Source organism: Patella vulgata, chromosome 2 (assembly GCF_932274485.2).
Source record: "Patella vulgata chromosome 2, xgPatVulg1.2, whole genome shotgun sequence".
Taxonomy (NCBI): domain Eukaryota; kingdom Metazoa; phylum Mollusca; class Gastropoda; family Patellidae; genus Patella; species Patella vulgata.
The window spans coordinates 35,088,739-35,232,917 of NC_065880.2; the positions used below are offsets into that span (position 1 = coordinate 35,088,739).

General features: G+C 35.1%; 7 protein-coding genes across 13 annotated transcripts in view; 3 read left to right on the forward strand and 4 right to left on the reverse strand.

The window, feature by feature from the left end:
* Positions 1-1,403: 1,403 nt before the first annotated feature.
* LOC126811845 (calcium uptake protein 1, mitochondrial) lies at positions 1,404-37,599 on the reverse strand. Of its 3 annotated transcripts, none has more exons than XM_050537786.2 (13): positions 37,493-37,599; positions 33,891-34,283; positions 32,774-32,918; positions 25,635-25,794; positions 22,225-22,262; positions 20,130-20,168; positions 15,843-15,957; positions 15,260-15,342; positions 13,168-13,362; positions 11,680-11,820; positions 10,833-10,941; positions 8,776-8,865; positions 1,404-3,678 (listed from the first exon to the last, which is right to left on the reverse strand). In XM_050537786.2, the coding sequence occupies exons 2-13, from the start codon at positions 34,253-34,255 to the stop codon at positions 3,527-3,529; spliced, it is 1,632 nt and encodes a 543-aa protein (XP_050393743.1). In that variant the 5' UTR covers positions 34,256-34,283; positions 37,493-37,599; the 3' UTR covers positions 1,404-3,526. The 3 variants fall into 3 exon arrangements, with proteins under 3 accessions (XP_050393743.1, XP_050393744.1, XP_050393745.1); XM_050537787.2 differs by lacking the exon at positions 20,130-20,168 and adding an exon at positions 20,622-20,642; XM_050537788.2 differs by lacking the exon at positions 20,130-20,168.
* A 97-nt stretch (positions 37,600-37,696) lies between these two features.
* LOC126811850 (proliferating cell nuclear antigen) lies at positions 37,697-49,235 on the forward strand. Its single transcript, XM_050537796.1, has 6 exons — positions 37,697-38,138; positions 40,232-40,329; positions 41,230-41,297; positions 44,892-45,036; positions 45,288-45,461; positions 49,006-49,235. Exons 1-6 carry the CDS (start codon positions 37,918-37,920, stop codon positions 49,086-49,088), a joined length of 789 nt encoding a protein of 262 aa, XP_050393753.1. The 5' UTR covers positions 37,697-37,917; the 3' UTR covers positions 49,089-49,235.
* A 4,126-nt stretch (positions 49,236-53,361) lies between these two features.
* LOC126810512 (translation machinery-associated protein 16) lies at positions 53,362-54,076 on the reverse strand. Its single transcript, XM_050535617.2, has one exon. The coding sequence runs from the start codon at positions 53,927-53,929 to the stop codon at positions 53,399-53,401; it is 531 nt and encodes a 176-aa protein (XP_050391574.1). The 5' UTR covers positions 53,930-54,076; the 3' UTR covers positions 53,362-53,398.
* An 11-nt stretch (positions 54,077-54,087) lies between these two features.
* Positions 54,088-64,153, forward strand: LOC126810511 (39S ribosomal protein L12, mitochondrial). The gene is made up of 5 exons (XM_050535616.2): positions 54,088-54,239; positions 59,866-60,055; positions 60,528-60,590; positions 62,379-62,513; positions 63,604-64,153. Exons 1-5 carry the CDS (start codon positions 54,175-54,177, stop codon positions 63,718-63,720), a joined length of 570 nt encoding a protein of 189 aa, XP_050391573.1. The 5' UTR covers positions 54,088-54,174; the 3' UTR covers positions 63,721-64,153.
* A 24,309-nt stretch (positions 64,154-88,462) lies between these two features.
* Positions 88,463-106,202, forward strand: LOC126810691 (phenolphthiocerol/phthiocerol polyketide synthase subunit C). 2 transcript variants are annotated; one of them, XM_050535881.1, is made up of 10 exons: positions 88,463-88,536; positions 93,749-93,954; positions 94,513-94,673; positions 95,235-95,438; positions 96,484-96,665; positions 96,868-97,042; positions 97,331-103,981; positions 104,207-104,356; positions 104,548-104,682; positions 105,203-106,202. In XM_050535881.1, the coding sequence occupies exons 2-9, from the start codon at positions 93,755-93,757 to the stop codon at positions 104,667-104,669; spliced, it is 7,845 nt and encodes a 2,614-aa protein (XP_050391838.1). In that variant the 5' UTR covers positions 88,463-88,536; positions 93,749-93,754; the 3' UTR covers positions 104,670-104,682; positions 105,203-106,202. The 2 variants fall into 2 exon arrangements, with proteins under 2 accessions (XP_050391838.1, XP_050391837.1); XM_050535880.1 differs by having other exon boundaries at positions 104,548-106,202.
* Positions 106,203-112,868: 6,666 nt separating this feature from the next.
* On the reverse strand, positions 112,869-128,158 carry LOC126810699 (patched domain-containing protein 3). The gene is made up of 4 exons (XM_050535895.2): positions 127,975-128,158; positions 115,631-117,276; positions 115,054-115,254; positions 112,869-114,954 (listed from the first exon to the last, which is right to left on the reverse strand). The coding sequence occupies exons 2-4, from the start codon at positions 117,267-117,269 to the stop codon at positions 113,384-113,386; spliced, it is 3,411 nt and encodes a 1,136-aa protein (XP_050391852.1). The 5' UTR covers positions 117,270-117,276; positions 127,975-128,158; the 3' UTR covers positions 112,869-113,383.
* A 3,701-nt stretch (positions 128,159-131,859) lies between these two features.
* The window catches only part of LOC126810211 (uncharacterized), a 26,235-nt gene continuing 13,915 nt past the window's right edge, over positions 131,860-144,179 (reverse strand). Inside the window, exons 1-8 of one of the 4 annotated variants that reach the window (XM_050535174.2) lie at positions 140,597-141,810; positions 140,309-140,470; positions 140,001-140,189; positions 139,601-139,876; positions 136,413-136,503; positions 134,988-135,112; positions 134,640-134,727; positions 131,860-133,339 (exon numbers count right to left, since the gene is read on the reverse strand). In XM_050535174.2, the coding sequence (XP_050391131.1) occupies positions 135,009-135,112; positions 136,413-136,503; positions 139,601-139,876; positions 140,001-140,189; positions 140,309-140,470; positions 140,597-140,845 (1,071 nt within the window). In that variant the 5' untranslated portion in view covers positions 140,846-141,810 and the 3' untranslated portion in view covers positions 131,860-133,339; positions 134,640-134,727; positions 134,988-135,008. Of the gene's footprint in view, positions 133,340-134,554; positions 134,728-134,987; positions 135,113-136,412; positions 136,504-139,600; positions 139,877-140,000; positions 140,190-140,308; positions 140,471-140,596; positions 143,816-144,179 lie in introns of those variants that run through there. The other 3 variants (XR_008786020.1, XM_050535176.2, XM_056098716.1) reach the window with 3 other exon arrangements.

Genomic DNA, 144,179 nt, shown 5'->3' on the forward strand with positions numbered 1-144,179 from the left:
AAAATGGGATCCATTGCTGAAACACAGGTTCTGGTATACATTTCTTTGCAGACTGCTTCATCGTCTGGTTTCAATACTCCATAATATTATAGGCTCCGATTCTTTTTCCGAATTCTACATTTCTATTATAATCGCCATTTTGTCTTCAAAAAATCATGCAACTTTCTTGACATCAGTGATTAGCTACAGTATATGATTAGTGACAGTAAATCAAATTTTGGCCAAAAATATCAATGCAGTTTGATTCCAGCGAATCATTAGGGCGGATACAAATTCGCCATCGCGACTCTGGCTTCAAACATGCATTATGTAAGAGCTAAATCTGCCTATTGCAGGTCTTTATATTATAAATAAGACATTTATTAACTTGACAAGACCATAATCAACTCTCGATGCCATCGGATGGCTCTGATTTTAAGTTGATCAGAACAGTTTGGCCATTCAATAATTTAATGTGAAAATGGAAAAGCGAGGCCCAGTCTTGACTGACCAGTACACACATCTTGGCAAAACAACAACCAATAATTCATTCAAAATAAAGCAATTTGAATGAAATTTTCAATATACATGTATTTATGTCAAGTGGGTCAATTTTCAGAAATTTGGGAAATCGACTTTAGTTTCAGATATCTTTGCCTTTCTAGTGAAGATGTACAGCTCAAATTTGGTAGTCTTAAAAGAACTTTTTGTGTAGATTACGAATCTGCAATCAGATTACAGTTGAGTGGTTGGCTTCGCATGCTACTTGACCATGAAAACCCCCAAAAATTTGGTGTAATTGTATATTTTCTGGATTTTGTAGAGCTACAAAGTAATAGATATAGACTCAAATTTTGGCCTATCCAGAGACTGCCATGAAAACCGAAAAAAAATTGGTGTAATTGTATATTTTCTGGATTTTGTAGAGCTACAAAGTAATAGATATAGACTCAAATTTTGACCTATCCAGAGACTGCCGGTAGTACTACATTCAAAACATAATGCCCCTTTAAAAAGAGGTGTTCCAATTGTTCTGTCTTCAGTGACGGTAATGCTAGAGAAAGGTTTGAGACATTTATACAATTTCAACACTACTAATTCTCTTGTAATTGATTATTCAAGTGTATTTTCCAGGGGTGGTTCAGTAAAATGTTGGCCCGCTAACCAGGTCTCAAGTTTTCTTCGGGCAAATGCGTGGTGGCTCAGTAAGATGCAGGCTTGCTAACCAGGAGGTGTCATGTTTGCTCCAGGCAAAATTTTCGTAGCACAATGTATGGCATATGCCCATCTTCATTAGCCCAGATGATCCAAAAAAGTGGGACGTAAAATTTCATTTCATATTTTCCAGTACAAATATGCTAACTTTAGAATAGAATTATGACTATGAGATAAATATCAACCTCATAAAAGCAGACACAGAAAGGAACAAAGTTATTAATATATTAAACTGTGATAACAATTATTTGTAAACACTCTGAACTGTACAAATGACATTAGGATGTTTAGATTCCACAAATTTTTTACAATCTGCCCAGATCAAATAGAACCAATTTACAACTGAAAATAAAACTCTCACAAAAAGCTAACTTTTGAGGCAACATAATAACAAGTAAAAATAATTTAAAAAATCAAAGTATTTAAAGATACATTAGTTTAGAGTCTAATAAAGAGTTGGTCATTCTTGCTATAATAATTCAAAAATAGATGATATAAAAAAAAAATATTGAAAATTTCATTCAAATTACTTCATTCTAAGCCAAATTATCACTATTTGTAGTTTTGACAAGATATGTACATAGTGGTAACCAGGATTCTGGTATATTCGAGACTTAGCCTGGCTTTCCCATTTTTAAATAAGATTTTTAAATGGCAAACCGTTCTAATCTAGTTAAAATATGGAGTATCCGATGCCGTCGAGAGTTGATTATGGTCTTGTTTTGTTAATAAATGTTTATATAACATTTTAGTCCTAAAGAAAGACCTGCAATAGGCAGATTTAGCTCTTGTATAATGTGTGTTTTAAAAAAAAAAAGACAATTTAGGTTTTTCACTATCATTCTTGTTGTCAAAAGGCTCCATTTTATGGACAAGCTACAAAAATTCTTGCCTATTGTTTCAGATAGTACAGTATTATATTAATTATCACAATATTATTAAATATATACAAATAATGCATAGAATAAATATACATCGCTATAGCAAAACACAAACCAGTGGCTGCCAGGCAAGATACGCCCATATTTTGCAAGAGATGGATAGAGAACAAGCTAAACAAAAAGCGATGTTTCGTAAATCAAGGGTCATAATTCAGGAAGTTACGATCTGATATGCGTGAATATCGAAAGGAAGCAAGATCTTTGGGTGATAATCCCGTATTTCAAGTTTCATCAAAATCGAATCAAAATTCTGACCTCTAGAGGGCCCACAACCTTGATATACCATATTTTTACACTATTTGCGTACGAGGGGCGGCCATTTTGTCCGGCAGTTTCACGAAATTCAAACAAAAGCTTCTTTACAGTGTAACGGTGATATATTAGAACATTTGTTTAAATCGGATAATAATTGTGACCTCTAGAGGGACTACAAGCTAAAAACGCGATATTTGTAAAATCAGGGGCCATAATTCAGTAATTTACGATCAGATATGCGCAAATATTGAAAGGAACCAAAATCTTTGAGTTATAAACATGCACTGAAGTTTCATCAAAATCAGATGAAAATTGTGACAAGCCAAAAACGTGATTTTTCGTATACATTAATCAGGTGCAATAATCCATGAAGTTATGGTCCGATATATGCCAATATCAAAAGGAACCAAAATCTTTGGGTGATTGACCTATATTTTAATTTTCTTCAATATGGAATAAAAATTGTGACCTGTAGAGTGTCCACAAACAAATTGTGGATGGACGGAGGAGACGACAATGTACGTCCACATAAAAATGTGGGAGTATAAAAAAATTTCTAAAACAATTCTTTCATGTAACAAATGGAAAATATTATGTCTCCTCTAAATTATAAATATGTATTTCATTTGAGATAACATAACTTATAGGAAACACTAATCTATGCTATGCAAGTATAACATTCTATAACTTATAGGAAAGCACTAATCTATTCAACTATAACATTACATTCAGAGTGTCATTTAGATCTTCCACTGAATTATTATGCATATGAATATTAGGCAAAATCTTTCTGTACTATAATTGTTAGTACTGTATATAAAGGTATCTCATTAATGTTAGATCTTTGTGCAATATCAACTTAATACAGTAGATCTACATATGTGTCCAGTAAGTTGGAATTAAAATTAATTAAATTTATAAAAATTTATACAACTACATGCTAATGACAATAGAACTTAATTACTTTAATGCTTGATTTAACAAACACAATGTCGGCTTCAAAGTTCAACCACACTCCAATAAGGACGTCAACTGAATTTGCTTACAGGTATTTTATGCACCCACACACAAAAATCTGACACAGTAGAGACTTGTAAAAGACATTTTTATAACAAAAAGTGACAACCAGGTCCCACTCATTCTAAGAAAGTACTGGTTTGATTCTTAGCACATTTCCACATAGCATCCAGTAACTTGACAAATCCGGTATCTTTTGGTTTCTCTAGACCCCGGAGAAGTCGTCGCTTCATGACATTGACAAATTCCTTGTTACTTAATTCACCATCATCTAAAAATTAGAAAAAAGGGTACCATTAAAAAAATAATTTAAAACAAAAAGAAAATTTCATAACATGTAATGCCAGACGGCATAAAATGTTTAAATCAAAATGTGAACCAATTTGAAACTAAGAATCGGAAAGATTTCTGTTGTTATTTTACAGATATTACAATCTACTAATAAAAATAATTTTGCAAATATTATAGTCTACTCGTAAAAATAATTTTATAAATATTATAGTCTACTCAAATAATTCGACAAATATTTTAGTCTTCCGTATTAATAACAAGCCAACAGTGAGGCTGATGTCCCCCGCCGAAATCCCCAAATAAATAGATGACACATATTAATTAATCGCACATCTATTTTTTTCCAAAGTATCAAGCAATCAAACTGATTATCAACTATAAACTAAGTTTCATCACTCTCTATCAGATAGAATCAAAGTTATCTTGTCCCAAAGCAGGAAATTGCTTATCTCTGCTTAGCTTTAGCTCAATATGTTAATCATTGAACTCAGTCAAGACGAACATCTACATCAAGTTTAAACATTCTACCTCAATTAGAAGAAGAGTTTGACCAATCAACATGCTTATTGCTCGTTGGCCTAAGCAAAAAATTCTCATCATCGAACTTAGTCAAGGTATTGATGTAATGAACTATACACCAAGTTTCATCACTCTCACTTAATTAGAACTAAAGTTATCGTGTTCCACTTCCAAAGCATCAACCAATCAAATTGCTTATCTCTGCTTACCCTAAGCAGAAAATGATCATCTTCGCACTCCATCAAGGCATTGACCTCATTAACCCCTACACCAAGGTTGAACATTCTAGCTCAATTAGAAGGAGGGTTATTGTGTTCCAAAGTCTTGGCCAATCAAATTGCTTATCGCTCTGCTTACCCTGAGCAGAAAATGCTCATCATCGAACTAAGTCAAGGTATTGATGTAATGAAACTATACACCAAGTTTCATCACTCTCACTTAATTGGAACTAAAGTTATCGTGTCCCAAAGCATCAACCAATCAAATTGCTTATATTTGCTTACCCTAAGCCGAAAATGCTTATCTTCGCACTCCATCAAGGCATTGACCTAATAAACACCTACACCAAGTTTGAACATTCTAGCTCAATTAGAAGGAGGGTTATTGTGTTCCAAAGACTCGGCCAATCAAATTGCTTATCTTTCTGCTTACCCTGAGTAAAAAATGCTCATCATCGAACTTAGTCAAGGTATTGATGTAATGAAACTATACACCAAGTTTCATCACTCTCACTTAATTGAAACTAAAGTTATTGTGTCCCAAACAAAGCATCAACCAATCAAATTGCTTATCTTTGCTTATCCTAAGCAGAAAATGCTTATCTTCACACTCCATCAAGGCATTGACCTAATAAACACCAACACCAAGTTTGAACATTCTAGCTCAATTAGAAGGAGGGTTATTGTGTTTCAAAGTCTCGGCCAATCAAATTGCTTATCGCTCTGCTTACCCTGAGCAGAAAATGCTCATTATCGAACTTAGTCAAGGTATTACTGTAATGAAACTATACACCAAGTTTCATCAATCTCACTTAATTAGAATTAAAGTTATCGTGTCCCAAAGCATCAACCAATCAAATTGCTTATCTCTGCTTACCCTAAGCGGAAAATGCTCATCTTCGAACTCCATCAAGGCATTGACCTAATCAACACATACACCAAGTTTGAACATTCTAGCTCAATTACGAAGAGAGTTATCGTGCCCCAAAGTATCAACCAATCAAATTGCTTATCTCTGCTTACCCTAAGCGGAAAATGCTCATCTTCGAACTCCATCAAGGCATTGACCTAATAAACACATACACCAAGTTTGAACATTCTAGCTAAATTAAAAGTTATCGTGTCCCAAAGCATCAACCAATCAAATTGCTTATCTCTGCTTACCCTAAGCGGAAAATGCTCATCTTCGAACTCCATCAAGGCATTGACCTAATCAACACATACACCAAGTTTGAACATTCTAGCCCAATTAGGAAGAGAGTTATCGTGTCCCAAAGCATCAACCAATCAAATTGCTTAACTCTGCTTACCCTAAGCGGAAAATGCTCATCTTCGAACTCCATCAAGGCATTGACCTAATAAACACATACACCAAGTTTGAACATTCTAGCTCAATTAGGGAGAGAGTTATTGTGTCCCAAAAAGTGTGACGGACAGACAGACGGACAGACAGACGGACAGACAGACAGACAGACAGACAGACAGACAGACAGACAGACAGACAGACAGACAGACAGACAGACAGACAGACAGACAGACAGACAGACAGACAGACCCATTTTAATAGTCCCCTGCTTTCTTCGAAAGGCGGGGGACAACAAAAATAATTTGATGGAAATGTATGTTGAATAATAACAAGATGACTAAGTCATCAACATCTTGTGCCCTTGCACGAGGAACCAGCGGCTGCCAGGCAGGATACGCCCACATTTTCGATGGATAGAGAACAAGCTAACAAGAAAGTGATTTTTCCTACAATCAAGGGCCATAATTCAGGAAATTACAATTCGATATGCGCAAATATCGAAAGGAACTGAATGAACGGAACGGCAGCCAATTTGTCTGTCAATTTTGGGCCGATTTTCACGAAATTCGAACTCAGTTGTCCTCAGGGTGTAACGGTGATATAATAATACGTTTTTTTAAATCGGATAAAAATTATGACCTCTATAGGATCCACAAGCTAAAAACGCAATTTTTTGTACAATCAGGGGCCATAATTCAGGAAGTTACGGTCCGATATGTGCGAATATCGAAAGGAACCAAGATCTTTGGGTTATAAACTTATATTTCAAGTTTCAACAAAATCGGATAAAAATTGTGACCTCTATAGGGTCCACAACCTTGATATAACATATTCTTATGCTATTCCAGAACGAACGGCGGCCATTTTGTCTGTCAATTTTGGGCCGATTTTCACGAAATTCGTACAATCAGGGGCCATAATTCAGGAAATTACGGTCCGATATGCGCGAATATCGAAAGGAACCGAGATCTTTGGGTTATAAACTTACATTTCAAGTTTCAACAAAATCGGATAAAAATTATGACCTCTATAGGGTCCACAACCTTGATATACCATTTTCTTACGCTATTTGAGAACGAACGGCGGCCATTTTGTCTGTCAATTTTGGGCTGATTTTCACGAAATTCGAATTTATTCGTCCCTAGGGTGTAACGGTGATATAATAATATGTTTTTTTAAATCGGGTAAAAATTATGACTTCTATAGGGTCCACAAGCTAAAAACGTGATTTTTCATACAATCAGGGGCCATAATTCAGGAAGTTACGGTCCGATATGCACGAATATCGAAAGGAACCGGGATCTTTGGGTTATATACTTACATTTCAAGTTTCAACAAAATCAGATAAAAATTGTGACCCCTATAGGGTCCACAACCTTGATATACCATATTCTTACGCTAATTCGAACTCAGTCATCCTTAGGGTGTAACGGTGACATAATAGAACGTTTTTTTTAAATCGGATAAAAATTATGACTTCTATAGGGTCCACAAGCTAAAAACGTGATTTTTCGTACAATCAGGGGCCATAATTCAGGAAGTTACGGTCCGATATGCACGAATATCGAAAGGAACTGAGATCTTTGGGTTATAAACTTACATTTCAAGTTTCAACAAAATCGGATAAAAATTGTGACCCCTATAGGGTCCACAACCTTGATATACCATATTCTTACGCTATTTGGGAACGAACGACGGCCATTTTGTCTGTCAATTTTGGGCCGATTTTCACGAAATTCGAACTCAGTCATCCTTAGGGTGTAACGGTGATATAATAGAACGTTTTTTTAAATCGGATAAAAATTATGACTTCTATAGGGTCCACAAGCTAAAAACGTGATTTTTCGTACAATCAGGGGCCATAATTCAGGAAGTTACGGTCAAATATGCACGAATATCGAAAGGAATCGAGATCTTTGGGTTATAAACCTACATTTCAAGTTTCAACAAAATCGGATCAAAATTGTGACCTCTATAGGGTCCACAAGCTAAAAACGTGATTTTTCGTACAAACAGAGGCTGTAATCCATGACGTTTCGATCCGATACATGCCAATATCGAAAGCAGCCGAGATCTTTTGGGGATACACCTATATTTCAAGTTTCGTCGAAATCGGATAAGAATTGTGACCCGTAGAGAGTCCACAAACAATTGTGGACGGACGGACGGACAGGGGCGACGGCATAATACATCCACATGAAAATGTGGGCGTATAAAAAAAACTTCTTTATGTTATTGGTAATCAACATAAAAATATATCAGATTAATCTCATATTCCAACACATGGAATATCAAAGGGACTAGTCAGAAAATTCATACTCTGACCACAGTAGCTTGTCAAGGCAGGGTCGCTACTCCCTGTAAGGTCTGCACAACGACCTTTGCCTACCTCAATCAACTTCTGTATGTTAAACAATAAACTTATACATCATAAAATAAAATACTATAATAGGATGTTGTTTTGTAAAAAGTTTCAAAAAGATTTTTTGAATGGATAATGAAATATGCTCTGGAAAGGAAATCGGGACGAAAGGATGGACATCAGAAAAGAAAATAATAGGCTGATGAATGTAAAAGTTTTAAAAAGGTATCTTGAACAGCTTCTGAGATATGCAAAAGAATAATAATTATTCAAAACTCAAAATCATTCAACAGAGAAATCTGTTTCCATGGAAACATAAAAATGATTAAATCCAAGAAACTTCTAATTAGCAAAAGGCACAACTACTATCAAAGGTTGATGTTTGTACAAAGTTTCATGAAGATATCTTGAACAGTTTACGAGATATGCTCTGGAAACAAAATTGTACACCAAAAAATAAGTTAAATTTGTTTTCATGGAAACACAAAAATTATAAATTCTAGAAATTCCAAATTAGAAAAAGGCACAACTTTTGTAATAGGTTGATGTTTGTACAAAGTTTTATAAAAATATCTCGAATGTTTTATGTGATATGCTCCGGAAATAAAATTCAATATCCCTCCCTAACTTCGTTCGGCATGCGGATTTATTATATCTACAATCTATACTTACTGTTTTCATCAAACAATGTAAATACTACATCAATAACATGATCAGATAATTCTACATGGGCAACAGTCTTGGCTACATGCTTGAAGGTTTCTGAAAATCAAAGCAATATTCTTCAAAGATTTATACACATTCTTGACATTGCTCTAACTTGTATACAATTTCACCATTATTATAAAGCTGCATGAAGTAAAGTTATACAGTGTATAGACCAGCTCCAGAAAAGGGGCTAAATTTTGGATGTTTGTGTTGTGTCCAGTTCACTGACATTTAATTGGCTGGTATGATAATCTAAACAACATGTCCAACTTGATAGCATTATTACCCTTATATGTTGACAACTATAAACCTGCCTGCTATTGGGAGTATCAAATGACATCATTTATTATAATCGGTTAGTATCATTTCTGGGGAATCAGTTGTTTCTTTATTCCAAAAACCAAGTTTTATCATTAAAAAGAATGGTAGTGGATGCCAGAATAAAGAATTGACATCTTTCGATAAATGTGAGCTAGTTATAATTATAATTATATTCTTTCTGAAAACAGAACATATGTATTATTTAGTTTAATTGGATAAGGATTTGCATGTTTAAACAAGAGACAAAGTACATGTACTGTAGTAGTGTGTATTTTAGTACAGGATTTGCAAATACTTAACTAGATAAAATTGCGCATTTCATTTGAAAATTAAAGTAACATTTCTTAAACTGTCATTTTAAATATGGTGAATTAACTTAATGATGAAGTTGAAGTTGATAGATAACAGCTTAACACTGTTACATATGGAGACTGTCATATAACCAATATTCAAAACAACCCAATACATAACATATTCTTTTTATTCAAGGAAGAACACATATACCAGACCAGAGCTGTTATTTTAATTTGAGAGGGCTCATTTTATCCAGTCCTGATTTTTATACGACTACATGTTCTTGTGGATGTATACTGCTGTCGCCACTGTCCATTTGTCCGGCCATAATTTGTTTGTGGACACTCAACAGGTCACAATTGTTATCCGATGTAGACAGAACTTGATACTTCAGACTGTAACTTGCTGGATTATGACCACTGATTGTACAAAAAAAAGCCTTTTTGTTAGCTTGTTCTGTCCATCTAATGAAGACGGACATATGCCATACAGTGTGCTATGAGAGAAATTTTGCCCAGGCAGCTGCACCATGGCTTACTCTTATATCAAATTCCTACTGCCAAGGGATCTTTTACGTGCACGCAAGTGTATACCCTGGCAGTCGATTTTGGTACCATCCGAATGACTGGACGGCTGTCCTTGTCAGTCCTTCCGTCCGGCACCACTGACAAGGGGAAGCCAGGCCGGAAAATCCCAACAAACTTTCTCGACCAATGTAGGGATCGAACATACGACCTCCAGGCTAGCGAGCCAGTGTCTTACCCACTTAGCAACCGTGGCTCTCAACAATTTAAGATACTGATGATCAATAAAAATGTAGATATTTTAGAATGTTTGGGAGCTTTTGTATACAATTTGTTCATGTCTTGTGTATCTTTGTATAATTACGTACATGTATATGTATCCTTGCTTTCTGCATTTATCTTTCTATTATTTTTATTTGTATATGCACATATTGTCACATAACCTTGTAATTTTTTTATGCAATAAAGTTTCTTCTATTACATCATATTTAAAATATAAAAAGCTTAGTATAACTTTATGTAATATTTGAATCAAATGGTATTTTTATTTATTAAATTTTTATTTTAATTTTGGGGTTTTTCTACATTTAATTTGAATGTGAATTAAGTCTCATATAGAAACTGATCAAAACCCATCTAAATATAGAGCAGTGTAATATGATACTTAGCATGCCCTACACACCACATCATCTGTATCAGATATTTAAGCTACAACATATTGTCTTTGACAAGTTGATGACAAGATTCTCTTCAACAGAACTGTATTGTCTGTGGGGGTCGCATTCCTAAATTTGAGGAAAAATGGCTAATTTCCACCTAGTCCAAGCACTGTATAGAAATCTCTCCAATATTTATAAAAATTAGATATAACCCAATACCTACCCATATCAATTGAAACACCAGCTAGATGATAAAAACTTAAAGCAGTATCCACATCATGAATACTCTTTAAAAATAACCAAAAACTAATATAATCTTCAAACGATATACCCTGAAACATAGAAATAATGAATATACAATCAAGGAAGATGCTTTTATGCAAATGTCACAGTACTTTCATAAAAGACTTCACACCTATTTAGGATTTATTTGTTGCTTGCCTTGTTTTCTTTTCTTAATTTCATCTAAAGTGAATGACTATTTCTTGCCTTTATTTTTTAAGTTTATGGCTTTGTCACGATATGGATATTTCAGGATAGGTAGAAAAAGACAGAATAAAATTTGCCTATTGTAAGTCTTCTTTTGACTTCAAATGATGTATAACAAACTATTATGTAGATATTTATGCACATGACAAGTCTATAATCAACTCTCTAGACCATTGGGTGGCTTAGATTCAAATGGATTAGAAGACCCGCAATATTTAAAAATTTAACGATAAAATGGATAATTGAGACTTAAGACTTGATTGTTTAGTATATTGCTATGATAATGAACAATCTACGCTAGATCTTTTCAAACCTTACAACACTCATAACTTTGCTCAGAATAAAGTAAACTGAATGAATTTTTCAATATATTCATTTTTCATTATCTTTTTTTGAACTATAACAAGAATGACCTACTCTATATCTAAATCTTACACAATGCATCTTTAAGTTTAATTAGAAGTACCTCTTTCATAACAATTTAATAAGATATTTTCATCGGTGAAATGAAATGGGGTTTAACGTCCTACTGATTTTCATAGGTAATGAGTGGTATGTGATAAAAAACGTTAAAACAATACCTCAGGTTCCTCTTTAAACTTGCGTCTAACACGTTTCAACATTCTGTTTTTTTTACTGTCTGGTAAACCAGCATAAGTTAACAAAGCTTTACAAAAATCCTTTTCACTGATCTTATCATTTTCAGTCACAAAGCGATTAAACTACAACATAAACAAAGATAGGTTGCCAGGCAACGAAACATACGCCCACAGCAGCTAAATCGTCCGGGCAGTCAACAAGAGTTGTCGCATATTTTTACTTTTTTTCGGTAATGAAACATTTATAATACACTAAAATCTGATTAAGAGCAACAACTCAGAAAACCATTAGAATTTGTTTAGTTTTTATAAAGTTCTGCCCCATGCTAACGTTTTGTATACAAAACTTTTAATACTGTATCATGGATTTAGCTGTTCCAAGTCATAAAAATTCATTGAAAATCAATATACTTGTTCGTCTTAAGATCTTAAACTCTGTGTATCAATCTGAAGTCAATCGGATATTAACTTTGGCCTCTAGAGCGTCCACAAGATTTTTCAAAGTGATCAAGGGCCATAACTTTGGCAGTAATTATCAGAAATCTTTGAAAATCAATAGGATTATTCGACTCGTGACCTCAAACACTGTGAATAAATTTAAAGTCAATCAGATATTAACCTTAGCCTTTAGAGCATCCACAAGGTTTTTTGAAGTGATCAAGGGCCATAACTCTGGCAGTAATTATCGAAAATCACTGAAAATAAATAGACTTCTTCGTCTCATGACCTTAAACACTGTTTATAAAATTTAATATCAATCGGATATAATAACTTTGGCCTCTAGAGAGTCAACAAGATTTTTTTGAAGTGATCAAGAGCCATAACTCTGGCAGTAATTATCAGAAATCGCTGAAAATCAATAGGCTTCTTCGTCTCATGACCTTAAACACTGTGTATAAATTTAAAGTCAATCGGATATTAACTTTTGCCTCTAGAGCGTCCACAAGATTTTTTGAAGTGATCAAGGGCCATAACTCTGGCAGTAATTATTGGAAATCGCTGAAAATCAATAGGCTTCTTCGTCTCATGACCTTAAACACTGTGTATAAATTTAAAGTCAATCGGATATTAAGTTTGGCCTCTAGAGCGTCCACAAGATTTTTTGAAGTGATCAAGGGCCATAACTCTGGCAGTAATTATCGGAAATCGCTGAAAATCAATAGGCTTCTTTGTCTCATGGCCTTAAACACTGTATATAAATTTAAAGTCAATGGGATATTAACTTTAGCCTCTAGAGCGTCCACAAGCAATTGTGGACGCCGGACGGACGGGGGCGACGACAATATACGACCACATTTCAATGTGGGCGTATAAAAATCTGATTAAAACCTGGTGCTATGCTTAGCATTTATAAAACCTGATTTATTAAATAAAGAAAGGTTTCAATCAGTATAAAACAGAAATATAAGTATGAAGTCTACAATAATAATATGTTTCATATAGCCCAGTTATAATCTGAAATCCACTTACTTCAATTTTAAGGATCTCTCGTTGTAACTGTCTTTGGAAATCTAAAAACTCTTCAACTGTCAGCTTCTTCTTAGCTTCTTTACCGAAAAAATAAGAAGTAAGCGCTGAGCTCATTCCTTTATTGACATTACCAGTTACGGTTCTATCACGGTGGCGCATGCCTATACTTGTTTGACTTCGTAAGATTTGTTGAACCTAAATAAAAGCAAATATAATTTAAAGATGGGCTGCAAGAAAAAAATGACGAGTACACATTGTTGACATGAACCGGTTAGATTTCAGCATCAGTAATTGAGTTGAAATGAATATACAGAAAACTTTACATAAGTCGGATCTAAGTGGACTGACCAATTTTATCCAAGTTAAGCGAAGATCTGAGTTAGCTGAAGATCGAAATTCAATCTTAGCTCGATTAGAAATAAACTGCAAGAGCTGGATAATAATTGATTCAAACACACATTTCAAGCTTTTCTTCGTATGTGCGAGTAGATAACTTACGTTTTGGTTTGAATAGATAACTTACGTTTTGTCGCCATCTTTGAAAAATGTCCTCAATTTTCCCGGACAGTGTCTCGTACAGCAGACACCGAGTTTGAATTATCCGGAAAAAATTCTATTATTGCGTTGTGTCAAATAGACTGATTTGAGTCAAAATGATAGGGGAACGTATTTTGGGGCTCTGTGCATGGGTATCATTTCATTTGGGACTCGACATAAACGACAATTGGGACTCAGTTGACGACGTTTGGGACTTGATTGGCGTCAATTGGGACTCGACACAAATGACAGTTGGGCCTATTTATTTATGAGATATATAGTAACAGCTGTCTTAGTTGTCTTTCGTTTTATTTAATTGATCGACGATTGTTGAGACCGTGATTAACACTGCTAGTTCTCCTTTGTTTTGTTTTATCTGCGAGTATAAAACTTCTCCTTTGTTTTGTTTTATCTGCGAGTATAAAACTTGACAATAATATATTGTTGAAAATTTGTGTATATTTAGTAATACTTCATTGTTTTTCTTTTATCATATAGTAAACGAGCTTGATTGACCGACCACTGCTAATGTTTTTTCGTGAAACAGTATAACTGCAATCAACACACGGCCGCCATTCTCGATGATTGATAACTCACGTTTTTCCTCATCCACCAAAGAACCGTTAGGTTTCTTTGAACATACTGCAATAACATCGGGATTATCAGTTAATCAGCTTTAATTATCCCGCTTTGATCGTTGCCACTTCTTATATTTTCCACAAAAAAACTTTGCCTTGTACGCACTAATTTATCGATTGGTATTGCCATCTACGACTAGCATGTCAACGTGCAGCTCACGGATTATCGTTAACAATTTCTAGGGGCTTGTAAAAAAGATTGCACGTCGTGTAAATATTTATTTTGTTTTTTTGTGTAGGTCATTTTCAAATAAATTCATCAGCATATTATTCGTTTTAAATAAATATATAACTTTTATGAGAAACGATTATTATCAAAGAACCGTAAGTGCAACTAATGTTTTATCGTTTGGTTGAGCCTTTTACTAACCACGTGTTTCATGTTAATAAATATTTTCTTTCGTGTTTTGAATTGGCCTATTTCTAATAAATTATCCCGAGTCTCAAACGTCGTATACCCGAGTCCCAAATGACGTATACCAAAGTCCCAAATGTCGTATACCCGAGTCCCAAATGTCGTGGTCATATTTTTTTTAGTCCCAAATGACGCGAGTCCCAAATGATATGTAATCTGTGCATGGAATAGCTAACAGTGTTTTAGACCATCGAGACGAAACTGACTTAGTCAAATTCTGAACATACTGCCGATCCGACTAAGGCAAAGGAAAAAAGTCGGAATTAGATCAAATAGACCGAACATTTTGATCCGAGTTCAGCGCAGATCCGACATAAGAAATCTGACTTATGCACAGAAATTTAATAAGAAAAACGTGCAGGATCAAAGGGTCCAAACGATTTTATCCGAGTTGAGCAAAGATCAGACTTATACGAATTCGACGTTTACTGTAGGTGGATAAGAAGAATATTTGAGAGAGATGAACATAGATTTTTTGAAATCATACTCCATCAATATTTACCTTCTCAAATTCTTCACTATCAACTTCACCATCACCATTCAGATCAAACATTTGAAAAGCTATCTGGAAATTTCTTGGTGGGGCTGTAAACAAGTAATTAAATTGCAATTTGTTAAATTTATGACCCAATCTGTAACATGTATGAAAACAAAACCAATTCAACAGACCACTTTGGCATGCTGGTTTTTTTACTATCGAAAACCCTTTTATAATTTGATCAAATTACAAAGTTTTGGATGGTTGAATGGCGAAAATACCCATTCATACAGTTTTAACAGTTATCACAGACATTCAAATCTATTAGACCAAAATATGAAATTTTTAACAATTTGTAACAGAAATCTAACATAAAATTTGTAACAGAAATCTAACATAAAATTTGTAACAGAAATCTAACATAAAATTTGTAACTTGTTCAAATTTTCATTTGTTGGCATCCAAGTTATTCACATAATGGCATATAAATAGCGTCCCCACTCTTAACATTATGCCACCTGCATAACACCATATATATAAAGGTATTTTTTTTTTAAAAGATTGGAAAGGCTAAACTCTAAACTAATGCAAAAAAAAACCAACTTACTAGAAAGAACTGTAAGAAGAAAGATATAATCTGAGAAGGAAATTAAACCACCTTCTCCAAGACGGTAGAAAATACTATCACCTCCAACTACTACTTTCATTTCCATACTATCTTTCTGAAAAACATCATGATCTATTATTGTAATAATGCAACATCAAGGCAATATAGAATTAAGAGTAGTAAATCTTATGTATGACAATCAAAATACCTGAGAAGTACATATCCATTTTTTAAGTATTTCAGTTAAATTAGTATCCTTTAAAAAAAAGTAGGCACACACGGACACAGACAAGCATAATTTGGATACTTTCAGCAATGTATGATGTTAAAAGGAGCTGCTTCTCAACTATGCACCAAGAAATTTTACTGTGCAACAAAAATTGTACGTCCCACGAAATCATTGCGATTTAAATATGACCAGAATTGATTATTTTTTTTCTTTCGCAATTATGAGTCGCACATTCCCATATTTATTTAGAAAAAAATCTACTAGTTCATATGTTGGCTTCATGCATGTAACTACAGTGGAAAAAAATTATTAACTGACAAATTATTTTATAACGAAAATAAAACTGGTGATTGTAGTGATAATAGGATACATTTCAATCATTGATTTCTTGCTCCCATTATTTTCTTGTTTTACAAACATCTTCTGCTAGAAAATAAAAGTCAGAGAAAACAAGCAGCTACAATAATACAACACCCTGTCTCTCATGTTAAAGATACTTTCCCACTAAAGTATTTATCGGGTGGTTATTTCAAATAAAAGTATGGCAATTTTGGTAATGAAAAGTAAAGAGACTCAATCTTACTAGAAAAATAATGGATTCCTTGAAAAACACCCATAGAGCGGGCACAGGACAAAAATGAGAGGGTGTCACAAATTGGCAGCCTGACAATTAAGGACAGTCGGATCGAGTGACGTCAAAGGTTGCACGCGTAGATTGTCTGAGCTCTTGGCATTAGGGAGTGCTTAATGTTATTTTTATGTTAAAAAGTGAGAGACTTAAACAGTTTCCAAGATAAAAACCATAGAAAAATATGTGGACAGGGAATAATCCGAGAATTTACTTAGGCTTTAATATTTATGATAAATGGACAGGGATTAAATACAACATCGTCTTTTATATGCAATGAATTCTCCTCTGGCTTCGCACCCGTTGCTAGGTACCCGACAACCAAGTCACGTAACACAACCATGTGTCATCATTTGGATAAGACTCTGACTAAAGGGACTGTTTATTTGGATATTAATATTATAAATATGTAATTGTGGGTTTTTTTAACGTTTAATACACAAATCCGACGCGTACATTCACTCATACTGAACAGTAGGTTGTGGACCAATTCACACCACATGGCTAATTGTTTACATCGCGTGGTTTGTTTGACACAAAATACGGCAGTCAACTTATGCCAAATCTGTATACTTACTGTAGAGACCAGTCAGCGTGTTGAACCAACTAGGTCACTTCTAGATTCAATAAAAATTTGTCCCTTACAAAAACATTTGTGCTTGTGTTACAGAGGGGATTACATATGAATATATATTTAAGATTTATAGAAACTTTGTTGGAAATTGTTGGTCTTCCCCTTTAATAGATTTTTTTATAGCTTAGGGTATTTCCTCAAGATTACAATGTTTTGAGAGGGATTTGAAGCAAATTTTTGATAGATTAATTAGTTTGAATATGTTTATAGCCCAAACACATCATCAAATCACCCAGTTTGTACACGGGAAGGTATCTTTAATGTTAATGGTTAACATAAGAAACAAATATTTGAATAACTAGGAGTAAAACAGAAACACATGCAGGAAAATGTGGCAAATTCAAAAATACACTTAGAATTAGATAATAATGTAAATGATATATTCATATAAGACAAATATATTCCAACTGATAATTGATATAGATTACCATACTCACAGTTGATCATTTAACAAAAGTATGATTGTTCCGTAATATTCACTACAAAGAAATGCTATTGTCAAATGAATTTAATAATTTTCCTTATAATTCAGTAGTCAATTAGCCAAGTTTTTGAAACAATTCATTTCATCTTCCATTAAATGTAATTGTTAAAATTGAACCAAGCATGAGCTTACAAAATTTTACTTATCAAAACTATTCTACCGAACTCTGTATCTAATCAACAACACACGAGATAATGGAATACAAAGCATTTCTCAATTGCCACTATCTATTTTTGGAAACTTAAGCGGAAATTATGAATATTCAGACGCACCTGCTAAAAGCGCAGAATTTGCATAGTCTAGCTGAAAAATAACTACGGCTAATTACAGTTATAGTACAACCTTGGTCAAATATTCAATATTAGATTCGTAAAGATTTTGCAAACTGTGACACTATCTATATTGAGTCATTTACAATGTATCCTATTATTATTATGTATCCTTGTCATTTCCACAAAATTAGTTTAAAAATCTATCGTTAGGTATGTTTATGAAATGTATGAAGAAAGGGCAATAACTTTCTCAATAATTGTTGATTTCATTTGATTTTATATGTTTGTTTTTTTAAGATGACAATTTGCCGAAAATTGTACATCACTAGATAAAGCTAGTAATGAGATACAAACTGATTTTGTGTTCCACTGATGCCACTGTTGGCCAAAATCATATGAAACTTACTGAACAATCTTTAATCTTTCAAAGCAAGGATTTAATTGTACAGTGGTTGTCCCATCACTAATTTAAACAACACATCAGATGAACCAAATTCAATAATCAGCTGCTTTATAATAAATATCTTTATATTAATTAATATGTTTAAATGTTATATTATTGTGCAATGCTGGGTAGGTCAGAGCAATTAAAAGCGGAATAACTCTTGCAATGTTTTAAATTCTGAAGTAAGAAAATTCTAAAGCATGGGATCAAGCACTAATGTACTAGAGATAATAATAAACTTAGGCATGATTAAATCTCATAAATATCACCTAATGAAGTATGTACTATAGTAGGTGTTGATTATGAAGAAATAAATCATATACCAATTATCAAAATGCATACAAAATTCCATTCTGTTTATTCTATTATAAATATTCAGGCTGTTTTGAACTCAAGATTGAAGGGTAAATAATGTACATCTTCTTGTAACAATACTTTTCTTCAAGTTCAATTTAAATATGTTTGAGCAATCATTGACAATATTTTGTGTACTTATACTAAATGATGCAACAAATTTCACAGAATTTGGTAAATAAGTCTTCTTCAACATGTTCAAAAGATATTCTGGTCATTTCTGGATGTGCAAATGGATGAACAGGGATAAGTGTTGTGTAAAAGGTCATAACTCCAAACCAGAAAAGCCATGATAAACATATCTATTTCATTCAATCAATGAAAATAAAGCATCCTAAAAAATACAACTAGACTTGTTAGAAACAAAACCATGTGAAAAGAGATCACAGTGAGTAAACAATAAACTGGAATTGGGAAGCATTCCTGGGTAATGCACCAAATAGGGAGATGGTTAGGTATCACTGCAAAATTCACTGATTCATTTCTCAATTATCTGTTTTACATGATTTCGGAAGTCACATCATATACAAGATTGTTCTGCAGCATGTTTGCAAATCATTCAACGTCTAAGTATAAATAACCAAAGACAGTACATGGCCTACAATTGACACTCAAATATTTTCCATATCCAAGGATATTTAATGTATTCTTATGAATGACAAGTAAACTTGATCATCCAGTCCAACCATATTTTCGATTAATGTTGGGAGCGGAAAAGTCATCAGGATATATATTGGTCTATCAATTTGTATTAATGACAAATACAAGACTCTTAAAGCATGACTCGTCACAGTTAACATCAGTAAGCTTACATTTTTTTTATTTTTTTTTTTATGAAAACTATTACACACAACCATACTGTATTTGTTAGGAATGTGACAATTGGGGTTAGACATATAGTATAGATCTTGTTTTATAACTAATTACTACTGAAGACAATATTTTCTAAAGATTGTGTATCCAAAATGTCACAGTGTCCATCATATTGTGTATGATAAATATTCAACAAAGCATTTCTACTTTGAAACATCAACATACATTAGGCAAAATTCAATGGATAAATGGGTATGTGTACATATTAATAATATGCAATGGACTTGCATTCTGGTATGTGCAATAATCAATGCAATTATATCATTATGCATTTGATCTGGTTATTGTCAAATGGGGGTACAAATGGAACAATCTTAAAAATGAGTGTGTATGTTACATAGGTGATGGTAAATTAAACCATATAATACCTGTAACACCTCAAGGAGTTGTACATCACTTGCTTTATCCTGTTTATAAAAACACTATAGAATAATAACCACTAGTAAATCACAATATCCATATAAAACACTCCAAACAACAAAGCAATTAATATACAACAGAACTGCCATATATAGGGAATAGAATGCTGACTTCCTTGATAAATACAGTCAGATTTATAACTGACAACAGAAAAACTCATAGGAACATCTAAAAAAATTGAGAGGGAAAATGAAAATCATGACATTAATATACTGATATGTTTTATTACACAAATTAACTATAGGATTAAAACCAATAATAATGATCAGTCAAAAAAATCAAAACATGCAAATCAAACAAAATCATTCCAAAACTCAGAGAAAGGGAAAGGACGTAGCTCTCTCCAAAGCAGGAAACTCCACAATATAATAGAAAGATTAAATATTCAGAAAAAGTTCAAATAGAAAAGCAAAAGATAAACGCATTTAAACCGGACTCACCCAAATAGGAATACTATCCTTCTATTTCCATTCATAGATAAAAGAGAAAGGAAACATGCTTATGTCAGACCAAGCATACTGCAGGTATATTTTAATTATATGTTAAAAAGTTGTGGTTACTCTGTAATATTAGTAATATTAATACAGTAGAGACACCAAACTATTAAGGATAAAGGATTATATTAGTTCTATTATTTAATTTATGATTTGTTTTTTTAAAAAAAAAAGGTCACACAAAAATGGCGATAAATACAATTTCTTTTTAATAAAGACTATTTACGCTGGGTTGTTTTCAAAGTTTACATTCTGTGCTGTTTCATGGTGTATTTGAAGTTAGTCAAATTTAACCCTTTTTTCTAAAATCACATAATAAATATCATGAAAGTTCCTTGAGCTGAGAGAATAAGAGATTTCGAGATGTGGAAAATTTTCTCTTCAAATTACAATGTATTGGCAACAAATCAATAAAAACTGGTAAATTGTGCGTACTTTAATGAGTTTTGGAATCAAATTATGTTTATGAATCATCCTTGTATAATTTTTATTTATTCATCAAAACCAATTCTTTATTCAAATACAAAAAATCCTTGGAAATACAACACTAATGATGTTAATATAACTAACTTCTACTCTTAAATCCACTAATAACTTTTGGAATCTCTTTATTACAATGGCTAGGACCCTTTGATTTGGGTCAAAAATGAATTTGTAGATTTCACTTGATCTTTTATGTCAAAAACCATTGTTGAGATATCACCGATTATGTTAAGTTGTCAACACAATAAACCAAAATGAGATTAAAATTAGTAAAAAACCACTTCAGATTATTCTTTGGAAAGAAACATTTAATTGTATAGTATAGAGCTTATCCCATCATAAATCGAAACATGTCTAAACAACCCAATTTAATACTTTATTTTCACATAAATCAAAGAGGATAAGCTCCTTTAAGCTTTCAAATAGGGGAAAACATAAGTGTAAAACTTAGAGTACACTTTTCTTTGAAAAACATTAACAAGAAGATGAGATGACCCACACACTTAAACTGCAAGACTGAATATGTTTCAACTGTTGGCTATCAGTTTCTTATTAAATTTCTTGGAGCCTTAAAGATACATTATGTAAGTTTTAGATAAAGAGCTAGCCATTCTTGCTATAATAGTTTGAAAATAGAGATAATGTAAAATGAATAATTTGAAAATTTCATTAAAATTACTCTATTGCGAGCGAAAGTATTAGCCTTTAAAGGTTTGACAAGACGTGTGCAATAATTTCAACCACCGCACTGGTTGTTCGAAGCTAAGTCTCGCTCCTCCTTTTTTAAATTAAATCAAAATATGGCTGAACTGTTCTAATCTATTTAATATCAGAGAAATCTGATGCCATCGATAGTTGATTATGGCCTGGATCACTAATTAATAATATAGAAAACAATTCAGGCCTAAAGAAAGACCTGCAATAGGCAGATTTAGCTCTTGTATAATGTATGTTTAATGCAATAGCAAGACAAATTACCAATGATTATTTAGTGCACACCACACCTCAGTCCATGATGCCAACTTTATTACACATTCATCATATCATTGTACAACATTTAACTTACCTGGGGATCAAACTTGCGAAACTGATCCAGTCCCAAACCTAGAAAGTATCAAATTTAAAACAACTGAACATACATTCTTTACTGACATGACTCACTGACACCCCATCTGTTTTAAAAAACACAGATCCTAATGGTTCCAGTTTTTATTGTTCAAAATTTTGTTTTACACCAGGATCTGGAAGAGTTATTAAATAACCAGCGTTCTGGTGGATGTCAGGGATTAGCCAATCAAATGATCTGTTGAGTCAAGTTCTTATTGTCTGGCTTGCAGAACTGTGGGGAAGACATTTGAAGTGACAAAACAAAAAACAAAGACAAGGTTGAAACACCAATGCTGATTTGTTAATCAAATGTCTGACGTCATAGGGTTAAAGCCATTCGTATGAATGACCCCCTGACACAACCCCCCACTATAACCGGTCTGAACTTCGTAATGGGGAGGAGAGAGAGAGAGAGAGAGAAATGGGGTTTAACGTCCACTCGACACAACCAGGTCATTTCGGGACCAACATATGGTTTAATTTTATTTCAATAATTCGCTTGCGCGTAGAGGTCTTTAGCAGTGGGAGGAAACCGGAGTGCCCGGAGGAAACCCACGAGGTTGAGAAGGCGCCCCTATCTCCATGCCACATACGCTCACACCAGGGCTCGAAACCACAGCCGCAAGCCAGAGGTGACCGGCCAGCCAGAGGTCGAAGCGCGGCACTCTAGACCACTAGGCCATCCCAACCCCCCCGTAATGGGGAGGCCATCAAAGTATAAAAGATAGGTTGGCAGGCAACAAAACATACGCCCACATACTCATTAAGTAATTATCAGAAAATCGTTTAAAATTTGTTTGGTTTTTATAAAGTTCTGCCCTATGCTAACATTTAGTATACAAAACATTTAATATCATGGAATTAGCTGTTCAATTTATAAAAATTCATTGAAAATTGACATACTTGTTCAAGACCTTAAACTCTATGTATCAATCTGAAGTCAATCGGATAACTTTAAGGGCCTCTAGAGCGTCACAAGATTTTTCAAAGTGATCAAAGGCCATAACTTGGGCAGTAATTATCGGAAATCGTTAAAAATCAATAGGATTCTTCAGCTCATGACCTCAAACACTGTGTATACATTTAAATTAAAGTCAATCAATAGGCTTCTTTGTCTCATGACCTTAAACACTGTGTATAAATTTACAGTCAATCTATATTAACTTTAGCCTCTAGAGCGTCCACAAGCAATTGTGGACGCCGGACGCCGGACAATATACAATCAAATTTCAATGTGGGCGTATAAAAATGAAATGACATATAGATCTGTATTTTAATCAGATTGTGACACTGGTGGCATTTGCATTTAAGGTGGATCTAATTTGAGTGATCCAGTGAGATAAATTTTACAGGAGATATTTCAAGCATTTTCATTTCAATTTCAACTGAAGGCCCGGTTAGAAAATGCAAAGGCTAAATTTCAGTAATTTTATCTTCCAAATAGATAGGTTCATAATTTTCATAAATTGTCCTAATCCCTTTGTAAATTATTTTCCATCAAATATGTTTTAAACAAAAACCAACGGTTGCCAGGCAAGATACGCTCACATGGCTAGAGAACAAGCTAAAAACAAAAGTGATTTTTTGTACAATCAGGTGCCCTATTCCAGAAAGTTATGGTCTGAAATGTGCAAATATCAAAAGGGACTGAGATCTTTGGGATATAAAGATATGTTTTTTAAAAGTTTGATCAGGGACCACAAGCTAAAAACAGGATTTTTCGTACAATCAAGGGCCATAATTTAGGAAATTACGATCCGATATACGCAAATACCAAAAGAAACCAAGATCTTTGGGTTATAAACATGTATTTCAAGTTTTATCAAAATCGGATCAAAATTGTGATCTCTAGAGGGTTCACAACCGTGATATACCAGATGTTTACACTATTTTCTACGAGGGTTGGCCATTTTGCCCAAAAGTTTTGGTCCAATTTTCACGGAATTTGAACTTAACCGACATTACGGTGTAAGGGTGATACATTCAAGCGTTTTTTTTAAATTGGATAATAATTGTGACCTCTAGAGGGACCACAAGCTAAAAACGGGATTTTTCCTACAATCACAGGCCATACTTGACGAAGTTATGATCCAACATGCGCGAATATTGAAAGGAACCAAGATCTTTGGGTTATAAACATGCATTTCAAGTTTCATCAAAATCAGATCAAAATTGTGACCTCCAGAGGGTCCACAACCTTGTCCCGCAGGAATTTTCACGAAAATAGAATTCAATAAAAATTACGGTGTAACAGTTATATATTCGAACATTTTTTTTAAATTGGATAATAATTGTGGCCTATAGAGGAACCACAAGCTAAAAACGCGATTTTTCCTACAACAAGGGGCCATAACTCAGGAAGTTACAATTTGACATGTGCGAATATCGAAAGGAACCAAAATTTTTGAGATATAAACATGCATTTCAAGTTTCATCAAAATCGGATCAAATTTGTGACCTCTAGAGGGACCTTGATATACCAGATGTTTACACTATTTGCATACGATGGGCGGCCATTTTGTCTGTCAGTTCTGGTCCGATTTTCACGAAATTTGAACTCAGCTAACATTATGGTGTAATGGTGAAATTTTCAAACGTTTTTTTAAATCTAATAATAATTGTGACCTGTAGAGGGACCACAACCTAAAATCGTGATTATTCGTACAATCAGGCGCCATAATTCAGGAAGTTACATTCCAATATTGAAAGGAACCGATATCTTTGGGAGATAGACCTATATTTTAAGTTTCGTCAAAATCGGATAAAAATTGTGACCTGTAGAGTGTCCACAAACAAATTGTGGACGGACGGATGGCAAGGAGCGAGTGCATAATACATCCACATGAAAATGTGGGCGTATATAAACATTAAGCGGCTCCTTCTTTCGTAACAATTTATGACATTACTTTTATTTTTTATCTTTCTCAACTGCCAAAATGTTTCACGATGCAACATGCAAAAATATGATCTCTGATATAGAACTGTCCATATTTCTATGGCTAATTTTTGTCTGTCGAATATAGTATTTGTAAACATGGACATAGAACTGCTATGATTCGATCAGATAGACGAATACTGCCACTGAATGGTTGTATACATATATGAGAGAAAGAACAAAGATCTATTTTGATGCTGTCCTTGGCATTAAACCTTGATAGCATTTCATGATATACAAGAGCTTGTTTCATGTTTCAGGTGCACGGTTAAATCACCTGCAATTGAATCTGTGTAGATTTGTGCAAGCATGAGCTATTGCTCATCATCAAATTAAATTCCCATATACATGTATCAATAAACTATGGAAATCTGAATAATGCATCTATGATATTTAATGAGGGATATGCATTCAATAAAAAGTTTCTAAGTTACCTTCTGGTTGTTTAATGCCTGGAGTCAGGGAACGAACAAAGTCTTGTGGAGTCATGAATACTTCCCAATCGCCTTCACATTTCACTTTCAAAGTTGCGAAATAACGAAATATCTTATCTGGTGTGGAATATTGTCTGATTCTGTTTTCATATTCAATGATCTGATGATGAAAAAATATACCATAATGTAAATTGATCAAAATAATAGTTCAAGTGTGATAATCACACGCAATATGTCAGGTTTAAAAGGCAATCATATTAATAATTTGTCTGAGAAAACTTGTCAGTATTATTTCTTTCTTGAAGCCAATCAACTTTTTTTTACCAACATTTGCATAAATATCTTACTTAGAAAGCCAATATTACTACCCAAGCAACATCATGAAAATTGCTCCGAACTGGGCTAATGAATACAGGCATACGCCATACAGTGTGCTATGAGGGAAATTTTGCCCGGAGAGCGGCACTATGGCCTACTCTTATATCGAATTCCGTCTGTCAAGGGATCTTTTATGTGAACGCCAATGCGTACACGGGACCTCGGTTTTTCGTCCCATCCAAACGACTAGACAGCTGTCTTTGTCAGGCCCTCCGTTCTGCATCACTGACATGGGGAAGCATGCCGGAAAATTGAGATGAACTTTCTCAGCCAATGCAGGGATCGAACACCCGACCTCCATGCTAGCGAGCCAGCGTCTTACCCACTTAGCCACCGTGATCCCCTGGCAGGTAAAGAAATTGGAAAAGCAAAAAAATGTATAATTGCTCCAGCTTTACCCTTATGACTATGGGGCTGATCATTTTTATTGGACCTAATAAGTAATATACCTACAATAAATATGTTTAGGAGAAGCTGAAAATGACATAAATTTGTCCCATTAATATTTCCCTTTGGGGTAGAGCTGATGTGACTTCTTGGCATTTTTTCAATTTTTTTTATTTTTATGGAAAAAGGTTATACATGTACATAAAAAGAAATGTTGTTTCCTGGTTAATTAGAATGTGAACAAGACAAAAATAATATTCATAAATCAGGTAAGACTGAATATTTGATTATTGGGTCTTCTTTAAACAGCAACCAGCAGCTGCCAGGCAGGATTCGCCCACATTTTGCAAGAGTTGGATAGAAAACAAGCTAATAACAAAAACGATTTTTATACGACCACATTTTCATGTGGACATATTATGCCGTCGCCCCTGTCCGTCCGAACGTCCACAATTGTTTGTGGACTCTCTACAGGTCACAATTCTAATCCAATTGCGACGAAACTTGAAATATAGGTTTATCCCCAAAAGATCTCGGCTGCTTTCGATATTGGCATGTATCGGATCGAAACTTCATGGATTATGGCCCCTATTTGTACGAAAAATCACGTTTTTAGCTTGTGGACCCTATAGAGGTCACAATTTTTATCCGATTTTGTTGAAACTTGAAATGTAAGTTTATAACCCAAAGATCTCAGTTCCTTTCGATATTTGCGCATATCGTACAGTAACTTCCTGAATTATGGCCCCTGACTGTACGAAAAATCACGTTTTTAGCTTGTGGACCCTATAGAAGTCATAATTTTTATCCGATTTAAAAAACCGTTCTATTATATCACCGTTACACCCTAAGGATGACTGAGTTCGAATTTCGTGAAAATCGGCCCAAAATTGACACACAAAATGGCCGCCGTTCGTTCCCAAATAGCGTAAGAATATGGTATATCAAGGTTGTTGACCCTATAGGGGTCACAATTTTTATCCGATATTCGTGCATATCGGACCGTAACTTCCTGAATTATGGCCCCTGATTGTACGAAAAATCACGTTTTTAGCTTGTGGACCCTATAGAAGTTATAATTTTTATCCGATTTAAAAAAACGTTCTATTATATCACCGTTACACCCTAAGGATGACTGAGTTCGAATTTTGTGAAAATCGGCCCAAAATTGACAGACAAAATGGCCGCCATTCGTTCCCAAATAGCGTAAGAATATGGTATATCAAGGTTGTGGACCCTATAGGGGTCACAATTTTTATCTGATTTTGTTGAAACTTGAAATGTAAGTTTATAACCTAAAGATCTCAGTTCCTTTCGATATTCGTGCATATCGGACCGTAATTTCCTGAATTATGGCCCCTGATTGTACGAAAAATCGCGTTTTTAGCTTGTGGACCCTATAGAGGTCATAATTTTTATCCGATTTAAAAAACATATTATTATATCACCGTTACACCCTAAGGACGACTGAGTTTGAATTTCGTGAAAATAGGCCCAAAATTGACAGACAAAATGGCCGCCGTTCATTGAAACTTGAAATGTAAGTTTATAACCCAAAGATCTTGGTTCCTTTCGATATTCGCACATATCGGACCGTAACTTCCTGAATTATGGCCCCTGATTGTACGAAAAATTGCGTTTTTAGCTTGTGGATCCTATAGAGGTCATAACTTTTATCCGATTTAAAAAACTGTATTATGATATCACTGTTACACCCTGAGGACGACTGAGTTCGAATTTCGTGAAAATCGGCAAAAAATTGACAGACAAAATTGCTGCCGTTCGTTCAGTTCCTTTTGATATATGCGCATATCCAATTGTAATTTCCTGAATTATGGCCCTTGATTGTAGGAAAAATCACTTTCTTGTTAGCTTGTTCTCTATCCATCTCTCGAAAATGTGGGCGTATCCTGCCTGGCAGCCGCTGGTTTGTACAATAAGGGGCCATAATCCAGAAAGTTATGGTCTGAAATGCGCAAATATCAAAAGGGACTCAGATTTTTGGAATATAAAGATATGTTTTTTAAAGGTTTGATCAAAATCAGATAAAAAATTGTGACCTCTAGAGGGTCCATAACCTTTGTATTACATACTTATACACCATTTGCGTACATAGAGCGGCCATTTTGTCAGGCACTTTCATTTTGAATTTCCTGAAATTCCAATTCAACCTTTATTACGGTGGAATAGTTATATATATAAACCTGTTTTAAAATCGGAAAAAAAATTGTAAACTACCCACAAGCTAACAAGCCAACAGTGAGGCTGATGTCCCCCACCGAAATAAATAGATGACACATATTAATTAATAGCACATTTACTGTTTTCAAAAGTATCAACCATCAAACTATACACTAAGTTTCATCACTCTATATCAAATAGAATCAAGATTATCTTGTCCCAAAGTATCGACAAATGAAATTGATTAGCTCTGCTTAGCTTCAGCTTGAAATGTTAATCATTGAACTCAGTCAAGGAATTCACCTAACGAACATTCAAGTTTGAACATTGTACCTCAATTAAAAGCAGAGTTGTTATGTTCCAAAGTCTTGACCAATCAAATTGCTTATCGCTCCTCAGGCTAAGCAGAAAATTCTCACCATCGAACTTAGTCAAGGTAATGATATAATGAATCTATATTCGGAGTTTATTATAACCAAAGTTATCGTGCCCCAAAGCATCAACCAATCAGATTGCTTATCTCTGTTTACCGTAAGCATACAATGTTCATCATCGAACTCCATCAAGGCATTCACCTAATGAAAGCCTACACCCAAGTTTGAACATTGTAGCTCAATTAGAAGGATAAATTGCTTATCGCTCTGCTTACCCCGAGCAGAAAATGCTCATTATCGAACTCAGTCAAGGTTATTGATGTAATAAAACTATACACCAAGTTTCATCATTCTCACTTACTTAGAACTAAAGTTATCGTGTCCCAAAGCATCAACAGTCTTGACCAATCAAATTGCTTATCGCTCCTTAGCCTAAGCAGAAAATTCTCACCATCGAACTTTGTCAATGTAATGATATAATGAATCTATATTCAGAGTTTCGTTGCTCCCACTTTATTATAACCAAAGTTATCGTGCCCCAAAGCATCAACCAATCAGATTGCTTATCTCTGTTTACCATAAGCATACAATGTTCATCATCGAACTCCATCAAGGCATTCACCTAAAGAAAGCTGTAGACACCAAATTTGAACATTCTAGATCAATTAGAATGAGAGTTATTGTGTTCCAACGCCTCGGCCAATCAAATTGCTTATCACTCTGCTTACCCCAAGCAGAAAATGCTCATTATCGAACTCAGTCAAGGTTATTGATGTAATGAAACTATACACCAAGTTTCATCATTCTCACTTATTTAGAACTAAAGTTATCGTGTCCCAAAGCATCAACCAATCAAATAGCTTATCTCTGCTTACCCTAAGCAGAAAATGCTCATCTTCGAACTCCATCAAGGCATTAACCTAATAAACACCTACACCAAGTTTGAACATTCTAGCTCAATTAGAAGGATAAACTGCTTATCGCTCTGCTTACCTCGAGCAGAAAATGCTCATTATCGAACTCAGTCAAGGTATTGATGTAATGAAACTATACACCATGTTTCATCATTCTCACTTATTTAGAACTAAAGTTATCGTGTCCCAAACCACCAACCAATCAAATTGCTTATCTCTGCTTACCCTAAGCAGAAAATGCTCATCTTCGGACTCCATCACGGCATTGACCTAATAAACACCTACACCAAGTTTGAACATTCTAGCTCAATTAGAAAGAGAGTTATTGAGTCCCTAAAATTGTGACGGATGGACGGACAGACAGACAGACGAACCCATTTTAATAGTCCCCTGCTTTCTTCGAAAGGCGGGGGACAAATATACGATTTTTCGATCAAACAGGGGCCATAATTCAGGAAGTTACGTTCGGATATTTGTGATTATCAAAAGGAACCAAGATCTTAATGATAAAAACATATATTTAAAGTTTCATCCAAATTGGATAAAAACTGTGGTCCACAACCTTGATATACCATATTTTTACACTATTTGCATACAAGGGGCGGCCATTATGTCCGTCAGTTTTTGTCAGATTTTTGTCGAACTCAACCATCATTAGTGTATAACTGTGATATTTTACCCTTTTTTTTTTTTTTTAAATCAAGAGTTAAAATTGTGACATCTATAGGGACCACAAGCTCAAAACATGATTTTTCGTAACATCAAGGGCGATAATTCAGGAAGGTACGATCAGATATGTACGAATATCGACAGCAACCAAGATCTTTGTGTTATAAACATGCATTTCAAGTTTCATTAAAATTGGATCAAAATTGTGACCTCTAGAGGGTCCACAACCTTGATATAACAGCTGTTTACACTATTTGCGTAGAGGGGCTGCTATTTTGTCTGGCAGTTTTCGTCCAATTGTCACGAAATTGAAACTCAACCAAGATTACGGTGTAACGATGATATATTTGAGCGTTTTGTTTGGCGGTTTAGGTCCGATTTTTCATGAAATTCGAACTCAACCATCAATACGGTGTAACGGTGACATATTCAAACGTTTTTTATTAAATCAGATAATAATTGTGACCTCTTGAGGAACCACAAGCTAAAAACGTGATTTTTCGTACAATCAGGGGCCATAATTCAGGAAGTTATGTGATATACGGAATATCGAAAGGAACCAAGATCTTTGGGTTATAAACATGCATTTCAAGTTTCATCAAAATCGGGTTAAAATAGTGACCTCTAGAGAGTCCACAACCTTGATTAACCATATTTTTACACTATGGCGTACAAAGGGCGGCCATTTTGTCCAGCAGTTTTGGTCCGATTTTCACAAAATTCGAACTCAACCATCATTAGGGTGTAACAGTGATATATTCTAACAGTTTTTTAAACTGGATAAAAATTGTTAACTCTAGAGGGACCACAAGCTTAAAACGCAATTTTTCATACGATCAAAGGCCATAATTCTGGAAATTACGATCCGATATGCGCAAATATAGAAAGGAACCGAGATCTTTGGGTTATAAACTTACATTTCAAGTTTCAACAAAATCGGATAAAAATTGTGACCTCTATAGAGTCCACAAGCTAAAAACATGATTTTTCGTACAATCAGGGGCCATAATCCATGAAGTTTCGGTCCGATACATGCCAATATCGAAAGCAACCAAGATCTTTTGGAGATAAATCTATATTTTAAGTTTTGTCAAAAATCGGATAAGAATTGTGACCTGTAGAGTGTTCACAAACAATTGTCGACAGACTTCCGTCTGCATGGACAGGGGCGACAGCAATATACATCCACATGAAAATGTAGGTGAAAAAAATTGTTACCTCTATAGGGTCCAGCAGTTTTGGTCCGATTTTCACAAAATTCGAACTCAACCATCATTAGGGTGTAACAGTGATATATTCAAACAGTTTTTTAAACTGGATAAAAATTGTTAACTCTAGAGGGACCACAAGCTTAAAACGCAATTTTTCATATGATCAAGGGCCATAATTCTGGAAATTACGATCCGATATGTGCAAATATAGAAAGGAACCAAGATCTTTGGGTTATAAACTTACATTTCAAGTTTTAACAAAATCAGATAAAAATTGTGACCTCTATAGGGTCCACAAGCTAAAAACATGATTTTTCGTACAATCAGGGGATATAATTCGTGAAGTGTCAGTCCGATACTACCAATATCGAAAGCAAACAAGATCTTTTGGAGATAAACCTATATTATAAGTTTCGTGAAAATCGGATAAGAATTGTGACCTGTAGAGTGTCCACAAACAATTGTCGATGGACGTCCGTCCGGATGGACAGGGGCGACGGCAATATACATCCACATGAAGTTACGGTCCGATATGTGCCAATATCGAAAGGAACCAAGACCTTGGGGAGATAAACCTATATTCGAAGTTGAGTTGAAATCGGATAAAAATTGTGACCTGTAGAGTGTCCGCAAACAATTGTGGACAGACAGTTTCAGCGAGAAGGCTTTTGAGGTTGCTTTCCCAAAACTCTGGAATAAACTTCTTTATTGCATCTTTTAAACAATTGGGTTTTAAGAGAAAATTTAATGATGATAGAGAAGAACATGACCGACCGGATGGGATAAACTTCTTTATTCCATCTTTCAAACAAGTGGGTTGCAGACAATGTTCACTATCTAATCTAGTCAAGGTATTAATGCAATGAATACATCAGTTTCTATTAGAATCAGAGGTATCAAGTTCCAAAGCATTCACATTATGAACATCTACAAATATTTGAATATTCTACATGTATGTCAATTAGAAGCAGAGTTATTGTGTCCCAAAAGTGTGATGGACAATTAAAAATCAAATGTCAAATTACTTTACGATCTCGGAAACCAATTTTCCGTTTCTTTTTTTTCCCAGTATCTTCATCTGATTCACTAACAGCTGATGAATCTTCACCCTCCACCTCCTGGGTTTTTGTAGCAGCATCAACACCTAACCATTTTTGCAACCGACCAAAACTATAAAGAGAAATACATATCAATCAGTAAGAATTGTTTCTTATATTAAAATCATAAGGTATTTTGAGTCAATGATGAAGCATTCGCCTAGTAGCAACTATGTTGTCTGGGTTATCAAAATGGTTTAGAAATTTAGTTTTCTTCAAACAAATACACTAGGCGTTTTTGTGAGTCGATTAGATTAGGTTTTGATTTGCTAGTACGATTTGGTATGATTTCGATTTGATTAGCTATGGTCCACAAATGTGAAATTTGATAATTACGATTTGGTAAGATGACTGCCATCACAGACACCAATCAGAAAAACAAATGTCTCTGCTAACATGACGAGGGGGGCGTGTGTTTCAAGTGTAGTCCAAGTTACCTACAGAGTACAGTGACACTGCTGGCACCCAGAGGGCCTAATATTGCTTAGAGCCAGAGGTGATCTAACATTCTTGTGGACTATAAAGTTAACATTAAACACATCAAATGCGTTTTAAAAAAACATTTTTTATGGAGAAAAACAACAATAAGCATTAAAAATTACTTACGATGTCGAACATTCCGCCATTTTGAAAACGTCAAATCTAATCGCGTAAACACCTCCTGGGACGATTTGCCTAATCAGTTGAGTTAAATCGTCTCACAAATGTAACGATTAGCATAATCAACTTGGTTCACAAATGCGTATAATAGCTAATCGGTCTAATCTAATCGGTTCACAAAAACACCTAATAAATATACAGCTATAAAAAATTTGGTCATCAACAGCATTCTTGTAATTTTTCAATTTTGCAAAAATACAAAATCATAACATCAACTTGTCCCTAATCAACTTCGGCTAACTATGTTCGGTAATAAATTTCACAAGGGATTTTCCATACAGAAATAACAAAGGGTTTGCAATTCTGTTCTAATTTATGTGTTGCAATGGTAAAAATGCTGAGTTCAAATAATCTGCATTAAAATTCAAATAAGAATTTAACTTACCCATCAAAGAATAACAAAAAAACTAACATAAATGATAGATAATATATATAAATATGAGTTCCAATAGTAAACTTTTCTTTTCTGTGACCAAATCTGACATAATGAGGTCTTCGTGCTAAATATTTTGGTGAGGTTGTAAAGTTGGTCGATAACACTAGTCTGTGACTATTTTCACTATCCAAGATTATCCTATCAAAACCTGATGTTGATATTCTTGGAAATTTGTGGATGTTACCATTGAGTAGGTGAACACCAGATGTACGAGAGATTTTTGAACTGAAAGTCCCTTGTGGTCTTATTACTGCCTCTGAATATTTTCTCAGTCCATTTCTTAAAATAGTTCTGTATCGACTAGCGGCCAACATTTTTCCTCAAGGTTTAATTCACAACACTCTGGAATATAAAGGAGATTAAGATATAATAAAAACAATGTAATAGCATTAGAGTATTCTGTGGAAATGAAATGAAATGGAGTTTAACGTCCTACTGTTCTGCTCCTAACCTGGGCTAATGAAGACGGGCATACGCCATACAGTGTGCTATGAGGGAAATTTTGCCCGGACAGCGGCACTACGGCCTACTTTTATATCGAATTCCAACTGCCAAGGGATCTTTTACGTGCACGCCAATGTGTACACGGGACCTCGGTTTTTCATCCCATCCGAACAACTAGACAGCTTTCCTTGTCAGCCCCTCCGTCCTGCATCACTGACAAGGGAGAACCACGCCGGAAAATCTGGATGAACTTTCTCGGCCAACGCAGGGATCGAACACCCGACCTCCAGGCTAGCGAGCTAGCGTCTTACCCACTTAGCAACGTGATCCCCAGAGTATTCTGTGGAATGGCTTATGAAATTTACTGGTATTGGTAAAGGAAATTACGGCTTGTCCCCATATCCATTCAGTTGATTTGATACGTTTTTGTTTATTGCTTGCAGGTTTGTCTTACGTTTTTTTTCTTTGTGGTGCGCTCCTCCTGCACTTAATATCTGAAACCTGGAAAGTGGAAACCAAATGAAGGAGTAGATTTTTCTATGTAAAAAGATATGTACTGTATTTACGTCTGGTTTTAGCCATTTGTACTGTAGCCATTTATATTCTCAATTTGGTTGCTAAGTACTGTTCATGTCTGAAAATTGGCATTATTATGATACTTTAGACTTGATAGATTTTGCTGTAATAATTTGGAATGCACATTACTTATACGTTTATCTATATATCAATGGAGGAATTTATGAAACTCTACATATAGAAATTTTGAGGAAATCATTGTTTTATAAGTTTAATTCTTTTTTCAATGATTATCAACACCCTTACAGTTAGTAAATCAGTTTACTAATAAATTTACATTGTGATCTAGTTTGATGTAATAATTAATTTGAAATAAAAACAAATAAACTACTGATATATAATCACAGCTTATCAGTTGATATATATAGCTCAAATGGTCATTCCAAAATGGCGAACGCTCTGGTTAACTTTAAATACATTGCTAATACTAAAGGTGGTCAGAATTTAGTAACTGCCGCCTTGATGAAAGAATCGTAGAAGAGAAGAATTTATTAATAACTGGTGCCAAGACCCCCATTGATTACCTCAACACGGTTATGAATTTTGTTGGACTATAAATTGTCATGTTTATCAAACTGTTTATAAATATTTATACTATAAAAAAAATGTATTTATTTATTTATTTATTTACTATGTTGAAGTGTCACAAACTTGTTACAGACTATACTTTAAATCCCCTTAAACCCCCTTTGTTGGTTAATTAGTCATGACCTGGTGGACTTAGACTCTAAACAATAGATGTGGGGAAAGTGAGGTGTCCCCACAGTACAATCTACACCTGTAGGTCACAAGATTTATTTATTACCATAATCCCTTTTGTTTGAATCTCTTTCTCCTCTTAAAAAAGGGAATTTCTCTTAATACCCTTGTTTCATATTCAATCCACTGAGTTACCTTCAAATAACTCAAAAGTATTAATTAACACCAGTAGCTTAATGACTTTGTACCTTTTTATAATCAATTCAGTCACAAAGCAGCATATCCTTCTGATCCTTTAATTATTAACATTAGGATAGGGGGGTTGGGGTGGCCTAGTGGTCTAGAGTGTCACGCTTCGACCTCTAGTTGGCCGGTCACCTCTGGCTTGCGGCTGTGGTTTCGATCCCAGGTGTGAGCGTATGTGGCTTGGAGATAGGGGCGCCTTCTCAACCTCGTGGGTTTACTCCGGGTACTCCGGTTTCCTCCCACAGCAAAGACCCCTGCGCGTGCGCTAAGATCATTAAAATGAACTTGTCTGCGATATCACCTTTGGTGGAAGCGGACGTTAAACGCTAAGAACAACAACACAACAACATAGGAAAATTATCCAAGGAAATTCTTTAATCAATAGCACGTGTAGGCCTATAGTCATCTTTTATCATGTGCAACATCACAGATTACTGTTGTTAGATTGTACTTTTTACAGCATGAAAACAATACTCAAGACAAGGTGTTCAAAACTTTTATGTCTAAAGATGTTTGAAAAAACAACACCCTTTAGCCGCAAAGAGTAGGCTACTACATGTAAGTGCCTCAGGGCTTAAAATAAAATATGAAACTTAATTTTGTAAAATCAATCATCTGTGATTTTAATAGACTGAAGAACTTTTTTATTTTGAGTACCGTATACTAAATTCATGAAGACAAGTTTGTGAACATTCTTGGTTAAAGCACAATGTTGGTGTCAGCCAATATTAAATATGTGCTAGAACTGGTTAATCACATTCCAAATATACTTCTGATAATAATATAGAGATCTTTGCTACGGTAATTCAACTAATTGCGTAAATAAGATTGGAAGAAATGGAAAGTGGCACAAAAAAAGGAAAACCAAGTTATCTGAATATATAACTGACTGAAGACTTAGAGATCTAGGCCTATAACAGATCATAATATATACACGGTTGATTTTCAGCTCAGATAATTCCTTTGAAGACGAAAAGTTGTTATACTACTTAGTACTAGTTATTATTAGAATCCGAAACGACACCTTCCCGAGTCTGAAACGTCGATACCATAGTTTGTTGAGTCTGAAAGTTTGTAAGTCTGAAATGTCGTGGGACCGAAATGTCATGTAATCATTTGATACTTAATTATACTATGTAGAGACAGTAGAGTACCGTGCGAGTGAATTAATCAGCCCGAGAACGAGATGAACCGGCAGTGGATGAAACGACCTTGCTGCTCCCGTTAAATGCACAAATTAGAAATAACCCAGCACAGTATAATGTTATTGACTTTGGGCTGTCGACCTGGCATGACATTCTTTCAATTCTAGTTATGATTAGATTACTATTGCCGTGTTAGTTCGCTTGGAATGAAACTGGTTAGAATAGCAAGTGCTTGCTATTTCTGCGGCCTCTAGGGCCTAGTGCTTGGCTTATTTATATTTATATTAATTAGCCTACGGTCTATTCTATTAATAATATAACTAGTTATTCCAATAATAGGCCCTAATAAATAGTATGTGAAAGTTATACAGGGACATAAAGAAAACTTATGAGAGTTAAATTATGCTGAAATAAATTGCGGTCGTCGCAAATTCCATCTACCTAGATCTATCTCAATGTTTTCATTCTTTCACCTTATCTCCATCACCATATTATTGACGAAAACCGATAGTTTCGTTATTACAGATTTCTATTGGTTCCTGTTAACGGTTGTCCAATCAGATTGTCTAATATATAAACCAGTTAATTCCAACTCTATTTCACGTGAAATCTCGCCGTCATGGTGGAATAAACACACCGGAAGAGTTGTCTGACCAATGTAATCGTTCGTGGATGACTATTTCCCGCGGTTGTGAAAGATTTGGCGGGAGTCATTGTACATCCACAGAGAGAGCGGTGTTGGCTGTCAGAGTGGCTTGGAATCCATCTCCATCGTTATATTTTAGAGTCGCACATCGTCACGATTACCTTGGAACGACCAACTTTTAATTGCTTATAATTTTTATTCCTGAATTTTTAATATCACAATGTTTGAAGCACGTCTAGTTCAAGGTTCTTTATTAAAAAAGATTTTGGAAGCCACTAAAGACTTGTTGACGGAGGCAATATGGGACTGCAACAGCACGGGAATTACTTTACAGGCTATGGACAGTTCTCACGTCAGTTTAGTGTCCTTGCAGATGAGAAGTGATGGGTTCGAGAGTTATAGATGTGATCGAAATTTGGCGTTGGGTATGCCACTAACAAGGTAAACATCTAAACGGATAAATTTGTTTGTTTACATCTTGCTAATAGTAATAATATACGTCAATATCTGGCGCCAAAACTAAACAAATGAATTTCGTATGGTTGTTGACTAATACTTGTTGATTTATAAAGGAACATTTCAGTGAGAAAAAAGACCTTGGTTACCCCAGTGAGAAAATAAAACCTTGCTTATTTTTTATATCGCATCCCACATCCGTTTCATCTCCGGCGGTTCTAAACTTCTATCGTAACCTATTTTTTTTTAATCGGGCGGTTTCATCCCCCTTATTATAATGTATAGAGGAATAAATAAGTTTTACTCGTCGATTTTTGTTGATTACCGATCGCTGTATATTCGTATTTGAATGTTTGTTAATTGGTGTTAATACTGTTATGATTTTTAGGTCAGTTCATTGATGTTTTTGTAGTAGAGTATATTCGTATTGTTAGTTAATTGCTGTTGTGATTTTAGATTAGTTCATGATGTCTAACATCATTTATCTTCTTTATAAAAAGGTATTTTATAATTACATTATATTGACAGTGTAATCACTCGCCAAATTACATCATGGACTCTACGTATTACCCAATAATAAACTAAATTGCACAGGAGCCCCTTTTAAATAAGACAAATTAGATTGACATTATTTCGAAACCAACCATAATTAATTTTAAAACTCATTGATTTAATTTCCGTACACGAAATGCAACTCAACAACTTCAAATATAAGAATTCTGAATATGAATCAATTTAGAATACCAAAATGCGAATTGTAAAGGCATAACACATTTTAACATTGGGTTATTTGAGGCGCCAGTTAGTCTGAAGATATGAAATGAAATGGGGTTTAACGTCCTACTGTTCTGCTCCTAAACTGGGCTAATGAAGACGGTCATACGGTGTGCTATTAGGGAAATTTTGCCCGAACAGCGGTGCTACGGCCTACTCTTGTATCAAATTCCAACTGGCAAGGGATCTTTTACATGCACACCAATTTGTACCTCGTATTTTCGTCTCATCCGAACAACTAGACAGCTGCCCTTGCCAGACCCTCCGTTCTGCATCACTGACAAGGGGAAACCCCGCCGGAAAATCTGGATGAACTTTCTCGACCAATGCAGGGATCGAACACCCGACCTCCAGGCTAGCGAGCCAGCGTCTTATCCACATGATTGCCCATCTGAAGATAACATGTGTTGAAGTAGTGGCTACGTTCAATTTTATTCTTTGATCTGTTCTATCACGGGCAATCCTGTTATAGTGAAACCAACATGCATGAAAATGACTATATTCCAAGATGAAGGTTTTTCTATGAGCATCGCTCTATAGCGGTGAAATTGGGTGTCGAGAATTGGTGTGAATTCGGAAAGTAAGCTAAAGCATGTATGCAAAGGAAGAAGTAGGACACTATTCATGTTAAAATTGCATTTACATACTTTATAAATAAAATATTCGGAAAATAAGCTAAAGCCACTATTCATGATAAAATTGCATTGACATATTGGTATTAATGTAATACCTGTTTTTAAATTTGTGGGATGAAAGGACCGGATATAAGTGGGATGAAAGGACCGTCTAAATTTGGGATGAAACAGCCCAGATGAAACCGCCCGAGATGAACCGGTAGTGGGATGAAACAACCTGCTCCCAGTATGTGCAAAACAATTAACATGCTGTTAAAAATATAGTTTCTTTAGTAACGAATTCTTAGAGCTGGTGCTCTGCTTTGTTACTGATGAATCATACACATAAGTAATATTGAAACCATCTCGGTTCTTGGGCTATTTTGGAATCTTTACCGTCTATATTTCACCGTGATTCTTCTTTGTTCGCCAAAAGGAATCATTTCTTGCCACATCCGACACAAATTTATAATAATCCATCCAATCCATCCATCATGTAGAATTTAGCGAATAAATGACCAAAGATTCTGTCATCACACTATCATGACTGGATATGGATATCGCATGATTTAATTGCCTTTATATTGACCAAAATGTCAACTGACATAAAATCCACTGAATTAAGCCTTGGATTGCAATATTTCATAACTAGTAATTTGTTGGCTGATTTTATGCCTTTTTATATTCTAGCATGTCAAAAATTTTACGGTGTGCCGGCAATGACGATATCATTACAGTCAAGGCAGATGATACAGGAGACAAAGTCACGTTTGTATTTGAATCGCCGCGTAAGTAACTCCCTAATCTAGAACATAGCACTCTTTTCTTTATAAAATTAATGGCCTTGATGTGGCCAAATTCTCCAGTTACTGTCATAATGTAGCCTAGGTAAATCAAAAAGTAATGAATACACTTTGAGCGGATGACCCGATTCATGACACTAAGTTTTGACAACTCTTCAAAATTGTAGTTGCAAGGTGCGTGTGTGGGGAAGGATATTTTATAACATCCAGCATTTAAGACCCATTGTTTTAAAATCAGTACAAGAGCTGTATACTCAAGTCATTGGGTTTTTTTTAAGGCGAGTGATCGCTCTCGAGCACCCTGGTCACGCGAGTGGAGTTTTTTTTCCCCCCCCCCCTCCACTTAAAATGGAAAATCGCTCTCCTTTACGAAGTCATTGGGGGTTTATTATCATTTATCAAACCAGGAATGACCCCATTACATGCAGTTATTGATCTTCAGAACCATTTCCCATACTCACAACTAATCCCTCACCTCAATTTTTAAATCATTCTTATCGAAACTGGGTGAGCGATTTTTTTTTTTTAATTTGTTGATCGAGGGTGAGTTTTTTGGATCTCCTGAAATACGTAAAAAAACAACTGGTTTACTGTTATTTTGACGCCATTAGCTTATTGACAAATGATAAAACAATAAAAAAAAACCTGTGTAGAATCGTCTAAGCAGACGTAAATGACCATCGCTCAATTTGGAGTGTTCACATATTTCAACAAAAATAACTGATGAGAAAATACAGTTACCTTGCTTTAATAATTGAATGTAAGTCACTTTAATAATTCAAATTACATTAATAATATTGTTAATTCCATGTTCACAGTAGTCTCCTTTTATGACTCGTAACTTCAATTGTACCTTTGTCAAATATTTTACTGATTTTATTTCAGAGGGTGAAAAGATGTCAGATTATGAAATGAAGTTGATAGATTTAGATACAGAACATTTGGGCATTCCTGTAGGTATTTTGGGTTGTTAGTAAGATTACATAAGTCAGTACCGGTAAAATGATAACTTTCATCAAAAAATTAAGCATGAAGATATATTCATAATTACCGTATTTATTTAATTATTGGAAAGTGGCCAAGAAATTAATTTTCAATCTTCGAAAAGTCTATAGTGTATATCAAAATGCTTGTAAATTTACTCAGTTCCTATTTGAACTGAACATGGCTGTTTTGACAAGGTACTAGTAATCAATGATCACTCAGAGAAAAACTACTAATACCAATAAGTTTACCCTAGCCATTGGGTAATATATGCCCTAGCCTACTTTCTTTGTGCAACAATTTGAAAGCGAGGGTCACGTAGGCCTATCGCTGAAAGAAATTTCTATTAGGCTACTCTTTTCACCTAGTTAAATCTGAGGGACTTCCTACATCTAGGACTATATTATTTACATGTATGGCCAACTGCAAAATCGACATAGGCCTACTACTAAAGCCGAAAACTAAAATTTTTACTGATTTTTTTTCTCACATGTATTCAAGGGAATCTTACGAAATAAAACATACATAGTTGTGGAATTTATACGTTGTCTCAATTCAGAGATTAGATATTTTCTCAATAAATCCAATGCCGATGCGCACTGAGCAATCATTTGTTGAATGGTGTAATTCGGTTGTATGTATTGGTCGAGACTTTGGAACACAATAACTTTCATTCTAATTGGGTTAAAATGTTCACACTTGTTTTGTTGGTTTACAATTGCCCAGAAGAATATGTTTGATAATTGCATGTATAGCTGAAATCTTCAGGAAAAATCCCTGCAAATTTCAGGTCATTATCATGAATAGTTTTAGAGAACCATTTTTTATAATGTGTATAAAAAGCAGTAAGAAAAAGTGTGATGCTTATTAGATCAATATTATATGTACATTTATGACTTACACCTTCCAAAAATGATTCCTACAAATTTTAGGTTTTCATCATGATATTAAAGGTAAAAAAAAAATAAGCAAAATTGAGAATTGTTTTTTTTGGGGGGTGGGGTGGGCTATAAATCAGCCAGTTCTCATTTATGTTTGAATTATGTAATAACCAACGTTCTTTTTTTGGGGGGGGGGGGGAAAAAATGTGATCAAACTTGTCCGAAAGAGTATGGTACCGTAGCCGATGTACCTTCAATAATCCCTATAAAAATCGGGATGTTTTATTAGAAATCGTTTTAGAGAAGCATTATTTTCAATATGATTGACCTAATCCCATCCCCCCTCATTTCTTTTACCGAAAAATTCCATAATTGCCTTGAAGAATACGTAAATAACCTATTTTTAGTACGGAGCTATGAAAATAATGGTAAATTGTCGTTGAAGAGTGTGAGTAGTCGGGATTATCGCAACATCATTCATAATAGTCAATTTTTGGACCTGACAACCGAAACTACTTAGTTACGTTCGGGTTGCTAGACGGTGGGCTTCGCGGAGTCAAAATTTGACATGCGCATGCGCCGTTGGAGTTCATTAGTTCACGGCCCTACTAGACCCTCCCAATAAGGAAATTTCCGTAAAAAGTACCACTTGCTTTCAGCCGAAGGATGTCGATTTCTAACCGGAAGAATAACAATGCATTTATTTTAGTCTCGCAGTTGAGTGCATATGCTTTCGAGCGATATGTACACAATGGCCGTCACTTGAATGGTTCGGACTTTATTACGAGTAGAAAAAATGTATTTTTTCCGAATTTTCTGTCAAATATAACAGAAAAACAGCACCCCACGACAAGTAATGATCTTATTCACAATAAAAATAAGTTATTTGACAAAAATTATATATTTTCTTGGATAAAGGACACAATAAAGAAGCCAAAAAACCATAAATCTCAAAATCGATTTTTTTTACATTTTTTAATCACTTCGACCCGCGTCTCCCCTTAATGTGTCTGTTTATTTTGGGATTTCGGCAGGAGACATCGGCCTCGCTGTTGGCTTGTTTTTTTAAATAATTAAATACACCAGACGAGTCGTATATATTTCCATTCCAACCACCACTATACAGTGGGCAAATTTCTTCTGTGTAGGTTGTGGAACTTTCTCAGAAATCTTATATGTCAAATCGGTACGGTCACGCTTTGCAGGACAATCCCATATTATGAATTGACTTGAGAAACTCAAACCAAATACCAAGCGCTCTTAAAACAGATTATAAACTCAAACCAAATACCAAGCGCTCTCTTAAAACAGATTATAAAATAATCAAGGTGATCAAAGACAGACATGTTTTATGCTCGCAGACAATTGATTGGTGATTGCTTGTCGGTTAACACCCACTGATTAAGGGCCGTATTATCCAATGTTAATTTGAACACAAATCTTGTGACAGGAAATGAAATGAAATGGGGTTTAACGTCCTATTGTTTTGCTCCGAACTGGGCTAATGAAGACGGGCATACGCCATACAGTGTGCTATGAGGGAAATTTTGCCCGGACAGCGGCACTACGACCTACTCTTATATTGAATTCCAACTGTCAAGGGATCTTTTACGTGCACGCCAATGTGTACACTGGACCTCGGTTTTTCGTCTCATCCGAATGACTAGACAGCTGTCCTTGCCAGGCCCTCCGTCCTGCATCACTGACATGGGGGAACTACGCCGGAAAATCTGGATGAACTTCCTCGGCCAATGCAGGGATCGAACACCCGACCTCAAGGCTAGCGAGCCAGCGCCTTACCCACTTAGCCTTCGTGATCCCCCTTGTGACAGGAACGCTAATTGATGTCATAATTCGGAATATTCAGAATCCGGACTACTCAAAACTTTTGGTTGAAGTAATGAGGAAATAAATCGGGACATGAAAATGATGGATTTCATATAATGTATTCAGAATTTGGAAGCGATTCCACTGTATTTACGAAGGTGTTGATTCGTCACGAATTGGTGGATGCGTTTTAATTTATTTAGATATAATACATCATGATGCTATAAACTAGTGCCGAAGCGGAGGAAAACAAGGGTAGATGGTGTGATGCGTTTTAATTTATTTAGATATAATACATCATAATGCTAGAAACAAGTGCCAAATCGGAGGAAAACAAGCGTAGATGGTGTGAAATTCATTGCTATCAAATTAGTTTATTCCAACTGGGTAACCGTACGACAGAGCAAAATAGAAAGAGTGCAAATGGCTGTTTTTCACATTATTTCTGTGCTTAATTCTTGCATTTAGAAACAAATACTATGTGACGTGGACGCGAGTATTGTGGTCTAAAGTCAATTTACTGAACATCAAGTAAAATTTAGTCCGCTGTCACAAGCAACAGGTAGTTTTACTTGCTACCTGTCAGTAGTAAAAAAACCTTGTCGGCGACAAGTACAGGTGAACATTTTGAGCCTTGCTAAAAGACTAAACACTTAAGTTAAGGCGGCTTAACTTTAAGGAAAAATTGCCTTCTAATATAATTTTATCACAGATTCTGGCTATGACTGATCCTTAACAAAGATGCAGTTCTATCAGTGTAATATCAGCTGACACCAATATTGTCCTTGAAAACTGATAAATATTTTACTCTGTATTAATACATACGAAATAAATAAATCTGGGTTTTATTTGCAGGATACTGAATATAGTTGTGTTGTTAAAATGCCTGCTGCCGAGTTTCAGAGGGTGTGTAGAGATTTGAGTCAAATAGGTGAATCTGTGATCATCACCTGTACTAAAGAAGGGGTTCGCTTTACAGCAAGTGGAGATTTAGGAACTGGTAATTTTATATTCTATATTCCTGAAATTAAGATTTGTTTTCTGTCTTTTTATTTTTAACAAGTTCAAGGGTATTGAGAAAAAAGGCCATAATACACTTCAAGAATTTAACTACTGTAAATTTGACCGAATATGACATTGACCAACAAAATTATGTGGTGGACAGGTTATCAAAATAAACCATGCTCTAAAATTTGTGACTTTCAAAGAGAATTATTGAATTATGTTAATATATTGATTTGTAATTTACAGGAAATATTAAACTTGCACAAAATATAAACACAGATAAAGAAGAAGAATCGGTTGTTGTGGAAATGAGTCAAGGCGTTTGTTTAACATTTGCTTTACGGTATCTTAATTTTTTCACCAAAGCCACACCATTATCTCCTCAAGTTACTCTCTCTATGTCACAAGATGTTCCTTTAGGTAAGTTTTTCGCAAAAATTAAAAAAAAAATTTTTTTAATCTTCTTCATTATCTTCATAAATTTTTATACGCCCACATGGAAATGTGGACGTATATTGCCGTTGCCCCGATCTGTCCTTCAGTCGTCCACAATTTCTTGTGAATGCTTCAACCCCAGAGGTTATCATCTGATCGTTTTAAAAGCAAAGACTTGACACTGCTGTCGGCCTCTGCAGCTATGGCCTCTGACTTTTGGAATCTGGCCTCAGATTCATGACTAATTTGTAACTATCCACGACCATGTATAATCGCCGATATTAGTGCTGGGTATCGATGGTGATTTTTGTCCCCCGCCCTTCGGATTTGTCTGTCCATCACACTTTTTGGGACAGAATAACTCTCCTAATTGAGCTACATGTAGAATGTTCAAACTTGGTGTAGGTGTATATTAGGTCAATGCCTTGATGGAGTTCGAAGATGAGCATTTTCTGCTTAGGGTAAGCCGAGATAAGCAATTTTATTGGTTGATGCTTTGGGACCCGATAACTCTAGTTCTAATCAAGAGTGATGAAACTTGGTGTATAGTTTCATTACATCAATACCTTGACTAAGATCGATAATGAGCATTTTCAGCTCGGGGTAAGCAGAGCAATAAGCAATTTGATTGGTCGAGACGTTGGAACTCTCCATCGAATTGAGGTAGAATGTTCAAACTTGGTGTAGGTGTTCATTATTTCAGTGCCTTGATGATGTTCGAAGATGAGCGTTTTCTTTGTAGGGTAAGCACAGATGAGCAAATTGATTGGTTTATCCTTTGGGACATAATGACTTTAGTTGTAATTAAGTGAGAGTAATGAAATTTGGTGTATAGTTTTATTACATCAATACCTTGTCTAAGTTTGATAAGGAGCATTTTCTGCTCAGGGTAAGCAGAGCGATAAGCAATTTGATTGAGGTAGAAAGTTCAAACTTGGTGTATGCATTTATTAAGTGAGTTCGATGATGAACATTTGATGCTTTGGGGCCCAATAACTTCAGTTTTAATTGAGTGAGGACACTTGGTGTATAGATTCATTATATCATTACCTTGACTAAGTTCAATGATGAGAATTTTGTGCTTAGGCTAAGGAGCTATAAGCAATTTGATTGGTCAAGACTTTGGAACAACTCTGCTTTCAACTGAGGTAGAATGTTTAAACTTGATGTAGATGTTCATTAGTAGGGTGGCCTCAGTGTTGGCTTGTTATACATACAAAACATTGAGTCGACTTAATACGCACGAAGATACGATAACATATATCATTATCAATAGTGCTTTTTTGGCACGTCTAATCGATACTATCAATTTATATCCATATTTTACTCTGCTCTATTGATGTAGTGCTTTCAATAGGGCTACTTGCCCTTGTGAACGCCAAAAGTTGTCATCCGATCTGTATGAAATTTATATTCGTCATTTAAATTAGTAAAAAGAATAATCTTGCCGAATTTATGGCCCTCGTTTCACTTTGTTGAACCTTGTGAATGCTTTAACGCTAAAAGTTATCAGCTGCTCTGTATAAAATTTGTATGCACAACGCCTATTGAATTTCAGCAATTTACAATAATTACTTCTCGAGATATGGCCCTTATTTCACTTTTTTCAACCTTGTTAATGCTCGCTTGATGTAAGTTATCTTCAGATATGTATGAAATTTATATGCATCATTTAAATTTGTGAAACGGAGGTCTATTAAATTTCAGCAATTCCCGTCAATTATTTCTAGAGTTATGGCCCTTGTTTTACTTTGTGAATCTTGTGAACATTTTAATGACAAGTTATCATCTGATTTGTATAAAAGTTATATCAAATTTATATGCATTATTTAAATTAGTAAATTACTTCCAGAGTTAAGGCCCTTGTTTCAGTTTGTAGAACCTCATGAACCCTCAAACGACAAAAATTAAATTCTGATCTATATGAAATTGTATTGTAAATGCTCCCAATTACCTACAAAAGAATAGATATGCAACAACCCTTGTTGACCGCTTGGACGTTGGACAGTTTAACTGCTGTGGGCGTATGTTTCGTTGCCTGGCAACCTATCTTTTACTTTGTGAACCTTGTGAATGTGCAAATAAGAAAAATTATCATCTGATCTGTATGAAATTTATATGTATTTAAATTAGTAAAATGAAAAAACTTGTCAAATTTCAAAATTTTCTGTGAATTATTTCCAAAAGTAATGCCCTTGTTTCAGTTTGTAATACCTTGTGAACCCTGAAATGACAAAAAATTATAATCTGATCTGTATGAAATTGTCTTGTAAAGCTCCCAATTTTAAGAGCTGATATTGTGTTATCATTGTCTAATGGGATAATATGCCTTGACGATTAACCTATAACGTTACTGTTAAGTACCCACAGCGACTTTCATCGACAAAACCGGTTAGCTGAATGCAACATTCCTAGCGTAATGAGACTTGTTTCCCTTATAAACAGAGGACTGTTTTGTTTAATTTCTGTTTCACATTTTCACAGTTAAAAATCCTACAGTTTTCTTCTTGAAAAATGATAATAAAACAGCGATTTTCAAGGCCTACAGAAAAATGTTCTAACCACAGATTACCATTATGACTTAGTTTTTAGTTTTTATGATTTATTGTCTAATTTCTGTTTCACATTTTCACAGTTAAAAATCCTACAGTTTTCTTCTTGAAAAATGATAATAAAACAGCGATTTTCAAGGCCTACAGAAAAATGTTCTAACCACAGATTACCATTATGACTTAGTTTTTAGTTTTTATGATTTATTGTCTAATGGGATAATATGCCTTGACGATTAACCTATAACGTTACTGTTAAGTACCCACAGCGACTTTTATCGACAAAACCGGTTAGCTGAATGCAACATTCCTAGCGTAATGAGACTTGTTTCCCTTATAAACAGAGGACTGTTTTGTTTAATTTCTGTTTCACATTTTCACAGTTAAAAATCCTACAGTTTTCTTCTTGAAAAATGATAATAAAACAGCGATTTTCAAGGCCTACAGAAAAATGTTCTAACCACAGATTACCATTATGACTTAGTTTTTAGTTTTTATGATTTTATGACATCAAACCTCTGGGTCACTTAAGACTTAAAGATACATTATGTAAGATTTAGATAAAGAACTAGCCATTCTTGTTATAATAGTTCGAAAGTAGATGATGTAAAATGAATAATTTGAAAATATCATTCAAGCGAAGATATTAGCCTTTGAAGGTTTGACAGACGTGTGCAATAATTTCAACCACCGTACTGGTTGATCGAAGCTAAGTCTCGGTCCTCCATATTTGATTAAATCAAAGTATCGCTGAACCATTCTAATCTATTTAATATTGGAGAAATCTGATGCCATAATTAATACTTTAGAAAACATTTCAGGCCTAAAGAAAGACCTGCAATAGGCAGATTTAGGTCTTGCATAATGCATGTTTAAAAAAAAATATATAGATATAAAATTATGATCAAGATTCATCATGTTAATTGTTTAGGTAATGATTTTATTTTTGCTGATTCTAATTTTGTATATTTCTCTTTCAGTTGTTGAATATAAAATTGGTGACATGGGCCATTTACGCTACTATCTTGCTCCCAAGATTGAAGAAGATAATAACGATAGTTAAAGAATTGTTGCTGTAAATTGTGCTAATATGTATTATACTATAGTGTCCTTGTATAAATTGTTTTTATGTGATAAATATACTAAACCATGAAATCATCCCTCTAAACATGTGCATCAGAATTTACTTGAATAAATCTGGTTAACCATCTTTTAGTTGATACTTCGGCATTCATGCTACTTGAAAAGGGAACTGAGAATATCTGGGCTAATTAATATAGGCATAGACCAAACCGTGGGCTTATCAGGGAAATTTGGGAGCCTACTCTTTTTCTTTGAGTTTTACCTGCATGCTGTTTCTGAACAGCCTGTGTTTACCGAACGATGAAAATAACTGAGGTCCCATAAAATTTTATGGCAAATCTTCCTGGAATGAGCAGGTTTTTCATTGTTGATTTATGACCAACCAACTTCCGACAATTACTGCCAGAGTTATGACCCTGGACCACTTTCAAATATTTTGTTGAAGATCTAGAGACTAAAGTTAATATTTGATTGACTTTGAATTTATACACAGCGTATATGGTCATGAAATGAAGACCCCTGTTGATTTTCAACCATTTCCAATAATTACTGCCAGAGTTATGACCCTTGATCAGTTTGAAAATCTTGTGAATTCTCTAGAGGCTAAGGTTAATATCCGATTGACTTTAAATTTATACATTTGAAATATCCTGTGGACGCTCTAGATGCTAAAGTTAATCTTCGATTGACTTTGAAATTGTACAGTGTTTAAGGTCATGAGACGAAGAAGCCTAATGATTTTCAACTAATTCTGATAATTACTGCCAGAGGTATGGACCTTGACCTCTTTGGAAAATCGTGTTTAAATTTAAGTCTGTCAATTTTCAACCATTTCCAATGATTATGGAAATTGATATTAAATGATTGAAGCCAAATGGGTTGTTACTTGTAATCTGATTTTAGTGTGTTGTAAATGTTTTCATTTCCGACAAAATAAAAATATGCGACAACCCTTGTTGACATCCGGATGACTTTGCTGCGGTGGGCATATGTTTCGTTGCCTGGAAACCTAACTTATCTGATTTTGACGAAACTTGAAGTTAGTTGGCATATCAGATTGTAACTTGCTGAATTATGACCCCTGATTGTACGAAAAATCACCAATTTAACTTGTGGTCCCTCGTGCGCATATGGTATATCAAGATTGTGGACCCTGTAGAGTTCCCAATTTTAATCCGATTTTGATTGTCACAAAGATCTTGGTTCTTTTCGCTATTTGCCCATTTCGGACCGTAGCTTCCTGGATTATTGCCCCTGATTGTACAAAAAATCGTGTTTTTAGCTTTCTGGATTCTCTAAAGGTAACTATTTTTTATCCGATTTTGAAAATCGTTTAAATATATCGCCATTCCACCATAATGAAATTTGAATTTCAGGGAAAATCGAAATTAATTTGCCCGACAAAATGACCGCTCTTTGTAGGCAAATTGTGTAGAAGTATGTAATATGAAGATATTGATGAAACTTGAGATGTTTGTCCTAAAGATTTTTAAGCCCCTTTAGATATTTGTGCACTTCAGACCACAACTTTCTGAATTATGGTCCTATTGTTGAAACATCGATTACTCATCTATCGTAGCAATGATCTGTGATAAAATAATATTTGGAACCAAACTGCACGCAGCGATCCATCTACCTGTTCTCAGGCGGAGCTAGCTGTAGACAGGCAGCCTAAGTTAAGGATGATTTGGAAGGTGTTGAACCAGTTCTATCACATGTGATAATGACTGGCACCAATATTGTCCTTTAAGTGAGATTGATGAAACATGGTGTATAGTTCCATTACATGAGCATTTTTTGCTCAGGGTAGGCAGAGCGATAAGCAATTTGATTGGCCAAGACTTTGGAACACAATAACTCTCCTAATTGAGCTAGAATGTTCAAACTTGGTGTAGGTGTTTATTAGGTCAATGCCTTGATGGAGTTCTTTCCGACGTGGTTTCCCCTTGTCAGGGCTGAATGGAGGGCGTGACAAGGGCAGCTGTCTAGTCCTTCAGATGGATCGGAAAACCGAGGCCCCCGTGTATACATTGGAATGCACATAAAAGATCCCTTCGCAGTTGGAATTCGATATGAGTAGGTGATAGTGCTGCTGCCCGGGCCAAATTTCCCTTATAGCACACTGTATGGCATATGCCCGTCTTCATTAGCCCCGTATAGGAGTAGGACGTTAAATTTCATTTCTAATGGAGTTCGAACATGAGCATTTTCTGCTTAGAGTAAGCAGAGATAAGCAATTTGATTGATTGATGCTTTGGGACATGATAACTTTAGTTCTAATTAAGTGAGATTGATGAAACCTGGTGTATAGTTTCATTACATCAATACCTTGACTAAGTTCAATCATGAGCATTTTCTGCGCAGGCTAAGCAGAGCGATAAGCAATTTGATTGGTCGAGACCTTGGAACACAATAACTCTCCTTCTAATTGAGCTAGAATGTTCAAACTTGGTGTAGGTGTTTATTAGGTCAATGCCTTGATGGAGTTCGATGATGAACATTGTATGCTTATGGTAAGCATAGATAAGCAATCTGATTAGTTGATGCTTTGGGGCATGATAACTTTGTTTATAATGAAGTGAGAGCGATGAAACTCCGAATATAGATTCATTATATCATTACCTTGACTAAGTTCGATGGTGAGAATTTTCTGCTTAGACTAAGGAGCAATAAGCAATTTGATTGGCCAAGACTTTGGAACATAACTCTGCTTTTATGTGAGGTAGAATGTTTAAACTTGATGTAGATGTTCATTAGGTGAATGTCTTGACTGAGTTCAATGATTAACATTTCGAGCTGAAGCTAAGCAGAGCTTATCAGTTTCATAATCTTGATTCTATTTGATAGAGAGTGATGAAACTTAGTGTTTAGTTTAATTGCTCAATACTTTTGAAAATAATAAATGTGCTATTAATTAATATGTGTCATCTAATTATTTTGGGATTTCGGCGGGGGACATCAGCCTCACTGTTTGCTTGTATACAGTTTTTATTCCAGAGCATATCTGATAAACTGTTCAAGATATCTTTGTAAAACTTTGTACAAACATCAACCTATTATTGCGGTAGTTGCGATTTTGCTGACTAGACATTTTCGGGTTTAATAATTTTGTATTTCCATGAAACAAATTTTACTTTGATGGTGGCGGTAATTTGTAATTGCTCAATTCATGTCGACTGTATAATATAAATCACCCAAGGCAATGAGACAGCTGGTGTTCGTCTCTATCCGCTGTTCATTTACAATAAATATCTAAGTCTGTTGGTTGTTTAAGTCTCTACCTGTTTTCACAACTGCTAGCTCCCTGCATAGGCTTGATGGATGTTAGTGAGGGCAGATCTGAAATGCCCAAAAATATTCCAGTTTACAGATGGCGGTGCTGGTCGTTAGCTTACTGTGTTGGAGCCTCCCCAGGAAAGTTTGAAAAACTGGATGGCGGCAAACGCGTTTTCCAGCCTGTGAATACAACAACTTCAGTGTGGTCCAATATAGCCTAGACTTGAATTCCAAACAGCCAATCAATCGTTTAGTCCACCGAATTGCCCACCCCAAGAAAATTTATCTGCTGTAGATATGTTGTCTGCTATTCCAGCCTGAGTCGACCAATTTAAAGTTTCTAATGTTTCGCAACCGAAGTCCCACCCTATGCTGACCTGCTTTCCAATCATCCATTCAGACTGTTGGAGCTGCATTCACTAATAGTGAGCAAAAAGCTGTGTGACTCCAGACAAAATGTTTTAATCCATTGTCAATTCAGTAAAAATTTGGTATTAAAAGAAAAGCAAAATTAGTGACAGTGTTATATCAGATTTCGGGCACTTCATTTTGCCAAGTAAATGATATTTTGCCAAGGATATTGGCTCCAGACAAAATGTTTAAACCAGTCAATTCAGTACAAATTAGCAGTATTAAATAAACAGAAAAGTAAAATTTTAGTGTTCTATTAGACTTTGTGCACTTCAGGTTATATCATAATTATTTACACCACATTACCCGAAAAGTCAGATTGCCCAAGGTTAGGGGATGGCTTGTACGTCTATGTGCATACGCTATGCGATGCAATCGAGGAAACGGCTAGCTGGCGGGCTGTCAGTTTGTAATACCTGTTACCTATTTGTCCATGGGTGTTTTTTTTAGGCAATCCAGTATTTTTAAAATAAGACTGCATGTCCCTACTTTCCATATAGGGTACACCAAAATTGACTAATTTTATTGGAAATAGGAATGCATCTTTAAATAATATAAAACAGAAAAAGAACAACATGAAACTTTATTAGATTAACAAATAATTTATTTGGGATTCGAATCTTTAAGTTTGTCAGCATCTCTTTGGCTAATTTTTATTCTTTCAATATTGTCAAAATATCTCATTTCACCCTCCCATGTTTTAAAGAGCTGAACATTGCCTTTCTTTGTAAGATTAGGCACTTCTAAACCAGTGGAAATAAATTCATTATTTTCTCTATCCTGGGAAAATTTTATTGAGTCAATTCTTGAGGCATGTTGTGGTTTAGAATTTGCACGGCAGCCGATAGAATTCACTATAGCAATTTGTTCCAGTTCTTCTTCAAAACGTCTCATGTACTTCAAAACTAACTCTGTTAATTCACGCTTAGAAAACACGTCTTTTGTTTCATCCATGTGGGCTTGAAACCACAGATATTTATCCAAAATTGTGTCTTTCTTCAATGATTTTTGCTGTCTGCTCCCATCAACTCGTGCTTTGTGGCTTTTATCTCTCGTAATAATACCAGCTTTTCTGCTGTTTGGGTGAATGGGTTTCTTATTATCGGATAACTTTGCCTTTGGAGCCTTTGGCATCTTGTTTTTTTTCTAAATTTACCACTGTAATTATTATGTTCCTGTTACTATTTTAAAAACAAAATAAACGTTATTATAAATTATAGACTATAGAGTACTTCATAAACACAGTGCACCGGATGTTTGTCCCTAACGTAAAATGTCCAATCATGGCAAAGGATTTTATTTGCTGCTCATCTGAAGTCCATGTGGAAGTCTTTTCCGGTAACTTGACTTTGCTCAGATGTTTAGAAAGTAGTTCCAAAATGCAAGCGTCAAAACGATTGATAACCCAAACAATGCATATGAATGTTAGCAGCTACTGTAGAAGGTAAAGGAGAAATGTCAAATAACGTTTCATTCTCTCCCCTGTAAATAGCCGTGCTGGTGGTATCTTTCTAGATAAGGCACCTCATCTCTCAAGACTTAACCCTCCGTGTTTCGAGATAAAGAGAGATCTATAGTTTCTTCTTGCAAAGCCCAACGCTAATCACATCGGGGTTTAAATAAGCAAAATTGACAATTTTTTCTTCAAAATAGCGATTGATTATTGTTATTTATAACATTTCTGCTCGTACCCGTAGCCAGCTCGTAAAATTTGGTGGGCACGAGTCGGATGCTATAGGCTGGCAGGAATACGCAAGACGAGAGGATCGAGCCACGAGTACGTGAGTGTGATGAGCGAGTACACGTGTTAGGTGACAGTAGACCAACACGCCTCTCATTAGCATACTCCTCGCAGTGTTTTGTTTGATTAGAGCTAATCCCACTACTCACTGTTGTAAAGAAGGCAAATTCTTGTTCTAAATTATGACTGGTCAATAGTCCGATTAACAACCAATAGCTAACTGTGTAACGATACCAAACAGAGCTCCAAATTAGACTAAATATGTTTACATAACGTTACGTCATGACTCACGATTTTATTATGCCCAATTAACCAGTACATAGCAGAATATTGCAGAAAAACTAATTGTGTGACAAATAAGCCTATCAGCACAGATATAATGTAAACAATACTGTTTTGAGTCGAACAATACTTAACCGTTTTTAATACATTAAATCACTGCCAAAGTTTTAGGAAAGGCCCCTCATTAAAAGAAGGGCTGTCATGTTGCTGTGCTTGAGGATAGATTAGATTGAACGGGAAGAATAGACACACTTCCTCAAAAGTGCAAATATCAGAAGCTAATCCAGCAATGGCCAGAGAGGGATTTCTCAGGCCATTGCTTCAGGAATATGCACATTAGTTATGTACAACGCACGTATGTAGTAGTTATTAGCACACTTTCCGAGGTGTATCAGTGAATATCAGGACAGTTTTGGTCGAGGGGCCCAGCCCAACCGAAGAGTGACAAATACTTTCTGCTCTTTCATTATTTATCCCTTTCTGAGCCTCACGTTACATTTCATGGTAGAATGATTTCGCAGTGGAGAGACGACTTGAGTAGTATTTACACGTGCGTCTTGCTATGATACTCTGAGCGTAAAACAGTCACGTGTTTCTTTAGACCACATCGTCAAAACAACTTGTCTATGGCATAGGGGACTGCGATATTATTAAATGTAGTGTAAAGGAAATGCGAAACGTGGGTCATTCCTGGTGAAAGTATGCATCGGTGGATGGTTCTTCCGTTGAAATTTATTTGTAATAAAGTTTATGACTTTCTAGGCGTTTTTTTAATCCTGCTTATTTTCAATGCCTGTGAAGTGTCCAGCAAGAGAACTGCGCCTTCTATCATCACAATTAATTAAAATAATTATTCAATATTCTAATTTATATATTTTGCATATTAATATAAATCAAACCAAATTATGAAATAGATGCCAATTGATATGTATAATAATTGATTTTTATACGCCCACATTTTCATGTGGACGTATTATGCCGTCGCCCCTGTCCGTCTGTCCGTCCGTCCGTCGTGGACTCTCTACAAGTCACAATTCTTATCCAATTTTGACGAAACTTGAAATATAGGTTTATCCCCAAAAGATCTCCGCTGCTTTCGATATTGGCATGTATCGGACCGAAACTTCATGGATTATGGCCCCTGTTTGTACGAAAAATCACGTTTTTAGCTTGTGGAACCTATAGAGGTCACAATTTTTATCCGATTTTGTTGAAACTTGAAATGTAAGTTTATAACACAAAGATCTCAGTTCCTTTCGATATTCGTGCATATCGAATTGTAATTTCGTAAATTATGGCCCTTGATTGTAGGAAAAATCACTTTCTTGTTAGATTGTTCTCTGTCCATCTCTCGAAAATGTGGGCGTATCCTGCCTAGCAGCCGCTGGTTGTAATATGTTGTTATGTTAATTTAATGTCATTGTATATGTTTTTGAACTGCCATGTAGTTCCCCCCATTTTGTTTGGTTACTATGATTTTGACTAGTTGTTTCATGTACATTGTATAGAGGCATGTTATCAATTGCGATCTGGGTCGTCGGAACGCTACTTATTGCTTGATAGGTATCTAAAAGGGTATAAAAGTATCCCTGTATCAGAAATGAACAGTACTCTTTCTGTACATTTCTGATACACGAATACTTTTATGCATGTATTGCAAATAAACAGGACAGTTTTATCAAAGGTTGTCAGTGGCAACGAGTAGAAGTGGGATGTAAGGTATCAAGACAAGAGGATCAGGAGGTGATGATGACAGGCAGGCCTCGGACCATGCTACAAGCCTACGGGTCGCCTACCTATTTGAACGCTCCTAAAAAAAATCATTATTGTCGGCGAAATATTTGGGGGGGCTAATTCAATTTTCGGGGAGGGGGGGGCTTAACATCCCATAGCCACCCCGTGGCTACGGGCCCGTTTCTGCTACATATCCAGTTACAATTAAGCGTCTGATCCAGGTACAAATACCCTATATTAGACGTCTTTAACACATAAAGGCGGGGCCTCATGGACAAAAGCCAATCAAAGTACTAACCTTATCCGAGTTGCGCAGGAGTAGTAACTACATCGTAATTGTTAATCTCCGTATCAATTTTGATAAAAACAACGCTTGATTTACTTTATTGACAATATTTGCTGATAAATGAAAGTTATTTCAGTAGATTGGGCTGCGTATGTGTAATGAGTTCTAATAGTATAAACTTAACTTATTTTTATGATGTTACATGCATTAATAATAATAAAGAAATTAAATTTGCCAGGTGAAACTAAAGGCACCCAATCTAGCTAAAAAGAAGCATGTCAGTATATCTCAACGTTTTTAGCTACGTTCTCGTAGCTAGTATCTTTCTAGTATCTTTCAACTCGTTATTAAATTAAGTTGAAACCAGAAGCTAAAAAATTAACCAATATCTATAGGTGTCACTAGACTCCCTATAGGTTACAATCACAGGATATGAACGTCTACCATGCCCATATCGGACCAGCGACATTTCAGACTGACGACATATCGGACTAAAAAAAAAAATGTCCTCTCAATGTTTCGGACTCCGGTAGGCGACGTTTCGGACTTGGAAATAAGTTGAAAGGAAAGTTTAATAAATGTATCTTTTCTCCTTGCATCTTGCCCAGTGTCTATAATTTTCAAATCTTGTACCTTATCAATATGGCATGGACACCCCAACTTTGAGAGCACCCATTTCACACAATGTCTTTATGAGCAAGACTTATGAGATATTTTGAGAAGTTATATTTATAGCACAGTTTTCATGAGTTAACAGGTTTAACCAGAGTGACACCACAGTAAATACAGTGGTGGCTGGAATGGAAATGCACAAGGCTCGTTGCCTGGTGTATTTAATCATTTAAAAAGTTTAAACCAATTTCCATAAAGGCTATGAATAATTTATAAGAAAATTTGACAAAATCAAATAATTAGGTCGGAAAAATATTTCATATATACTCTTCAAAAAAAGTAGGGGATATTCAGAAACAATACAAAACTGCGGAAATGCACTGCTGTTTTTATTAGAGGTAACCTGTGTATGTTAATAACAGGCCAATTGCCTACACCTGAACATAAACAGTTCATATGGGTGGCTTATCTGACGGACCCATTTCACTCGCAAAGAAATAGACCGTCAAAAGTGAAAATGAATGTTTTTGATTTTTGTCTTAATAATGAGTAATTGCTCCACCAGTCCTCAGACATTCAGCAATTTGTCATGGCATGCTCGTAATCAACCGTCAAATCATGATTTGGGGCAATCTGACCCACTCCTCTTGCAGTGCCACGGCCACTAAAGATACGCTAAACAGTAAATCTTATGCAAGAACCGATAGGAAAGCAAACATGGATAGATAAACCAGCACGCGGCAGTTTTCATCAACCCTTCCTTGTGTCAAATTTGACAATGAACCCCTCCCACGTGTATGGCGCTATTGTGCGTTGAATGTGCAGCTCAGTGGTTCTGTTGGCGATAAGTTCTTCATCTGTGAACATACTCTCAAAGCATGTCAAATGTCCATGACTATTTATCATATTATCGCAATCTGCATAGGTATTTGCATTTCAATATCCCCTATTTTTTTTGAAGAGTATATAAATATAATTTGTAGCGTAAACATAGAGGTTTATATAAGTTAGCTACAAGAACATAGCTAAAAACGTTGAGATATACTGATGTGCTGGTTTTTAGCTATGATTGGGTGCCTTTAGTTCCAAGTGGCAAACTCAGTTTTTTTATTAATGCATGTAACATCTTAAAAATAAGATAATTTATACTATTAGGACCAATTAAACTTACAGAGGCCAATGTAGTGGCACAACTATCGCCTAACTCCAAATACTTGTGTTAAAATTAATGAAGCGTTGTTTTTATCCGACATACACCGTCATACATCTCCCATTTAAAAATGCCTCGATTTTAAATACGATGGTTTATACCCGTATCAGGTAGGATAATATGCTTAACTGTAGTTGGGTGTGGCAGAAATATTATAAATAACAATAATCGTTTGGATGAAAAATATTGTCAATTTTGCTTACTTAGGCCTGATGTGATTTGCGTTGAGCTTGCTGCGTGGAACTATATAGCACCATCTCTTATCTCGAAACATGGAGGGTTGAGAGGTGAGGTTTGTTATCTATATATTATAAGTGAGCGTAAATATAGACAGGGTATGTGAGAAAGGAATTCCATGGGGCGTTGCCTGTCCTCTGCATGCAGTATATGTAAAAACAGTTCCATGCACAGGTGTGATTCGTGTTTTAATATTCAATTTATTACGGATAATTTAGAATCTGAATTCTACACCTCAATATCGAAGTATTCAAGTAAGCATGCAAGTTTGGTACCATGATAATTGGCTGAATTCATGTGGATACGGATGAGAGAATTGCACGAATCTTCGAGTCGGTGAGCCAAAGCAGATTTGTGGACTTTCAAGAATTTTTAGGCATTCCGATGTTGAAGAAATAAAAATGTTTCATATTACGATATTTATATGGAGCAATGTACATAAAGACCTAAATACTTTTAAGAGTGTTTGTGTACCTACATGTATGGATATGTGGGATGTAATTAGTCTTTGATAATTGAGAGTACCGGTAATAGGTTAGTCACTGAAGCGACAGGTATGAAGAAAAGAGGCGTTAATATGTTCAAAATGACTAAATCAAACTTCGTTAGGAAGGTGGCCAAAATATATATCACTGTACCATATTCTTATTAAATAACAAATATATAATTGATCGTATTATACGATTATATTTTAATTTTATGTCAATTTTATTACATAAAATCTTATGGAGTAATACGTGATTATCTGATTGTTCCGATGAGGGTACTTTTATGGAAACCTAAGTACCAAAGCATATTTTTGTCCCCTTGGGCAGACCTAGTCTGGCTGCCCGATAATCTTAAACCATTTTTATTCCCACAAAGCAAAATTGTCTCTATACATATGTGCGTGTGCAAATGAAGACGCGTACGTACATACGTATGCTACTGGTATGTAACATCTGTAGTTATTTTGAATTTTTCTTCAGAATTGCCGCAAGATTACAGACCACAGCAGTAAAACATTTATACCAGTCAAGGGCATATAGTGCAGAAACAATTTCAGCTCCAAATGTAGAAGGCATGGAAAAGCATTATCAACCAAAAATAGTAAAATTAGTAGAAGATATTGGACAGCTAAATCTTTTAGAAGTAGCAGATTTAAATGAATTATTAAAAGTTAGTTGCATTTCACATCATTGCATTGAAACAACTTTAAGGATGCTTTTTTTTAAATTATGAGATAAAATGGAAAACAAAGCTTAAGTATACATTGTGCAAAAGCTAGATTTTGGCTATTGCAAGTCTCTTTTGGCTTTAAATGTTACATAAATTATTATTTAGACATTTATTTGTTTATTATCAGGGCAATAGTACTCAACAATCAGCTAATTCTTGTCAAAACTTCAAACACTCGTACCTTTTTTCAGAATAAAGTAATTTGACGGAAATTTTCAATATATTCATTTTTCATTATCAATTTTTGAACTATTATAGCAAGAAAGGCCAGCTCTTTATCATAGGGATTAGTTTAAGATAACATTTTTTATTATTTTAAAGAATTAGATATCAGTTGACAATACATTAAATAAATGTAGACAATTATTTTAGGTCTGAGAACAACAATTTATTTATAACCCTTTTTCTTCAGAAAACTTTAAATATTCAAGATGCACCAATGATGGCTATGGGCATGGCGGCTGCAGCACCAAAGGTATTTAATTAATTACTAAAATTAAAGAATTTTAAGGTTAAATTTATTTTGACCTTTAAAAAACATTTTTTTATCCCCCGCCTTTCGAAGAAAGCAGGGGACTATTAAAATGGGTTTGTCTGTCCGTCACACTTTTTGGGACACAATAACTTTCCTTCTAATTGAGCTAGAATGTTCAAACTTGGTGTAGGTGTTTATTAGGTGCATGCGTTGGATGAGTTCGAAGATGAGCATTTTCTCCTTAGGGTAAGTCGAGATAATCCATTTGATTGGTTGATGTTTTGGGACACAATAACTTTAGTTCTAATTAAGTGAGAGTTATGAAATTTGGTGTATAGTTTCATTACATCTATACCTTAACTAAGTTCGGTAATGAGCATTTTCTGCTTATGGTAAGCAGAGATAAGCAATTTGATTGGTGCTTTGGGACACGATAACTGTGGTACTAATTAAGTGAGAGTGAGGAGACTTGGTGTATAGTTTCATCAGATCAATACCTTGACTAAGTTTGATTATGAGAGCATTTTCGGCTCAGGGTAAGCAAAGGGATAAGCAATTTGATTGGTCGAGACTTTGGAGCTTGATAACTTAGATTCTAATTGAGTGATAGTGGTGAAACTTCGTGTATAGTTTTATTACATCATTTCCTTAACAAGGTTCGATGCTGAGCATTTTCTGCATAGGTAAAGTAGAGACTTCAATCTGATTGGTTGAGACTTTGGAACACAATAACTCGGCTTTTACTAATAATTGAGGTAGAATGTTCAAAATTGGTGTAGATGTCTATTACGTGGATGCCTTGACATGTACATGTGCATTTTACACTTTCTAAGCAGAGATGAGCAGTTTGATTGAGACTTTGGAACAAGATAACTTGACTTGGCTCTAATCAGGTGATAGTGATGACATTTTGAGAATAGATTCATTATATCAATACATTGACTGAGTTCGATGATGCAAATTTTCTGTTTAGGCTTAGTAGCGATAAGCAATTTGATTGGTCAAGACTTTGGAACATACCTATTGAAGTATAAATGTTCATTAGGCGAATGTCTTGACTGAGTTCAATGATTAATATTTCCCATTAAAGCTATGCAAAGGTAAGCTTTTTTGGGGGTTGATACTTTGGAACAAGATAACTTTGATTCTAACTGATGGAGAGTGATGAAACTTCACACTTTACCAGGTACTTCAAAACCTGAGTTCGATAGTAAACATTTTAAGCTTAGACTAAGCATAGATAATCAGTTTGATTACTCGATACTTTTGAAAAAGAGAAATGTGCAATTAATTAATGTGTCAAATGTTTTTTGGGGGGATTTCGGCGGGGGACATCAGCCTCACTGTTGGCTTATTAAAAGTAGGTTTGAGTTACCAGTACTATTAATATCAGTAATTTGTCAATACCATCTTATGTATTCTTATAGATTGTGAGTAATTAACAGCACATATAGAAAAAAATAGGAGGTAGATAAAAAGCATATTGCTTATAGTATGAATTTCTTTGTTCATTGTTTATGGCACAGTTTATATTGATTCGTATTTTGAAACAATCTAAGGATGTTAATAATTTATTGCATATTAACATGTTATTTATGTACTGTCCTGCCCCCCTGTTTATTTATATGGTAACCTTGTTTCCTGTGAAACTTGGGCGTCTATAATGATGTAGGTATTGACTGTGATCTAGGATAGTGAAAACAGTTGTGAGTTTTCTATTTATTTCGCTTTAAGACCCTTAAATATAGTTGCAGTTATGATATAGTATAATTGATATGCCTATTCCAGGAAGATGAAGAAGACATTATGCCTGTAAAAGAGAAAGTTATATTTTCTGTCAAGTTGACAAAATATGAAGATAGTAAAAAGATTCAGTTAATTAAAGCTGTTAAAGGATTAATACCTGATTTGAATTTAGTTCAGGTAATATAATGTAATGATAAAACACTTCTTATGTAGCTTGAAAATATTTACTGGTAATAAAGTCCTATGGAAGGCAGTTTTAACCTAAACGCTGTACTTGAGTCAGATATAAGCCAAAGAAAACTGTGAACTGAGTGTAAAACAGTTGAAAAAGGTCTTTTCATCCAAGGGAGACCACTGCTAGTACTGAGGCCATGGGAGATGTACTGAACTAGTTAGGCTGCGCAAACAAATATTCTGGTTCTCCGATACCGCCTCATCATTAAAAATCGGCCGCTCGTTCATATTTCCAGCGATCAAGGGAAGTAACTCTATTCAGCGTTTCTTGAAAAGAGGAACTGAACACTAGACTCGGCTATCATTATCAAATATATTACCATGGGAAACGCTTTTGACAATCACAAACGGCACTGGATAATCAAGTGTTAATTTTTTATTCTGTAATGATCACTGTCAATCTGTCGCCAAAACAAAAACCGGTGGATTTGAAAACATTTTCCCAGGAGTTAATCTAGATGAAGTCACAAAATGAAAAAAATAATGAGATTTTGACAAAATACCCCCCCCCCCCTCTTATTTTCATTTGATACATATATTAGAATTGTTTAGTTTTAGCTTTAAGAGATCTACAGTTTTAGCTAACATTTATAGCAATGCTATACTATCTAATCATGTCAGTCATGCATAGCGGTATTATGATAAGTGGACATGATTAAAATGGTCATTCCCTTGTCTCTCAATATAATACCCCAATCCATTCAAATAGCTAATCATGACAGTCATACATAGCGTTATTATGATCACTCAGTGGGTATGATCTGATCAAAATGGTCATTCTCTCATCTCTCCATATTACACTCCCCAATGGACAATAAGGCATCATTCAGTTCCTTATTTGTACCAGTTATAATGGTTTTGTGTATATCATTCAGTTTACATGATAGGTTCTCTGAAAACTGAACAGGGTAACCCCCAGTTCCATGAAATATGAACTTAAATTTGAAATACCCAACATGAACCATCTAAACAAGACTGTTGTAGATATTGCTAAAATATATATCACATCCAACTTGTAATACTTTAATTTCAGGCAAAGAAGTTTGTGGAGTCTATTCCTCAGGTTGTTAAAGCTGATCTTCCAAAAGATGAAGCAGAACAATTAAAAGCAGCATTAGAAGCAGCAGGGGGAGTAGCAGAAATCGAATAAAATAATAAGAGTGTAGAAAAACAATAACGAAAACATTTTGTGTGGATGACACAAACTATTTTTAGCCACAAACATTGAGTAGTGATAACACAGAAATAAGAATAACGAAGAGTGTTTTTTGTTTAAAAGATACATTATTCAAGTGCTAAATTTGCCTATTGCAGGTCTTTCATTAGGCCTTAAATGTTATATAAATTATTAATTAGACATTTATTAACATGACGAAATCAACTCGAGATGCCATCAGATACTTGAGATTTTAACTAGATTAGAACGGTTCGGCCATTTTATGATTTAATTTTAAAATGGAGAAGCGAGGCTAAGCCTCAAATATACCAGTACCATGGTTACGATAATACACAATCAATGCACACATCTTGTCAAAACTACAAACAGTGATAACCTAGCTCAGAATAAAGTAATTTGAATGAAATTTTCAATATAATTTTATTCATTATCTATTTTTTAACTTTTGTAGCAAGAAAGGCCTGCTCTTTATCTAAATCTTACATAATGTATCTTTAAGCGATATAGTTACAAGCAATGCTGACTGAGTCATTACATATGTGCATATTAACTACACAGGGAATGCTTCCTAATGTTTGGAGCCATTGGGTCATTCTTTGTTTTAGTTTACCATAAAACACAAAATCTTTGTTCATTTACGAGCACAACAAACATTTATATGGAATACAATCACTGGTTCTTATACATATACATGTAGCTCAATGTTTCGACAAGTATTCTCTTATAGTTTTCATCCTTCGAAATGTTGCGCCATATGTGGGTGCGTGTGTGTGTATGTATATATACACATGTATATGTGTGTGTTTTATTGTGCCCAATTGCTAAATGTCATCCACAGATCACATTTTAGAGGCAGTCCTAGACATATTAGTTTTCCTACTGTAAATAATGTTTGCATGTAAAATTTGCTAAATGAAATTGGGCCTTCTACCTATATTGACAGTAGACTCCTATTAATTTAATGAACCATTTCATTCCATCAATAGTTTTGTGATGCAGTATTGTTTTATAGTATTTTGGATTAAAGGCGTAATTTTATAGCAAATGAATGTTTACTTGTACATTGAGTAACCACAGTACATGTGATATGTATGTTACAGTTAGTGAACAATACTAGAGTATTGATAGATGTATGCCAATCTAACAAATTGTGCCATATTTCAATTTGTATTAAAAACTAAGGTTACCCCAAAAAATGAAATTGTTTGTTTTGTGAATAGCTGAAAGGTGCAATAACTATGGTAAGCCTTGACACAATTGTTGTTGAGTAATATTTTGAAACACAGCATGACATATTAATAATTTATTACTTAATAGCATTTACTTTGTTCTGTCGAAATGTTATCATAATGGATCAATGTTCTTGATTGGAAATAGACAATAGCATGCTAGTTTAAGTACACAGTATTTATTAATTTTCTATATAATTGGACAGTCTTTTAATTTTTTGGTCCACAACTATGTGTGGTCGTATATTGTCATCACTTCAGTCCAGGGTCATTCTGTGTCAAATCGCCCATTAAAGTGGCCATTTTTTTTTAACTCGGACTGTTTCCAATTTTGATATAAATTGGTATACACAAATATGTCACCCAACTGATAATTCTATCATCACTATGGTTACTTCACTTCGTGTCATGTGAGAAGACATGCGCAGATAGTGTCAGTTCTGAACATGCCGCTGAAAAATAATGTGTCGAAATTTTTCACTGTAAAAACTTTTATCAGAACAAAATCTATAGTACAGACCCTGTACATAGATTTATATATTGACTATATATTATAGTCAATATAGATTATAAATTAAGACGGCTAATCTTTTCAGAACCTCTGAAAATGTCGAAAGAGTACATAAAAAATCGGCGACAACTTCGCCATTACAACAGGCACCGGCTTCATCAAAATCGAAGTCGAAGAAAACATCAACTCAATGCCAACCCGGCAATTATGATGGTCAACCTGACATTAACAAAACTACAAATTGTGACCTGTTAGGATCAAATATATTTGATTCCTTTGTTGCCAGCAATGTTGTTATTGACCAACCTGGTTTTAACACTGAATCTATAACAGTCTAGACAATGCTACTATAGCTAATAATAGTAACACGACATATGAAGCTAATAATAGTAACATTCCAGGCACGAGTGAACCTTCCACTTCTTTTACTGTAGTCGAGTCATCACAGTTTTTGCCGGTTATGATGAATTTGAACGATACAATGAATTTGATGTCACAGCATATTGCTAACTTGGGCAAAAATATGGGTATTCAGACCCACGAATCTTCGGACACTGTCACTGACAATATTCCGATTCGTCCTCCACCAGTTAAAAAACCAAAACTTTCTAAAAGGCAGGAACATACAATATCCGACTCAGATATACCTTCCTATGATGATGAGTCAGTAGCCTGTTCCTCTACAAGGAAACGTAAAGTGGTACAAACATCAAGTGAGGATGATGCTATGGTTCTCATCAAACCTGTCACTGCTACTGCTTTAAATAGCGATCGACTATCAGCTATCATCACAAAACGAAATACAAGTCGATTTGGTGATAAACATTTCAAAGAAAAACTTGAAAAATATCCAAGGCCAGAAAACTGCCCTAATTTATCTTCACCAATTGTAAATCCTGAAATATGGCAAAAACTCTCTAATATCCAAAAAAACATTGTTAAGGCAGCAGTTGTAATTACTGAATTAGTCAGACAGTCGATATTGAAATAAATTCTACAAATGTTAAAGCCCATTGTGATTACCAAAAATTCCAATAACCCACAGTTGTGTGTATACCAGACAGTTCAGGAATATATGAAGAGAACTACAGCCCTAAGAGACGGAAACCAATTGCTAATAAGTTTTAAAAAACCTCATGCAGCAGTTTCCACTGATACAATTTCTAGGTGGATCAAATTTGTGTTAAAAGGGGCAGGAATAAATATTGATGTGTATGGAACACATAGTACACGTTCTGCATCAACATGAAAGGTTTTCTCGAAAAACGTTGACATAAACACTATCCTAAGTGCTGTCGGATGGAGCAATGCTAAAACTTTTCAAAAGTTTTATCTTAAAAATATAGAGGAAAAGAAAGACTTTTGTACTTTAATACAAGAATAGCTTAATATACCAATATGTATACTTAGCCTACTAAAATCTAAATCAAGTTACTGTCAGGTAGACAGTTTATAGACTTACTGTCAAGTAAAAACAGTTTATATTATGTTAAGTACACAGGGTTTTTACAATATTAGTTGCATTGTTATCAATAATACTATTGCAGGACAATTTAGTCTTACTGTTAAGTAAACAGTTTACATTTAATTGTTTTAATTAAGCTATAGTTGAAACTATTTAATAATTTATTTTACTAATCATTAATGTACAATGTAAAATTGAAGTCATTGGTTTAAAAATAATGTAAAGCAATCTATTTGTGTCTTATGTTTCAATTACCTCCCTTTAATTGAAAATTTCTTGTTGACACACTGATGTTCCAGCTCACCTATTTAATATTAAGCAACAGATAAATATTTGCTTTGAAGTCTCACATGACACGAAGTGACGTTACCATAGTGATGATAGAATTTAAAAATTAAACGAACTTACCTTAAGGAGGTGAAGTTTAATTATAATTCTACGAACTATGGTAAGGGACGGAGTATTCATGTGCCCTCCCTTTTGTAAGCACAATCCTTTATGGGACCCTCCCATTACCATGACTCCGTTCCTTTTCTGGAATAAATATATACCCTGTTGCTTGTTGAAAACTGACACTATTTGCGCATGTCTTCTCACATGAATACTCCGTTCCTTACCATAGTTCGTAGAATTATAATTAAACTTCACCTCCTTAAGGTAAGTTCGTTTAATTTTTAAATTATAATACTCATAATAACAAGCCCTTATTCGTACTCAAGGTGGAATTTTTAAACAAAAATGCAATTTGTGGGGGGGGGGGGGGTCTGTTGAAATAACCACCAACTTGAGTATGAAATCATTTACTTTGATTTATGATTTTCCAGTTAAGGCTACCAGATATGTCTTTCGTCACTGTTCTGGTGACTCTATGGACAAAATGAAATGAACTGTAGGATTTCCTATTGACCTGTACCAGCCATAGTTGTTTGTACTTGGTTTCACCGATTTTCCGCCTCTATTTTTGAACTCGACAGAATCACATTAAATCCTCTACTGAAACGCCAGTCTGTGTCTTTCTATATTGTTTCAATGTTTTACTCGAGGCAGTTAAGGAAGATGGAATACCTTCCAGAACGTAAAATGGCTAACATATCTTATTAAACTCTAGCACTTTATTCAAACAGGGTTGTGCGATTACGTTTTTTAAAAAAAACTCACCAATTTACCATAATGATGATGATAAAAGCATAAGTTTAAACCGATAGTCTAGAAGCGTGGACAACAGTTTATCATCTGAAGTGGAATCCAGCAGTGTAATGTAATCAGCAATGTATAGAGTGCCTTAATAAACCCAACACGATGTTCTGACTATGCTGAAATTTCTCGCAGACAGAAAGGCTACTGTATGAAAACAGCAACAAATCACAAGCTATGAATCAGACAACCGGAATATGGTATAGCAGGGCCAGTTAACCACAAGATTTCTCCAGTCATGATAAGGTGTCCGGTGGAAGTACACATGTGAACCACAAACTAAACGTAATACCACTTGCAGCAAACTAACAACCGAAAGCAGCGCAAAACAAAAACGATATGATGCCGTGTCATAACGTCCCCTGAGAGGTAAAAGGTCGCAAGTGACAAAACAGGCAAATTTGATATTTTTGCACCAAAACTTTATAAATTGACCCCTCCAGGTTATAACAAACAATGGTGACAATTGCAATGATACAAACTACAATATGGGTAATTAATATTAGGTAGTAAGTGGAAAACTTTACCAAGATGTCACCGGAGAAAGGTAGTAAGTACACTGATGGCAGTGTAACAAGGTCGTAAGTGACATTTAAATATGTGCAGTAGCAACTTCTTTCTGGCAAACTTCTTTCTGGCTTTCCCACAAAAGCCTGTGTACATTTCATTTTGCGATAGTAGTGTTTAAAATTGATCAACCCGCAGTAGACTTTAATCCTTGAGTGACATTTAGGGATTGGGCACATTAAAAAACACAATACAATTTATATGGAAAAAATAATCACTGGTCTGTACACACATAGCACGACGTTTCGACAAGTATCCTCTTATCGTTGTCGTTTTGTGCTTGATAACAATAAGGGGATACTTGTCGAAACGTCGTGCTATATGTGTACAAAACAGTGATTGTTTTTTCGATATAAATTGTGTTGTGGTTTTTTTTTCACAGTAGACTACACAAAGAACGGGGCTGTAGGGGGGCCTTTTTGCGATACTGCATGTAAGAGACGCTTTTAATACCCCACGTTCGCCGTTTCAATGGACTGTAGTACGGTATGCGTACACACTAGAGCGAATGGGAACTAGAGAGGGATAGAGAGAGGGTTGTGATGCAATGAGACGCCCCTTGAGAGAGAGAGAGAGAGAGAGAAGGAGCGATGGGTGGGGGGGGGTCTGAGAGCGAGAAAGAGAGTAAGAGAGGTCCACATTGTAACTTAAAGATAGGGCTATAGAGAGCTAGAGAGGGGGGGGGGGGGTAGTTAAAGAGGTGGGCTAGGGACAGAGAACTAGCGGGAGTGAGGGCTAGAGAGAGCGAACTAGAGAGGACGAGGGCTAGAGAGCGAGCTTAAGAGTGGAGTAGAGAGAGAGAGAGGGGGGTGGGGGCTGAGAGCGAGAAAGAGAGATCCACATTGTAACTTAGAGAGACAGGGCTATAGAGAGGGAGATGGGGGGGGGGGGGTAGCTAGAGAGGCGGGCTAGGGACAGAGAGCTAGCGGGAGCGAAGGCTAGAGAGAGCGAACTAGAGAGGACGAGGGCTATAGTGAGAGGACAAGAGCTAGAGAGCGAGCTTAAGAGTAGAGAGAGAGAGAGAGAGAGATGGGGATTAACGTCCACTTGGTTCAATTTTACTTCAATAATTCGCTTGCGCGTAGGGGTCTTTTATCAGTGGGGAAACCGGAGGACCCGGGGAAAACCCACGAGGTTGGACAGACAATCATACTCCTTGTCACGTACAACCGGGGAATCGAAATTACGCCAGTTGTTTCAGTGACAGACCTTATGATACAGCCTGCGATGTGATGATACTATCAATCTACTGTGAGAAGGATAGAAGAGATCGAGAGAGAGAATGAGCTAAAGGCTGAGGGTGGTAGGGAGGGAGCTAGCAAGGGTAGGGAGTAGCGATAGAGAAGGGAGAGCAGGGGGGGGGGGGCACAGCAAGGGAGAGTGGGGACTAGAGCGAGATAACAAGTGGGCGAGATAGAGAGGTGAAGAGAGTGAGATAGAGAGAAGGTTGTACGATACCGTGAGGCTTGACAGGGAGGGTGCGCGCGAGAGCCAGAGAAAGGTATCAAGATAGCGTGAGGGATAGAGGGAAGAGGGGCCTGGGGTTAGAGAGGGGTATAACATCCACTGAACACAAACTAGGCCATAATTTTACTTCAATAATTTGCTTGCGCGTAGGGGTCTGTATCAATGATAGAAAGTCGAAGAAAACCCAACGAGGTTGAGCAGGCTACCATACTGTTAACCATGCCACTTAACTCAATTACAGACCTTAAGATCCAAAGCGTACCCGTAAGACCAATATAACTTCCACCCCATGGCAAAATCACATAAGGTCGTAAACAGCAATAAGTATGTATCTTTGGTTATAGGTAGAGAGTAGAAAAAGGTCGTAAGTGACCTTTCCGAGTTACCACACCTGATAACTGAAAACTTTATATTGCATTTCTAGCTATTCCCAATCATAACATACTGTACAAAATATTAGAAAAAACAATAAATAAACAATTTTACAGGACCATTTTCAAACCTTTAAACTCGATTTTCTCGAAAAGTGAAAAATGTCACTTACGACCTTTTCAACGGAAGATACGCAGGCTATTCAAAGACTGGAAGGTTGAAGTTTTATAGTTGCACCGTAAAAGCAAATATGTCCGCAAGTAACTGTTTTGAATGTAAGGGCGTTGTGTTTCGAAAAAGTTGCCCTGTAAAATTGACTGGGAAATGATTTTATTTCGACAAGGATTCAATAGGACGGTTCCTAACCGTAATGAGACCTACGTTCAGAGCTGAACTAGGTCTTCGGCTAACTCGGATCTTTGCGTAACTCGGATAAAATTGGTCAGTCCATTTAGATCCGCCTTATGCGAAGTAGTTATGTAATATGATGGGGGAAGCGCCATATAACGACAGCCAACCACTTATTACCAGCAGTTAACAAATAAGAAATAATTATACAACACACAACACGAAAATAAATTCAGTCGATCAAGCAGATAGTACGACAGCAGAAAAACAGCTACCAGAGATGGTCAGATCAGTTAATCTGCTTAAGGTACCATATATATGATGCATCCATCAATAGCCGAAAAACGGTTATCAGTATAATGTATTTTAAAGATATACCTTGTATATAGATCACAGTTACTAATGAAAATAAAACAGTTCATGCAAAATAACTGGATTAACATAAAATGGATGGACATGAGAGGGATAAGGGGGTATAACACAATAATTAAATCAACCCCAAAGCATCTGTTGGACCTCATATCTTTTTAAAAAAATCATTGCTAGGTTTATATCTGTCATAATCTGTAAGTATTATCCCCCATCGTTTCTATATCATTTTATATGTTCTGTGTAAATTTTATATGATTGTTAAGCATCCGCAGATCATGCTTAAAGATAAAGTTATGAAGCCTGTCTATGGGGTGACGTATGTGCTATGTAGGTCATGTAACTAATATGTTTTAACTTACAAACACCTAACTCTTTTACAGAATGGAAGACACGGTGGCTCAGTAAGTAAGGCAGGGATTTTCCGGTGTGGTTCACCCTTGTCAGTGCTACAGGATTGACTGCCTGGCAAGGGACAACGTGGCGCGGCTGTCTGCAAAATTTCCCCCATAGCACACGGATGTATGCCTATCTTCATTAGCCCAGTCGGAGCTGACAGTAGGATGTTAAACGCCAACAGAAACCAAACCGAATGCACCTGTCCACTTGGTTACTATTGCGAGGGCTGTCAATATAGCCTATCGTAACAGGTCCGATTAAATTAATTTCAAATTCTTCTTGCTTAGATCATCATTTAGATCGTGAACTGAAGTACGATTATCAACCTCTCGTTACTCTGAAATATATTTATAAACACTCAGCTTTGCGATTCTGCAATATGGAATCGAGGATTATGATATTAAAATTTAACCAGTTTTTAGAATTTGATAAAATTCTGCAAATAACTGCTAACCCAAATTTGAAAAATTGGTTTATCCTGAATATGCTACACTTCATAACAGATTGGTCGTATTGTCAAGATACATACTATGGTTTCCAGATAAGTAATAAGACAGACAAATACCAGAAAATATGACACCGCAGCAGTTGGCTGCGGCGATTAAACAAGTCTCGAGTGGAATCCCTTTTCTTCTTCTTGACCAAGACTATACCGGAAGTAATGGACAATCCAAACGATTTGGGGGAGGGTGGTGGTTTGATTATAATATAAATTGCACCAAGAGTTTTTTTAACTGGCCCAATGGGTGGATCTGGTATTGATAATTTCTTATTGGATGATTTGGATGGACTGGGCCCTGTTTCACAAAAACTTAAATCTCCTTAAAATCGTCTTAAACTAAAATTCCATCCTAACTTAAGATAGATGCGTTTCACAAAACGATTTTAAGCATTTTAGATAAAATCCACTAAAATAATATTGTAAGTTAAAATTCTATCTTAACTTAAAATAGTGGCGTTTCACAAAGCTATTTTAGGGACAATTTTAACTTAGGACAACCGTCACCCTCTCCTAACTTAAAATCACGACATTAACAAGCATTGATTAGAGCTACGTTGTGGGATCTATTGCGACACATGGATATATTTGGAATAATGATAATAGTGCCAATGGCCCGGGTTGTATAATTTAAACATACTATCATTCACAAAAATAATTTTCATTCATTTTTTTTTCATTGCATGGGAAATATTGATGCGGCCCACCCGTTTATTTTATTGTAAGGCAATATAAGCAATTAGATGACGCCCCAAATTAAAACCACAAGAACAAAAAAAAACCTCAAAACTCTTTGTTACTATTTTATATATTAACATGATGCAAGTATAAATAATATTATTTTCAAATAATTAATAGACCCCCCCCCCCAAAAAAAAGAAAAAAAAATCCTAAAAAAATCTAAACACACTTCATATCTAACGTCTAAAAAAAATATTTTTGTAGGCCTACAATTGTTTAAAATGAGAGAGAGAGAGAGAGAGAGGGCCTTTTCGGGAATAACACATGGTTCAATTTTATTTGAATAATTCGCTTGGGCGTAGGGGTCTTTAGTAGTGGGAGGAAACCGGAGGTCCCGGAGAAAACCCAAGAGGTTGGACGTACAACCGGGGAATCGAAACCCCGTCAGTCCTATAATACTAGATACGCCATATGCAAAGTAAATGAAATGAAATGGGGTTTAACGTCCTACTGTTCTGCTCCTATACTGGGCTAATGAAGACGGGCATACGCCATACAGTGTGCTATGAGGGAAATTTTGCCCGGGCAGCGGCACTATCGCCTACTCTTATATCGAATTCCAACTGCCAGTGGATATTTTACGTGCATTTCAATATATACACGGGACCTCGGGTTTTCGTCTCATCCGAAGGACTAGACAGCTGTCCTTGTCAGACCCTCCGTCCTGCATCACTGACAAGGGGGAACCACGCCGGAAACATTTGCAAAGTATTTATGGCTTTGGGGTTGTGGTGATTTATATAGGAACCAAGGGTATTTTATGTTGGGAATAGATAGGCATTATCCAAAAAGGAGTGTGTCACTTTGACATTTTCAAATTATTATTGAAAGGGTCCATGGGACTGACATTTCAAATCTAGGCATCGCCGGAACATTGGTTATTTCGTGTATTAATTTAAAAGCCATTAAATACTTTTAAAAATCGACAATAGTTTAGTCTAGATTAATTGTTTGAGTCAGAAATATCACATGTTTGTGACAATTTCTCAGTAGTTTCTGTTATCCAAAATACCATAAAACTACGAAATTCAAGCGATTTAGTTTATCGATATGCATTATTTCCATTGAAGCCTGCGATTTAATCAAATGCCAAGGTCACGAAAGCGACATGCAAGTTCAAGGCCAACCAACTGATACATTTCAAAACAAAAAACACGCAATAAACTTATTTATTTCATCTCTCTACGATTGACTGACCATGTGCAGACATTGTTACAACGTATGAAACCCCCCTCATTGGTATTGTAACGGTTAGTTCAACCTGGCAACAGTTTTCAGTTCCGAGGCGTGTACGCTCACACCCTATGTGCCCTCACCGGAATTGTGCACTGCGCGAGCGCAAGCAATTTTAACTAAAATCTATTAAAATTGCATTTTAAGTTACAATCAATCTTCGTGAAACGCTTAAAATTTAAAATTTCATTTTGATTTTAGTTAAAATCTATTTTAATGATTTTATTTTAAGTTTTTGTGAAACAGGGCCCAGGTATTACGGAGATGATTTTTGCGTCTAAAGAAAGAACTCAATACTTAACTTACTTTGAACATGTTTCAAGATTTAATTATTTTGATTCCATTTATAGTCAAACAGTTGATTCCATCTTAAAGAATTTAATTTGAGAATTTAAGTTTTATTAATACTGTCTTTGATAATAAAATGCATAGATATGTATGTACAGTGGTACAGATGTGAAAAAAAACACGTGTCAAGAACATAAACACCGGATGGATGTGACGACGGTAGGCCTAAACGTCTGCACATTCAGTGTGAGCTTATAAACATACAAAAAAATCATCTTTTACCACACGTAACAGGGGGACGATTCAGAAGCTTTTGATTTTGGAGTAATATCTATGTATTTGTAAAGTAGAGATATTGTAACACTACAGATAATAGAAGATCAGCATAATGATAAGACCTTTATTAAGAACATGAAATAGACATAATTCGGGAGGGGCTCTATTCCAAGTCTAACTTACTGCCGTTCGTTCGTTCCTAGAGATTTCGTCCACTTCCACCGTGGGTGATATCGTAGACAAGACTTACTGTCAGTAAACTCCTGGTTATATAGCGTCCGACAAATAGGGAAAATAGATAAGAGTCATCATCATATATGGTATTGTTTATTTATCAGATTATGGTATCTGTAATTGCACTGCGTATTTACGGTATTTCCTTTGGGGTCATTATCAGGTCACGCTATGATACACTGACCACTGCATTCCCTTTGAAGTCATGTCGAATGTTGTACACAGATCATGTGTAGCTTTTAAAGGACATATTAAATTAATTATATGTTTAATTACAACCCAGACAGTCGTGACTTAAGAGAAGTACATACAGAGGTGAAAAGTCAATATCTTCAATTTGATAAAAGTTATAGATCACTTTGTCACTTTATCATTGAATTAGATACGCTACCCCCGCTACCGAAAGTTCTGTACAATAGTATTTTGGCAAGAAATCACTGGAGTCGAGTTTGATTAGATTCATTGGGGTGCCCATAAATACTATTACAGGGAGTAGTCTTAGCTTTAACAAGCTACACTTTTTAATGGATTTTTTCGAAATTTGGTGTAAAGTATGAGAAAATGAACCTTACCGCGATTTTTCGTTCCGGACTTATCCACCCTTTTCCGTAATTTGGTTTGAAGTATTTGGATCACGAGAGGATCCCTATCGATTTTCAGTGTTCTGCGACTTTCCTTTCCAGAGTTACCCCCACTCCCTCTATTTGCCGAAACCTTTTGATGAACCCTATCAACATTCAGCATTCTGCGATTTTCCGTTCCCGAGTTACCCTACCTTTGCCGAAATATCCAATTTGCTCAACATCCAAGTTATCCTTTCGGATAAGCTGTTGTCGAGACATTGCAATTGTCCTGAACCATTTCGGGCTGATGAGTGATTGAGCTTTTAGTGTATTTGCACCTAAAATAGTAAACTGTTTTAACTCTTTTCAACCCACTCTTAAAACTTGTTTTTAGAACAATTATTTTCTGTGAAATGTATTTTTGTTATTAGTTTAAAATTTAATTATGTTGGCACGGCGGTTTGAGATTGTGTTTCAATGTGATAAGATTATAAAGAGCTCATAAGAACGTATAGATGTGTCGTAAAATGTTGAAGCGTCAAAACCTCAACGTTGGACACGTCATACTTCTGATTTGTGTTGACACAAGCCTGGTATGCGGTAGGCGTATTGGCATTGGCATGAATTGTCAGGTATCCTCTTGCAGTCCCATATAACAACTTTTGGTCTTCGAAGGAATTATTAGTGAGCAGAAATTCGCCTGTATATCCGTTATCACTCGTCACATCTGTCAGTTATATAGAGAGATGACTCGTGTTTTCCTTTGGCGTTCGTCACTTCCGATTCAGGAAACCTGTATTACTCAACTATCGTAGCAATGATCTCTGTGTTAAAATTATATTTGGAATGTGTTTAACCAGCTCTATCACATATGTGATAATGACTGGCACCAATATTGTCCTTTAATCTACATATTGCAGGTCTTTCTTTGGACCTGAAATGTTATATAAACTATTAATTAAAGATACATTATGGGAGATTCGATAACGAGTTGGCAGTTCTCACTATAATATACTATTCAAAAAAAGTAGGGGATATTTGATTTTGGGGGCATAATACTAAAATATGCAAATGACTACGAAAAAAGTCACTATAGAACCTAACAGAAGAAACATTTCCAGTTACATGTGACGCCCAAACGCACCAATAGCTACCGCATGGAATGCAGGTGATGCTTGGGATCATCATGGGGGTCCAACCCAAGATTTGCACGACTCTGACTTTGAATGTTACAGTCATTGTGGCATTGAATTCCAGGGTGGAAACATCAGTTTAATTGTTTTAGTGACCAGAAAACAAATTTTGATATGCGTCGGCTTACCCAAAATGAAAGGTTACGTGCCCTTGGCATGCTACAGATCGGCACAACACAGGCGGTTGTGGCGCGGACGATGAATGTTTCTCAGTCTGTCATAAGCAGGCTATGGTCCAGATACCGTGATACACAATCTGTACAGGACAGACCACGCTCAGGTCGACCAAGGGCGACAACTCAAGCCCAGGGTCGATTTATCCGTACCTTGGCCTTGAGAAATCGTGTCATCACAGCAAATCAGATCAGCGCTCGTCTTCAAACAGACACTGGTGTGAGAGTGAGTGGCCAGACGATTCGGAATCGACTGCATAGGGGTCACCTTCGCGCCCGACGTCCTCGCGTGATCCCTTGTTTGAGAGATCATCACATTCAGGCAAGACGTCGTTGGTGTAGGGATCGTCAACACTGGGATAATCGACGCTGGAGCAATGTGATGTTTTCAGATGAGCCAAGGTTCACTGTTGATTTTTTGGACAGACGTAGGAGGGTGTGGCGTCGTCGAAACGAGCGCTTCCAAGACGTTAACGTCATCAGACATGATCGATTTGGGGGTGGTTCTGTTATGGTGTGGGGAGGCATCACTGTTGCTGGAAGAACGGCTTTACATGTTGTTGCAGGGCGTGTTACAGGCCAGTACTACCGGGACAACATCTTGGCAGTCCATGTTGTGCCGTTCGCACGACGTCATGGCCGCCGTTTCATCTTCCAGGATGACAACGCAAGATGTCCCAGGCCAGGATCGTTACAGGTTACCTCCAACAACAGAACATCACCACATTACCTTGGCCAGCACTGAGTCCCGACCTCTCCCCCATCGAGCATGTCTGGGACATGCTTGGACAGAGGTTACGTCAACGTCAACAACGTCCTGCCAATGTCCAAGAACTTGCTGCTGCGTTGCAACAGGAATGGGACAATCTGGACCAAAATGACCTTAGACGTCTCATTAGGAGTATGCCACGTCGGATCAATGCTTGTTTGGCAAACAGAGGAGGATTTACCCGTTACTGACTTGGTTGTGATGCTGTGGTAACTTTGCTGTTTGACCCCGGGTATCATTTTACCCTTATAATGGTCAGTCTGTGCCTTACTTAGTCTAACGATCATTTGGAATAAATCGATGAATGTGAACTTCATTTCATTTTGTCATTTGTTTCTTCGTCAGTTTCATTAGGTGACTTTAATAACACTTAAAAATCAAATATCCCCTACTTTTTTTGAATAGTATAGTTAAAAAGTAGATAATGTAAAGGCGATTTGCTGATCATTCAAATTGATCCACTATGAACCGAGAACTAAGCGATTGAAATTTCCGCCTAGCCTCGATCACCATTGCTAAAGTCAGTACGATAAACAGCGTAGTCTCGATTATCCATTTAATCGTTAAATCGTGAAGGAAAGTTATGCAGTAAATCGGCTCATAATCCACTAAGGATCGCAGGCTAGCGATGACATCTAGAGTTGATTATGGTCTGGATAGGTTAATTAATGTCTAATTAATAATTTAGATAACATTTCAGGCCCAAAGAAAGACCTGCAGTAGACAGATTTAGCTCTTGCATAATGTATGTTTAAACATTTATTTACATGACAAGGCTGTAATCAACCCTGGGTGCCAACTGATGGGTCCGATTTTAAACAGATTTGAATCCGATCTGTGGTTCAACGACGGTTGGTGATTAACCGTGAAAATGGATAATCGAGACATTGTTTATTATCGTAACAACAGTTACAATGGCAATCGAGGCTACAGTGTTATTGAAATAAGAATTTCTCGGCACAGATTAAACAAATTTGACTGAAATTTTCAGCATATTCCCTTTACATTATCTATTTTTTAACTATTATAGCGAGGACTGTCAGCTCTTTATCTAATCTTCCATAATACCGCTTTAAATATGTGCATTTTGACTCACTTTCGTTTATTTTAAGGCCCCAAAGAATAGAGCTATACGCCCTTTAATGCGCCTAAGACTGTTAATATGCGATTTGTCCGCAGTCACCGTGAGTGACGTCATGCACTTTTGGAAAATTTCGTATTGGCCGGCCATATAAGTGTTTGACACAGATATAATCCACCCGATTTCCAAGCCAGATGCCAGAAAAACGCTTCGCAACAGGTATATTTACCTCTAGCATAATGTATAGTATCAAAGATAGATAATCTCAAGATTGAAACCAATCGGATTAAAAAGATGCTGATCAAAGGATTTCAGCGAAAATCGTAGGTGGCGCTGGCATATTTGACGATATCGTCAATCTGTTTCACAGAGTATTACGAAAGTCTTCTTACATCTCTGTAAAAGATGACTGCCTTCAACACATGACGTCATATCACGCGGCGTCATTCAATGTCTCAGTAGAGAATTTTGGCAAGTGGAATTGTTCCATCCTGATAACGTATCAGTATCGTCACGTGATACGTTGCGTTAATTTAGTTTTAGAGTTTTGGCAGATTTTCGCGCCGCGTACGTATGGGTAGCTGAGCTGAGCCTAGTTCTATTACAGCATAATGGCAGTTACCTACCAAGATAACATCAGTTCTAGTCAAGTACCTAGCCTACAAATTCCTGAAGGGAGTGAAGTCGTTCGATAGTCGCTGAGTTATTTAAAAATTAAAAATTAGTGTCGAATCTCATTAAAAATCTTAAACTTCGACTCGACAACAATTTTGGTTTCACTAATGTATCATTTTAGAAAGTATATACCCCTTTTATTAATTTGCAAGGTCCCACCTCCCTAAATTTAGCACGTAGATCAACCAGCGTGCAGACAGACAGGAAAAATATGAAAATTCCGCGAAAAGCTCATCAAAAGTAATGATTAAATTCCAGTCTTTGCCATGGTTACAATCACGTCAAATATACACCTTCGTGTTCTAGGATAGCCTACACATATATTTATATAAACGCTACGGCTCAATATTTCTGTGTCTAAAAGTAGCAAAACATACAGTAAAAAGACGACGATGTTATACGGACCTTTTCCGTATGAAAGCTGTTCGATACGTGCTGCCGTATCCGTGTGCCGTATCACGTATGAGAAATACACACTCATTGATGACGTCACACGCAAAATCGTTACGGATACACGATGGGGACCAGGAATTTAAGTTTGCCAAAAGTCTCTATTGACGCCTGCATTAAGACGTTACTGATTCGAGCAGAATGGCGCCTTTTACTCATTTTAATACCCATTTACACTAGAATTGGAAATAATTTTTACGTACAAATACTTCAAACGTCTTTATCTATTTTTCTAATACATAAAAAAAAAAATGTTTTAGAATTTAAATTGTCGGAGGAAAAAAGTTAATATTTGTGGCTCATTAAGTCAGTGATTGTCGCGGCCGAGCGAATATTCACTGCGAATCAGTGTGTGTCATCATATCTTTGTAAATACTGAACGGAATTGGACAATTTGTAGACTGATAATCCTTCTAGAGATTTTTCAACATTTGGAGTCACGACCATGTCCTTGTCTTAACATACTGAAGACATAACGCAATCATACAATTTTCTGGTCAAATATTTCCCTCAACACGAAGTCAAAAACAATTAAATAATTATTTACTGTAAGGAATGGTTTGTTTTATTATTAGCTAACACAAAACTACAACTCACCTTTTTTATTTTAACAACTAATGTCCTTTCGTTCGTTCTTGGTGTTTAACGTCTGCTTCCACATAAGTGATATCGCAGACAAGACATAGGAGAGCCGAAGCTGATTCCTGTGTTCTAGAGAGAAAGCACGTGCAGCAATGGGGTTGTTTTTCTTGTCGGTTTTCTGTAGTAGATCTAGATTAACCGGCGGTATAGGGAGCGTCCAATGGGCGATCACTGGGGGGTCGTGTTCATTTATCACGAGCTCCCGTGGAAGCGGACATTAAATAAAGTTATTTTCACATACAATATACAAAATGTACGTGTTATGCCGAAAATGCATATTAATTTACCCGTTTTAAAGAACTGTATATTCCAAGCGCCGCGTTGACGTAAATGTTTCATATTATCTACATTATGATATACATTATGATATGAATTCATCAACCGTTTGTACCTATACAATCTCTATAATTAGCGATATGGTACATTGTCAAAATGGCTTCATAAAGTATAAAACATACAGCAAATAGGTTGATGGTTATTGCTTGATTTTTAACGTCCACTTCCACAATAAGATATTATTTAGCGTTGAAGACTGAAACTACAACTGCCAGTATATTTTTTAAAAACAAACAAATTTCATGCAAGTTAAATATAATAATTTGCTATGAGATAAATACAAACAGTTATGTGATTTAATTTGTAAAACACACTGTCGTCATTAGCAGGTTATCTGGATTACCGATATGGATATAAACGCTTGCTACTCTTTTTTTGTGGTCTTCAAACAGTAATAGTTTCGTGGTTCTGTATTGTAAGCGCAGAAAACCGCATCGTTCACAAAGTCATTAACAGTTGCTGAACATCTGAATGACAACCCACGACACCGTGTCGATTGGACCAAAGTTAAAACGTTGGCTGTGAACCACCACAGCAAAAGAATCAGAAGAATTACATGAGGCGATCAATATCAGAAGACATGAACCGAAACTGAATCGAGACCCAGGCGTCTATATCCCCAGAGCATATGACCGCATTATCAAATTGTAACACAGTCCCCCTAAGTAATTCCCCATGCAAAACCATATTTAGCTACTGGCATTTTCCAATACCGAATTTATTGTATATTCTATACCCACAACCCTCACATTTTATAATCCTCTGTTAACAATATGTAAAATGTGTATGTTTCAATTAATTTCTATAATTTATTTAGCTATTCACAGTATTTTATGTTATGTTATACCTCTCATATTTATAATTATAAAAAGGTTTCATCATAGGGCCTTCTGCTTAATTTATCATTATTTGTTTATATTTTATTCAACCCTTTGATATATATTCACCTGCTAAATACATATATGCAACTTATTACTTAACTTTAAAACATAACCGTAAAATTCTATATTTCCTAACTGTTATAATCAATGTAAACATTATGGTTTGATATAATTCTATAAACCCCCAGTTTGATCTTTATGTGTGTTTATTTAGTAATCTTAGTATATACTGGCTTCAGTTATGGTACACTGTGTATGGTTTCAATATTTGTTAATCTTGGTTAATGCCCTGTTTCATCTTTTAATTGTACAATAAGCCAACTCTAATATATACGATTATGCACCTTTGTTACATCAATAGCTTGTTATAGCTAATCATGCTCACTCACCTTGCATTCCAATGGATAGTTCGGACTGATGTTTGTATTTATATTCATATCTTTCTCATTTTTTATCTATTTGTATATATGCTTGATAACGACTTGTGAAACCTTGTTGAAACGTCGCAGTGAAAAAAACCATAGTAATTGTTATCCATAAAAGTGTGTTTTTGATCATTAACAGTTATTAACTAGTTTAATGTATGTAAAGTATAAACGACTGGCAGGATCATTATTTATCGTGGATACATGAAGATGGCGATGTGGGAAATGTAAAGTTTAAATCGCCATTAATTGATTGATCTTAACAATGTTTTTATCTTGTCCTATAGATATAATAAATGAGAAGAATGATGGAGTCGCTTCTACCTTTCGACATTTATATTATAGTATGGTACTGTGTTTAACATTTCACTTGGGGATCACGTGGCTAAGTGGGAAAGACGCAAGCTCGCTAGCCTGGAGGTCGGGTGTTCGATCCCTGCATTGGCCGAGAAAGTTCATCCAGATTTTCCGGCGTGGTTCTCCCTTGTCAGTGATGCAGGACGGAGGGGCTGACATGGAAAGCTGTCTAGTCGTTCGGATGGGACGAAAAACCGAGGTCCCGTGTACACATTGGCGTGCACGTAAAAGATCCCATGGCAGTTGGAATTCGATATAAGAGTAGGCCGTAGTGCCGCTGTCCGGGCAAAATTTCCCTCATAGCACACTGACGAGTAGCGGTTTGTGATACCTTGCTCTCGATTCTTATAATAGCGAAAAGAGGTTACGTTTAAAAATTATTTGCGATATCACTTCGGTGGAAGCGGACGTTAAATAAAGCTATTTCACGCACGCGTATAAAGTCAATGGTTAATTCAATGAAATTTTTATCACCTTCATGGTCAGGAAACAAAATTTACCAGGATTTTTTTTTTCTGTATTTGAAAATGGAATTTATGTTAATTGAAGGAATTTCTGTAAATTACAGGAAAAACAAATACGGATAAAATTTTCCTGGTAATTTTTGTTTCCGGAATTTTTTACGTTTTTTCACGGAAATTTTTGTTACAATGTAGGACGTTAAACTCCATTTCATTTCATTTTTATTAACATTTCAGTTAGTAAATATGCCTTGGTTGCGTTTAAAGATACGTTGACTACAGCTGTGTTGGAGCCACTGTTATAGTTGCAGAGGAAGGAAAGTCGAGAAAGGGAACCATTGTTACTATTTCAGGTAATTCACAAATAAATTATAGTTAACTGCACAACTGCACAAGTCACATTGTACAATATTTACGGTGATATCAAGCAAATAAACCATCGATTTGTTGGGAAACTATCACAACTGTGACGATACTGTGTAATGTGTGCATCCGTTGACCCGGGAAATTACAGAGATACTTATGACAAGGGATTTTAATTTTTAATATGTCAGGTGTTGTGATTTTATTTCAACAAACCGTACCCGCCTTTTTCGGTTCGCACGACCCTAAGCCCGTGGCTCACCCAGTAAGACGTTGACTCCCTAACCCTGGGGTATGACGTATGTCCGTCTTCCTTAGCCCAATCGGAGCAGAAAAGTAGTTACGTTAATCCCCAGTTTAGTTCATTTCCCATAGCCTATCACGGTACCATTATAGAGATTTCTATTCACAGTATTCGCCCCTTTTCACGCGAACCGACGAACAGAGTTATTTCCCCTGTGACGGATTGAATATGTCTTAGCTTCGTTTGATTTCTGTCATCTTTCCTGATTGTTGTCATCATAAAGAACATTCAGATCAATTATGAATTTAATGTTTTACAGTTGATAAAGATTGTCTCTATAAACAACAGCAAATACTGAATACAGCTAAATTCTTTGGGGTTAAACCACGCAAGAATAAATCAGGTAGGAATTAATCCCTTTTATTTTAACGTGTCTGTGTCTCAATCCTATGCTGTTGGGACACCTATTTTTTCTCCTATACATTCTTCCAATTGGTCACATCATAAGAAGACATAAAGTACAACACCACGGCTTTACTGACGACACCCAAATGTACATGTATATCCATTTTCAGTATAATAACTATCTTGTCTGGAAGACATTCGAGGATGGATGACCAGAAATAGGCTAAAATTTAACGTGTCATATCATCAAAATCACAATCCAGCGGATTCCATTCAGAATACTTTATATCTCCAAAGAAGCAGGCTAAGAATCTTGGCTGTGTCACCGATGAATTTATGCCCCCCCCCCCCGTTCCCCATATCAATAAACCCAAAATGTTTTTTTTTTGTGTCAATGCGCTTAGAATCACACTTTGTGTAGCCCAATGAAGCGCTATATAAAATGAACAATAATGATAATCGAATTAAATGGTTGTTCTGGCTTTGAAAAACTTTTAATTAATATGCCACTCACTTAGGTACAATCAATTGTTTTAATTAGTTCAGAAAGGATTAATTGTACTCGCATGGAGGTTTTTTCTATCAATTAATATTGAATGCCATTTGAATTGTCGTATGTTCCCTTTTATATTCTGAATCTGCACGTCTGTAATTTGACCAGAAAATTGCAAACTGAAATTTAATTCTCAGTATACAAAAATATCACTTTTATCTATTGTTATGATAAACACAATTCTGTTCTATATATTTCGCGGATTAAAGATACGCGAAATATATACCGTGGTGCGCATAACGCCAAGTAAGACGCCGATATATTTCTGATAGGTTTGACTTCATAAAAATAGAATCATACGCAATAAAACGGTATCTTAATAAAATATGACGTGTCTTTATGTTTCAGTTAAACACACATTTAACACTGGTATGCTATCTAAGTCAAACAAATTCGGTACTGATTCACAGAAACAGGTATGTCATAATTTTTAATTCTTATTCCATTCATGAAGCGTTTTTCATTGTCACTGCGTTTTTTTACACCCTCTTTTTACACCCTCTACCCTTGGTAGAACCACCAGATTTTGCATTTCTGATTCGTATTTTGATTTAGACAGTATTTATTTCGAGAATATTATATACAGGCATAAAGAATAGGATACCAAAACAAGCCAAGTGGGCTTTCCTTCTTTCTGGTTTGAGTGTATAATATATATACAATTTCATATAATGTATGATGCAGACAAAAACAAATTACATTATTTTAGTTATGGCACAAATAAGTAGATAAGTAATTTTTAGTAGGCAGGTAAATATTTCTAAAATACATTGGTAATAAATAAATGGTGTTATTACAGTGGTTTCACCGTCGAGATCACTGTCTCGTCGAGGATTGTCATAAATCTGCATACGCAGTTTGCAATGGATAATTTAAAATTGTCGTTTGCTGATTGTGGTTTTTGGTTGATGGCAAAATGAATACGTTATCGTCAGGAAATAGCCTTGTTGTATCGAGTAGACTTTAAATCTCATTTCTCCATCTTTTATCGTTTCTAAATTTGATTCTTGAATGACAATGCTTTATTCCTCTTAAATTCAAGCAAACTGCTGGTACATCATTAACCAAGTCTACTACTGAAATTGGAAGCGCCTCTACGAAACCTTTATACATACACAAGACTTGTTATACCAACGATCTCCCATCGCCGATATCCGATCCTGATGATCCATATTTCTTTCCCGATTCGCCAAATGTTTCGGACAGTGATGACACATCCTTAAGTGATGACTCGGAGGATACCGCAGATGACTTAATCAAAACGGTGGTTCAAGATTGGCTGAATTCCACAAATCTAGTTGAGGGTACAGATAAGACGACCCCAAGTAATATTACACTGATATCTGATCCTAACTCTGACCCAACTACGCCGTTGATACCACACAAACTAAACAATGCAGTTTCTATTCCAACAACACGTACCATCGTTCCACCACAAGCAAAGACGGGAGATTTGAACACTCTTACGAATCTTTCTAGTATGAAAACCAGTAATATAACAGCATGCAAAGTGGAAAATCTTGTACAAAAACGGAATCTATTCTCAATATTCACCGTAAAGAATTCCAAGACTAAGGAGATCGTCCATCCATACGTGAAAGATGACCTTGGATGGGATTCAAGTACTTATGACGATGTGTGCCTTATGGAGGTCGATGGAGCCGAAGCATTTCAAGGATTAACATGTCCAGAAAGTAACTCATCTGTATCAGATATTTCTGAATTGAACAAACCCTGTTGTTGGGGTGGTGAATTACAATTACTAGAAACATTTAAAGGGACAGCAAACAGGTCAATTGCGTCCCCATTATTATACGAAGAAGATATGTCTACCGAATTTTCTTGATGATCAATATTGTTTACACGTGCATCACAAAGTGCCATGCCGGTCATTGCACTGATTCGGGTTTACTTCAAATGTATTGACAACTATTGATGTGAAAAATATTGTTGTTCCACGTGAATTACTATAGACTAGTAATTTATAATGAATATGACCGTTATCATTTGATATACTTCTGTGAATTTTTATAAAATGTATAACATTATATCGTACATAGATTTAGTGTATATGGTGACTTTTTTAGAACACGTTAATGATTATTAAAATATTTCAAATCACGTTTTATTTTCTTGCAATTTTTTCACAATTTGTTCCGTTCGTGCCTTTGCTTTCTATTACTGGTTTCAATGGTGTGCAGATATGGGGGCAGAGGGGGTGACGACTTCTGAAAACCTCAGCTAAAGGTAGCTTTAATTACGATGCACGTAAATTAATCAACACTAGTATTTTTTGTAGAACAAGGCGACGTTTGGACAATAATCATACGATAGTGTAGCGTCTTCGCCCTAATACTGTCGTAATGTTGTGCTTCCGTATTATGAAACTGGCGAGTTTTACATGGCCGCTGACTGTTCCGTATATGCACCTTTAAATCAGGTACACTTGAACATTATTGCGAGCAACGACTGTCCGAGAGCCATGTACAGATATGCCTATTCTGTTTACCGGGAATTAGATATTCAGAGAATCCCTAATTTTACAAACGAATTCATAATTTAAAAAAAAAACAAACAAAAAAACAACAGAAAAGATCTCATAATATTAAAAAAGTACTCATAATTTTAAAATTTGGAATTTGAAAAAAAAGAATTGAAAAAAAGAATTTGCAACAATTAACTTAAAAATTTTAAAAATTAATTCATAATTTGGACAATTAAAATGGAGGGATGGGCGTGCGCTTTAGATCATAGGTCTGTCATAAGGTGTTATCCCCCTCTTGTAAGTGACAAGGTGTAGGGTTGCCCGGCTAACCTCCGGGGTCTCCGGTTTCCTCCCACTGTTAAAGACCATACGCATAAGCGAATTATTGAAATAAAATTGAACCACGTTAATGTGTGTCGAGTGCCTTAATTCAATTTGCAACATATTCCACACAATTCAAAATAGAATTTAGAAATTAATAATAATAATAAAAAAAAAAAAGATAATAATAAAAAGATAAAAAAATACAAAATTAAAAAAATACAGGAAACCAATAAACAAGAAATAGTTCGTATTTGAGCTTCCTTAAATTTTCAACGATTTTATTTGAACATTTTATTATTCTAAATCTAAAAAAATATAAAATGGATTTCTAAAGGTTGCACCCAAATGCAGAAATGATATGAAATGGGATTTAACGTAACGTCCTACTGTTCTGCTCCGACTGGGTTAATTAAGACAGGCATACAGTGTGCTATGAGGGAAATTTTGCCCGGACAGCGGCACTATGGCCTACTCTTATATCGCATTCCAACTACCAAGGATCTTTTACGTGCATTTCAATGTATACGCGGGAGCTCGGATTTTCGTACCATCCGAACGACTAGACAGCTGTCCTTGTCAGACCCTCCATTCCTCACAGGGGAAACCACGTCGGAAAATCCAGATGAACTTTCTCGGCCAATGCAGGGATCGAACAACCGACCTCCAGGCTAGCGAGCCAGCGTCTTACCCACTTAGCCACCGTGGCTCCCCACCCAAAATGCGAAAGAAGACATAATAGCAACATAATAAAGTATATGTTTCACTTTCCTTAAATAGCTGAATCTGTCTATTGGCTTCAAATATTATATTATATAATATATTTCTAAACTATTATAGCAAGAACGACCATCTCTTTATCTAAGTCTTGCATACAAGAATTATTTTAATATGAAGGTCGATGAAAATGTTTTCCGATCAAATACTGCAGTGAATGGAAGAGGCGCCGCGTTGAATGACGCATTCTTGCTAATATATTTAAACAGAAACTAATTTCCTCGAATTGCCCGGAGGTAAAAGGCGAATACTGAATAACCCAAACATTAGCCTATCCCAAATAAATTTATAATCACTTATGCTAGATTATGTAAAAAAATAACACGGGGACACAACATTACTATTAATAGTTATAAAATCCTCTCTTTCAAAAGATATACGCACAGGAAGGATCAGTCATAATTTATGATTCAAAAGTTTAACCCATGGAGCGAACAGCCAAGGTAATTATGTTTTATTAAATAAATTGACCTGCATAACTATACGGCATCGTGTTTGATTTTTATGTATTAAAATTTTTTAAGCTTTAATCAAAATCGATATAAATATTAAAGTCCTTTCATGTCAAAATAAAATAATAATTCAGCTATAACTTTTTGTATAGTCGAATGTACACAGTTACATAATAACAGCATTAAAATAGTATATATTTTTGTGATACGTATGAACAGGGCCGGATTAAGACATTCGGAACTTAAAAGATGATATTTAAATGGCATGGTAACGAAAATTCTTGGAAACAAGGAATGATCAAATAGTGCTCGGTGATCACGTTGCAATTTTTAGTACTTGACATTTTGTTGACGGAGTCACGGAGACAAAAGAAATTTGCCAAAAATAATTCCACGAATAGTAAGTAGACGTAAACGTTATTTGACCCAACCATACCCAAAGTCGGCGAATTATCAGCAAAAACAATTAGGTTTCTGACAATTTAAAGTGTAAGAAACATGCTCATCAAACTCGTCAGAATAAGTAGGTCACCACAATTTTCCGAGAAAATGAGGCGTCTCCATGCTTTGTCGGCGAAAAGTTCGGCTAAAAAGGTACTAATCGGCCTATTTATTATTTCTAAAATATTTCACTGATATTACAATAAGACTATTATTTATTAATTCTAAAATATTTCATTGATATTACAATAAGACTATATTGATAAAGAAGTCCACATTGACTTTTCAATAGGCCTCCGTTTATGTTCAATTTCACTTTCTACTTTCGCTTTTCAAAAACATGCATTTTAAATTGTTTAATATTACATCTGCAAAACTAAAACAATTAAAATGCATGTTTTTGAAAAATATAACCTTTTTAATGCATACAGTGGAAAATTATTGAAACTGTATATAGAAATAAAGGTGACAAATGCCAGGAGAGAAAGAAGAATACAGAACTTTACAAAAAGCAGAGAAGGACAGTGAGACTGTGACGTGTCAAATTTCCATAACTTTTCAATTTTTTCACACTCGACAAATATATGAGTGAGGCTTCTAAACAATTTTACAAAATGTACATTTATCATATTCTTGTGTACCTATTTTTTTTTAGATATTGATTTGTACTCAGAATCGTATGTCTTTAGTTATTTTAAAAGCTAAACAGTTGATATTTTGCCACAAATCACCTATATTTTCATCAAATGTGATTGATTTATTTCGGTTTTTGCTTTTTATGAAACCGGGCAACAAACAGCTGATAAAAATTCTTTGAAATAACTTTTTTTTACCCATGATAGTTTGGATGTGTTTTGGGCTGCCATGGTAGTAACCGCCGTAACCAATAATTTGATGATTTTTGAGAAATATTTTAATAGAGTTTATAATTCCTAAAAATTTGGTATAAAAGACGGACCAAAATTATTTTTTTTATTGAATTGGGCTAAATTAATTAGATTCCCATCCTCGTCTAAGAATTCACAAGTAAATCATATTCCCTTTTCATACCACTCTTTGTATAGTAGATATAGGATTTCTGGAAATTGTAATTTTTTTATTATGTCAGTGTTTTCGGACTATCAAGGATAAATTCACGGAGAGCTTTGAAAATGTCTTTCCAAAATTGATTATTAGTTACATTTACAGTATAAGTTTTTTTTACAAGTTCATCTCCGTACGATGTCATTTTCCTTAGGATTGCAGGCATGATATTTTTTATAAATTTCGTCCAGTTCGAGTTTTCTGTAAGGAGTTTGTTTTATCCATGACAATTCGAGACTTTTTATGAAACAGTTCACATTAAGCATTCTTAATCCACCGTTTTCATACTCGAAATCCTATCTATCTTGCCATTCCAGATACATGTATAAATAAAAATCATAGACTCGATTTCCTTAATAACTTTCTGGCTTGGAGTAGGTAAACTAATACAGAGATGTACCAGTTTTGGTATTACGATCAATAGAGTCTCTTATTGTAATAGCAATGAAATATTTTAGAATTAATAAATAAGACGACGAAACGTCGTGGTGACGACTTTGGTGAGGGTGTTGCTGGAACTTTAAATTGTCCGAATATTTTTTTGCTGATAATTCGCCGACTTGTAGTTTGTTTTGGCCAATAACGTCTCCATGTACTATTTGTGGAATTTTTATTGGCAAATGTCGTTTGTCTCCGTCAACAAAATATCTACTACAAATTGCAACGTCATCAACGAGCACATTTTGGCCTTTCATTATTTCCAAGATTTTTTGTTTCCGTGTCTTTTAAATATCATCTTTTAAGTTCCGAGGATAGAAAAATGTAACACCTTGTGAAAGTTAATATGTTTTTTTTTCTTCACAAGCACCTATAGCACACGATTGACAAATTAATTTAATCAACTGTTTTTGTTTAGAAATAAAAATATTACCCAACGTTTCGTAGGCCTGTACCAGAATCTATCTGTGCCGCTGGAAGTTGCCCGGATCAAGTGCGCGTGATGTCATTGCCACCTTTTCCTAAGATCGCTATAGAGCACTTAGAAGATTTTGGTGCCGACATACAGTATACAATTCAAAATATAAACAATAATGAAGCATTAACAATCCGTCAAATTTTATACATGTCATTATACATGTATATTGAAACAAAGAAGATAAATGTAAAACTAAGAAAAGACAAAAAACAATGAAAAGCTAATTAAAAGTTTTTAATTAGTTTTTAAATTAAACATTTTAAACTTCATCATCTAACAAAGGTACCCCCTCCACCCCCACGATGCCTTAAGCACGTGCTTATTTTGCCCAATGGTTAATCCAGCACGGCGTATGAGTCATCTGGTTTGTTGTGCATTTACTTTTTCGAGTCCAAAGTATCCCTATCACTTCTAAAATTAGTTTTTGTCAAAATTCTGTGATTTCTGATTGCATTGCGAAAGAGGCATATTTGCCTAATCTTCATTGATTTCTAGATGCTTAGGATTCTTGAACTTCATTTTTCGCTGAAAATTTATTAATTCTTTCATGTAAGTGCAGTCAGTTTCTTTAATGTTTCTTTAGGATTTTCTACTCGATTACTTTAACATACAAACTCTGAATTCTATGCAAAATATTGTTTCCATTTAAATTTGTGTGAACGTAAAAAAGAATTCTCGAACGCTAAAATATTACAATGATAAAAATGATATGATTTAAATAACTAAAGCTTATTCTGGCCTTACATAATCTTTTTAGCACATGCCTACAATTTTTCATTGTCCCCAACTCCTCCCCTCCCCGAACGCGCCGACGCCGAAACTATGTAGCCGAAATGAAATTTTTATCGCAAGAAGTTCGTCTGCATCTCCTCTAGACTACTGAACGTTGGTATTTCATTGAAACCCTGTTATAGATTGTAAGATAGTTTTCCTTGGATCCCCAAATGCGGCAATCTAATTACCTTCCACACATATCAGTTTTAAATTTTATTCACTGAAATTTATCTGGGTTTTCTTATTTAAGTAACATTACTTTCCTCTGATAAAGTAACTATTTCTTTCTTTTCTCACGACCTCTCTTTATTAAGTGCAATATCTGATAACATCATTTTAAAGGTTACTTCCTTGATCTATATTATTTGAATTGAAAATATAATCTTTATAAATACAAGTATATTTTAGTTGAATTACCAGAATAGCTAATAATTGATTAGTGAACGATATCCTTATATGGTTTGAACAAACCCCTTTTCCAAATATTTGACGAAGTATGTCTAAAGTTTTGAGGATATAAAAGATTAACAGAGGTAATCATGTTTAGACTATTTCCTTGAACTATAAACAAACTCTTTTTCCAAATATTTGACGAAGTATTTCTAACGTTTTTGAAGGATATAAAAGATTAATAAAAGTAAAGATAAGTTAATAATAACCATGTTGAAGGTCCTATTGTTAATTCTTTGGTCACTTCTCGATTAGATAACCTTAATTCACTTTTAGTTGGTATACCTTTAAAGCTTATAGATAAATTACAAAAAGTACAGAATACTGTAACTAGACTTGTTACTTTAACTAAGAAATGTGACCATATAACTCCTGTTTTATATAATTTACACTGGTTACCTGCTAAATATAAATTGATTTTAAGATTTTATTACTTTTAAATGTTTAAATAATTTAGCGCCTGTTTACCTCTCAGATCTTATATAACTTTATACATCTGGCCGAACATTACTTACATCAGATAAACTACTTTTAAAGCCCAAAACTGTTCAACTGGTCTCTTATATGGTCAGCACTTTTTTAGTTATCAAGCACCTGTTTTATGGAATAATCTACCATTTAGTTTAAGATGTTGTACATCTATGTATTCTTTTAAAAAAAACAACTCAAAACACATTTATTTAATCAGGCTTTTAACTGACTGTATTCAATCGTTAACATGTCCATAATCTAGTTTATTTATGATTACATTGTCACTTTGTAAAGTGCCCATGAACATGTTATATGAAAGGGCGCACTATAAATATGCTGTAATAATTAGAAACATAAAATCTTAATAGAAAAATACTGGATACCCTGAAAACACCCATGGAGCGCATACAGGAAAAAAATGTAAGGGTTTCTCTAACCGACAGCCCGAACATTAGGAATGTCTGGTCGCGTGACGTCAGAGGTTGCACGCAAAGATTGTCTGTTCTCCCAGCGTTAGTGAACGCTTGGTGTATATGTTGATAAACTTGATGAAGAGCTAAACGTACGTCGTACAACAGCTTCTAAGATAAAAACCACGGAAAAAGACATGGACAATGAATTTAATTAGGCTTCGATATTTATGATAAATGGAGAGCATTAAAGACAAAATCGTCTTGTATATGCATTGAATCCTCCCCCGGCTTCGCACCCGTTGCTATGTAGCGCGGCAGCCAAGCCACGTGACACAAACATGACTTCTTTTAATAGGCTTTTTATAGCAGGGGTATTCCCTCGCGAAAACAATGTTTTGAAAAGTATTTGAAGCAAAATTTTGATAGATTAATTAGTTTGAATATGTGTTTAGTCCAAATATATCACCAAATCACCCACTTTGTACACAAGAAGGTATCTTTAATCAAATATGAAACATCACACATTCATTGATGTCGGCCATATTGAACTAAGAATACTATTCATCCAAGGTATTAATTATTCCTTTCGTTTGAATTCATTAAATAACTTCCAAGGAGTACAAATATTGTATTCATCAATGCCCATTTTCTTCAGTAAAAAATGTGTGAGGTAGCTATTATTGGTGTTGGTTGTCGGTTTCCTGGAGCTGATAATGTTAATGAGTTTTGGAGGGTACTACGTAATGGTGAAAATCACGTGATAGAAGTTCCACCAAACCGTTGGAATTTAGAAGCATTTTATGACCCTGATCCTGTAGTTGCTGGAAAAACACACGTTAGACGAGCAGGTTTTGTTGATGGGTATGTTTAATCTAAAATGGGCTTGTAATTGTTTGTTTTCATTCGTGTTTGATGATTATGAACTCCACTTTCCTGCAAATACTAAATATATTAGTTTAATAATAATAATAATATACATATATAAGCCCAGTTTAAAAAATCCACTTCTATTTCTTCATTCTCATACACATGCATATTAGAATAAAAAGGACCTCAGTCAATCACATAAAATAATCAGTTGTACTGATATTATATTATTCTCTGCATGTATGGTCTATTTATATAACAAAATCTCAAACGCCTATTTTAAAGGAGCAAACACATAGCTTCCGCGCATCAGAATGAAGAAATTAAAGTTGATATTTTAAAGGGGAAAAGACGTTTATAATTTGATGAAGTTGTTAGACCTATTTTTATTTTTATTATGTATTTATCTACCATAACCATAGACGTATTTATTACATCACTATTATAAATGCTTATATGAAAATAATAAAAGAATTTATTCGAAATCTAGCATTCCAAACCGCCAAAGGGGGTATAAATTGAAAAAAGCAAGTTTTCTTTTTAACAATCTAGCCACGACAAATGGGATTTCAAAGTCTATGGCGTCAATGAATTTGAAGCTCTTAAAATGGATCCACAACACAAGTTTGTATTAGACAGTACCTTTATGGCTTTAGAGAATGCTGGAATAAGTAAACAACAAATAAGTGGATCTAACACGGGAGTATATATCGGTAATTAATATTATAAAGAAATACAATCGTGTGTGTGTGTGTGTCTGACCCCCAAACTTGGCGAGGTACGCGTCTACTTGATTGGTAATGGCAAACACTATGAAAATTGGGTGAACATTAGCTCAGCTGGGGGGGAGGGGGAGCTCTTTGCTCTTTCGTGAATAAACTATGATTATATTTTCGAGTACCCGGCATATGAACGAGTTAATGTCTAGGACACCTATTTAAGTCAAAGTTCTACCTGCAACACAGACAGACCTCACCTCACATGAAGTCAACTGTTCCAAGCAATTGCAATAGCCTATATGCTCCTTTAGCCAGGATCATGGAACACTGAACATAACAATATATTCTTAAAAGAAAAAAAATCCTATTGTGTTATACAAAGACAGGCCAGGTCAGATTTCTTAAGTCATGCCCGTTTGAAAGTTTGATTTAAGATAATCGACGAAATGCGATATTTATTAATTTATATGCATTGCACATTTATTTTATGTCACTAATATAAACATTACACATTTTTCTAGTTTTCACTTACATGAAATTTACTATTTCTTATAGGTATGTTTAGCTCTGATTATTCCAATATTTTCTCCACCATTGCCGAGGAAAGCGATAACTATACATTGACCGGTACCAGTAATAGTATTGTAGCTGCCCGAGTGTCGTATGTCTTCAATTTGACCGGTCCTTCAATGAAGATAGACACGGCTTGTTCATCATCTCTTGTATCTATCCATCTAGCTTGTCAAGCTTTACGTTCAGGTAGATTTACATAAATATCATTTCTAATTTTACTGACATAGATACAATATCTTTTGTTTTCATTAACTTTTGCAAAGCAAACCATAGAAACTATGCTATAAAACATGAAATATTCCTTGATGAGCACAATCCAGAAATCAAGCAAAGCACCAGGGCTTACAATTCAAAGCCCAATGGAAGAATGCAGCAAAATCGAGAAACAGAATAAATTACTAGAACTCCGAAGGAGTACTGACGTGTTTCGGTACGTCAGGTCACGTCAGGCGCGCCTTGTCACGCCAACAATCATCAAGTTACACTATGAATTATTGAGTATAGTAACAGCCAATACCTATTAAACTGGAAAAAAACCGGCATTTTGAAGTTATACCTCAAGACAGAACTTTTAGATATGAATTGTTAATTGACACCGGGGTCATCATATGTACAAAGGTCAAGGGTCAATGAAAGATTAGTTCACCAGATAAATGGCAAAGAGTCGAACAAAATTCAAAGTGAAACCGGAAGAAAACGAAATCGAAATTCAAAAATCGGCTCCCTAAGAATTGTTGCCATTTGGAGCAGGTTCAAAACCAATAAAAAAAAGTTTTTGAAAATCGAAATCTAATTAGCGGCCGAATATCGATTGAAAATGTTACCTTACTAGGTCTCTGAAAATGAAAGATAATATCTGGGGCTAACACTACTATATGTCATTTTTCGTCTATTTTTAAAATGGAGAGAACTATTCATGTTCGGTAAAATCTGCCATTGCGAAGGCATTAATGTGTTCATTATTCCTACCAAGTTTCAACTCGATACCTCAAATACTAAAGGAGATACGCCCTCTTGAATGTCGAAAAAATGTCGAAGAAAACTTTCGTAAATGTTTGATGCTAAAACTAATCGAGCGAACTTCCGAATTTCGAAAAACCGTCAGTCAAAGCCCACATGGGATTCTTCCAAAGAATCCATAAATGAAAACCTGAAGAAGATCCGTTGAGCGAAGGTCCGAAACATGTTATAATGAAAACACTTACGAAAATAATAATAATGTTTTCTTCAGGAGAATGTGATATGGCTATAGCAGGTGGGGTCAACTCACTGATGAAACCAGATATATTTATACAACTAAGTAAAGCTGGTATGGTATCACCTACTGGACAATGTCAGGCTTTCTCTGAAAATGCTGACGGATACGCCAGAGGAGAAGGATGTGGAATTGTTATCTTGAAACCACTAGAAAAGGTATTATGTTTGTATAACTTTTATAGAGTGGCTAGACCAAGCATTCATTCGTAAATCTCCCCCACCCCCACCTGTTACTTTTCCAGCCCTTCATTCCCTGTTAAAGTCCATAGGAATGTCCTAAAGTACACATTATTTACAAAATAACAAACTTTCCCCAATCTTACATACTATTTACTTCAAATTATTTGTGTTTTTGTAGGCTTTGAATGATAATGATCCTATCTGGGCAACTATTGTTACAGCTGTAAACCATGATGGCCAAACAGTCACGCCCATCACAACACCATCCCCCCAGCAACAAGAATCTCTACTTGACACAGTGTTTGACAGATACAGAATTGACCCAAAATCAGTAGACTATATCGAAGCACACGGTGAGTTAAAGTTCAATGCAGATTTTTTGATAAAAAAACCCGGCTGTACGTTTGCATTTAGATGTTTTTACAAAAGCGCGCCAGAAAAAACAAACGCAAAAGTGCAAACCAAAAAAAGCAAATTTACTAAAAAGACTTGTGACTGTTGTAAACAACATAGTATCATATAGATATGTTATGACGTACTATATTTAAACTTGTAGATCGCTGGACGCTGGGGCAGGTAAAGTATACATGTACTTTTTGGCAATTATTTAATTAGTATTATTTTGATAATTCCAATTGTAGGCACTGGAACCAAAGCTGGTGATCCAGTAGAAGTTACAGCTCTTGGTAAATTCTTTCATAAAAATAAAAATCCTAAAGAGAGACTGATAGGATCTGTAAAAACTAACATTGGACATCTAGAATCAGGTGCTGGTGTAGCTGGTCTAATTAAAGTTTTATTGATGCATAAACACCAGGAAATCGTCCCATCTCTCCATTTTGATAAACCAAGTGAGAATGTTCCTCTTGAAAAATATAAACTAAAGGTACCAACAAAAGTTCAGCCCTGGCCCAAAAACGATAATGGGTATATGAGATCTTGTGTAAATAGTTTTAGTTTCGGTGGTACTAACAGCCATGCTATCATCACAACCCCCATAAACCCGTCAAATGAACCAGACAGTTACTACACCTCAATATCTCAATTGCCCAGGATTGTCTGTTTGTCAGCATGTGATCGCACCTCCCTGCAGATGACCAAATCGCATTTCTGCAAAACCGGAGAAGGTTGTAACATTGACGACGTTTCGTATACCACTATGTACAGACGAAACCATTTCCCTTTTCGTGTTGCTGTTATTGGCACTAACATGAAACAAATTATTCAAAGATTGAATGAAATTGACTTAGAACACAAACACTCAACAGATGCAGTTTCTAAGAAGAAGAAAATTATTTTGGTCTTCGCTGGCATGGGAACAAACTGGAAAGGAATGTGTCAGTCTTTATTGAAACATTCTACTATATTCAAATGTACCATAAACGATGTGTCGGATGTATTGAAACAATTTATTTCGTGGGATTTGTGTGATGCATTTGAGAACGGTTTTGACCTGGATGATCCTTATGTAGCTCCAATTATGACATTCGCGTGCGAAGTTGGTGTATATGCTATAATGAAAGAATTTGGTGTAGTGGCAGATGCTATCGTTGGGCAATCTATAGGCGAAGTTGCAGCAGCCTATGCATCCGGAGCTCTTACCCTAAACCAAGCAGTTTGTGTTATTTACCATAGAACTAAATATCAAGCCGAAGCAACAGGAGGTAAAATGTTTATAGTCAGGAATATGGAGATCGCTGACGTAAAGTCATTAATAAAAACATTTAAAGCACAAGCGAACATATCACTGTTTTACAGCCCATCTTGTTGCACAATCAGCTGTGATGATGAAATCGTGGATTTGATCAAATCTAGGTTGAAAGAAACAGAAAGCCGTGTGGAATTCATAGATTTAAATGTGACAAGCGCATTTCACTCACACCATATGAACGATTGTACAGAGAAGTTGACTAGTGCCTTTACTCTTCACGGAACGCCACCCACAACGCCTATAGTATCATCGGTAAGCGGGAAAATGGCCGTTGGTGCAGATTTCATCACGTCTGAATACTGGGCGAAAAACATTAGGAACCCAGTGTTGTTTCACCAGTCTATAGTAGAAGTTCACGAACCCGATAAAATGAATATATTTATAGAAATTGGACCAAAGCCGATTTTAAAAGCCCATCTAGGGGAAATCTTTAAACAACCTCTTGTTGCTATAGCCATACCAACAATACAGAAAGATGATGAAATAATATCTATAAAAAAGGCTGCAGTATCTCTATATGAGAATGGAGTAAATATCAAATGGGAAGATGTCCTAAAATGTTCAGGAAAAGTTATAGAAGTTCCACAATACCAGTTCAACAGAGTTCCAAATTGTTACATACCCAATATAGCAAGAGAGACACTCATGGGTGTTAATTCTAAAACGCGCCGTCATCCATTTCTGAAATCACTCGGTTCAGATTCTAGAAATTATAAAGTTCTATTAGACCCGTCTCGCATAGCTTCTATCTATGAACATAAAGTACATGGGATAGTGATGATACCTGGTGCATTCTATGCAGAAGTGGGAATAGCTATTGCTGCCACAAGGTCCTCCCGATTAGTATTCGAAGAAATCAGTGTTGGTTTTGAAACCCCACTTGTTTTGATGAACCGAGAATCGAAAGAACTTGATGTAGAAACAGAAAATATAAATGAAGAGATACAATTTAGAATATTTGAAGGGACTACTGTTTATGCTACAGGTACTATTAAATCTTATACCAGTGGATCTACTGTTGATAAATTAGATTTAGATGATATCCGAAGCAGGTGTAACAGTTTATTAACATCAGAAGACATGTACGCTGATTTAGCGTCCTATGGGTTTCAATATGGACAGGCAATGACCATTTTGCAAGGAGCCGTAAAGAATAACAAAGAGGCTTTAGTGGAATTTAAGTTGAATGAACTTCTAAAAGAAGAAATGGAAGGAACGATACTGCACCCAGCTATAATAGATGGTCTCCTTCAAACACCTGGTGCTTTCGGATCTAACGATGACAACGTTGAACTGCTTCCTGCCCATTTGAACCAAATTCGTGTCTTACGGGAAGTACAAGATCATATGTTTTGCTACGTAAAGCTTCTAAAAATAACACCAACAAAATTTACTTGCTTAATCCATCTTTGTGCTGAAAATGGCGACATCATAGCTAGTATTTTGAGATTCACTGTTAAAAGCATTGGCATCAATCGTGAGAAAGCTAAAGAATATTTTTACAAACAACAGTGGAAAAAAGTTAGTCTCATCGATCACCCCGCCCCAGAGAATAACACAGATATTATTTTCATTACAGCCGAGCGTCATTTAGGCGAATGTCCTAGCTTGATTATTCCGGAAAACAATAAACAGAGACAGACATTATTGGCGAATTTCAGCAACCAAATTAAAAAGCACAAAAATATAGCAGTAATGATGGACGAATTCAGAGATCAAATAATTGATGGACGTGACATACAGACTGTTGTGGAAAGAAAAATACTCTGGCTCAAAGATATTTTAATACATATTCACGAAAATACTGAAAACTGCAGGGTTTTAGTTATTACCAGGAACACCTGGACTGTTACTACCGATAAAAGCAACTGTGTTGAAACATCGAATTGTAACCCAATTCAAGTTTCAATTTGGGGATTTCTTAGATCAGTTCAAAGAGAAACCATGTCTTTTAAACTCCACGTTGTTGACTTAAATGATTATAATGACCAGATATCCAAGACAGGAATCTTAGAATTTTTAATGGATGAATTTTCCAGCAATCTTAAGTATCAGGCTGAGATTCTGGTCACTGCGAGTGCAGTATATTCGTTCGAATGTACCGGCTTTGATCAAATAAAAGATTACATTGAACGAGACAAGTCCTCATTAGACGATTTTGAAATGTTTTCGTCACAGAAAGATAAAATACAAAATCTTTTTCAAATGTATCCTTGTCGTGAAGGAGGAAACTCTAACTCAAATACAGTTGTAATGCAAGTGATATCTTTAGTTTTCCAAAATCCAGATCTCTGCCCATCTTGTTTCGGTTCCTTAGGGAAAGAAGACACCGAAGAACCAAACGAATTTCCTATCTCCTGCCTCGAGACGCTTGGCTATGTAGGTAAGGAAAAAACAACTGACAATAAAAAAAGCAATATTTTCATATCCTGCTACCCCGTACATGCGTCAAATAGGGTAGAGATACCTATCTCCTGTTGTGTACCCATGTCACTCTTACCAAGATACCACCCTGGATTAATCACAATCTTCGTAACTTTGTGGAATATGTGTGAGCTTGTAACATCCAAGTCAGTTGTCTTGTTTTGCGAAGATAACACTTCATTATATGAAGAAATTATATGGTTAATGCTAAGATATAGAAAAGTTAAAACTATTACTCGAGTTTCTCGAAACACCAACAATCTAACAAATGGATGCGAGTTAATAAATCTAACACGATTAGACAAAAGTATAATTTCTAGTCATATTCTAAATTTCTCTAAAGTGACAAGATTTACTAGCCTCTCTGCTCTTATGACACAGGACTGCGAATCTTTGCTATGTCACCACATGCAAGATTCGGAAATTAAAGTTTTGAGAGAATGGGACATATTTTCACCCGTAAAGCTCACATCTACCATACCGAGGATGTCAGCATGGCTAACGAAATCAAATAAAAATGTAAACGTGATTATAAATAAACATGGATCATACACTAAATATGCAGGTCACCTAACCAAGTTGTTTTCTTCAAAGGAAATCAATCTTGACCAATCAGATGCAGTTGATCTACGTCTAAAACCACCAGATCGGATACTCAGTAAATCGGCTGCTTATGTAGTTGTTGGTGGTTTAACTGGACTTGGGTGGCAGTGTGTTAAATGGCTGGCTGAAAATAACGCTGGCTCCATTGCTTGTTTCAACCGCAGAAATCCCACTAAGGACGACGAGACCAAAATGGAAGAATTATCAGATCAATGCTGTTGTAAGATCATTGCTATACAAACAGATGTAACCAATTTTATTTCTTTGAAAATTTCGTTTGAAAAGCTCATGCAACAATTCCCGATGAGTTCCCTTAAAGGCGTGATCTTCGGAGCCGGTGTATTGAGAGATTCAACATTGATTAACATGACTGATAAACAAATAACAGAAGTCTTAGATGCTAAAATTACTGGTGCTTGGAACATGCACTTAGCAACAGAAAATTTTGAATTGGATTTCTTTATTCTTCATTCTTCAATAACATCAGTGTTCGGGGCACCAGGACAGAGTAATTATGGAGCGGGAAATGCTTTCCAGGACAGCTTAGCATTTTATCGCAGATCAAAGGGATTACCTGCACAAAGCATAAACTGGGGACCTTTAGACATGGGAATGTTGGAAAATGCCAAAGATAATTTGCGTAATAGACAAAGACTAGAAAATCAAGGTTACCGTCTAATCTGCAAAGATGATATTGGACATTGCCTAGAATCTGCCATTTTTTCAGATCTTCCACAGATTATTGTAACTGATTTAAATTTACAGGTACTTAAAACTACTCTGTTCAGTTACAAAGACATGTTTGCGATAGAGAAGATTCGTGGTATATTCCCGAAATCTGTGAATTACACTGAATTAATTCCTGACACAAATTCTGAAAAAATACAAATAAGTACCCACGTATTACAATCTGCATCTACCAAAGAAAGAATAGCAATGATCGAATCTTACATTTCTCAGTTAGTATGTAAAGTACTGATTTTAGATGAAAACATTTTATCATCGAACACATGTCTAGTGGATGAAGGAATGGATTCAATGTTAGCTATGACAATTGTTAACGAAGTAAATAAGGATATTAGCTACAAAATACCTGTTAATTTATTGTTTTCACCAGATACAACTGTAGCTAGTCTGTCAAGTTTTATAAATGAGAATATCAGGAGTAGCAATGAGGTTGACGATGAAAACAATCAAGACGACAACGTTGACAATCCACAAACCATATCCTACATGGAATACAGATATTACAAATTAAACCAAACCCCACTAGCTTACAAAGCATTCCATCTATTATTTGATATGTATTTTTCGGATTTAAGCCTGAATAAAGAGACGATGGCCAATTTGCTGTTGGTAATAACAGCCAGAAATCCTATTCTTAGAACAACTTACTCAGGAGTATTACGTCCAGGAGGGTCAAAAGAAGACATTAAACGAAATGTGATTGATGCAAAGCAAGCACTTGATCTGATTATAATCGACGAAGCCGATCGAAATATCGATGAAGCTTTTGAGAAGAAAAGTATGGAACACTTCGATTTGATATCCAAAGGACCCGTTCGTTTCATATACCACACAAATGGTTCATCTATGCGAATCGCCATTATATGCAATCACATAGCATTTGACATACTAGCGGTGAGCATGTTATTGAAGGAATTTATAAACTGCTTGAAAAGTCTCTACAAGTACCGCAGCCTTGAACATCTTTCAACACCAGCATTTCAAAACAATAGACTAGCAGCGAATATCATGGATAGGAGACTAAAATCATCATTTAGTGCGATGAAGCGTTTTTGGACAAAGGAGCTATCTAAGGGCGTCCCGTTGATTTCTATCGATTCTTCCAAAATATGTGACTTACACGGCCTTTCAGTTACAGCTCATAGACAAATGTCTAGAGAACTACACAATGAACTCAGTAGACTAAGCAAGACACTAAGGACAACAACATCTAAGATAATGATGTCTATGTATCAACTGTTTTTGAGTATTCGGTCTGGAAATCGTAGAGTATTTATTACTTTACCCGAAGACCTTCGGTCATCATTGCCAGAAACTAAAAATTTTATGGAATGCTTAATAAACCATATTCCAATTTTTGCAGATATAGAACATTCTATGTCTGTCAAAGATTTTCTTGTTACTAACTCCAAACACATCAATGACATTCTTGACAACAGCCTGTTTCCTTATGATGAAATAGAAAAACTCATACCCGAGGATGCTAATAAAGACTTGTACCGCCATGTTTTGACTATAAATGATTACACATTTGTTGACCAATTAACAGCAATGAAAGATGGTGCAGCATTGCGACTCAAAGAAACCAATAATAAACATATTTTGGGCGAATCCTTTTTATTCGTTTTCACTGATCGTAATGCCCAAACAACGTCACTTAAGCTACAGTTGTGTGCAGAGATGTACAGTCAATCTGATGTAGAAGTTTTTATTGACCAAATTATTGAACTTTTACAAGAAATGATTCTTCAGCCAGAAGTTAAAATCGAGCAGCTAAAAATGGTAGCGCCTAAACGAACTCTAGAAGGTATGTTGATATTCTTTTTAAGAATTCTTTCTCATTGAAGGACACTGAAACATGTAACAGTATAAAAAAAATATTTTAATAAGTTTAATAATGTTACGAATATTATTATGGTTGATTATGGAAAATGAACACAATGTGTTATCATTGTCTCTAACTTTAAGCTTTGTTGATGTGAAACACAAAAAGTAGCATTGGATTCCCCATTTTTTCTGTCCATATTTGCAGGGAAATTTAGAAGAGAAACATCTACCGGAGGCTTAAAAGACGTGAATGTGAAATTTCTTGAACCAGACATTGATGGTGTAATGTTAATATTGGACAATAAGAATATAATGAGAAGTGACATCATTCAATTTTATTTTGAAGAAAGGAAAAGTAAGTTATATTCTGGCGGGGACAATTTCTCTTTTTCTGGCTTGATACTCCGGTGAAATTGACTGCGACAATTATCCATTTTGTACAACATGTTTTATATCAGGGACTCTTTTTTGTTTCGTTTTGTCTTGCGTTGTTTTGTTTCTATTTACACCACGATGAATATATTATAATAATAATTGTAATTTCAGAGAGTGGTGTCCAAATACTTAAACTAAAAACAAAGAAAAGTATTTACACATTACAGTTTATAGAAGGCAACGCTGACAGTTGGAAACAAAATTTAATTGATCTGTACAGAAACTTCAGATAATTTGAAACATACAGTAATAAACTTTAGATAATTTAAAACATACAATAGTATTATATAACTTTAATTCATTATATTCTATCTGTTAGTAGTAATGTTGTCTGTCTCCCACGAACATAGAAAGACCTGTGCAGGTAGAAAGCTTCAAAATAGTCCTTTATAATTTATTGTTCTAAAAAAGCTTCGTTCGAAGGTTTTGTTGATTTTTCCTTCATATATAATGCACTTGACAGGTGTATTTTTCTTTTTCTGTAGAGATGTGTATTTAATCGAGGTGTGCCGAATGTACAAGCAATCTACAAAATTAAAACTTAATTTACGAAATAAAAATCATTAGTATGTATACCATTTTAGAGGACAGATTATGGTTACTTGTTCAATGGGCACCTTAAATTTATCCTTATCTTTGATACATCGATTTTGCACGTCGCATTATTGACTTGTTTCTCTGATTATATCTGATTAGAAGTATTGTTTAGTCAGTAAATCTGACCCCTCGATTAATTTTGTTCAGTGCGTTTTCTTTTATATTTCAGTCAAATGGCAAATTCCGTGTTATTTCATTACTTTACATTTGAATATTCTAGCTGAATGTACACCAGATAATGTTAGGAAATTATTACTAGAAATTAAAACAATTTGATAATTTTATATAATTATTGACTGAATTGAATTCCTAAATTTAAAATTGCTCAATTTACATGTACTATAAGACGTTTTTTTCTTTATTTAAAAGGCAGTAGAATCAATTTTATATATTCAATTTTAAATTTGTATTGTTATTTTATTTTGACACCCGTTTGAATTTAGTGGGTTAAGTTAGTCGTATATGATCTGGATTCCTTTATTAACGTTAAAAATTTACGATCTACATTGTTTTTGTCTTCCATTTCTGAGTCATACGTTATTGTCATTTCAAATTGAACCAGAAAAATTATAAACAGTCTGAATTTGAAACAGAACTGGATTTGGATTGGCCTAAAGCATGATGACAAATCTTTTGGACATGTGAAGAAAATTAAGATTTACAGCACATGTAACAAAACCTAGCATACTAAGTCCTTTCAGGACTTCATACGGTTTATTTTTATTTTAATAATTCCCTTGCACGTAGGGGTCTTTTGCAGTTTAACGAAACCGGAGAACCCGGAGAAAACACAGAGATTTATAATGCACCATGATACAAATGTTGCAGCTAAACGAAAAAGGGGAACCACAATAAATAAATATACAAATATATTATTACCATGAATAAAATTTATTTTACAGTTTAGTATGGTTTTCATTTTGAATTACATGGGGGTGGGGGGGCCCTAGATATTTTTATCCGGTTCTGTTAAAGGGACTATCCCGAATTAATAATTCCCTTGCACGTAGGGGTCTTTTGCAGTTTAACGAAACCGGAGAACCCGGAGAAAACACAGAGATTTATAATGCACCATGATACAAATGTTGCAGCTAAACGAAAAAGGGGAACCACAATAAATAAATATACAAATATATTATTACCATGAATAAAATTTATTTTACAGTTTAGTATGGTTTTCATTTTGAATTACATGGGGGTGGGGGGCCCTAGATATTTTTATCCGGTTCTGTTAAAGGGACTATCCCGAATTGAACAGAGTCTCAAAAATAAAATTAAAGCGCCAAAGTATAGAAGAATCGTGTATTTACCCTGTCTCAAAATTTCAGCTCAAAATATTGAGTCATTTGGACGTGAACGTCAAAACTGCTTATCCGGACACGTAACCCTTTTAAGATTTTGATTCAATTCTTTCGTTGGGAGACCGGATAATCGATTCCCGTTCCTTTAGAGGTTTATACAGTGAATGACCCATGTGCGAGGTAAATTTCACCTACACTTTATTTTTATAAAATAAAAGTCTGGTTTTATCCAGACACCGCATAATACACCTTGGGGCACCGGTCCCAACTTTCAGATTAAGACTGGCGGGTTTAAGTTGTTTGAAAACGTATCAAATATATTGAGTTAGTTGCTCGGCCCTAAGGTAGAGGATTTTAGGGGATTTTAACACAAAATTAACCAGTTTTATTCTTAAAAATATTATCGGGATTGGCCCTTTAAATATATTATAAAGGGGACCAGTTATTATACACTTGCTATACGATATGTTGCCTAACAGCAAAGCACGAAGAATGTATTTCTTGTGTTGTGTTGGAAATTACGCCTATCTCAATAGCATATTGATTACAAAACTGACAATATGCACCCACTTAAATATGAGAACATTAATAATATATTGCAGGTAATAAAAGCGTGTACCTGCACAAATTTATTATGTCACCTTTAGAATAATAATAAGAGCAAATATAAAACTATTGAAGTAGTTCGTGGAAAGACGAAATTAGAAACGGAATAAGCCTTAATAACAATGTGTTTACAATGGTTCATAAACACAATTTTTTATGGGGAACTTAAACCTGGGCTTTCGTGGGTATTTCCTTTTATTAAATCTCTAGATACTGAAAATGTTTTTCATTGTCATTTAAGATTGAAAAAAAAAACCATCAACTTAAATTATCACCTGTTCTACCATTTTATTACTGAAATGAAAGTGTTTCCAATGTGTTATTGTGCAGATGATGATAATTACCATTATTTTTTCGTATGTCTAGCCTACTAAGAACAATTGTACTAAATATACTATTATAGTATTACTATATCACTTTTATAAAACATATATACTACACTAGATTTAATTTATACAACCCCTATCTTCTAAATGTTACCAATTCTAACATATTCGAATTAGTTAAAACATATATAAAATATATCAAGAGGTTTTAACATTAAAAATATATTTATACAAAAATATAGCTTTGGGTGGTTTTTTTTTCAATATTAAAGGGGCGTTATGGGAGTTTATAGCTTTGGGTGTTTTATTCCAATATTAACGGGGGGTGTTATGGGAGATTAGATAAAGAGCTGACAGTTCTCGGTATAATGGTTAAAAATAGATAACGTAAAGAGAATATGCTGAAAATTTCAGTTAAATTGCTCCACTCGGAACCGAGATTTTAGCGATTGAATTTTAGGCCTAGTCTCGACCATCATTACTAAAGTCGGTGCGATAAAAAAAAACTTAGTCTCGAATATATCCTTTTTGAAGTTAAATTATACATCATAAAATGTATTCAAATCCAGTAAATATCGCAGGCTAGCGATGGCATCGAGAGTTGATTATGGTCTGGGTAAGTTAATTAATGTCTAATTAATAATTGAGGTAATAGGAAAATTTAGCTCTTGTATAATGTATATTTAAGCATAAAAATGTAATATAATATGTCATAGAATTACACCACAAGAAATTTGCATAATATGACTTTAACTCAATGTCTATATAAATATATAATGTCCACCACCGTTTATTGCAAAAAAATATAAGTATGATTATATTATTGCAGAGAACATAGGCAATGTAAATGTGTAATGCTACATAAGACGTTATTAATAAATTTATAAGGTAGTTATTTTTAACGTAGACGGTGTAAAGCGCAGAGACGATATTTCCTAGAAAACACAAATTCGGGAAGGTAATTTATCTTGAAAGTAAACAATACAATGTAGCAATAAGCAATTTCGTTTGCAAAAAGCGATATTACGTATTATATGTATATAAAAGAAATAGGTTATAAAAATCACGATAGCCCAATATGCACACGAGGCTATAGCATTATATTAACAAAACGTACATTTGAGTCAACATTTCTATGGAAAGGCGTGCACGATATAATTCTTCTTAAATCTAGTAATGCTTGTGCTAGTATGATTATTTCTCTGCATGTATATTACGTATGGTAAATACACATTCTAACTACAATATTCAAATTAACGATGCGACATTTGTATTTTTCGCTAAAATATATAATATCTCACGACTTAATCTACACTAATATATTATGTACTCAGATTGATTATTTAATATGTAATTAAGAAAACAAAATTAAAATACGAACTCCACAGATAATGTCCCGGCATGGGTTCAATCGGCATTTAAGAAAATATTGAACGGAATTGTACCATTTTGGATTCAATTAGAGATTCGTCTTTCACAATATCGTAGTTTGCAATTGATTCATATATCGTTAAAATGCCGCATCAGGACTTTAACAATATTATATATATATTATATATATATAAGTTTACTTGTAAAATTGTTAATATATATATATATATATATATATATATAAAATTAAAAGCAATGTTTCCTGAATGAAAAAATAAAATAAAAATATAGACATTCATATGTTTTTAGAAAACTGTTTAGGGTAAAAGCCTGTCTGCCTTATGCCCATAATAATAGATAAATAATTATACGCAAGTCAAAACTTAAGAGTAAAAATTAAATTTTATCAATTTTCTTTCTTTAAATCCAGATACCCAAAATTACTGTGAGAGGCAACTAAAATCTATTCCAACTACAGAAATGTGATTTCTCACTTTTTAGCATGTAAAATTCATCAGTTAAAATATTAGGCAGACCGGTTTTTGTCTGCCTAATCCACCGGTCTGCTTATTGACTATATATATGTGTTTATGGTCCGCTTAATGCCCACGTTATATATAATATATATATATATTAACAATTTTACAAGTAAACTTATATATATATAATATATATATAATATTGTTAAAGTCCTGATGCGGCATTTTAACGATATATGAATCAATTGCAAACTACGATATTGTGAAAGACGAATCTCTAATTGAATCCAAAATGGTACAATTCCGTTCAATATTTTCTTAAATGCCGATTGAACCCATGCCGGGACATTATCTGTGGAGTTCGTATTTTAATTTTGTTTTCTTAATTACATATTAAATAATCAATCTGAGTACATAATATATTAGTGTAGATTAAGTCGTGAGATATTATATATTTTAGCGAAAAATACAAATGTCGCATCGTTAATTTGAATATTGTAGTTAGAATGTGTATTTACCATACGTAATATACATGCAGAGAAATAATCATACTAGCACAAGCATTACTAGATTTAAGAAGATTTTATGTCCTATCATACTGTTGTGTCGAAGTTGACTGCACCCGACAGGGATGTAGATGGATATCTCATAGAATTCCGCGAACAAGAGATAAAATATACATTTTTTAAACGAAAAGTATAGCTGAACAAACTGTTATTATTATTATACAACAAAAAGCGCACATTATTGTTATAAGAATATAGTCTAATTCATAAGAAAATAAAATGAAAGATCAACCAGATAAAAGCGCTATTAAATATATTTAACTTGCATACGCTTTTAAAAATCAGATTTTTTGTGAAGGCGGGTAAAGTGAAAAATTAAAATTTAAATTATGTAGTAATTTGGGAGATAAAACCTTTTTGCCTTCTAGCCGGCAAAACAAATGCCTGAAATTCCATGATTTTTTGGTGTGGAGCCATTCCGGATTCGGTCATCGATCATTAATTGTATCATCAATTTTTCGAAAATAGAAATTTCTTTAAACTGACTAGATAAAACATTTAAAATCAGTGTAACTTAAAATCAGCGTAATTTTAATAAAAGGATTCTAGCGTAACATGTGTTTCGGGCATATGTTTCATCAGTGACATGTGAGACGAGATATCCCTCTACGCAACTTGACTTTTATGTTTAAATATTCAAATGACGTAATTTAGACAGAATTACATCCTTCTTATAACTGAATTTGTTTACATCATATTATATGGCCCTTGTGAACTGATACGGTTATAAAACATTTGGGTAAATGAGTCATATAATATATTGTTTCAAGTTATTATGCGATCGTAACCATAGCGAATCAAAGCTTGTTTAACACCACAACACGGCATGTTCCCGGATATTAAGAATTCAAGTGGATTTCTGTGAAACTTAATACATGTATGTTTGTATATTCGACAGTGTAGGTCGTATTCTCCTCAACATAATGGTTCAGTCACGGTATTATAAAGGAATTGATTAAATCTAATTATGTAATATTTGATGCATTAATTTGTCGACTGTTCAATGAAATATTTGAATCTGGTTTCTTTCCATCCGCATGGTCGGGGGGGGGGGTGATCATTCCCGTCCCTAGAAAGGGTGTTTTTATAGATCCTAATAATTACCGAGGAATAACACTGATATAAACTTTAGGAAAAGTATCACGCCCATTTTTTGTATTTGTCTGTTTGTCGTCTACAGGCCACATCTCTTAACGTATCATCTTGAAACTTTTTACCCTAAGGAACATCCCTATCGTTTTGGGTGCATGCCCAACCCCCAGGGGCAAAGCCACGCCCATTTTCTGTTTTTTATGTCTGTATGTCGCCTACAGGCCACGATTCTTAATCAATCGTCTTGGCAATTTTTCATATGAATTGCTTATACCCCAAGGATGATCCCTATTGTTTTTGGTGCCTGTCCGACCCCCAGGGGCAGAGTCACGCCCATTCCTTATATTTATTTATTTGTTTGTCATCTACAGACCGCATTTCTTAACGTTTCAACTTTACATACTTATTCCGTATACCCTAAGAGTAAGGATGATCCCTATTGTTTTTGGTGCATGGCCGGGGTACATGCCCAACCCCCAGGTGCAGATACACGCCGATTTTCTTTTTTTAATGTCTGGGGGTCGCCTACAGGCTACAATTCTTAATCAGTCGTCTTGAAAAATTTTCATATAAATTGCTTATACCTTAAGGATGATCCCTATTGTTTTTGGTGCATGCCCGACCCCCAGGTTCAGAGCCACGCCCATTCCGTATATTTATTTATTTGTTTGTCATCTACAGACCGCATTTCTTAACGTATCAACTTTGCATACTTATTCCTTATACCCTAAGGATGATCCCTATTGTTTTTAGTGCATGCCCGACCTCCAGGGGAAGAGCCACGCCCATTTTTTGTATTTGTTTGTTTGTCGTCTACAGGCATCATTTCTTAACGTATCATCTTGAAACTTTGCATACTTATTCTTTGTACCCCAAGGAACACCCCCATCGTTTTGGGTGCATGCCCAACCCCCTGGGGCAAAGCCACGCCCATTTTCTTTTTTTTATGTCTGTGTGTCGCCTACAGGCCACAATTCTTAATCAATCGTTTTGAAAAATTTTCATATGAATTGTTTATTCCCTAAGGATATTAGTCTTTTTCTACCGAGTCATATAAGTAAGCTTTCACCTTTTTTTTTAGAATATTTCACCATCAGTTAATAGGCCAGTGTGAGTTGTAATATTTTTATTTAGCTTTTAAAAATCTTGAAATTTGACAGTCTGGTTAGGCCTAGTGAATATGATAGAATGAAATTTGTTTAGCTTTCAAATACACTCTATTTATTGTTGTTTTTTTTTTTGTTTCAATATGCCAATGGTATAATTTTATTATGAATGACATGCCAGCAAGATTTCATAAAAAAAATCCCGGAATAAAGTTTTGAGGTGTATCCAGCAAATATAGCAATATAGGGAGGATGGTGTAAATAATATTTATGTACGTAATTATGGATGTGTGCTACTGTCGTTTGGGTGGACTTTGTTTAACGGACATTAATTGTAGGTAATATTTGACTTTCAAAGTTAAATTTTTAACACGTGGCCAACTTGGAACCACGATTAATAGGTTAAAGCCCCACTGATTTTCACCAGCTTTGTAATCTGTAGATGGACCCAGGTCTTTAAATATTCTCCCTTTTCTCTACATCTCCTCTGTTCTCTCTTTTGCTGTAGAATCAAAGAAAACAGTCTCACTTTACAGGCAAATGCCATTTTCTGGTTAAAAGGGTAACCGCTGTAGGAGGTTGATTACGTTGGACGGATAAATTGCATGCGTTTGCGCAATACATTGGCGCATTTTGCTGTAGTAGAAAGTGTTAAATCGAACGAAATAGTCATTATGGTCAATGGGGAAATCTATGGTGATCTCTGGCACATTGTCCGCGATTAGTTTTTTGCTTGCATGGTTACCAATAACACTACACAAAATATATAATAATTGTGTTTGTTGATATAACCAGTATCTAAACCCACAATAAATATAACCTTGGTTAGCACTTCAATTTTCCTTCAATCTTCTTCAAACGGTTTCCAAGACTTAGCAAAAATGAATTATAGCACTTTTACATAAACGCAGTCTGTTCTCCAACCCTTATTTAGATCAACAAAAATTAAACTTAAAGACATTCTTTATATAAAAAAAAGAAAAATTAATATCTGACACACTCAGCTTTTATTTAAGGCTAACTTCAATATATACATACAAAATACATAATGATTAAATTACAAATAAATAATGATCGGGCAACACACACTTTATATTTACTAAAAACAAAATGTGTCTTTTATAAAGATTAAGCAAACCATTGAAAAACAGAAGATATGATTGTCCACTAACCAACACAGACAATCACAATGATTAAATTACAAATAAATAATGATAGGGCGACACACACTTTAAGATAATATATTTTATATTTACTAAAAACAAAATATGTCTTTTATAAAGATAAAGCAAACTATTGAAAAATACAAGATATGATTGTCCACTTACCAACACAGACAATCACAAAAAGTCATTAACAATAATAAATTAATATTATATGTAACTATTGTATGTAACTTGATGCGATAGGGGTGATTTGGTGTGCTTGTCTTGGTTTGTCTTAAGTGATATATTTACTTCTTGCGCGTTGCGTGGTACTTGATATCTAGTTCATATTATTTTGCTATAGTTTCGTACTGACCTGTATTTCTGTTGTGGATGTTATATTGGGTATTATGCTTTCGGTTGGTGTTAAAGTTGCGATGTTCGGTTTTTCTTCGTTTACACACCCTTGTTCTTTTGCTACTGTTGTTGGATTGACTGATAGATTCTTACTATCATGTATTTCCGTTGTGGGCGTTAAATTGGGTTTTGTGCTTTTGAGGGATATATCTTTGTCTTCTGTTTGTGATGCAAGTAGACCAACTTTATTATTACAGTCATTAGCGGGGCCGATCAACGAAAGTATCACTGGTAGCAGTAGCATTGAGTGGGCCAAACCAAAACTTATAACAAGAACCATGATTTTAAAGAATGATCTAAAAACATAAGACTGTGAACCTGCCAGTGTGCATATGCCAATCAGAGATGACAAACCCCCATTAATAACCGGAGCTGCAGAAGTCTTTAATGCATCTCGTGCCATGTCGTCTTTGTTGTCTTTATCAGAGGACATAAATCCATGACACACGTGGACACTAAAATCCACTGAAAACCCTACACTCATTATAAGATGTATCATAGTAATAGAGCTTAAAGTTAAATCCCAGAAGTATAAAAACCCGAAAATTCCAACCAAAATACTGATCATATTCAGTGTTACTAATACAACCATTATGGGATGAGGCATAAATATTATTGTGATTACCAACATACAGACAACTGCAATACCAACCGTCTGTATGGTATTGGGCAAAATAACTACATACTGTTCAAAAAAAATAAACGGTGGTGTATAAGCAAAAACATCAAGTTCAGATCCATCAGCAAGTTCCCTCATACGCAACATGAGGTTACCTTGATCTGTAGAATCAGGTAGATTTACAGTAAACACGTAACACCGTGATGCTTTAACTGCGCTACCATCAGAAGTAAATTCAATGTCGTTAGAAATATATGGACGATGAGTTAAAAACGCCTTTAAATTACTGATGAATTGAATCTTAGAAACATTACTAAAGTTGTTACTGACCACATATTGATGGTACCAACAAAGTAACGAATTATTTTCCACGATGGATTCGTGTTGAACAGACTCCATGAAATTTCTCATAGAGTTAACTTGGGCTTCGTTAAGATAATCAATGTTTTCAAATGTAAAAGAGATGCTGAATTTTGTTTCAAATTCGGAACTTCTCCAAGATTCATATTTGTTAAAATATGACGTATCACTTATTAAATTACTTAAAATTAACCCTTGTTTTAGATTAAGGACTCCCCATATGGACAAACCTAGATATATCAAAAATACAAAAATAACTAGTGCTTTGGTTACTTTCTGCAGAATTGTTTTAGTTAGACAGATTCGTGGTAGCTTTTCAAACACACTTTCATCATCTTCTCGCTTGTCTGCCATTTTTCCCGAACAAAGTTCAACAATGACGAGATTTTTTTTCGCCATTTTCATCGTGGCTTTGTCCTCAGTTTTTCGGCAAGTAACGCAGTGACGGTTGTCTCTTACTCTCCTACCCTGTAGAGCCAAACAACCAATGAAAAAGGTCATGTGGCAGAAATAGCTGATGGCGAGAGCTAAACCTGAAAATACATTAAAATGATACTATAAACCGTGAGAAAGACAAGTAAGAAAACTACATAAATGAAATTACAGCATAACAATAATGGCCATCAACTCACCGGTGTATATACAGAAGTTTCTGATGCTGATGAATTGAGATGAGGCTCCTATTAAGAAAGCTGTGACATCAGTTAGTGAAGCTATAGTAATAGAACCACCACACCCTTTTAATGCCGCTTCCATCTGATCTTCGGTGGTTGCTTTATGGTGGTGTTCTGTCCATTCTGACATAATAACAAACATGGAGTCCACTCCTACTCCTAGAAATGCAAACATCAGTAATTATATTATTAATCTATTATCTGTTTTATAAAAATATTTCCCCATATACAATCTTGGAATCACCTCGACAAGAGGTATTACGTTCATTTGAATGATACATCTTCTTTACCAACCATTATTATATCAGTACTAATTTTTACCTAAATATGTGTCATATTCTAATTGTTTACAAGTTTACTCCGCAAATAATGATCATTGTCAGAGTTACTGCACTTGCTTAAAATGTTTTTGTAAAGGCTAAACAGATGTGTTCTATGTATATTCAGGAGATATCATTTAATACAGATGTGCCTTACTGCATATCAAGATTAATGAAAGATAATAGGATCAGTTAAAGAAAATGTAATCACTTACCCAATGCTAAGAATGGCATGACTCCGACAATGTTAACAAATTTGACACCACCAGCACTGAGGATCCCAAAGGATGCTAAGATAGCTAAGGCCACTCCTATAACTCCAGCTCGTGCTAAATGGCTGCGGTTTGAAACACAGTTTCCACCTGCAGCTACCACAGAAGCATACGTAATCAATAATGTAAATGAGATTGAAAACCAAAATATATCTTGTCCTGTATTAGAATTCAGTTCCTGATCTAGCGACGATGATACAGAATAAGCTATATCTGTAAGATTTGTTGACATTTTTGAGATGAAGTCAAGAAATTCTGTCTCCCATTTTTGACTTCGCGAAATGTTTTTTTGTCGAAGGTGGAACTTCAAATACAGAGTAGAAACTGATTTTAAAACCATGGAGGTATTGACACTGCCTTTAATTGATAAAGACAGATCTGTAGGGATACCTTGTGGATCTGTCCATTTAGGGTATGAGATGTTTCCACCTTGGTAGAGTCGTATAAAATAATCTGCAAGTATAAACTCCCCATTAATAAAACATGCCCCATCTCTAACGGCACAGACATCGGTATAGGTAAAATTAAGGCCACCATCTTCAAAAGAGAATTGTTTGAGTTGCGATGTTATGTTTCTGATTTCATCCACAACTTCTAAAGATAAAACGTCTCTGTTATCTCGGCTCTTTATTATAATGTCACCATATAAGTTCATCAGACCTAAACTGTGTTCATAAAAATTGGAATCCGATTTATCTGGAAATAATGAGTTAACTTTTGTTCTATCAGAAGCGGTAGGACTGTTGATTGGAACGTACAATGTCTCAATGTCGGATTCTGAGGACATATTTAAAAGACCTACACCTAACAAGCCACATACTATCAAAGGTGTGATAATGAAAAGAAAAGGATAAGTAGCTACAAACTTCCCATACCTTCCAAAAAGCATTCCCACTTTTTCCATGTAATTGTCGGAACAGTTACGTAAATTTGCATTTTTCCTTTTTTTTGTATCCTTATCTTTAGATTCACTATTTGTTTCCTTTTTTGTTGATGTAGCACCAAATTCCTCATCTTGGCGTTTACCATTATGTACTTTATTATTGGTATTTAAATCCTTTCCTTCTGGTGCTGTAATAGGAGACATGGTAGGTGTCTGTGTGGTCATATTGGATTTACTTTGATTGTCGGAGCTGTTACCTAAATTTGTATTTATATCTTTCCCGTTTTTTGTATCAGGAACCTTATCTTTAGATTCACCATTGTCTAATTCACTTTTTGTTGATGTAACATCCGAATCCTCATCTTGGCATTTACCATTATGTACTTTATTATTGGTATTTAAATCCTTTCCTTCTGGTGCTGTACTCGGAGACATGGTAGGAGTCTGTGTGGTCATATTGGATTTACTTTGATTGTCGGAGCTGTTACCTAAATTTGTATTTATATCTTTCCCGTTTTTTGTATCAGGAACCTTATCTTTTGATTCACCATTGTCTAATTCACTTTTTGTTGATGTAGCATCCGAATCCTCATCTTGGCATTTACCATTATCTATTTTATCCTTTATTTCCGGTGCTGTACTCGAAGGCATGGTAGGTGTCTCTGTGGTTATATTGGAATCGGTTTGATTTCGATCCATGTTTAATCTAAAATGAAAACAGGATTATCACCAAAGAAATAAAGCACACCATTGTGTCTTTCACTTATCTTTCTTATACACTGTAAGAAGAAAATGTGTAATTTTACAATAAAATTGTAGTTCCAGTGGTAAACTGATATACTGTAGTGGTATAATGATTTATTATTGCGTTCACAGGGTTTTCGACAAAGAGGGGTAACTCTGAAAGGGGAAGTCACAGAACGCTTAATAGCGATAGTTTGTATTGTCATGACCTAGTTTCTTACAACAAAATTTGAATAATTTTCGTTAAAAAATGTAGCTTATATCGCGTTCACAAATGCACCACACCCTGTGAGTCATCTCTATGGTAGCCGTTTCCAATTCGGTTGTGCAACGGTTAAAACAAATGAATGCAACAATCTTTGTAGTTAACGTTGAAATTGCGCCCAGGGCAGTGGGGAAATGGACGTAACCGAAGTAGCCGTTTATGTTCCTCGAGACTTTCCAATCGAGTTTCCCTTCCCTTCGTCATTGGTGCAGGACGAAAGGGTCTAGTAATTCGGGTGGGACGATAACCGAGTTCACTTGTACAGGTCGATGTGCACGTAAAATAACCCATGACAGTTGGAGTTCGATGGCTAGTCTGAAGAAATCCTACTGCCCGAGAAAAATTTTCCCCATAGCGCACCCCATCAACCAAATCCAGCATTTGTTGTGTTACATAGTCAAAAAGGTGACCCTGACAAAATTTGTTACTAACTTACCGCTAAGTTAGCTGACTTTCTATTGGGTATTTCTCGACAAGGGAAGATGCTAGAAGCAATTGTTGGGCATCTATATGATCGCATTGATCTAATCTACGTCTCAATTGGAATCAAATATCATAATGTTAAACGAATAATAAATATAACTCACTTCAAAAAAACATTTGTTTTGAAGGCTAAAAATACAGTTTTTGGCAAAATGACATTTCATCCGGTGATAATGAAATTGTTAAATTAGTTATATGAAATCATAAACGGCATAAGGCATCACATGGTGAACATTAAAAATCGAATAATGATTGGCACTTTCATAGACCAAAAACCTTAAAATGTGACTCGTAGAAAATCGTCTATTTCTCTGCAACCGTACAAGTTAGAAACCATTTGATGGTATCAGTATGATCGTATGGGTCCATTATTTTGTTGATTGGAATCAAATTTCATAATTTTAAAAAAATTACAAATCAGACTCATGTGAATAAAATATGTTTTGAAGGCTAAAAATATTTTTTTTCCGAGAGAGAGAGAGAGAGAGAGAGAGAGAGAGAGAGATGGGTTTAACGTCGACTCGGCCATTTTGGGACTAACATATGTTCAATTTTATTTCAATAATTCGCTTGCGCGTAGGGGTCTGAATGCATTGTAAATAGCTCATTTTTACACCTATTTTATCATCCTTAAATCAAAATGGCGCAAATACAAAACCGAAATAAGAAACTAAGCCCGACATATTTTGCGTTTTTAGTAGGAGCATTCATCTCGATCTATTAGATTTGTAAAAATTAATATTTTCCTTTGAGAAGAACTTTCGACACGTCAAAATTAAAGTTCAAAATTACGTGGCTTCCGGTGCTGACAGAAAAGTTTATCTGCAGAAAAAAGTTGACAAGTGATGCTGACAAAATTGGTTATTTCTCGGCAAGGCAAGATGTTAGAAACAATTTTTTGATATAAATATGATCGCATTGATTCATGCTGTTTTTCAATAGAAATCAAATTTCATAATTTTAATTGAATAATAAATAAAACTCATTACAACAAAAAATACAGTTTTTTTGCCAAAATGACATTACTTCCGGTGATAATAAAATTTTTAAATTACTTTTATGACATCGTCAATGACATTAGGCATCACATGGTGAAAATTTTATGAAAATCGAATAATAATTAACACTTTTATAGACCAAAAACCTTGAAAAGTGACTTGTAAAAATCCGTCTATTTCACAGCAACAGAACAATTTAGAAACAATTTTGTGGTATCTATATGACCGGATAAATTTTATCAATATGCTAATTTAAACTAAAAGTTAAAATTATTAATACATATTAAATAAGTCTTGGTTGAAAAAAATATTGATTTTAAAAGTTGTCAATTTTAAATTGAAATCGATTTAAAATGACGTATATCTGCTCTCTGAATCAAATGGTGTCACTTTTCTGAAAATCCAATAATAATTGACTATTTTACAGGGAAAATAACGGAAACGGTGACTTATTTCTAGGCAACTATTATATTACAAACTAATTTTAACATACATTTCCTTTGTATGGATTATAGCTACAAGTTTATAAAAGTTACGAAGAGATATTTTAAGATCTGAAAAGCTTGAATAGGTCAATTTTACAGTTTTTTTCACCTCTTAATCGAATTTGCTCGAAAATGAAATCAAAATTATAAAAACTGAGCTCACACTTTTTACGCCTTTAAAGGGCACACACACTTTTAGTTATATCAGTTTTGGAAAAAATAATATTTGCTTTGAAAAGTGGTACCGAACTGTCAAAATTGCAGTGTTTGGTAAAATTACGCCTCTTCCGGTGCCGACAGGAAACTCTATGAGTAACAAAAAAAAAAGACAATTGAGACAAAGGATCATTTGAACTTTATTTTATACAAATTGAACAATAAATAATTAATCTAGGACTGAAAAACTGATTTGGCCAATGGCGGCCAAGAAAAATTACTGAGACAAAATTTCTTTACATCTTTGCTCAAGTCAGATGCCTCTTTAATTCAGTATAAAATACCATAAATTATTCATAAATAAACAAGAAAATTGTAAAAATTTAAATTTTCTAAATTTGGCGCCTAATATCTGAAACGATTTGCCGAAAACCAAAAATCAAAAGTAGCGTAGCTATTTGGCCTGTTTCAGGCTATGACAAAATGTATCGAAAGTTAAAATCCAACGATTATCCTGAAAATGATTGCAATATTTTTAAAAACAACAGCTTCGGACATTTCGCATTGTCGCAGCACGTTCAAAATAGCGTTACCCTCTAAGTCACCTTCACTTTCCAATAACACCGAAGACATCGTAACGATGTGGCAAGCAGTTGCTGAGATCTAATCAAAATGGAAAAAAAATAAGAATAATAAGACCTAGACCTGCAAGCAGCAGTGAACCGGCTTTCAGGAATCAGACAGAAAGAGTGTCATACAATAACCCATTCTTCGAGCTACCAAACGATACTTTAGTTGTTTTAATCCGGACGGAGAAATCGCGATTTTCACAAGAGCACTTAATTTCCTGTACCAGATGTTTTAGAAACATCCATTGAGCAGTTTAAAAAAAAGAAAATTAGAAGAGCATTTCCAGTAATTTAACTATTTTTAAACTTTTTTCGAAGATTGAGGTCCTATTTTGACCACTTATATTATTTCAATGCTTTTATTTTTGGATTCATGCCCTATACCACTGATAGGACCCTGAGTAAGAAAAGTTTAAGAAAAATCGTAGGTGTCGTTTTCTAGAAAAAGGCGTCGCAAAGGGCTCCAAAACGGAAAATAATAGATTTTCGTCGTACCATAATTTATTTCCTAACCATCGAAATTGTATCATTTGGGTACTCAAAGCCATTAAAACGCAATGCCAAATTCAAAGTTTATTTACTGCAACAACTTTTAACAAATGTACATAACAATTGACAAAATCGAGATAACAAGCATAATAATATGTGGATAATTTCATGAAAGAATTTACTACAAATGCACAAAACTGAAACGTCAGAGAACCATAAAACAAAGCAGGGGTCAGCTGAAGTCAATATCGGGCATGTCCACCTTGAGCTCTTACACATGCCTGAAGGCGCCTTGGCATGGACTGGCACAGATATATCACTATACGCTGTGGGATTGTTTGCCAATGATTTTGGAGTGCCAATGCCAACTCTGCATTAGCTCGTGGTGACACGGCTTGAGTTCAAACCCGTCATCCAAGTTTATCCCAAAGGTGTTTGATCGGGTTCATGTCGGTAGATACGGTGACGTACATCAGGAAATCTGAGGTTGAATCGGGATTCATCCGAGAAGATGACATTTCGCCATGGTGTGTTGTGCAGATACCCCTGATTTGCGGCCCATTGCTGTCTGGCAAGTCGATGACGATGCAAAATGATTTGAACTTGGTATGGTCGACGGCAGCGTAACCCAAGAGCAGTCAGGCGCCTTCGGACTGTTTGAGGGCTGATCTGACGTTGCCGTAGTAGTAGCAGTAGCTGACTGGAACCTGTTGCGCAGATGCTGTAGTCGGATGTGGCGATCTTGAGCAGCGGTTGTTACAGGTGGCGCTATAGGTCGGGGTCCATCGGCAACTCTTCCAGTCTCGTCGAAGCGTTGTCTGGGGCGAGCAGTGGTCGATGGGTGAACATTAAAGTGCCTGGCGACCTGTGAAGCCCCCTGATCCAGTATGCCAATAGCTCTGTTCCTGTTTTCTTGTGTAAGGCGTGGCATTTTTCCGAAGTGATGAATGTTGAAATTTTGATCTATATTTAAAGGGTCGGAGTGCAGGGAATGTACGTGCAAAACGTGTTCCATGGGACTGCTTAAAATCGTGAAAAAAGACAAGTGTTGCGTTTGCACGAACAAAGTTTATTACCGAGAACTGATATTGGGTTCAAACCCAGAACTCCACAAAAAGAGACAAGTTTCACCTATGTGCCATAAGATAGGAATGCCCAAGAAACGGTTTACCAGAAATATTTCACGAATTAGGCATTGCGTTTTTAATGGCTTTGAGTATATATATGATAGTCCATTAATGGGACTATCTAACGACACTTTAGTTCTTTTGGTCCGCTAATATCTGACGGAGAAATCAAGTTTTTCGTAAGAGCGCCAATTTTTTAACCTTTTTTTCATTTTTTGAATACGTTTTAGTAACCGATTTGGGCAACTGAATGGTCGTAGGACTCTATAATGATATATTACATTATCTGATCAGATGAAATCGCCATGAGGAATCCCATGTTCAAATGTGCCATAAATGCAAAAATGTCAAAATATGGAAAATTAAATTTCAATAACTGAATACATATTATACATTATTAGAATCGTCATTAGATCAGCTATCATAATATATAAACCGTTTTTGAAAATCTGTAAAAATAAAAAAAATAATAGAGCATTTTCCAAAATTTAACGTATTTTCGACTTTTTTTTCGATTTTTAGTCCCAGTTTTCTCCTATTCCAGTTATTTCAAAACCCTATTGAATGTCTTCATGCAAAACACGACGAGATGCAGGCGTCCAAAAACGCTCCAAATCAGAAAATGCTTGATTTTCAGCGTGCCATATTTTGCTGTTTGATCAACGTATCTGTATTAATTGGGTATCACATTTGTTTAATCCGGTGATATCGGACGGAGAAATCGCGTTTTCCGCAAAAGTATCCATTTTTTTGCGTTGTTTTCAACATATCGGACGACTACTTCCGGTCTACGGATCATTGTTGAAATTACTTTATCTCTTGCTATGGCCATATGACTTCATGCTCCAGAAGTTTCAGAAAGATCGATTTGGCCGTAAAAAGACAAAAAGTAGGATACAAAATGGGCAAAAAAATCGAAAAAAAATCGAAAAAGGGCGATACCTCTGAATGAATTACTGGAATCGGATTGACTTCAAGTACCCAAAAATGTAAGTCAAATTTGAATATTTTAAAAATTAACAAAAATTGTCTCGTAAACGACATGCTTGCAAGTTTCGAACGATATAAGTCAACGACAAAGTTTCGAAATTTCGAAATATTCAACTGCTATCGTCCCGGAAAAGACTCGGGGTTTCCGGTAATGTCATTTGTTTGAAAATAGGGAAATAATTGACAAAACTACGACCGGCGCAGTTGTTTCAAATGTAGTTGATCAAGTAACCACCACTTGATTTCCAAATAGAAAATTAGGTCCCAGATCGGTGTCTGTTACAGGAACTGAGAAACAGGCTCCCGGGGAAAATAATAATAATAATTTTAGTAATCACAATAGTGTTTAACACAAGCTAAAATTACAATATAATATATACATGTTTATCTCAATCTGATTCAAACACAGATCCAATTTCGTTTCGTTTTTATAGTTCCAAATTTCGATTTTACTTGTCTTTACTACACTTGGATCTGTAAGCGTTGTTATTTAACTCGTGTTCTGCTTGAAATGAGGGGTCAGCCAATCAAATGGTCTGTCAAATCGAGCGTTTGACCTTTTTTGCTGCTAGACATTAGCAGCAATAGAAATCAAAACAAAGCAAAAGTAGATAAAAAATACATGGCGGTCGCTAATCGAATGACTGACGTAATCGGGTCAAATGTCGCTTGCTTGGTACCTGACGTCATAGAACGTGAACTCCCACTATAACTTGTTAGATCTACATGTAGTGTAGGCCATCGAAAGTATAAAAAACGAAACGAAATATAGATCTTTATTTTAATTAGATTGATGTTTATCTAAAAGGCTTGGAGAAATAGATGGGTTTATAGTTTTTTCTTAAAAGTATTAACATTATTACAGGAGTTCACAAAGCATTCTCAGACTTAAGTTGAGAATTTGCTCAACTTTCAATCACTGTTTATGAGAAATATCTTTGATGCAGAATTACAAAACTTTGCACATAGTTTCTTATTGATATATCTGATACATCAAAACAACAAAAGTTTTATAAAGGGCTATATTTTAGTTAAAATAAGGCAAACAAGGTTGAGTAAATTCTCAACTTAAGTCTGAGAATGCTTTGTGAACACGGGGCCTGATGCCATATGGTAACTTTGGCCGAAGTTAAAAGTTTTGAATGTTTGGGCTTTAAAAGATTAATGTTGTTTTTCTTTTTTTAAAAAAAAAAAAACCCTGACATAAAACATAAGCTTAAACTTTAGCATTTTGGGAATGTAAGTGAATCAATTAGAAGAACCCCAATATGTTTGAAAACTGATATAAGATTGTAGTTATATAACCAAAGGTTAAAAACTAACAGTGAATTCAACTGATTAACGTACGTTAGAAGATTTATGTTATTTAATCCACAAGCATTCAAAGCGAAAGTAATTGGTTAGAGAACCGTCATATTTCTAACGTAAGAGTAACCAAATTTAACAGTAAGCATTTATCGGACGATGTTATAACCTAAATCTAACCAAAATGACGTAAATGTAATGTAAAATTCACATCGTACATGGGTATGTACGCAATATGGACTATTCACGATTGTAAACAAAAACGGAATGGTAATTGAATATTTTATGGTGTATTGGCTTTAAAACTTTGACAGTAACCGTTGTATTCAATTCCAAACATGATACTAAGTATAAAATATTTAATTCTACGTAAAGAAAGATAAATATATAATTATAACCGCAAACCAGTTGATTACAGAATCTAAATAATTTGGAGCAAGTTTTTTTCCTTTTCGTACTGACATAGAATTCAGATGAATAAATTAAAAGTTAGATGACTGAAATACTACCGGGTTCACACCACGCCCAGTAAGCCCCATTATTAGTTGCGTTGTCAGAATGGCAAATTGTTTCCAGTGTGTAATGAAAATTATCAAATTATAATTATACAGTAAGCTTATTATGAACCCGTCCAATAATATTCAACTAATCAAGAAACAACGAATATACAAGTCTTTTATGTGAATGCTACTAGTCGACAGAATTTGTTACTATAAGATAAATTGCTAATTTATCTGTGATGGAAGATTCACGTTGGGATATTTTTTTCTGAGCTTGATTTATTATTAAGCTTGAGGCTATAGTTAAACTGACACGGAAACGTGATCAGTTTCCAGTCACGTAAGGATGGGACATCGATTAATTCTAAAAATTATTATCTAGGATTTCGTTCAGTTTCTAAATCATTGAATGACATTTATATGAATGCTACCATAGCAACAGAATAAATACAATTGAATGGAAAAGAAAGAAAAAAGAATGGTGTGCATGTATATGGTTGAAACTGTTACATTTATTTTCAAACTGATGACTATTTTTTAAATATAACAACATTGAATAACAGAAATAATTGAATGGTAATGATACATGTATGCCGAAATGTAGGAATTGAGGGCAAACAAGACAACAGTGAGGCTGATGTCCCCCGCCGAAATCCCCAAATAAATAGATGACGCATATTAATTAATCGCACATTTATTTTTTTCAAAAGTATCAAGCAATCAAACTGACTATCAACTACACACTAAGTTTCACCACTCTCTATCAGGTAGAATCAAAGTTATCTTGTCCCGAATAATTCCCACTCAAGCTACAATGTTACTAAAATTTCCCTTGGAATGAATTGAGTGGTTAAGAGCAAAAGTTGAAATTGTTAAAATCTCTTTCATTATAATAAGACATTTTGTTTGACTACAAAACGTTATAATGTTAAAGTAGCCAAGTCTCTAACTCAATATCATCCAAAGTCTTACACGTTGAAAACACGAATTATTTGTCAATTCAAATCAACATTGATGTTCTGATCTTACCGGGAAAAGGTAGGCTTCTGATATCCAATATTTAAGACAAAATAAACATTTTACCATTGGTACATGAATCGTGTACAATAGTGCGTGTCAGCGTCATTTGTAACAAGTGACCAGAAAGAACGAGGCTAGACATATTCCACAACTCATTTCAAACGGTGACGAGATATTTTATCTGGAGAGCATGCGCAATAGACTGGAATAACCAGACGCTAGAAATTGCCATTCGGTTGAGACTCATGTCGTATTTCGCTGGACATAACTAATTTGAAATTAGAGTCAAAACGGAAACAATTGAATGTAAATCAGTTGATATACAATCGGATTACATTATTATATGCGTTGCGACCCATTTGGATGAATTTCTAGGTCCCAAATATTAGCGATTTAGCTCCTTTAAATCGCAAAGCCGCAACAATTCAATGTTCCCCTGAAATCTGACTGCGACGGATGACACTGTATTTTAAGAATTAAAGTATTTTAACTACACTTTAGCTTTCAATTTTATGATTACAATTTTTGGCTTCTTGTTCAAAAGTAGTGAAAAGCAGTATATTAATATCTTGTAAAAAAGAGAAAAAATTATCATAATTTCATTATAATTTGAAATAATATCTATTTGGCCCAGTTTATTACAAAAACATAACAAATCTTAAATGCTCAGTTCTTTATCACTAATTATGTTGGATATTTTCATGGCTATGTAAGGCCTAATTCAAATTGATTCAAAGCATTCTAGATGCTAAACTAGAATACAAATTAATAAAAATGCTAATTTACATATGTATAGTAATAATACTATATGTTTCCATTGATAAGTGAATAGTTCCAAGGAAATAAAAAAACTGGGGAATATATTCATTTTTTGCGCAGATATTAATATTTATCCAGGAAAAAAGGTACATGATGATTAAATTTTGGAATCAGCTGTACCCATATTAAAAACTGATAGGTACATTTCTGGACTGTTAAGCCATTTATCAATTATTTTATTCTATACACTTGCATTCCTATCTGTACCTACTTTATCTTTGGTACTTTACTAAAAACTGTAATACGTAAGTAAACTTAGGAAAAAAAGGCACATTTTGGAAGAATATAGGCCTACATCCCAGATAAAAAAAAATTCGATGTATAAAATAGGAAAATAATGATCCAGTTTGGAAAATAGAGTCAATATGTGCCGTTTGATATATTTGTTATTTTGATATCAATAATAAACAAAAATTGGGGTTTTCCGATATTGATTTCTAACCTAATGTAATGTAGACTCGAATTAAATTAGATGCTTTTTATTTAATTAATCAACTTATAACGAGAATATTTAAAAATGTATATGTTTTGTTTCCCGTGCCTACATGGCGTCATATATGAGGGGGAAAATTTTTGGTTTTCCTATATCAAATTGTAACAAAATATAGCAATAAACTCGAATGGTTGATTTTTCGTTAAATAAAACTATATCACCTTTTACAGAGAATATTTTCAAAATGTTTATGTATTTGTATCCAATAAATATTTTTGCCTTCCTAAATTAAATTTAAAAAAACCAAAACAAAACAAAAAAAACCCTATAATTATAATGACGGCTTTTTAATTAATTAATCAAATTTTAACTTTTAACGAGACTATTTAAAAATGTATATGTAATGAGCTCTTAAAATGTGTAAAATTTGTCATAACCAAATGTATGTCATACTTGAGGTAAGCTGAATGAAGTGTTCATCAAACATAATGATTAAAAACCGAATAGTTAGGATACTGAGTGCAGATCGCACGAAAAAAGGTCCCTTTGCAGTTAGAATTCGATATAAGGGTAGTGCCGCTGCCCGGGCAAAATTTCCCTCATAGCACACTGTATGGCGTATGCCCGTCTTCATTAGCCCAGGTTAGCAGCAGAACAGTAGGACGTTAAACCCCATTTCATTTCATTTATTTCTGAGTGCAGATCATATACTTTTGCTCGAAAACACAGCTACGCATCATTCAGTCGATGAGAAAATAGAAAATTAAGAGAATTACATGTACAATCAGTCGTAATACAGAAAGTATTAAACAAGGTTATACTTATTCTGTATACTGCTTCTCCACATAAACAAGAAGATCAATACAAACTACAATCTACCACGATATAGTGTAATAATAATAACAATATCGAAAATCGTGTCAAAAAATGAAATAAACCGTATAACATAATTCGTACAGACCTGTATAGTCCTTATTAAGGTGGTGTGGTCTAATAAAAACTCATTCATATAGTGGCTATAGCTTCTATAAAAGCGAAAATACAATTTTCTGGGAATACGTGCCCACAGCACGAGAAACAGAAACCATCTTTATGACGTAATCAATAACCAGTATAAATTTAAACCAAACGGGATTTCCAAGTAATGTATTCCTTGCTAGTTTAAACAGTATCATGGTTAATATGCAGTTTATGCAGTTACTAAAGTGGGGTGTTTGAATAATGCTCGAAAGTTAACCTGACATAACTCGGTGCAGAGCTTGATAAAGTGTGAGTCACACACACCCATATATTATGTGTATATATTATATTATATTATATTATATATATACACACATACCCCCCCCCCCCCACACACGCACCCCCCCCCCCCTCCCACATATATATTTATATATAAATCAAAGAAAGATACCAAAATACTAATTCAACGGCTAGCGCTTTTTGTTCGTACTAAACATCTTCAGGCCATTTTTATTTATAAAGGATTATGTAGAACAATAGACGCAACGTCATGATGTTAGGCCTACTATAAATATATCAAATACAACATTATTTACATATTTCTACATTTAGTATAAATAATCAATAAGAAGAGAGTTATTTCATCTCTTACTATAATATCCGTTTATTTAAATTTTTGTTTATACTTTTTGATAAAATAATTTTCTTTACATTCAAGTAAATCATTATTTAAAAAAAATCAATTTGTACAACGTATTTCCCTTGTACAAAATCAATAGACTTGTTTGTCTCAAGCCCGTAAATTCTGTGTATTAATTGAACTTAAACACGGCGTATACTTCGAAAACCAATTGGATGATAACTTTGGTCTCTAGAGCACCCACAAGATTTTTCCAAATGATCAAGGGCCATGACTCTGGGAGTAATTATCGGAAACTGTTGAAAATCAATAGGCGTCTTCGTCTCATGACCTTAAACACTTGGACGTTAATTTTAGTCCCTAGAGCGTCCACAAAATTGTGAAAAGTGATCAAGGGCCATAACTCTTGCGGTGGTAATTGGAAATCCTTATAAATAAATAGGCTGCCTCGTCTCATGACCTTAAACAATGTGTATAAATTCAAAGTTAATCAGATATTTACGTTGGCCTCTAGCGCGTCCACAAGATTTTAAAAAGTATTCAAGGGCCATAACTCTGGCGGTAGTCATCGGAAATCCTTGAAATGTAGAGACCTTTTCGTCTCATGACCATAAACACTGCGCATAAAGTCGATCGGATATTAACTTTAGTATCTAGAGCGTCCACAAGAATTTGAAAAGTGATCAAGGGCCAAAACCCCGTAAGTAATTATTGGAAATCGTTGAAAATCATTAAGCTTCTTCATCCCATGACCTTGTATATGTTTATTGTATTTCAAATATTTCAAAGAATTTGTTCAATAATTATTTCCATCATATAACTGTACTACTTGTCATTTGGGGTGTGCGTTGTACCATAAGGTCTCTCATTGAGTCAACTGGCGTGGTTTCTATTCCCCGGTTCTACGTGACAAGGAGAAGGGTCACTTGTCCAACCTTCTGGGGTTTCTGCCCCCCCTCTCTCTCCCCCTCTCTCCTTTTCATATATTTATAAGCAGGGGCGTGCATAACGATTTTGTTTGGGGGGGGGGGGTGTTTAGCCAAAATGCGACCGACTGATGCCCATACCCCTAGTACGAGTGACGCAGTCAGGAGCCGAGCAGTAGCGATCTAGATACTGCGGATCAGATGTGTAACCGAGCTTTTAATTTTTGGGACTGGGACTGACAATTTTAGTCAATGTCATGGCAAATGGATCCAAATTCTCGTTAACGAGAGGATAAGAAATGGGACAGAATCTTGGGGCCTGTCTGTCAATGTCGCCTGTTTTGTGAGAGTAGAACTAACAATTCTACAGTCTTTTGACCTACGACTCACTCACTAGTGGTACTACTAACTGGGCGATTCACTGTAACTGTGAATATGACAGAGAAGGAGTTGAAGAATGATGGCATAATGGAATTGAGCGCCGATATGTAACTGTGCTTTTAATTTTTGAGGACTGGGCCTGAGGGAACTTTACCTCAATGGGGCGCTTACTTGGTCTCTGAAATGCCCCGGACTTTGGGGAGAGATTTTGCAGAATTCTGATGGTCAGAAAACACCCCATTAATTCATTTAGTCTGAGACCGACTGCGGTGAGCACTTTTTTTTGAGACCGACTATTTTTTTGCCATGGGGTGAAAAACATTTTTTTCAAACATGATAAGTCGACAAGGTTATTTTATACTAAAGTTTTGCGTGAGTAGAGTGACGTGTGCAGTGAGCACTTATTTTGATACCGACTGCTCATATCTTACGACCGACTGCACTGATTTTGCGACCGACTAGTATTTGGGATCTATTCTGGCATTATTTGTTTACCTCATTAATTCATTAAGACGGCGATGCATAATTTTGAGACCGACTGCAGTTATTTTGAGACCGACTATTTTTCTCCCTGGGGGAAATTTGTTCTTAGACCTACATACTCACAACAGAATAAGAGTGAAACACATTAAGTTGACAAGGTTATTTTATACTAAAGTTTTGCGTGAGTAGCGTTAGCGTAACGTGTGCAGTGAGCACTTATTTTGATACCGACTGCTCTTATTTTGCGACCGACTGCACTGATTTTGCGACCGACTATTTTTTTTCCTGGGGGGTGTACCCAACCCCCACACCCCCCACATTTACGCCCCTATTTATAAGATATACATAATCTACTTTAACGATTAACGAAACTGAGTCGATATGCAGAGACAAAGCAATTTCCAGATGGACATACATGTACTGGCAACTGGGGCCATTGCGTTGCAAAAGTAATTACATGTAATACCATTACGTTTTAAATTTAATTACCTTTTCATTTATAATAATGGGTTAAATTCGTGGTGACATTTAGTAATTTATAGAAAAAAAAGCTATTTCTATCGTAATTTATAATTCTAAACATACACTATGCAAGAGATAAATCTGCCTATTGCAGGTGTTTCTTTGGGCCTGAAATTTTATCTAAATTATTAATTAGACATTAACTAATGTATAATCGAGACTTTGTTTATTATCATACCAACGTTAGTAATGACGACAGAGACTAGCCGAAAATTGAATCGTTAATTTCTCGGTTCAGACGGAAGCTATTTGACTGAAATTTCCAGCATATTTTGTTTTATTTCATACACAGAAAAAAAACTTGTGTTGAAACAACACAAACTTGTGTTGTTTTCAACACAAGTAAGGTGTCTCTATTTAACAACACAAACTTGTGTTGAAACAACACATAACTTGTGTTAAATGTTGAAACAACACAAAACTTGTGTTAAAATTTATCAAACAACACAAACTTGTGTGAAAATCTACACAATACTTGTGTTGAAATTTTTGAAACTTGTGTTGAAATTTTTGAAACTTGTGTTGAAATTTCTGAAACTTGTGTTAAAATTTCTGAAACTTGTGTTGAAATTTCTGAAACTTGTGTGGTTTCATACAAACTTGTGTGGTTTCATACAAACTTGTGTATAACCATCCACAAAAACTTGTGTTGTGTTTTTCCCCAATTTATATACAGTATAGCAACCTTTTTATGCAGGACCCATCTCTTTGCTCTGTTAGACCTGTAAAGTTTGATAAAAGAAGGAAACAAAATTTTTTTTTGTTTTTGTAAGATTATTATTTATTCATAAAATCATAGGAAAAAGTAAATTAATACATCAAAACTAAATAGATATTTGAAATGTTAACAGAAAAACAGAGAATTCTAATACTAATTATATTGTGTTATATATAATGACCCCCCCCCCCCCACACACACCCCACTTTACCCATCACAAAATATAACATAACTGTTTAAATTGTTCTTAACCACACACACTTTACCTATCACAAAATATAAAATAGCTATATAAATTGTTCTTTACCCCAAAAAAAGAAATCAGGATATAAAGATATGTACACAGTATCCCTACCCCATACTCCAAAATATATAATTCAAATAATATCTAAATTTAATAACATCCAAACCAAGCACTAAGATTAATTATGCACTAAATTGAAACAATTTCAAAAACTGAAAAGTGCTACAAAATCACACTACAAGTGATTTGTGAGACATATAGAAATAACTAATATACACAGAAAACTAACAAAAGAAAAATGCACTATTTTGCAGGAGTAAAAAAATGATGTAAAACCTTTTCCTCATTAAAAAAACCCCAAACAAAATGAATATTTTGTAAATAAAAGAAGCAAAGCATCAAGATTACAGGATTGAAATAAAAAAATATCATATGTACAAAAAACTTATATACAATCACAAGTCATAAGCCACAGTGGTTCAGTGAGTATAAGGTGTTGGCCGAGAAATTTCACCTGGATTTTCCGGCATAGTTCCCACTTGTCAGTAGTGTTGGATATGGCAAGGGAATTGGGTACAAGCCCGGAATCGAAAGAAAGAGAGAGAGAAATGGGGTTTAACGTCCACTTGACACAAACTAGGTCATTTCGGGATTAACATATGGTTTAATTTTATTTCAATAATTCGTTGCGCATAGGGATCTTTAGCAGTGGGAGGAAACCGGAGGTCCCGGAGAAAACCCACAAGATTGGACAGGCAACCCTACTCCTTGTCACGTACAACCGGGGATTCGAAACCACGCCAGTTGACTCAATGACAGGCCGTATGATACCGCACGCACGTGCTTACCATTCGGCCATCCACCACCCCCTCCCCCATTCCCGGAATCGAAACCATCCCGACTGCGTTCACTTAGAAGAAGCCTTGACAATTGAATTATTTGACTCAATGACAGACTTCCTGATCAAATGTGTGCGTGTTAATCATTGCCCCCCCCCCCCGGGTTCCCGTTAAAGAACCCTTGACAGTTGCAATATTTTATATAAGAGTAGGGTGTAGGGCAGAATCACTCTAAGAACACAGAAAAGTAGGATACTAAACCGTATATCAATTCACAAGCAAGGGAAAGTCACCTTTAGGTAAGTGAAGGTTTTTTGTAATTCTGGGTGTATTTGATCTACATTTGGTTTCTAGTAATGCCTATTAAATACTTTATGATTTCTGACCAAATTCTAAGTGATTTATATGTCACTTTACTTGCTATATTATACATACATTTCTGAAGAGAATTAAAATCTAATTGTGTTTTGGAAGAAAAGTTAACATTAATAACAAAAAATAAATATTTAAAAATTGGGTCAAATGCATTCTTTCCCAGAAGTATAAAATAAATTGATGCTTGGGTTTTCTTGTTGTTATCATACAGCAAATACTCTTTCAATGGTGTTCCAGCCTAAAAAATAAAAAGTAGGCAATAAGAATACTTTCTATGGTTCACAACGTTTAAATAAACAATTTATTTTGCCACATCGAGACCGAGTCTCTATTTGGTTTCAACTTTGCGTAATGCTTATTGTGTCTTGTCCAGTTACAGACCCAGGCAGATTATTATGCTCAAATCAAATGAGTTAGAAGTCAGAAAAAAGTCTTGAGATTTGGGACTGAAGTCTCATAATAGGTCAACTATTCACCCTTTCATACATGTATTGTCTGCAAATCCAGATTCCCTACTACATCATGGCAGCACCTATTTACTTGGCAATGTCTAATTATTTTTGGACCATTCTTATTTTATTTCCATTGACAACAAATTGGATATTACCCTTTAAAATCTATTGAAATCTATTTGAAAGTAAAATACTGTCCATCATTATTTTACTGCTATTTACTGTAAAAATACACATACATGTAGGGCCTATCGCAACTTGAAGGAAATCAATGGATGTGATTGGCAAAAATCAAACATGCCAAGTACTTGAAACAGTAGAGTCCTAGGCATTGCCCCGAGAAGAATAACTAGATTACCAAGCAAGTGTATAGAAGTACTTCCTGATTAAAAATACAAATATATATGTTACTTACATTTTGCGTGTTTTCCCCTTGTCAGTGATACAGGACGGAGGACCTGACAAGGACAGCTGTCTAGTCGTTCGGATGGGACGAAAAACCGAGGTCCCGTGTACACATTGGCGTGCACGTAAAAGATTCCTTGGCAATTGGAATTCGATATAAGAGTAGGCTGTAGCGCCGCTGCCCGGGCAAAATTCCCTTCATAGCACACTGTATGGCGTATGCCCGTTTCATTCGGATGGGACGAAAAACCGAGGTCCCGTGTACACATTGGCGTGCACGTAAAAGATTCCTTGGCAATTGGAATTCGATATAAAAGTAGGCTGTAGCGCCGCTGCCCGGGCAAAATTCCCTTCATAGCACACTGTATGGCGTATGCCCATCTTCATTAGCCCAATTTATAAGCAAAACAGTAGGATGTTAAACCCCATTTCATTTCATTTTCAAAATTATAAAATAATTTGATGGCTTAATATTCAAAAGGTACAGTCCTTTATGTTTATACAATTGTACGGTAGCCATAAAAAGCCCCTGATACCTTGAATATATGCAGTTTAAAAGTAAACAAAAATCTCAATATTTAGGAGAGAGAGTGAGAAATGGGGTTTAACGTCCATCCAACCCCCCCACCAAGTGTATAGAACCAGTTCCTGATTTAAAAAGCAAATATGCATGGTACTTACATAGTCTTTGTCTGATAAGCAAGATCTGTGAGAAAACGTCTCCACAATATCAATAGCCCTTTCCAACTTGATCTTCCGAGGTGGGTAACTGAAAAAAAAATTGGCAATGTATTAGTTGGCTTAAATTGACTAGACAGTTTTGATTAATTAAAAAAATGTTAATTTAATTACATTTGTTTTGTTTCATGTGTTGGTTTGCTTTGCCACAGATGAGACAGTGATATCTACATATAACTAAGATTCTGTCTCTGCTCATACATGACGTGTACAGTTTTACTATACTAAACTGAATTTTAGATTTCAAAATAGCATAACAATCTTTTATATTAGAATTGAAAAGTTACCCACCAAGAAAAAGCTGCTCTATCATCATTTTTTCCAGCCATTTCTTCTTCCATTTTTTTCTTTTATAATTTCTTTTGTTATTACATGATCTTTTTCTGGGTGATTTGCATATACATCCAATATTGAAACTGAAAAAATAAATACATGATATGTAATTTACGATTAAAGCTACCTTACCATATATACAAACTGTGTGATATGAAATTGAAACTAATGTATCTATATGTATCAAAAGTTTTAATCCCAAGGAACTACCTAAGCCGTAAAAGTCTATCTTAATAATCCTTGTTTGTCACATGGTTTCACTGTCGCAGTAATTAGAAGACGGCCATGGTGACTGAGTAAATTAGGTGCTGGCACACTAGCATGGAGGCCACAGGTTATCTCTTGGGGTTGACCGAGAAAGCTCATCTTGATTTTGCAGAGTGGTTTCCCCTGAGATCCAATGTACTCATTGGTGTACACATAAAAGTTCTCTTGGCAGTTTGAATTCGGTATGAGAGTAGGCCATAGTGTCGCTGCCCAGACAAACATTTTCACTTAGCACAATGCATTAGACCAGTCGGAGCTGACCAGTAGGACGTCTTTAAACCCCATTTCATTTCAGGTAATCTAGTATTTTTCTAGTAAGATTGAAGTCTCTCTACTTTCTTTATATGTAAATATCATATTTGAAATAAGTCATACTTTTATTCGATATGGGGTGGGGCTGGGGGGAATGGTCTAGTAGGTAATGCATGCGCATGAAATCACAGGGTCTGTCATTGTGTTAAGTGGCATGGTTTCAATTTGAAGGAGTAGAGTCGCCTGTCCAATCTCTTGAGTTTTTTCGCTGGGTCATTCGGTTTCCTCCGTTTTCTAAATACATGTACCCCTACGCCAAGCGAATTATTCATATTAAATTGAAGCATACCTTCTCTAATCTCTGGGTCCTTTTGTTTACTCCTTTTGCTAAATACCCATACCCGCAAGGGAATTATTCATATTAAATTTAACCTTACCTGTCCTTTTTCCCGAAACGACCTAGCGTCTGTAGGCTAAGTAGATATAAGGACCCATCTTGCAACAACTCTACATGTAGGTTCGTGCATAATTAATATTACAGTAACATACCAATTTTTAATACATGTAGAATGAGACAGTGTGCAGGGAAAGGGTGGAAACGGAAGTAGGCTAATCCTCGTCGTAGTTGATTACCGGTATGCATATAGGCACAGCATGGACTACTTGATTCTTCAAATACAAGTACATGTAAGGCCTTTTTTATGTCATTTCTCTCTCTCTCTCTCTCTCTCTCTCTCTCTCTCTCTGTTGCATGTAAGTGCCATATAAATACTTTATTTTGGATTGTATGTTCACATACACTAATCATTGTAGGACATTGGTAAAAAAAAATTAGAAAATATAAAAATTAATTGAAATTTTTACCTGTTTTTCTTCGATTCAATGCCAATGGCGTCCTTGGTAAATTCTCAATAATTATTGCTGGAAGGTGGAAAGAGTCACATATCATCATTGACTGGAAAAAATAATAAAACTACAGAGAAACTTCCACAGGCTGATTCTAGTTCCATTATTTATTAACTGTGACTGAATCAGGCAAAAATGGGGCCTAATATTAAATATTACACAGACTCACAGAGGTTGAACAACGGATTACATGTCATTTGGGACTCTCGTCATTTGGGACTCAAAAAAATATGACCACGACATTTGGGACTCGGGTATACGACGTTTGGGACTTTGGTATACGTCGTTTGGGACTCGGGTTAACGACGTTTGGGACTCGGGATAATTTATTAGAAGTAGGCCAATTCAAAACACGAAAGAAAATATTTATTAACATGAAACACGTGGTTAGTAAAAGGCTCAACCAAACGATAAAACATTAGTTGCACTTACGGTTCTTTGATAATCATCGTTTCTCATAAAAGTTTTATATTTATTTAAAACGAATAATATGCTGATGAATTTATTTGAAAATGACCTACAAAAAAAACAAAATAAATATTTACACGACATGCAATCTTTTTTTACAAGCCCCTAGAAATTGTTAACGATAATCCGTGAGCTGCACGTTGACATGCTTGTCGTAGATGGCAATACCAATTGATAAATTAGTGCGTACAAGGCAAAGTTTTTTTGTGGAAAATATAAGAAATGGCAACGAACAAAGCGGGATAATTAAAGCTGATTAACTGATAATCCCAATGTTATTACAGTATGTTCAAAGAAACCTAACGGTTCTTTGGTGGATGAGGAAAAACGTGAGTTGTCAATCATCGAGAATGGCGGCCGTGTGTTGATTGCAGTTATACCGTTTCACGAAAAATCATTAGCAGTGGTCGGTCAATCAAGCTCGTTTACTATTTATAACGCAAATTTTTCGTTTCGGTTAAAACAAAATATACGTCCATTTTAATTGGCCGAAGGATGTGTGACTAACAGAAATATGACGGGCGGACAAACTGACCAAACAGTATATTTCGAGGTATTTGAGGTAAGCTAATTTAATATTATATCATAACTGCATGTGCATACTTGTGTTTCTGTGTGATTAAATATTCAAAAAATCATTCTTAGGATACAGCCTCGACACCAGTCCGCCTTGAATTGCAATGTTTGTTTTGTGTTCTGGGCGCCATTTTGAAAAAAACTGACATGACCTATATAATACAATCCAGCGATAGTGCAGTCAATTTCCTTTAAAAGGGAATCCGAATTTGTTAATTTTCTGCAATATCACTTCGGTGGTAGCGGACGTTAAATAAAGCTATTTCACGTACAAAGACCTACAATAAATTCCAGGTGAATTGGGAAAAATATTCATGTATTTTCTTGATGAAGAGTAGCTATTTCAATTTGTAAATGCCCAGTCATCTTAGACAAATAATAATTCCAACTTCAAATCAGTTGTATTTATTCAAATCATACTATGAATAATTGTATTTTTCCACTTGCATAATAATAAAAACTTGACTTTTATTATTTTATTTCTTCAGGCCAAGAACATGGAAAATTGGTAATTGCCTTGTATCACTGCTAACTATAAGGCACAGGGAGCCTTGGGCAGAAATGATAATAATATGGTTCTCAGATATGTTACTGTGTACAGACTGAACAAAAAATATAAATACACTTGCTATTACATGTACATTGTATCATTGGCAATAATAAGATCCAATTTTAGTTTTTAGTTACACTGTTAACCACCAATAGATGACAATAAATCATAAAATGTATTCAGCTCGACGTAAGACTTAAATAAATAGTTACAGTTGGTTTAACTTGAATAGAAGTTTTAATTATCTATGCTGCATATATGCATATATCACCTTGTAGCTGTATCACATTACATATCTTTTTAGTTGATGTTCATATCGTCTTACGTATTTGTCAACATCAAGGTGACCTTGTTCTATGTCACATTAGCCTTTTCAGACTTGTTACCACGAATTTACTCACCACACCCTCGCATAGTTATGAATTTATTGTTTCACTTGACTAAAGAAACATTTTGTAGGAATGTATGCTTTTATAGATTGGACACTTGTTTGCAATATCATTGTCGGTGGAAACTGGCACTATACCTAAAGAATGACTGAACAAATAGCGGAGACGGGGTTTCAGCCGGCTGATTTAAATTATTTCTTTAAATACAGTAAAGCTTGAAATATGTCAGTTTTCACTCTTTAGAATGTTTTTGTAAATAAGTTTTTATTGTAGTTTCCGTGGCGTATTCCCAATAAGCGTTAGAAACAAAGATATACACCCTTAATCCCGGTGCCGATAAATGTTGGGTTGTGTGGAACATGCTAACAAATCTCGGGTACGATATATGTTTGATTCTGGTTGAAAACAGCATGAGAGCAACATGATTGTTTTCATTGGAGATGAGACGCAAATATTCAAAGGGGTCAGACAAACTCTAAACCAACCGCGTTCCCTTCACTGAGTCCCTTCAAAGGAGGCCCTGTCTGTCTACCTGTGGAATAACATGCATTTGTATCTGTTAAATTTTTGTGGTAGACAGATTGATATTATTTATATAACGTCTTACCCCAAACAAATTGCAAAAGAAACCATGAAGTTTCTGAGAGCGATATTTCGTAATTAGTGTGCTTTAATGGTGGGAGAATAAATAATTTCTTTTTAAATTTTTCAAACACAAACTGGTCATATATAAAATAGCATTTTCTGACAAGACCAGCGATAATCTCGTAAGATATGACTTTTACTATGTCTATTAAATGGTTTTCCACGTCTCTTCAAGGTCACCGTCTTGCGCCAAAGTCGTGAAACGCACCGTCTGGGGAGTTGTTGGGGCCTGTCTCCCCCAGAAAAATTTCTAGAAATTTCAAGTCGGTCTTGCCTGGCCGTGAATACGGCAACCTGAAAGTGGTCGATTTTAATGTAGACATCTGAACTCCAATCAACAAATCAATCAACCAGGCTGTTGTCGTTGCATTCACATGACACCAGACGTGTCACCGATGAAACAAATATGCCTGAAACAAATGTCGCTGTTAGTGCGACCCATTTGTGACAATTTCAAGGTCCCAAATAATAGTCCTTTTTTACTATTAATAGTAATTCAATCAGTAAGTGCTATTTACCTTATAATAGTCGTCTTGGCTTTTACCCGACATTACACAAAACACCAATGGTAACTGTCGGGTGGTCTCTCCAGTCTTAATGAAGGCGTGGATGGAAAACAGCTGAGACCATGGCTTGTTCACCACCCGAAAAGTTGCATCCATATACCAAGTTTTTGCGCGTGCGAGTAGTTGCATCTGTCTATCAGTACAAAAAATGTGATGGCGCCTTTCCCCAACTTTTACTCTTTTTTGATAAAATCCCGGTGCACTATGATCGATGAAATCTTCGTCAAGCTAAAACAAAAAATAAATAAAAAAGCACATTTAATTACATGTTAATAAATAAATAAAATTGTACATTTAATTACATGTTAATAAATTCTTATATACATGGGTATTTAATTGCATGAGTACTTACGCTTGACGACACGTCAGTGGGATCTTTTGGTCGCAGAGTCTGTCGGGTTCTTTGTAGCGACCTTACAAGTGCTGCCATGGGTGGTCTGCTATGAATGGGTTCTTCTGCAGAACCGACACTGGATAAAACTCTCTCCGCTATTGAGGAACATGACTTGGTAAAAACATTTCCTTTGGCTTCATGCTTTGCCTGTAATGATAAGATAAAATATATTTAACTACAAATATATTATTGGTTTATTTATATTTTATTTATTTACACACATATATAAATTTTTAATTTAATTGATATATAATTTTTAAACCTACTGTAACTTTTATCTTGGTAGCCGTCTGTATACCGGGTTCTGCTGGGTGAAGATGGTTCTTTAAGCCTGGTTGGTATGTATCACCATCTTGGATTACTGTTGCCGGACATCGTGTTGGTCCGCTTCTTTTGGAACACCTCCAAATCGTAGTTTTCTTCTCTGTCTAAAATATATTAAATTCATTTATTATTATAGAGTTAACTAGGTTAACTCGAGTTAATTATCTTTACATTTTGTAGCTGAAATACATTTCAAAACAAGGTTAACTAGGTAAAATAAATCACCCTACCTTAATTGTATAACTAAACCCTTGGTTGTCAAACAACTTGGACTTGCCACGGGAGGTACCAGCTTCTACCTGCGTATACACCACTACGGGTTCTTCGTCGCAGAAGACACTAACGTCGGCATCGTCTGAGATGGAGGACTCCATGACCGGAACTGGCACATCGTATCGGGTTTCGGCTGTAAACGATTCTTCTACTTCCATAGGTTCAGTTGTTGGGGCCTCCATAACTTCTTCTTGTTGTTCGTCCATATCTTCCGTCTGCTTATTAGATTTAAGGTTGTTTTTTTAAAACATAAATTAGATTACAATTTAACTAACACAAAAGTGTAAAAAGATTTTTTTCTAGTCTGTGCCCGCGTTTATGTCTACTCTTGGCAAAATTGTTATAATATAAAAAAAATCATGAAACAAGAATCAAAATGGCCGCCAATCGGGTCTCCAACGCCATTCCAACCTCCCAAGATATAATTTCAAAACAGATTCTTACCTGCTGGTTCAAATCGAGCCGTTTCTGCTTTAATCATAATGTGATTCTGTAATGTAAGTATTTGAACAACATCGTAGCGCCGAACAACTAATGTTAATTAAGCATGATTTCAGAAAAATTGAACAGATTTGATAATAACATGCCGAAATTTTTTTCCTGACCGCGCCATATTATAAACATGAACTTCCGGTTTAAATTGTTGGAGTTTTTTTTAAGGAAACGAAATACTAATATTATACAGAGAAACAATATCGATGCTAAATTACATACATGGTATTATTTTTTTATATAAATATTCACAAACCTGCGGTCTTGTATTCTATCTGACCATTAACTTACATTTGTCAAACATATCACTGCTCCAAAATCATTTCAGCACGTTGTTAAATGTTAAATTAATTGTGTGAAATCACTTCATTTAATGTCCGCTTCCACCGAGATGATATCGCAGACAAAATGTAGCCTATAGTACGTTGGTTTTATCAACCAATCACATTCACTTATTTTCTTGTCAACGCATTTGGAGTCAATTGTTAAAATCACACCGGGCATGAGCGCTCAACAGGCCTTTGATCTACCAGTTTATTGGGCCCAACTTTATTTTAACTACAGACATCTTAACACCAATTAGCATTCAAGTCTGTCTGGCTATATTGTCTGAGTAAAAAATACTTTTCTCTTACTTGTGGACCCCCGGATTAAGACTTTGTATGGAGTTCAAATTTAAAAAAAAAAAATATTTGTTGACGGAACACATTACTTGTGTTAATTATATGGAAAAAACACAAGATTTGTGTTAATGCATTAAAAAGAACACAAGTTTGTGTTAATGCAATGCAAAACAACACATAACTTGTGTAGAATAATTTTCACACAAGTACTTGTGTTGAGATCCAACACAAGTTTTTTTTCAGTGTATAATTTTTAACTATTACAACGAGAACTGTCAGCTCTTTATCTAATCTTACCTAATAGGCCTGCAACCAAAATTTGTATTTGTAGCATATTCTTTGCATTGGATGAAGGCATCGGGTGTTTCCGCCAATATTTAATTTTATGTCATCTTCACAATTATTGTTAGTATATTAAATATAGCATTTACTTGACAATTATCACAATTTTCATCTAGCCCTAATTCAAGTTATTGCAAACAGTGGATCTATCTGGATTTATATTCCTGGAGTTAAAAAATGTATGGGGTGGCCGAATGGTTAGCACGTGCGCTGTATGATACGGTCTGTCATTAAGTCAACTGGTGGGGTTTCGATTCCCCGGTAGCCTGTCCAACCTCGTGGGGTTTCCTCCCACTGCTAAAGACCCCTACGCGCAAGCGAATTATTGAAATAAAATTGAACCATGTGTTAGTCCTGAAATGACCTAGTTTTGTCGAGTGGACGTTAAACCCCATCTCTCTCTCTCTCTCTTTCTCTCAAAAATGTATACATGTAGTTTGTTTTGTAGGTAGAACCTTGCAGCGGAATAACATGCTAAAAATTTAGGCTGCGGACCTATAATGATCCTTTAAGTCTGTTAGAAATTTACTGGATATGTCTCGGATGTAGTCCGTTAGCATATTATGGTTGATCGATGCCAGAAAAAAATAGAATTTTCCAGAGAAGAGAACGAACCAACAGGGAAATTTTGATGAATTAGCAAAGGGAGGTAAATCCAAACTTGTATATTCAATCGCTTTCAATATTTTAATCAGATGATTGTTAAACGATGATCTATAGGTAAGCCCTGTTATTAATAATATTAACCCAGATTTAGTCAACATTTGTCTATTAGATGTAATGCCAATGGTGTTCCATTTCAAAACGTAGGTTACCAGGCAAAGTACCATACACCCCCACGAAACGTCGGACGTTTCAAACTGGAAAACTGTTACAATATTAACATTTGAATTAGGAGCTACAATCGATTGATAATTGACCGGTACAATGAATTGTATTAAGAGCATGATAAAATTAATGTGGATTTAAAGTTTAAAAATATTTATTTCCTCAAAGATCTTGATAAAATCATGTTCAGCATAGTCCGTCAAAAAAAGAAAGATTGTTTTTATTCTGCTAATAACCTGTTATTTAAATAAATGTATATACATCTATAATTTCAAACATCTCCTGGACGATAAGGCTTGTCCTCTCTAGTATGGAACCGAATCGTTGCCATATTAAGACAAAATATAGTAGTTAAAATTGACAAATTATCATAGTCAAAATGGTAAAAATGGTCATTTTCGAGATTTTTCACTTTTAAATATCACATAACACACAATCACTATATTAGTATCAAAACAAACCAAAAAAATCTAGTTATGTTTTTACACTTTCTACTTTTCGCCTTTGCAAATTCACTCTAACTTTTTCATCTTTGTATTTTTCAACTATCAGAATTTCTCCATTGTAATTTCCACCACTAAAATTTCTCCAATCGAACGGACAGAGGGTGTGGTTCTGGGTACAGCCGAAGTTGATGTCATAAGACATCAGTATTTATCGTCTGGGCTAAAATTACTACTCCATTGGGTTATTCTTAAGAATTGTCCGATTTTAGTATTTTTTTTTGTTTTTTTTTTTGGAGAAATGAAATAAATTCATTGTCATGTCGAACCACTTTTTGTTTAATCAGTTACGTCATCGAACCTTGAGGTTGGCTCCATTGTCTTAATAGACCGGATGAATCTTTGACAGCACATCGACATGGATGTGAGCGAATTTCTGGCGTTATATCTGAAAAAAGATGAAACTACAAAAGAGGTGCCTGGCTGCCTTAATCAATTTAAAAAAAAGCTTTACAGTTATTAGACGATGTAAAAAATTGCAAACAAGATAAATAGGGCATGGTAGAGAGTATCATCTTTCGCCAGGAAGAGTTAATCCGCCAAAGTTATATATTCCACAAGAACAGTTACAATATTTAGTTGATAAAGATCTGTAATGTGTGAGTTAAATAATGCGAAACTAGAAACAAAAGTTATATTAATTAAAATACAACTAGAAACAAAAGGTGTATTCATTAAAATACAAGGCCTATATGTACCTCTCCGACAAGACTCAAGAGTTAAAAAAACCTATATTATTGACGGTCCGGTGG

Excerpts from the sequence above, each read along its gene's own strand:
- LOC126811850 (XM_050537796.1), top strand. The coding sequence starts at position 37,918 with ATGTTTGAAGCACGTCTAGTTCAAGGTTCTTTATTAAAAAAGATTTTG. Across the intron at positions 40,330-41,229 it reads GTTTGTATTTGAATCGCCGC|AGGGTGAAAAGATGTCAGAT; the intron begins GTAAGTAACTCC and ends ATTTTATTTCAG. Across the intron at positions 41,298-44,891 it reads CAGAACATTTGGGCATTCCT|GATACTGAATATAGTTGTGT; the intron begins GTAGGTATTTTG and ends TTTTATTTGCAG.
- LOC126810699 (XM_050535895.2), bottom strand. The coding sequence starts at position 117,269 with ATGGATCGAAATCAAACCGATTCCAATATAACCACAGAGACACCTACC. Across the intron at positions 115,255-115,630 it reads CATGCCATTCTTAGCATTGG|GAGTAGGAGTGGACTCCATG; the intron begins GTAAGTGATTAC and ends TTGCATTTCTAG. Across the intron at positions 114,955-115,053 it reads AAACTTCTGTATATACACCG|GTTTAGCTCTCGCCATCAGC; the intron begins GTGAGTTGATGG and ends ATGTATTTTCAG.
- LOC126811845 (XM_050537786.2), bottom strand. The coding sequence starts at position 34,255 with ATGTTGGCCGCTAGTCGATACAGAACTATTTTAAGAAATGGACTGAGA. Across the intron at positions 32,919-33,890 it reads TTTTTGTTATTCTTTGATGG|TTTTGGTCGGTTGCAAAAAT; the intron begins GTAAGTTAAATT and ends TTCTCTTTATAG. Across the intron at positions 20,169-22,224 it reads TTCGCAAGTTTGATCCCCAG|GATAAAGCAAGTGATGTACA; the intron begins GTAAGTTAAATG and ends TTTTATAAACAG.
- LOC126810512 (XM_050535617.2), bottom strand. The coding sequence starts at position 53,929 with ATGCCAAAGGCTCCAAAGGCAAAGTTATCCGATAATAAGAAACCCATT.
- LOC126810511 (XM_050535616.2), top strand. The coding sequence starts at position 54,175 with ATGCAAGCGTCAAAACGATTGATAACCCAAACAATGCATATGAATGTT. Across the intron at positions 54,240-59,865 it reads GTTAGCAGCTACTGTAGAAG|AATTGCCGCAAGATTACAGA; the intron begins GTAAAGGAGAAA and ends ATTTTTCTTCAG. Across the intron at positions 62,514-63,603 it reads CTGATTTGAATTTAGTTCAG|GCAAAGAAGTTTGTGGAGTC; the intron begins GTAATATAATGT and ends CTTTAATTTCAG.
- LOC126810691 (XM_050535880.1), top strand. The coding sequence starts at position 93,755 with ATGTGTGAGGTAGCTATTATTGGTGTTGGTTGTCGGTTTCCTGGAGCT. Across the intron at positions 93,955-94,512 it reads CGAGCAGGTTTTGTTGATGG|CCACGACAAATGGGATTTCA; the intron begins GTATGTTTAATC and ends TTAACAATCTAG. Across the intron at positions 95,439-96,483 it reads TTGTCAAGCTTTACGTTCAG|GAGAATGTGATATGGCTATA; the intron begins GTAGATTTACAT and ends TGTTTTCTTCAG.